The 144,179-nt window shown below is 39.2% G+C and overlaps 1 protein-coding gene and 2 pseudogenes across 3 annotated transcripts; all 3 read right to left on the bottom strand.

Moving 5' to 3' along the window:
- Window positions 1-15,040: 15,040 nt before the first annotated feature.
- On the bottom strand, window positions 15,041-16,994 carry LOC101726512 (xaa-Pro aminopeptidase 1 pseudogene; annotated as a pseudogene).
- Window positions 16,995-33,132: 16,138 nt separating this feature from the next.
- On the bottom strand, window positions 33,133-110,724 carry Smad1 (SMAD family member 1). Of its 3 annotated transcripts, none has more exons than XM_004868910.4 (7): window positions 110,587-110,724; window positions 81,348-81,923; window positions 50,307-50,564; window positions 48,005-48,121; window positions 43,924-44,145; window positions 37,845-38,101; window positions 33,133-34,486 (listed from the first exon to the last, which is right to left on the bottom strand). In XM_004868910.4, exons 2-7 carry the CDS (start codon window positions 81,745-81,747, stop codon window positions 34,343-34,345), a joined length of 1,398 nt encoding a protein of 465 aa, XP_004868967.1. In that variant the 5' UTR covers window positions 81,748-81,923; window positions 110,587-110,724; the 3' UTR covers window positions 33,133-34,342. The 3 variants fall into 3 exon arrangements, with proteins under 3 accessions (XP_004868967.1, XP_087049469.1, XP_087049470.1); XM_087193343.1 differs by lacking the exon at window positions 110,587-110,724 and adding an exon at window positions 109,975-110,366; XM_087193344.1 differs by lacking the exon at window positions 110,587-110,724 and adding an exon at window positions 86,189-88,150.
- LOC147823373 (transmembrane protein 164 pseudogene) lies at window positions 110,583-126,640 on the bottom strand (annotated as a pseudogene).
- Between the last annotated feature and the right edge of the window lie 17,539 nt (window positions 126,641-144,179).

The following is a 144,179-nucleotide window of genomic DNA, read 5'->3' as shown; positions in this document are numbered from 1 at the left end:
TAGAACTACATGAAACTTAAAAGCTTCTGCAGAGCAAAGGAAGCGGCCAACAAAATGAAACAGCAGCTTTCATACTGGGAATAAAACACTTGCAAGCCGTATACAACTGTTCCCAACATGGTCCAACTTACAATTTCTCAGCTTTTTAGTGCACTTTTTGCTTATGATAGGTTTACTGGTGTAACTCCATTGTAAATTGAGGAGCATCTGCATCTGATAATGAATACGCAAATTTTATGAAGAACTCATACAACTCAATAGGAGAAAAACAATCACTCATAAAATGGGCAAAAGATTTGAATAGATAATTCTCAAATACAAAAAAACCCCGAAAGCATAAAAATGGGCAAAATGGATATGAAAAGGTGCTCAACATCATTAATCTTCAGGGAAATGTAAATCAAAACCATTACAGATACCATTTCACACAAGTAGCAGTTGTTATCAGAAGTCAAAGATAACTGATGTTGGTAAGGATATGAAGAAAAGGGAACTCAACTCTGTTGATGGTAATGTAGATGGGTATAGCCATTGTAGCATACAGTATGGAGATTTCTAAAGAAATGACCCAGCAGCCGGGGATTTAACTCAGTGGTTCCGCTGCCTGCTTTGTAAGCGCAAGGTCCCGAGTTCAATACCCGGTACCAAAAACAAAAAAAAAAAGAAATGAAGAAATCACCCAGCAATCCCTTTTCCTGGCATATGACCAAATGAGGGGAAACCAGCACTTTAAAGATACCTGTATTCCCATGTTCATGCAGCATTATTCACAATAGCCAACATACAGAAACAACCTCGGTGTTTAAATGAATCAACAGATAAAGAAACTGTAGTATTTACACACACAAAGAATATTATTCAGTCACAAAAACAGAAGATGACCCACAAAATGGATGAGCCTGGCGTACATTATGCTAAGTAAGATAAGCCAGACACAGAAAGAAAAACATCACACGATATCACTTATATGTAGAATCTAAAGAATTAAAATATACAGAGATAAAGAACAAAATAGTAATTACCAAGGGCAGCAGAAGGGGTGGGGAGGAAATCGGGAGATGCACAAAAGTAGCATCATCAACATGATGACAGTAGTCAATAAAATTGTACTTGATTTTGAGATTCATGCTAATTGAATAGTGTTGAGCTGCTCTTGCCACTAAAACAAAACAAAAAAGTGTGTATGAAACAATGGGTATGAAAATTTTCTTCACTACAGAGAAATTTTTGCTATCAATATGTATCCCATAGCATCCATTGTATAACAAATATATGCAATAAATTTTATTTTAAATAAAATTTAAAAACTGTCTAGTAGAGTAAAAATAACATAGACTTAAAAATCGGTAAAAATAATAAAATATAATTTTGAAATAGGCAAGTGGACCTGAAGGGTTGTAAAGATCCTTCGGGTAAATATATTAATTAACTTTAGGCTGCAATAAGCTAAGTGTTCATGTTATAATTTCCATGCCAAACAATAAGAGAAAATAAATGGGGGAAATGAAGGGATAAATAGTGTGATAAAAATGATTCATTAAACCCAAAAGAAGACCCAAAAGTAGAGGGGGAAAAATACATACAAATCACAAAATAAAATTGTAGGTTTAAATGTTACATAGGAAAACCATTATCAATTATATTTATTGTAAATGAAGAACAGATTGTCAGATTTTTTAGAATCAGAGTAAGCTATTTTCTAGTGACACACTAAAAACACAAGGGTACAGAAATGTTAAAAGTGGGAAAGTTAGTAAATTCAAATAAAATATGTGGATTATTTGATAGTATTATATTAGTACTAATTTCCTGGCTTTGATTATAGTAGAATGATAATATAAGATGTTATAATTAGGAAAAGCTTGGTAAATTGAGTACAGGAAAGCTCTGTGCTATTTTTGCAACTTTTCTGTAAGCTTAAAATTATTTGAAAATCAACTTGAACATATGCAAGCTTTATGATACTCTAATGTGCTCCTACATGTGTACCATAGAGAAATGCTGGTTAATGTGTTCTTGGGGAAATATATAAAAATGTTCATAGAAGCATTATGCCCTGTACTAGGAAGAAAGAATGCCAATTTTTCCAATTTCTAGGAAGAAACCAATGCCAATTAACAATAAAATATGTAAACAATAAAATATGTAAACTGTGATATTTTCAAAAACTGAGTATTATTAAGCAATGAAGATAGCTACTACTACATGGAATTGATGAATCACAAATTATAATATTCAATATAAAAATCCAGAAATAAAATATGCCACATGATTTCTTTTACGTAAAGTTCAAAAATAAGCAGATTGAGGCCGGAGATTTAGCTCAGTGGTTCCATCGCCTGCCTCACAAGTGTGAGGTCCTGAGTTTGATCCCCAGTACCAAAAAGGAAAAGCAGATTGGACTGTAATGATTAGGATCATACTTGGGTGGAAAAACTAAGAAGATACTGTAGACGCTGATTATTTAAAAAGCCAGTGTGCCTATCTTTTGGAGCTGAAGGGTGGACCTTTGGGAAGAGGGATGAGGGAAGCTTCTGAACTGCTGACTCTTCTCTTTCTTCACCCAGGTAGTGGTTACTTGACCTGTTATATAACTTTTAATAACTTATTAATTTGTACACATGTATTTCTTGTATTTTTTGAAAATATATTTCACTTTTAAAAGACTTTTTGTCTCTGACCACAAATCAACTAAGCTAAGAAGTCAGTGACAAAGCAGTAATTCAAAATTCTCATGTGTTTTCAGTGGATGAAAGAAATAATAATGAAAGCTAGAATATATCATAAACTGAACAGTAATGAAAATACTACATAACAAAAATGAGATGCAGGTAAGCTGTGTGCAGAAGGAAATTTTCCACCTTAAATGTTCAGTATAAGAAATGAAGAACAGCTTGAAAATTAATGAATTATGCAGCCATCTCAAGAAGTTTGAAAAGTAAAGCTTGGGCATCCTGATACCTAAAACTGAAATTGGAAATGCTCCAAAATTTGAAACATTTGGAGCACTAATATGATGCCACAGGTGGAAGATTCCACATCTGGCCTCATGTGATAGGTTGCAGTCAAAAGATAGTCATACTAAAAATGTATAAAATTACCTACAGGCTATGTGTATATAGAATATATTAAACATAAATGAATTCTATGTTTAGACTTAGGGCCCATGTCAAGATGTTATCTGCATGTAAATATTCCAAAGTGTGATTAAAAGTACCCAAAATATGAAGTACTTCTGATTCCAAACATTTTGGATCAGGGATTCTCAACTTGCACCAGCAAAATAAACCCATAGAAAGTAAAGGGAAAAAATAATAAGGAAACGAGCAAAATAGATGAATTAGAACACAAGAGTACAATGAAGAGGAGCAACAAAATCAAAACTTGGACCTTTGAAAGGAGTAATTCATAAACTTCTGAGGACAGTGATCAAAAGCAGAGTTTCACTTAAAAGTATGATCTCGAAGTCCATCTATTCAGCTATTAATGTCTCTTGTTTATTGTTCTTTATGGCTGAGTAATACTTCCTTTTATAAAAAAAAAAAACTTTATCCCGTCATTAGCTGATGGGCTGTTTCCAAGATTTAATAATTACAAACAGCCGCCATAAACATGAGTGTGCATATATTGCTGTGATATGATGCTTTTAATTCTTTGGGGAAGATTCCCAGCAGGGAAATAGCAGGGTCAAATGGGACCTCTAATCCTAGGTTTTTGAAGCATCTCCGTACGGATTTCCACAGTGGTTGCACCAGTCTACACTCCCACCAGCAGTGGAGCAGGGTTCCTCTTTCCCCACAGCCCCGCCAGCATTTGTTATTGGTTGATTTCATGATAGCAGCCATTCTTTCTGGGATGAGATGGATTCTCAGCGTTGTTTTCATTTGGATCTCTTGAATGACCAGTGATATTGAACATTTTTTCATATGTTTATTTGCTATTTCTACTTCTTTGTCTGAGAAATGTCTGTTCATTTCAGATGCCCATTTTTGGATTGGGTCTTTACATTGGGGGGGTTGGGGGTCCTGATTTTCTTAAGTTCTTTATAGATTCTAGATAGTAGGCCTAATACCGAATTGTTTCTTTGGTGTGAGAAACTGAAAGTGTAAATGAGGACCAGAATGTTTAATTGATATTGTGAAATAGGAAGAAAATTTTCAAAGGGGAAGGGGTGCTAGGGAGGGTGGTTGGGGGAAAAGAAAGAAGGGAAAGAGAAAAATGAGAAAAGAAGAAAGAATGGAAACAAAGCTTTTGTAAATAGGGAGGGGTGGAAGGGAGGGAAGGGGAATGGGAAAAAAAGCAAAGAGTTATAAATACACAAGTTATCAATGCAAACAATTAAAAATAGAATATAAGAGGGGTTATACAGAAAGAATATCATGAAAACTTTCATGAAAATGCATTTGAAAATTTAGATAAAAGGGACAAATGAATAGGAAAGGTGTGATTAAGCACAACGGGCACACTCAAAGAACCAGAAAGCGTAAATATTTCAGACATATTCATACTAAAAATGTATTTACTGTTTGTCTGAACTTCAAACTTAAGTGGTCATTCCTATTATTTTATCTGGCTACCTAATGTAAACCTGGATCCATTTTGAATTTCTAGAAATTTGATGGTTACACTACCACAGTTGCTTCAGGGCTTGTTCTTAGCTCTGACTGCAGAGCACGATCAGCTAGGGAGCTGGAGTCAGAGGGGCGGGGGTGCGCTTCAGTAATGTTTACAACAGCCTTTTCACTACTGCCTCATGATCCAGATATGCAGTATGTTTATAAACTCTGATTAAGGTTTTAGGTGCTTAAACACTTTCCATTCTACTTAAAGACGAATACTGCACATTTCTAAAGTAATCACCATAACCAATTTTAATGTTTTTAAACACACTGTCTTAACTTGACAGTAATGTGTACAACCCGACATGATCATTTCATTTCACAGACAGCCTATTTTTTTAAACTGCATTTTTTTAGAGATGTTCAAGGCACTTGTATTTTCCTCTTCAGGAGAAAAATTGCTCAAGGTCATCATGGTACAAAAGCAAGCAAAAGATGAAGATGAAGAGTGGTACAATGTATTTTTAAAATTTATTTGTTGATCAGGCTGGGGATTTAGCTCAGTGGTTCCACCAACTGCCTCACAAGAGCAAGGTTCTGCGTTCAGTCCCCAGTACCAAAAAAAAAAAATTTATTTGGTGATGGACTTTAATTTCAATGAAAGAAAGAAATTTTTTAAAAAGGTTCTATTAAAAGTATGAGCTAATGCCCTAAAGCATAATACAATATTTATCAATTCTTTGTGTATTTTTGCTGAAGTTGGAAAGAATAGCTTTGGTCTCAGATGACTAATATCCGACTATGATAAATAATTCTAGTCCCCTTTGCACCAAATTCACATATGTTTCTTTTGTTTCTTTTTAATTTTATAAGAAAGGAAAACAAGAATGAACTGTTGAATGCTTCTTTTTTGATCTTCTGCACTATTTCGGCTTGTTGGACTAGACGAGAAGTACCTGCTGATGTCATGAAAGGAACCCCATTGGCTGTGTTAGCCTGTCTTCCTGCTGATAATGTGGGCAACTGCACTGATAAAAGGATCAAAAGTTGTGGGGTCAGCAGTCCTACATTTCATATGGGTATTTGGACAGTTCTTGGGAATATCACCCAATTTTTCAAAAGTGAGCTAAATAAACCTTCCCGTCTTTAACTTTAGGTGTCAGGTATTTTGTCTCAGCAACGAGAGAGGTAACTAAAACAGCTGCCCCTTCAAAGGCACACCATCAATGGCCTAATTTACTCCCCTTAGACCCCACCTCCTAAAGATTCACCGAACCCTAATAGTGCCACGGGCTAGCAACCAAGCCTTTAATACAATTCCTTTGGAGGGCACTGAAGGCCCTCTACCACTGAGCTACATCCCAGCCTCACACACACACGCTTTAGTATTCTATCTTTCTTTTCCTTGAGCACTTAGCACAGTTGTTAGTTTGCAATTTACTTGTGTTTATTTATTTAAGGTCTGAATTACATGCTCCGGGAAGGCAGGGGCTCTGTCTGGTTTATATATAGTCTGTATCTATAGTCTGCCTTTATGCCATGAGCTCAATATTAGCAAACATTGTTTTGAGTTTTATGAGTCAGATCTATCTTACAAGGATAGCAGGACTAAATAATGACTTGGGGGCTTTGAGTGATGGACTATTTTGGAGGGCAAGCAGTCATCATCTTGAGATCACATCCTACAGGGATATGCTGATTCCATGTACACTATGGATCATCGACAACTTCCCAGATTAATTCCATGATGAAAGAGCAAAGATACAATTCATTCTGTAAACTTGAGAGTTAAGATTGGTTTATTATATTTTAGAGAAATTTAGTTATATATTGAATAATCACTGTATTCCGAAAAGCTGTTCATCTCAGCTAACAATGAATGGTGCATTTTGCCTTGACTATTGAATTTTACGTTTAAATCTATTTATATCTACTAATTTTATGTTTTAAGTTTTGTATTATGATAGTTGATTCACAGAAAAAAGCCATTTAAAAGGGTAAAGAGAGTTGTAAATGGGACAACATTGTAAATGCAAACAGTGAGCAGAAATCTAATGTGAATTTGGAATGTGAAGCTGTATTTACTAGAATGAGGGAATTGTGATGAATATTTGAAAATTGGGTTTGATGAGACCAGCAATCAATTTGCCTCTCATATCTATTGCATTGTCTACTGCAAAACTTTGTTAAAGAATGGCAAGAAGCCATGGAGGTTTTGCATTTCTTTCAAAGTACTGTGACCTTTCTGATAAAGCAATTGAGTTTTTCTTGAACAAGCATAAAATAATGCTTTCGAACATGGAATTGATAAATTTTCGTCATTTAAAAATGGAGAAGCGATCAAAACTAAAGAAACATTATTCAAAGTTATACATCAATAAATAAAGAAACCTAGATGTCACACTATCACTAAGAAGTTTATAAAGCCAGCTGCAATAGTAATGATGATTACTGTGCTCAGAAAGAAACTCTAATTAGCTACTGGGAATTTCATAATCCAAATGAATATCATACATTACATTACATTAATTACATTAATGGCCTACAGCACAAAAAAGCAATGTTTAGCAGAAACACATGCTATAGTGGATATTTGACTTACATTTGGAAAGGATCATAGATGGGCAACTTGGAAGAAATGTAAGAAATATATGAAAGACATCAACACAACAGTGCCATGGGCATATCCTTCAACTTCAAACATCTCCTGCCTCTTTTTTCTTCATGCTTCAAGTTCCCCATCTGTGGCGGACTTGAGCCCAGGGGAGGGAGTATTTCTCCTTTCCTTGTGACATTTCTTGTCAAGGACCTCATCCTTAGAAAATTACAAAAAAAAAAAAGAAAGGAAAGAAAAAGAAGAACAGAAAAGAGAACTTCTCACTGATTTTTTGGCTAGATTATGAACACAAACCCCTATTCAAGAGGAGGTTTTTCATGTAGTTAGCAATCACCCTTTCAGCTATTCATAACACTAATGGCTAAAGAAGACAAGGATGTGGTTACTTGGGTAAAAATAGCTGTCCCTTTACCCATTATTTTATTCCCAGAAAGCAGTAGGTGAACGTAGTTAATACATTCAAACTGCAGCCACCAAGTAACTACCTTTTAAGCATGCTTTGTGAAGAAATCGGCAGCAAGTAGATGCCTCTTCTTCCACATGGAAGTAATCTGTTTCTGAAGATGAAAAGTGTTTACACATATTTTTGAAACCAAGAATAAGACAAAAGCCTTTCTTCATTGCACTAGTAATATTATTTTTTTGAAAAGTAGTTTTTTTCAAGTTGCATATCTCAATGATATAGTTTACTTTTCAGAAGCCTCAATCTAGTCAGAGTATAAATTTCATCATTTTAAATATGGTGGCTATTGGGATTTCTTAAGAAGACTCAGCTATCTTAATTAACAAGTATGATTTTGACACTTGACATTTTTCATTAGCTGGAGAAATCAATGACTATATACATATATACACATATGTACATATATATACATATATATACATATACACACATATATATATACATATATATATGGCATATCAAAAAAATACGACAAAAAGAAATCTAAATGCTGTTCCCAAACCTGGGGAAATGCTTTTTGGAGCCATATGAAATCATTTTATAAACATTTATTTCTTATTTTGTGATAGAACCAAGGGCTTTGACCATGCAGATTCTAATTCCAATATGACTCCATATGAAATTAAAGTGGAATAGGACTCCATCTCTGAGGTAAATGCAGAAACCTTTCCAGGTACTAAGTCTGATGTTTTATTTATTTATTTTTAAATCCTAGTGCCTGATATTGCTGAGAAAGAAATCATGCTGCACTTGTCTGGGTACATGTTCAAGCCACATATTTAGAATCATCAGACAGAGATAAACAATTGACAGATAATTGTGATCAGGACTTTCTATCTCAGTAGCAATAGAATCAGAAAAGAAACTGAACACGTGTACTTCAACCCAGGCTTCAAACTTTCCATGTTACACAGTGTTACAGAAACCATGGAGAAAGATTATAGACATTATCATGCCTTTCATTGATATGAAAACATAATTATTAATTGAAAATGTTATGTTCTGAGTGAATCTTGTGAATGTTATGGAAAGGAAGCTACGGAAAATAAGCTGGACAAAAATATATATATAATCCACTTATATGATGTACCTAGAATAGTAAATCCATAGAGACAGAAAATGAAATCAAGTCTATTAGAGGCTGGTGAGGGACAGGAATGGGGAGTTAATGTATCATCAGCTACCATTTGGAGTGATGAAAAAGTTATAGAAATGCATGCTGGTGATGACAATGTAAATTTTAATACCACTGAACTGTATGTTTTAAAGGTAAATATTGTCTTGTATATTTTATTGGAGTAAAAAAAGTTGTTTTATTACTATTTTAAAATTGTAATAAAAATGTGTTTAAGTACACCCCAAATCGTTGGCATTGAGTGTGCCAGACACCCGCTGGCTGGTCTGTGGATGCTGCAGGCCAGCTCTGGAAATTCAGCAGGGCCTTTTGAAGCATTATTTCTGCAGAATGGAGGAGGTGAGAGTGGATTGAAAATGAAGAGGAGGGCTGGAGCTGGATGTGTCGGCACATGCTCATAGTCTCTGCACTTCGGTGGGCTGGGAGGACTGCAGGCTCAAGGCTGGCCTGCAAAAGTTACTGAGACGGTCTCAAAATTTAAAAATGAAATAAGAAAGGGCTGTGGGTATAGCAAAGACCCTGGGTTCAATCTGCATTACTGCAGAAAAGATTTTAAAATAAAAATAAAGAGAAGGGCTGAACTCAAGTTGAAACTCCTTGTAGTTTGCTGTGGATGGCCCACTCCCCTTAGGCGCAGATGTAGAATCCAAACAGAAATGTAAGTCTGTGGAAATCAGGGTCAGGCAGCAGAAGCAACTCTGTCACTGAGTGATAGTTCTGTAATTGTGTTGCCCTGTAACTAGTAGGCACGTGAAGTGGAAGCCTTTGATTGGCGAATCCCTTCTTTAGGCAAAATGAGAGACCTTTGGAACTTAATACAAAGATGGAGGGTTTTCTTGGACTTTACCAGAAGTCAGTATTTCCTGCGGGAGGACTATGAAATATGAATAGATGCTCCCTGAGAAAAGGAGTCAGGTAGAGTAGTGCCGACAGGTTTTTCCACCGCACAACTTTCCAGAGAGCATTTTGAATCAACAAAAGGATTAATCCTTTTTGTTAATGTTGCTGTCATAGGTCTTAACATTGAACTTTTCCCCCACAGAACATTTTGTAGATGTGTGTTCTGGAGAACACACTCTGGCAAAGGCTGACCCTAAAAAAGTCATTTATACTTTCAGTTTCTCACACCAGAGAAACTATTCGGTATTTACACATGTGTGACCTATTTATTTCACTTAAGAGTATGACCTCAATGTGCATCCATTTAAGTATAACTGTCTCTAGTTTCTCATTCTTTATGGCTGAGTAGTACTCCATTTTATTAAAAAAAAAAAAAAAAAAAAACCACATCTTTATCCAGTCTCCAGTTGATGGGTAATTGGGCTGTTTCCAAGTTTTAGCTGTTACAAATTGTGCTGCTATAAACATGAGAAACTAAAAGTGTAAATGAAGACTAAAAGGTATAATAGATAATGTGAAATAGGAAGAAAAGGGGCAAAGGGGAAGGGGAAGGGGGAGGGGTAAGGGACAGGAAAGAAGGGAAAGGAATAAAAATGAGAAAAGGAAAAAATAGAAACAAAATCTTTGTAAACAGGGAGGAGTGGAGGGGTTGAAGGGAGGGCAGGGGAATGGGGAAAAAAATAAGAATCAAGAGAGATTATGTAAAGGTGCAAATTCCTAATGATGAATGTCATCATATTGTATACCTAAAATGTACCAATAAATTTAATGAATAAAAAAAGACTTTAAAATGTCACTTATATCATTATTTATTTGCGTCTTACCCATGTTTTATACAATCAAAGCAACTACCAATGGATCAGTTGTTGTCAAGTGATCTTACTACTTTTTGTTTTACAGAATATTTAATGTTTATTTTTTCTTATTAAAAAGCAATGCAATCTTACTGAAGAAAACTGGAACACACAGATCAGTAAAAAGAGTAAAGATGGCACCATGATCCTACTGTGTAGAGGTAATCACTTTGGGGATCTGTATGTCAGTTCAGCTCATTCCTTATTATAAATATGCCTGCATTTATCCCCTACAGTGACACCTGTCAGTATTCATTGTGTTAACCTGAGTTTTAAGTTACTGTTCTACCACAAACGTCTTCCTGTATCAGTACATATTCATCCACAGTATAATTTTAGTGCTGAAAAGTCCATCTCTTTAAATACATATATGTAATTTTTTAAAATTTAAATTTTTTATTAGTACATGTTTGCAGTATATAACTCTTACATGCATTATGGGGAGTTGGTACATATTCAATTCTTTCATGTTAAGATGCTGGTCTAAATCTGCACAGATCTTGTAGGCTTAGGAAATGCATACATGCCTTCATTTTCTGTCTTCTATGTTGCACTTCGATGTATTTTTAAAGAAAGAATGTGGTCAGCCTTTCCTGTGACTCTCCAGCCACATCTTGGCCAGTAAGGTTTAGACACGGCTGGTCAAAGTTACATGTTTTGATAATATATTTGCCTATAAGACGCATAGCTCTTAGGTGAATACTTTAAAATGACTCGTGTTTGAAACACTTATTATCCGTTCCCATGTATTTATTTAGGTAATTATTGTTAGCTCATCGCACACTCTGGTGAGTGAAAGTGCTGACTGGCAACTGAAATGCAAATTTCAACCCACAAAATGGGAAAAACATAAAACTTCTTCCAGGAAAGAATTTGGCCTTTAGGTTGAAATCTATAGAGAGCACTGCCTCCTCCCCAAAGAGGACGCTGTCTAACTATTTCCACGTGCCACTCAGAGACCCATTTGTAATTATGTCCACATTTCAAAGGCTCCGAGATCAAAAGGCATGGAGGTCCACATTCTGCTGGTCGAACCACCATTTCTCAGGGAGGAAAGAGCATCCTTGGCATTTCTCCGTTGCCCTTGCTTGATGACCCAGATAAGGCCTCGTCCCCACTTTAGTCCCATCGTCTTTACTTTCTGCTTCAATACCACCCAAAGAAATCCTAGCAGAGCTCTGCCTTCTGTGAGGCGAGCTAAAGCACACCTGAGTTCAGTTCAGAGGACCACCCCTTTGGTGAAATAATGAACTCACTTAAAATTGAGGATCAGGTGGATCACCAACTTGAGGCTCCTGAAGGGAAGAGGGTTTGCTCCAAATTAGAAGTTAAAATTATGGGAGGGAATGGAGTAGACTCAGGGCTAGAATGCTTACCTCGCATTCAAGAAGCTGTGAGTTCAGTCTCTAGCACAGGGTAAAAGAACAAAAAAAGAAAAGAATATTATGAGCATAACCAAGGATATTTAGAATATACAAGATGAAAATGTATATTTTATTTTTAAAATATATGAGCAACCTATACACTTAGAGATAATGTTTCCAGACTATAAACATTTCTAATCAAGTGTAAGAATAAGCACAAACTGATAAAGGATTAAAGATCACACATTCCAAGAAACTGAGCTAGCCTAATTCTCAAAACAGTTTTCATTTATTGATTGCCTATCAAATTCCCCTTTCAATTTGCCAGATCATTCAGGCTACCTAAGGTGCAGTACCATTTCTAAGGATATTCCGAAAGAGTGAGAAAACAGTCTTGTGTTTCCCCAAAGAGGGTTCTTGTTGCCAATAAACAGTACCCACAAACATGCACACATACTAGTTTACATCTAGTTTCATGAATAATAGTTCAAGGCAGTAGTTAACATGGCCTGAGCAGAATTATTTCTTAAGCCAATGCACTTAAGAGATACAAGATTTTTAATGCAAATGAACATATTTTGAGAGATATTTTTAGATCTGGAAATGACCTACCAGGATCATTCTTCCAATCTTTTCCTTTTTTAATTTATTTTAAAAATTCTTTTACTGGTACATTTTAGGTATACAATACATTTACATTTCTCATTGGGAACTTGTACCTTTACATGATGCATCTTGGTTCTTATTTTTTCCCCATTCCTAGCCCTCCCTTCACGCCCTCCACCCTTCCCTATTTACAAAGACTTTATTTCCATTTTTTCCATTTCTCATCATTTTTCCTTTCCCTTCTTTCCTTTCCCCTGCCCCTCCCACTACAACTACCCCTTTGGGCCTTTTCTTCCTATTTTACATTATCGATTATTCATTCTAATCATTGGTACATTTCAGGTATACAATATAATGACATTCATCATTGGAAATTTGCACCTTTACATAGTCTCTCTTGGTTCTTATTTTTTCCCCATTCCTAGCCCTCCCTTCACCCCCTCCACCCTTCCCTATTTACAAAGACTTTGTTTCCATTTTTTCCATTTCTCATAATTTTTCCTTTCTCTTCAATCTTTTCCTTTGACAAACAAACAAACAAAAACCCCACTCAGGGAAGCTGATTTGAGCTACCCACGGTCATAGACCCATCTGTTGGCAAAGCCAAAACCAAAAGACTCAAGGCCTCCTAGGTCTCCTGATGACTCAGCTGGATGCCACCATCTCTCTCATGGTGTAAGTTTCATTAACAGTAGGAAAGAGTAATATAATACATGTTTATAAAATATGCAATGTAATTCATTGAAAAATTTGTTACTCATAAATTCCTCTCAGAAACCTTTGCCTAAACTTCAGACCTGGTCAACAACCCCTAATCATTCTCAGAGATGGATGGATGGTTCCTACAAAGCGTTTACTACAGATGCAATTTTACACTGAATCGTGTGATCACAAAACTGTAAGCTCTACTAGGGCAGGAAATTAGGTTGAGTTTGTTCATATATCCGGCAACCATCACAGTATCTGGCACAAAATAGATGATTATTTGTTGAATGAATGATGAGTGTTAGTGTCAGTGATCGAAAAATCTTAATGCTGAGTTAACTTTTCCATGTTTGAGACACGGTCAAATTGTACTGTGGCTTATGCATGATGTGCATTTCAATGATGCATTTCAATACTGAGGGTCCTTCTGACTGGCCCATTAATGACTTTTTTGTGGTGCTGAGGATTGAACTCAGGGCCTCATGCATGCTAAACACATATTCTACCACTAAGGTACACCCCAAAATATCTGACCACAGGAACTTCATGATTTGTCTGTGGCAATGTTTCCTGTCCTTCAAGACACAGTTAAGCCCCATTTACCCTCAAGTTGTGCTTTTGTGGATTTTCCTTTGCCAGCATAACACCCTGCTTTCTGGTGTGTCAGAATTCCACAGGGGCCTTTCCTCAAGATGTTACAACCAAAGCACACATGTTGATCTACATCCCCCTGCAGATCTCATTAATATTACAGTAATTTCAAATGTTAATAATAATTTAAAAATGGCAAGAAACCAGCAGATGGAGCAGCTGAGCACATTTCTGGGATGCATCATGAGAGCGATGATGGGTGATGTCTTAGTTACCTTTCTTGTTGCTAAGACAAAATACCTGACACCTACAAGTTAAAGGAGAAAAGGTTTATTTCAGCTCACAGTTTGTAGAAGTTTTAGTTCATAGTCAGATAACTCCAAGGCAGGGAAGCATAGCAGAGGGACTTTACAGAGGAGAAACAGTTCATGGTATGGCAGGCAGAAAGAAGCAAGCAGCAGCAGCAAGCCTACCTTCTTTCTGTCTCTTTATATTCCATCCAGGCTACAAGCCTATTGATTGGTACCACCCATGTCCGGGGTGTGGCTTCCATTATCCACACCCTTAATCCCAGCATCACATCCTTAATCTACATTCACACATCCTAAATCCAACAGCCTGTGGAAGCCCCCACCTATGACCACATGAGGCTTTGGGGGGACATCTAGATATAGCCATAACAACTGATGACCACAAAGCATCCAAGAGGCAATAGCATCTAGACCATAAGAGGTGAGGGCTGCTGCTGTGGGGAGGGGCCCAGAATAGATAAGCAGCATAGGAATGAGAAGGGAGGCAGAGTACAGTCCTCTTATCTCTCTCACAATCTCTGCTTGCAGAGCTGCTACTAGCCCTACCATTATTTTTTTTTTGAGTTTTGACATTTTTATTCACTGATCATAAATATAGTCTTGCGAACATCAAGGTGATTGTGAATGATGTACTAGCACCTGGAACATGACCGTCGTGGAGCACTTGTCAGTTCACCATCACTGGCTGAAGAGCTTGGGGTCTCCTCTCATGGAGTCTTCCGCTATGTGAGGACCCTCTTTCTGATGTAGTAATTTTATTCCTGGCTCATTCTCAACAATAAGAAAACAATAAAAGACTGAGCGTTCACATGAAAATATCAAAGAGGATGATTTTCAGTTCTTCTTAGAGTTAGGGAAAAGAAGAGGAAAGGGAAAGATGTCTGCCGTATTTCTTCTTGTCCCCAGAGCATTGTATAAAAACAAACTAGGAAGTGTTAGTGCTGCTTGGAGATGGGCTGCGTCTCTCTGATGAGGCACTCAAGAGCTTCCTGGTGGCCCTGCTTCTGCAGTTCCTTCCCAATCACATCCCTGCAGGTCATGTGGTAATTGTCGAGCCCGTCAAGCTCTTTGTCTGTAAGAGAATCCACATCTATCATTTTGGTCTGAATCATAACCAAAGTTAGAGGTTCAAAGGTCAGGCTTCCTCGGTTACTGAAATTATACTTGGTCTTCACAGGGACTACCAGGACAACACTCTTAATGCGGATTCCAAATGCCCCATCTTCATACTACCCTGGCTCAGCAGTGACAATCATGCCTGCCTCCAAGGGCTCATCAGAGAAAGTTTTATAACCGATGCCACAAGGACCCTCATGAACATTCAGAAAAGACACAACACCATGTCCCATTCCATTCTGGCCAGGTAATCCAGGCCAGAATCCCATAAAGTTGAATGGGCAAAGGAGTCTAGAAGATGGCCTTTGGTACCAGTCAGGAAAATGGCTGCGCTCACAGCTATGTGGCCCCTGAGGACATATGTGAAGCATTCCTTCTCATAGGCTGTGGGGGTCCCAAAATGCATGGTTCATGTCACATCTTGTACTGAACGCCTGAGTAAATGAGGTACACTTCATCCAGGGACAGGGACCTATTCATCTCAGGGACCGGCACATAGTGAATGACGGCAGTGTTGTGTCCCATACTGGAAATACTTGGGAAGCTCAAATCCACAAAGTCAGCCTGCTGCCTGTGATATTCTTCCGCTTTGTCAGCAGCTGAAATCTCTGACACACCACCTTTGGGAACCTCTTTCTCCAACCAGTTGAAGAGTTCACAGAGGGCAACACCATCTTTAATGTGAGCCCGCCTCATGCCTTCCGACTCGGCTGAATTCTTCACAGCCTTGGCAATGCAGATGGAGGTGTAAGGCATACAGCAGGGATGATCCTGGATTCTGTATTCAGCCTCCAAGCCCAAGTCAAATAGCAGGTGCTCTTTCACACTGGGGCCATTGACACAGTCTCCATCAGTGAAGAGCGTGATCGTTTCTAGACCTATGATTGCATATGAGAAAAATACAGGGTTGTGCTCCACATCTGATCCTCGAAGATTGAACAGCCATGCAATCTCATCTAGGGCAGTGACCACAAACCACACAATGTTCCTTTCAGCCATTTTCAACTGAATGTCTGCCACCTTCTGTTTCCAGGAGATGCCTGTGTAATCCACACCCAGCATGAGGAGGGGCTTGCATGGGTGCTCAGGATGATCTGTCCAGATTTTGTCAACGAGGTTCTGCTTCACAGGAATGAGGTGGTGGCTAGCACTTCTCAGGACCTTGGCCATCTTCTTCCAGTAATCTGTAGGGATGATCAGTGGGTCCACACTCACCTTGGATCCTTCAGGAAGCATACTCACCAGCCAGTCTTCCTGGGTTGGTGTGTCCTTCAGCCCCATCCTCATGAGTGTCCATCTGTTTGGCAGCCTGGAGACAGTAGTGGCCATTAGTCCACATGTCTGCGTGCTCTTCTGTGATGATGGATGTACCTGCAGAGCCATCGAATCCAGAGACAAAGGCTCACTGACAGTCACATGGAGCAATATATTCACTCTGGTGGCCATCTCCCAGTGGGATGATATAGGCCTGGATTGGTTCTATCACGTACTCGGAGTTCCTCATGGCTTGTCTCAGCTGCCAAAGCAGCTCCAAGGTCACCTTTGGAGCCATTCTGATGTTTCCACACCAGTGTCTCTTGAGTGTGTCACCTCGTTAGGTTCAATTATTCTTAAGTTTTTCATCTGAAAATCCTGGTGATTTGTCCTTACTCGCAGTGCCTTCCTGGAGGCTGCCATTCGGCAGTGACCTGTGCCCGCCCACTTCAGGCCACGCAGCCCAGCTGATTGCTGGGAGAGGCAGGAAGGGTGTGTGCAGCCCTACCATTATTCTAAAGCAAAGATTCTTCCCCCAACAGACTCTGTGACAAACTAGAACAGCCATTGTATAAAACCCTGCTCATTCTAGCACTTAGGGGCTCCCAACCTAATGGCTACAAAGGAAAACTTGTTGGTCAACAAACACCTTGCCCACACTTGAAATTTCTCATCTTTCTTTGTACTGCTTTATTTTTCAGGATGCAAGGACAATAAGAGTTTAACAGACACTCGACACAAAATAAACACCGTGATCCTACCTCTTTATCATCTCTGGGACAAAATACCCAACACATACAACTTAAAGGAGAAGAGGTTTATTTTGGCTCATGGTTTCAATCCATGGTCGGCTGGCTCCAAAGGAGAAATGCATGGCAGAGGGGCCTGGCACCAGGGAAAGGTGCTCAACCCACGGTGGTCAGGAAGCTGGGAGAAAGACAAGAAGCCAGGGAGGGAGACATACCCTTCCAATCCATACCTGCGGTGACTCTCTTCTCACCATGCCTCATCTCTTACCAGGAAATCAGCAATACACTCTCAGTGGACTAATTCCACCAATGAGCATAGTGTCCATGATTCAATCACCTTCCAAAGTCAGCGAGACTCTTGGGAGACACTTTATATCTCAACCATAACATGAAGTAGAAAGTCCAAGATGAAAAACAACAGAAAAATTTACAGTGGAGAAACAAAAAATTAAAGAAATAAAAGACACTTCTGATGATTCAAGAAACTGGTATATCCATAAAATATGAATAGGATGCCATAAAAACGAATCAAGGAACAGTAATTCTTGTAAACTGAAAACCTGATATATGAAATAAAGGATGCAATTGAAGTTTTGGATGATAAAGATGAATAAATCTCACCAAAAAATTTGTATTAGTTTCATATTGCTGATGTAAAAGTTGCCACAAAATGTAGTAGCTTAAGACAATGCAAATTTATTGTCTTATGTCCTGGAGGCTAGAGGCCTAAAACAGTTCTTACTAAAACCAAAGTGTTGATAGGGCTGTGTTTCTTGTGGAGACTCCAAGAGACAGTCCGTTCTCTTGCCTTTTTCAGCTCTAAGGCCACCTGCAACTTGTTGGCTTGTGGCCCTTTTCTCCACTTTGAAAGCCAGCAGTGTTAGCATCTTGAAATCTTTTTCTCTTTCTCCTCTGCTTTTGTTATCATATCTCCTTGGAGTTGGACTCTCTTGTCTCTCTTTCCCTTATGAAAATAATTGTAATGACATCAGGCTCACTGGATAATCTTTCCAGCTCCAGCTCTTCCCTTTTTGCCATGTAAAGTAACATAGTCACAGGTTCTAAGAGTTTGAATGTGTTTGCAAAGTGGCAAAATAAAGACCTGCAGCTAGAACTATTGCTGTGAATTTTAGCTTTCCAAGGGTAAAGAAAAGATCGTAAAAGCTGTCAGTGGAAAAGAATAATGGGTTATCGAAATAAAAAAAAAGACTGATAACCAGACTGCCATCAGTTTCTCTTCAATAGTCCAGTATAATAAGGAAAAACTCTATCAATATGAACAGGATTTAAAGCATTTTCTCAAAGTTTGCCTCCATGGATTTTTGCTTGCTTTGTCTGAGAAGCTAACAGCTAAATTCCAACACAGTGAGAAAGTAAGCCAAAGAAGAGGTGATAGGGAATCCATGGGATACCAGCTCACCCTGAGAGAGCAGAGAAAGGAAGTCCTACGAAAGCAGCTGTTCAGGCCTAGAGAGCAGCTTATACGGATGGGAGGAGACCTGAGACAGTTCATGGAGCAAGGGCTCCAGAAAACAGCAGGTTCAGGATGGCTCAATAGTACGATGAAGACATTGGTAAAACTTAAGATGAGATAAGGCAACAGAAGGCAAGTGTCTCGGTCAAAGTTTGAGAAGAGCAGATGAAGGAAGACTGATAGGTAACAGAGATAATGCTACAGTTTGGATACAAAATGTCCCTCAAAGGTTAAAGGTGTTAAAAGATTGTACCAGCCTGTGACACTACTGGAAGGTGGTGGGACTTCAAGGGGTGGGGCCTAGTGGGAGGACACAAGGTCAAGGTGGGGCACACCCTTGCTGGGGACACTTGGTGGGATCCAGCCTCTTCCTTTCTCTTTTTGCTTTCTGGCCACCATGATGAGGTAAGTAGCTTTGTTCTACCACATGCTCCTTGCCTTGAGATTAGATAGATAGATTGATTGATTAATTGATTTTCTACCCCCAAAATTGGCCTATGTGATTGTAGGGGCTATGTAAATTCAAAATCTATAGGCTCATTTGTGAAGAAGGACAGAACATGACAGACTTGGAACCATGAGCATAGGCTGAAGCTGTGGTCCACAGCTGTAATTTGTCTTTCCCTGTCTGAGAAACTTCAGTTTCACCTTTAAATTTTCCAGTGGAGTAAAACAGGCCCAGCAATTTTAATCTCCCTTATTTAGAATTAGCTGATTAGGGATTTTACATCTTCAAAATCCCTTCCCAGCAACAAGTATAGTTTAATCTAGCCAAGTTGACATTATCAAAAAAGGCATCACATTCAAGCGAAAGAAAACAAATCAGAAGCTATAAGAAAAAATTCCATTATCAGGAAGTTGTGGTCTAGATACAAAGCAAACAAAAATATTACTTTGATTACGCATGGTAGAATACACAGAAGGAAAATGCAGTTGAACTTAACTCTGGAAACATTTTCTACTGAGGGACTCAGTTTTTGGGATATTAGATCTTATAATAATATAAATGTTGTTTAAGGGCTTGAAACATTTGAAGTCAACCTGTGGAGACTTATAGGAGATTCCGCTGAGCTAAAGAACACAGAGTAAATGCCATCACCCTTGACATCATATAAATAGAAGTTCAGTGATGAGGTTGGGAGGAGAAGCTGAAGGCCAGGTATAAACCTTCTGTCTCATCTCAGAGAGCGGACAAATGTGAGGGGTTGTGTGCAATCACTGGAACAAAAACCAGAGAGCTAATTTTTGAAGACAGGAAGAAGGCTGGGGAGGAAATGAGAATCAGAGAATTGCTATACTGGGAGTGGGCAAGAACAGGATGTGGGAGCCATGTAAGTTAGCTAAATCCTCTATCACAGGAGGAGATCAATAAATGAGGTCTGGAGTTAATAACGCAAACAGTAAAAGCACAATCTTATTATTCAGAACTGTCTAGATGGCAACCAAAAGAAAAAAACAGCAACAAAAGTTGGCAGTAGTTGCCTTAGGACTGTAAAATTAGGAAAGGAGAGAGTGCAGCCCAGGATGGTTGTTTTGCAATTTTAAGTCTATCTGTACTATTTGGTTAACGAACCAAATGCACACTGCCTTCATACAAAATTTAAACAGTTGTATTTGTAAAGAAAAAAATCCCAAACCAGAACAGAGGGCTGTGTACGATTTGTAGAAGATAAGGGTTAGACAAAAGTGAGCACTATGGTAAACATATTCCCGTCAGTGGGAATCCAGGATTACCACTCCGAGTTGTATTGCCTACCTGTGCCTGCCCTCAGCAAAGTTCTCCAAGGTGCATGTGTGGGGATCAACAGGGCAGTTCAGCAAAGTAACACACAGCCAGCTTGGACACTGGAAAATGCCACACATCATGTAATAACAATGTGACAACTGACCCCTCCTCAATATCAGGGTGCCTGCATCCAGTTCTCCTCTGCCTTTGCCCACTCACACCCACAGACAAATGAAAAGTCAACTTGACTGCTGTGTGGGGGAACCTGGGGAGAAGGAGCTGTCTTGCCAATGACCCCAATTCTGATTGAGTGTTGTGCACGCTGCAGATGATGAAGGCTCTTCTTGGAACCCTCCCAAGTTTTACTTCCTCATTGCAATTTCCTGGCATCTCTGGGGCAAGGCTATGTGTAATCATGACTGTTGCCAGAGGCATTCTCAATAAGCATGTGCTGAAGAAGAGCTTGTGTATCTGAGTGGATGACTAGAAGCTGAAGGAATCAGTTTCCAGGAGGACCTTGGAAACTAGCAAGTTCAGTAGCTGCCAGTGGGAAACGGGTGGGTGGGTGAGTGCAGACATCAGATAGATGGATTCCTCCTCCTTCTCCTTCTGCTCTTCTACTTTCAGCCCTAAATACCCCTCTTTAGACTTTCCTTTCTTGTTTTCCTTTGTCCCTGGCTTGGGCTTTCATGCCTCTTTCAGGGTAAATCTTCTACTCTGCTTCTCTGTTCAGCTCTGCATTTGCAATTTAATCCATTTGTCCCTTCCATGTGCATAATGCTAATGCTCTATTTTACTACATTTGCATAATGAGCATATCATTTTCCTTCTGGCTCTTATTCCCTCATAATGCTATTTTTTGGTCCTTGCCAACCCCCATTTCCTAGCTGTTTCCCCTGGCATTCTGCTGCAGTTGGGAGGAATGCTCCCTCCCTTGTCCCTGCCCATTTGAGCACTCTGAGTGACACCCGCCTGCAAGAAAACAAAGTTTTCAGGGGAATCACTGTAGCATTTTGCAACCTGGAAAGGGCTTCGTGGTCTCCTCCAGTATTATTTAAAAGCCAAGAAAATAGATACAAGATGATTGACGGTCCTTATCAATTCCATCAGCAATTGTGCTAAGGCAATGGCTTGAAAGAGGCTCATTCCATGAGAAGCAGAATTGTACAGTCTTTTTTTTTTCCTATACCAAACTAAGAAGTAGGGATGTCTCCCTTCCCAAAAACATAGAAATGAAATTGAAGCAAGAATCTCTAATGGAATTTCTGATTGTCATTTCCTTTAGAGAAAACCAAATAATAAAATGCATAGTCCCTTCAAAGAGTTAAATACTTTGGCTTCTGTACAAATAAAGTAAGCCATCACTGTTTCAGAAACTAAGAGCCTATGAAACTGCAGTTTTAAAAGCTCAAACACAGCTCAGTAATTTTATTACGAAATTTGCATTCTGACCTGTGGTACAAACTGCAAGGGAATTTAAAAGCGTGTTCAAAGAGCATGGGGTGGGGTGAGGGGGATAGAAATATCATAGTACAGTTATATACTTGGTAGAAAAACAGAGATCAGATATAATAAGCATATTATTCACTTATAGTCTACAACTTTGCTGTTGTATTTAACTTAGGATAAATGGAATGCTGCCGTCAGTTTATGTAGCATTTCCAATAGAGCTGTTAGGAGCATCAGGCTTCTATGACAGAGAGGACTTGGCCAAGAAGTGGTAAGATCCTTGGAGTCTGGGCCAGACACAGATCTGTGCAAAGATGCTATAAGGAATTTAGTCAAATACCTAACTGTCCAGACCTCAGTTTTCTTCATAAAGAGAAGAGGATAGATATTGGGCTACATCTTAACTTTTTATTGGTCACAGATAGTTTTGAGAATTTAACAGAAGCCATTGCAAATACTAGAATTTTCCAGGCGGCAGAAGGACCTCTCAGACAGGAGGCTGTGTAAGAACAAGTGGTTTTTGAAAAGTGTGGTAAGGAGGACAATTTTCCAGTAGGACTGAAGTATAGGCCTGTCTGGGGACAGTAGAAAAGACAGGAGAAAGCATACTCTGAAGGGTCTCCACAGGCCCTGTGTGTAGGTGACACTGCGTTGAGGTCCTCACTGTACACATCATGTATGGTGCTAAGGATGTACTGAAGGGCTTCCTCAGAGTGGAGAGTCATAGTTGGCATTTCAGAAAGATGGTGTGCAGGATGGATTGGACATGGGGAGACAGGGGACCCATTAATGAACACTCCTCACGCACACCTCTCTTTGTGTACACTCTTGATAAGTTTCTACTCGCTGGAGCCTGATGTTCATATGCCATTTATTTTATTATTTGTTTTTGTGCTGAGGATAAAACTCGGAGCTTTGTACATGCAAAGCTGCACCCCAGCTATATAGTAATTTTTGATGTTGACAAATATGATTGCTTATGGGTAACAGAGGTTTGCTAGCTGTCTTAGTTACTTTTCTCATGGCTGAGACAAAATACTTGACAAAGTTAAAGGCACAAAAGTTTATTTAACTCAGTTTGTAGAGGCTTCAGTCCACTGTTGGCTGGCCCCAAGGCAGGGTGCCATGGCAGAGGGGCATCGCAGAGGAGAAACAAATAGTTCATGGCAGGCAGAAGGCAGCAAGGCAGCAAGAAGTCCCTTATATTTTATCCAGGCTACCTACCCTTAGGGCAGGTAGCACTCACTCTTAATCTCAGCATCATACCCTTGATCCCAGCATTACACACCCTAGATCCAGCCCCCTTCAAAAAGGCCCCACCTATGACCACTACGTGAGGCTTTATGGGCCCATCTAGACACAAGCCATAATACTAGCCATTTGACTGCATGTGTATTAAGTTTTGTTTGTTTTTTTTAGTACCAGGGATCGAACTTGGGTCCTTGCACTTGTGCAGCAGGCAGTGAAATCACTGAGCTAAATCCCCTAAGATTTGTTTTTTAATCTTAGTTTGAATAACATAACATTTATATAAAGCTTTTATATCCCATGTTCTTGCCCGCCAAATATTTTAGCTAAGAAATACTATTCCTCATAGGCAAAAAAGAGCTTGTGAGTACATCACAGTTACTTCCAGTGAACACTAATTTGCCATCTCTGAAATCATGAGTGTGGATGCCAAAGATGTCACAAGCGGGTTTTGACTTATTTATAATGCAATACTTTACACGTTGGGCAGTCACATTGCCCCAGCTACTTGGTAGGGTGAGGCAGAAGGATCCCTTGAGTCCAGAAGTTGAAGGCCAGGCAGGGCAACTTAGGCCCTATCTCGTTAACAACAACAACAGCAGCAGGAGCAGCAAAATCCTTTACATTGCCATATATTCTAGAACTAGGAATGCCACTTATAATTTACCAGAAGTATGCTTTACCTTGCCTCAACTTATTCGTTCTTTCATTTTGCAATTTGTCTGGGGCCCCTGCCATATTCCAGACAATGTCTGAGACACAGAGGATACAGTGCTATAAGATACTGTCACCTTGATGTAGTGACATGCTAAAGAGAATTCAAATAGGTGATGGGGCGGAGAGTGTCTGAGGGCCAATACTACTGGTTGCTCAGCAGGAGCCTGAATAGGTGATGCTTAGCAAAGAGGCAGCTGTGCCAACAGTAGGAAAGAGCACTGGAGGGAGCAAGCAGACGAGAATTTGGGTTGAGGTTGGAGAAGCAAGGTGAGGAGAGCCACGAAGGACAGTGGCTCTCAAACCTCAGGGACCCAGTGCCTCCAATTGCCCTAAAATGGAATTCCTAGATGACATGCTATTTTCATCTGAATAGTTTTTAAACTAAAAATGACGAGAACAAAAAGCCATCTAATCCCCCCAGGAACTAAAACTGAGAGTCCAGACACTCACTTGTAGGTAGTCAATAAATCGATGGACTCATGCACAAGTTTTCTTGTGAGGACCGAGTAAGAAATCTTCTACATGGCCCCTATTAATTACTGTTTATTTTGTCCTGTGAGTGTTAGGACAACCTTACTCTATGTGATAGAAAATAACCTGGGCCCTTATCCCTCAAAATATGAGTACAATTAGTTCAACCTTTGTGCTGAGAAGCTGGAACTGGTATTCACTCTTGTTAGGGAGTAATTTTTTAAAACACGGTGTATAATAAAGTGCTTTGCATTTCCATCTATAAAGGCTCAGGCATGACTAAAGGCACGAGATGCAATCAGATGGTTGCTCTTCAGTGTGTGTGTATGTGTAGGCAGGTTGCAACAGTGACTCAGATACAGCCAGTGGCTTTTCTAAGGTGAGTTGATATTGTGAAGTGTTGAACATTTTTAGATAAAATTTGGAACAAAACAAGGTATATCAGTCAGTGCTCACTAGCGAAACAGATTTAATGTAAGATATATAAATATATAATTTGCAAGGCAGGCTTACAATAGCCATCCAGAGTCAGGTGTGGAAGAGCTCAAAAAGGCTGCGTGCTGGAGATCCAAAGGAGCCAGTCAAAGGTTGAAGGCCCTGGAGCTCACTGTCGTGTCCGGTGTAAGTCCGTATCAGGAGGCTGAAGAGTCTGCACTGGAAGCCAGGAGACAAAGTTCAAGGTGAAGACAGCAGAAGCAAGCCCTACTTTTTCGATTCCCTTTTTCCCATTCAGGCGCCAAGCCAATTGGTGGGTGCCACTTAGCAGGTCTTCTGTCTTCAGCAAATCCCTTCAGCCACACCCAGAATTATGCTAATCCAATTTAGTTGGGTGTTTTTTACTCAAATTGATACTATCACACAAGTTAACCAACACACAAGGCATCTCTCTTTCTGCCTTGACACAGGAACTTCATTCCTGGGAAATCCCACGTTAAGTGCTTTGCATGTGACACATAATATTGAGCAAGGGCCCAGGCTTAGAGAATGATCAATAGGAGGAATGAAGGACCATCTCACAACTATTGGACATCTAGCATTCTCTATCCTGCTACTGCCAAAGGCCAGTAGCAGTCCTCCTTTATGATAATACGAAGTCTTGCATAAAATTCCAAGTACTTCCTAAGATGAGAACCACTGAGGCATGGGTTTATAAGCCATAAGAGTTTGGATTTTATTCTAAAGTGTCATGGAAAGCCATGGAAAGGTTTTACTCTGGGAAGCAACACAAACTGATTTACACATTTAAGACTGCTTTGGGCACCATGTGGAAAACTGACTGCAGCAGGGGCAAGGGTAGTGGCAGGAAGACCAGCCAGGAAGCTGTGGCAGTAGTCTAGGTAAGAGTTGGTGGTACCTTCAGCTAGAGTGGAAGGAAAAAAGATGACAAGAAAGGCACAGGCTAAGGCTGTGTTGAAGGCAGAGGCGACAGGATCTACTGATGACCTTTATGTGGGACAAGAAAAGATTTTTGGCGTAAGCGACTGGATGAATGATGGTCACTGGGTGTCCTAGAAGGGGAAGAACATGTGGGTGGGTGGTCAGTGACATGGGAATCATGAGTTTAGTTTTGATCCTGTTAAGTTGGAGATGATACCTAAATGGAGCTGTCAGGTTAAATGCATGAGCTCCTAGGAGATGCCCTGGCTGCAGACACACCTGGGAATCACTCCTTTGGGTGCACAGGAGGCACCCAAAGCCCTAGGACTGGAGACCTGGGGTCACCTTGGGGGAGAGGGTGTATGGAGGAGAAAAGGGCAGTCAGAACTGAGCCTCGGGGGTCCCTAACACCATTAAATAATATACTCTCATTAACTATTCCATTAAGACAAGAGTTTTTACATTAATTTGATAGGAATATTTAATGATTGATGACACCAGTTGTAACTCATGAGCAAAATTTTGAAACTAATTATACTCATTTATCAAAGCATGACAATGTATGTCTTTATGAATTTCAAGTAATTTCACAATGCAGTGTACGAATATCATCATAATCTTACAATAAAAAAGTAGTAACTACTGTTTAGATTCTGTAAGGAGAGCTTGGGCTCATATTTTCATGGAAAACGACAGATGAAGTTCATTAATTAGTATTTAGTGGTTACCCACAGCATAGGCACTGGAATTTTTAGCTTACAAATTATTTTCAAAAAGTAAAAAAAAAAATACAAAGCCTTTCCCCCCTAATTATCTCTAAGTTAAAAAAACAAGATTTTGGGCTGGGGATTTAGCTCAGTGGCACTGCACCTGCCTTGCAAGCACAAGGTCCTGAGTTCGATCCTTGGTACCAAAAAACAGTTTTTACTTAAAATTTTCATTTTTTCTAAGGGAATCGATAGATTCTATTTTCTAAATTTAAAAAATTAATAGCTTTATTGAACTATAAGTTTCATACCATGCAATTTTAGTGTTTTTGAACTTAAAGGTGATAGTGAATTTTCAAATAAGACATATATCATTTAAAAAATCACCCCAGAAGCATAATGAAGCATAAATATAGTAAGTACTGTTTAATAGACACCAATTCAGGTGACAGTCTGGTTAATAGCACTTAATCGTCTTTAGTCTTTACAATATCCTTGAAGAGTATGTCTCCCATTTTGCAGAGAGAAAATTCAAACTCGGGATTTGGGGAACATTCTAGAAACCACCCAGGGAGGAGGAAGCGCAGGAGCCAGGATTTGGATCGGGTCTCTCAGACTCAAAGCCTTCTCTCTCTCCCTTCCTTCACCCTATTCCCAGTCTCCTGAGTGATAGAAGCTGGAGTTTGAAATAAATACAGAAATACACCCCTGCATTAAAGATAGATCAATGTCACAATTCACCGGCATCGGGCTCATTAGTTTGAACTTTAAAGCATTTTACTGTCGTGTGAGGATTAGCTTCAAAGAAGCGTCTTAGTGGTGTTATGTTTAATGCTCTAGGCCTAAATTAGTACTCTATATCCTGTAAGTGTTAAATTGGCTTATGTCTCCTTCTTCTGCAAAGGACCTATGCTAATTTAAGTTTCTAAATATATTTAGGCAAGTGACAGGAGTGGGGTAGGAAAATTGGTAGGGATATAAATTAATGGATTTACTAGATACAAGTCAGTTATTAATATGTGATGAGCAGTGAAGGCAGAATGTGCTGTGTACTTAGGCAGACACCCAGGGCAAAGTGGCTGCCAGTTCACCCAGTTACAGATCACACACGTCTGGAAGTAGAATAGAAGACTTCCATGTCCTGACCAGGGCAGATAAAATTACACTACCAAAAGAAATCCTTGCCCACAAAGGGATAAACAAGAATTTGGGACGGGGAACTACACAGAAAGGGAATGGCCTAGGTCATGGCGAAGGCATGCACGTCTGGACATTCCCAGTAGGCTGAAAAGGATTACTGCCATGTCCCTTCAGCAGAGAATGTGGATTGCAAAGCAGCTTCAGTCCTGTAGGGCTTGGTGATGTCAGTCATGGGCCTGACATTAGTATGGAGTTATTCAAGGAAGAATAATCAGACTCAAACCAGGAATAAAGAAATTATTTTAATACCAGAAATGGCAGGAGTAAAAGACCCCCTACTAAGCAGCTTGTCTACAAATTAGACAGTGGGGACATAGGAAGTAATGTAAATGGAAATCAATATTTATAAGCACCCTGAAAGCACAATTATTTAGTAAAGGTGGTTTTTTCCTTCCTTCCTTTCTCCTGTCTGCACCATAATGCTTCTTATTGCTGTTGCAGAGATTTTAAAAGTTATTACTGGCAAGGTTTCCAAATCACCTACTGAATCTGAAGGATACTGAGAACCCTACTACCTCTCTCTACCTACTGAGCATTCACTAGGCTGTTTTTATGAAGCCTGCTAGGTCTTTGTCACTGCTGCAGCCAAGCCACTATTAAGTGCTTACTGTATGGCCGAGGACCAAGTATTAAGTGTGCATCACACCAATGCAGCCCCACAGTGACCTATGAGAGACAATTCGTTTTCCATTTTATGAGTTTTATGAGACTGAAGTTCTGACACTCAGTTGCCTGAGATGCCATGGCCAGAAAGTGGTAGCATTGGCATTAAAAAGCAAGTCTAGGGCCGGGGATTTAACTCAGTGGTTTTGCTGCCTGCCGCACAAGTGCAAGGACCCAAGTTTGATCCCCGGTACCAAAAAAAAAAAAGCAAGTCTATGTAACTCACATGCTGCTCTTAACATCACACCTGGGATGGAGGTGAGGCACGGGGGACTATTCTTCAGTCTCTGCCTGAACCAAGACCAAGGAAAGATGAAAATACCCACTCATGTTCTCACACGGTTGCTACCCTAAACTGACAAGGAGCTCCCATGCAATTTTTCTCTCTTTTTAAAACTAGTCTGTTTAGGCATAAAGAGAGCTCTATTACTTTGTTTTTTGGATGAAGAGGGAACAATTTACAGATTGTCAGCTTCCAAGATTTTAAATTTAACAGTCCCCGGCCTTTTCATCATCGTGCAACATTTGCACTGAATGGATTAGGGCCTTTCCTTTCTGTTGCTAACACTGAGCTTCCAAATCTCCAAAGAGATTTTTCAGTTCTGGTACCTGGAAAGTGTAGGTTGGAGGTTTCCTTACTGCGTCCACTTTATGGACCACTGCCCTCAAAACTACTTAAGAATTTTAAAACTGTAGCTGGTATAAACTTATCAGACTTAGTAAGAAGGGGTCTTTTCGGTAAACTGATTATTATTTGTACAATCTCAATTTTCTGTCAGTCTTGCAGCCAATTGCCCATCTTCTGTATCGGGTGAAACCTCTAGTAGTAAAAATCTGAATCTGGTACATTAGCAAAGCATTTAGAAAATTATTTTTTTAAGTTCTGCTAGTATAAGAAAATGCAGGCAATAAATAATAGTCTTTCCAGAAATACCTACTGTTCTAAATGACTCCACTGATACTGTATCAGTTGAGAAAATACCAAATACAGTATTCCAAGCCCATGGTCCTTTGAGCTGGCAGTAAGCAATCGGCCTGTCAGAGACCCATTCTCTCACCTGCTGCTACAAATGCAGCAAGCTTTGGGGAGTAGAGGGGTCTCTCTATCCTAGAGCTGCTTCTGAGACAGCAAAGTCTTATCACTATATTCCTCTCCTTACCTTCCATTCATTCCGTGTGCTTATTCTGGATATTGTTATAGACATGGTAATATCTGGGGAACCAACTAGTCTCTCAGCCACGGAGTTAACATACAAACTTCAAAGGCTACTGTGTTGAAGTCTTGGTCCCTGTGGTAGTCCCATTGGGAGGTTAAATCTTCAGGAAGTGGGGCCTAGTGGGAGGAAGTTAGGTTACTGGGGTGTATATTCAAAGAGGGTAGTGGAATACCAATCCCTTCCATTTCCCCTTTGCCATGAGGTGAGCATAGCTTTTCCTATGATGTGCTGCTTCCTCTCCCATCTGAGGCCTAAAATAATAGGTCCGATCAATTATGGACTAGAACCTCCAAAACCGTGAGCCAAGTAAACCTTTTCTAAGCTGATTAGCTCCTGTACTTAAGAGTGACAGAAAGCTGACACAGGAGTTGACGACAGAATAGTATCTCATATGTTCCTGTGAGGATGAAAGAGACAATGTACAGAAATCCCATGCACAGTGCCTGAGATGCAGTGGGCTAGGCGCTCATGAGCTGGTGGGTTTCTTCCTTCTGTTTTTCTTCCCTGTAAGCTTAAGACAGGATTTCCCACTGTGTTTATTAAATACTTGGAAGGTGAGTAGGTCTTCTTTAAATGTCTGTTGAATCAAAAGCTTTTCTTTGCTTTTACTGAAGGGTTCTAAGTGCGTGTATTGACTTAATCTTCATTATAACTCTGTAAATAGGCTTTATCCTATTTTAGTTGAGGAAACAGGTATGGAAAATTAAGAAACTTACCGGAGATAAATTCTATGAAATGATAGAATGAGGCAGTGGCACCAGGGTCCTCCACTTCTAATCATCCCAGCTACTGATTCTTTTTTTAAAATTTATATATATATTTATTGGTACATTTTAGGTATAAAATACATTTACATTTATCATTGCGTGTTTGTACCAGAATATGATGTATCTTAGTTCTTGTTTTTTCTCCCATTACCAGTGCACCCTTCGCCCCCTCCACCCTTCCCTATTTACAGACTTTGATTCCATTTTTTTTTCTCATAGTTTTTCCTTTCCCTTCTTCCCTTTCCCCTTCCCCTCCCACCATCCCCAAACCCTTGGACCTTTTCTGATTTCAAATTATCAATTATTCATTTTAATCATTTTCATCCTTATTTACACTTTCAATTTCTCACACTGGAGAAACGATTCGGTATTTACATGTGTGTCCTATTTATTTCACTTAAGAGTATGGCCTCAATATGCATCCATTTAGCTATAAATGTTTCTAGTTTCTCATTCTTTATGGCTGAGTAGTACTCCATTTTATTTAAAAAACCACACCTTCTTTATCCAGTTTCCAGTCGATGGGCACTTGAGCTGCTTCCAAGCTTTAGCTATTACAAACTGTGCCACTATAAACATAGGTGCACATATATCACTGTGGTATGATTCTTTTAATTCTTTGGGGAAGATCCCCAGCAGGGGAATAGCTGGGTCAAATGGGACCTTCAGTCCTAGTTCTTTGAGGTATCTCCACACTGATTTCCACAGTGGTTGCACCAATCTACACTCCCACCAACAATGGAGAAGGGTTCCTTTCTCCCCACACCCCTGCCAGAATTTGTTATTGGTTGATTTCTTGATAGCAGCCATTCTTTCTGGGGTGAGGTGGAATCTCAGTGTTGTTTTCATCTGCATCTCTCCAATGACCAGTGATGTTGAACAGTTTTTCATATATTTATTTGCTGTTTTTACTTCTTTGTCTGAGAAATGTCTGTTCATTTCGGATGCCCATTTTTGAATTGGGTCTTTGATTTGGGGGGCCTGATTTTTTTCACTTCTTTATATATTCTCAATAGTAGACCTTTGTCTGAGCTATAGCTGCTAAATATTTCTTCCCACATTGTAGGTTGTCTCTTAGCTCTGTTGGTAGTTTCTCTTGCAGTGCAGAAGCTTTTTAATACGATGAGATCCTAGTTGTTGATTCTTTGTGCCAGTTCCCGTGCTACTGAAGATTTGTTCATAAAGTCTTTTCCTATGCCAATGTCTTCAAGAGTTCTACCTAACTTATCTTCCAGCAAGTTTAGTGTTTCTGACTTAATGTTTAGATCTTTAATCCACCTCGATCTTAGTTTAGTGCGTGGTAATAGGTATGGGTCTAGTTTTAATCTTTGGCAGGGTGAGATCCAGTTTTTCCAACACCGTTTATTAAATAGGGTATCTTTCCTCCAATGAGGGTGGTCGGCTCCTTTGTCAAAGATGAGATGCCAGCTACTGATTCTTAATGGCAGAAAATATGTCTATTCTGAATCACATTGCTTTTTGTTGTTTGAACTGGATTTTTTTCCAAGCAATCAAACAAGTAATTGAGACCAATAGATTCCTATGACTGGTAACAATGGTCTTGACTAAGATTTTACCAAAATTACAAATAATTGCCCTTAAGCATGAAGAGCCTACACCGAAGTGCAAACTCCAGGAGTCCCCACCCAGTAGGTTACAATTTACTGGATATCTGATGTTTTACCTGACAGAGCTTCAGGGTGGCTACCAGCAATGCTACAACCAATGACTTGTGTTAACTGCCCAGCAGGCAACCACAGGAATTCAAGGAAAGCAAACAAGAGCTTTCCACCAGGAAAAGGGTGAGAAATTCTGACCCCAGCTTGTTATGTTTTAGACAATTTTCAGTTATACTTCACTGTTAAGCCCAATAGTTTTTAGTAATTTTTTAATTTTAAAATTATCATCATCAATCACCATCATTGACTGAGATCACCTATGCCGGTAATGATGCAGATAAAGTGGAAAACAGACTACAGGAGAAGGTTCAAAAAAACAGTGGCCTGTATACTTTCATGGCAGTTATATTTCTAAGGTACAGTATTTTTATATACATGAAACTCACCTCAATTTTGTGATAAGGACACAATTGTCTTCACTTAACAAATGGGAAGACAGGTTCACAGAACTTGAGTCACTCAGCAAAAAAGAGCATGAATTTGTGTAATAAAGTAGAACTTCTGGCCCAGACTTTCTCTACTTGTACCATAGTTTTGGAGACAACAATAAGCTTAGCAGAAATTTTTGCATGGTCATAACTTGCAGAATAAATGTTGTGCGTTTATAGGGGAAACACAAGGTGTTTTTTTAAAACTGGGTTTAAAATGGTGGAGAGAGGAAAAGAATCCTTATATTTTAAGGGTGGTACACATTCCAGAAGTACATAAAAATGTAAAGGAGAAGAGTGACATCATTTTGGCCAGAAGGTAAGCATGCTCAAAATCTACGATCCGCCTGGGCAAACTCCCACACCCCTTGCCTGGGGAGATTGCTGGATCATCTCAACCATTAAGAAAACTACCAAAGTCATCATTTTCTCTTCCTCAGTCACCTCTATATTCTCATATGAAAAACAGAAATTTGTTCTTTTGGCTGACTGAATGGTACCTATTAATAATTGTTGTTGTTGTATTTCCTTATATTCAAAGGCTTATACATTTAGATTTTACTATTTTTAAAAATTAATTTTTCAAGTCTCCATGTCCTTCCTCTTCTAATTTAAAGGGATTCTTGCTCTCTTTATGATTCAAGCTTCCCATCTCCCTACTAATAATTTAGCTTGTTTTATTTGGCAGGTAGTATCTGATTTAAAAAAATTCAAAAGAGTAACAAATCTTACTGATCCTTAAATCTAATATACAAAGAAAGGAAGTAACAAATTTTTAATCAAAGTAAGCAATAATGACAGGTTTATTTAAAATTTCCAGTAGAGAAAACCCACTACTTTTGGAATAAAAGTACTCATGTATGAGAGCATTAAGTGAATATAAAAGATTAACAGAGGAAAAAAACAAACATAGTACAAAAAAATTTTAAAAAGTTTGAAACGAGTTTAAACAGGGATGTTCTTTCAATCCTCCAAATATTTAACAGAGTTACTTGGTTTGGCAAACAATTCACTTGAAAATTAAAGCCTATTTCTGTAAACTCCATAAAAACCGCTTATTAAATTCAAGCACCCCATACAATTGCTATTGAAATATACAGTCAGTCAATTTCAGTATGGCAGGAATTACTCGTTTACTCTCACCGTTAAATGAATTAACCAGCTATATAACTACTTTCTGGAGAGGATGGCATAGAAGAATGCCAAAAAACAAAACAAAACAAAACAAAAAGGTAGGATAAAATCTCTAAAAAAAAATGGAAACACAGCAAAATTCAGACATCAGTTTGTTTAAGGCAACAAACTGAAGTTTTACAGCATATTCTACATTTGCAGTTGTCATTTCCCTCTCCCCCCCCTCCTCAAATATTCCTAAATTCGCTAGTCTAATCAATTCTTAACTTCCAAATATTCTGTACATACATATTAAGCAAAGAGCATATGCCTAACATTATTCTGACAGCAGTATGGTCAGCATACAATTTTAGAAAGATTACTATGTATATCATAAAGATTAACCTTTACTTAAAAAAAAAAACATTACTGAACAAATAGTTTTAAAATATTATGAAAACCCATGAAAAATCTCACCATGGGCTCTAAACCTGATAAAAACACACTTCAGAAAGACTATTAATGCTAAACTTCTGCCACATGATGACCTTAAAGTGCCAAACACAAAAGCATCTCTTAGGACCATTTTTCTAATGATAATTTGTCCTTGGCTTGGCCATCTCTTCTTTAACTACACACAACATCCTGCTAAAAGTCTGCATTTTAGTTGATTTTACAACAGAATATTACAACGTAAACTAAACAGGTTCTTGATATCAACAGTATGTTACCAAGGTTTTTAAATTTCTGAATCCAATAGTTGGTCACAGAGGTCAAGTATTATCAAGGCTCCTTTGTCAGCTCTCCATCGTGTCTGACTCATCCATCCTTCAAGTACATGCAAGGCTCAATAGTTTTCAGGAGGCAGAAGCCTGAGGCCATTTAAGACACTGATGAAATAGGATTGTGAGGTGAACCCATCTGGGTGAGAACTTTATCCAGCCACTGGAGTGGGCCATGCAGGTGTATCTCAATCCAGCAGGGGGTGCTCGTAACATCCTGGCGATGGTATTCTGCTCCCCAGCCCTAGAAATAACAACATAATAAATAACATGTCATTAAACTTGTTTAACTTGGTGGTTCAACTTATTAAGTAAACAGTGTTAGCATAATCAGAAGCTGGTTAAAGCTATGGACTTTTCCCACAAGAAATGTACACATGTGGAAGCCTATAATTTGTTGGGCAATCTCAAGGGATACCTAGGTGCTGTCCAGCCATGGATTCCAGATTAAGAATTCGTCTTGGGAAATGAGTTTTAATGTTTTAAAATACATTATCAAGTTATTTTAATGAAGATATTTTTTAACTTTCATATTTATTTCCCATTATATTATACTATTATTAAATTCTCACTTCATCATCAGCAAAAGAAGGAGAAACTTACAGATAGACATTCTGTTTTTTCCCTATTCAAGTGGTCAATTTGAGGCAGTATAAGGTTCTCCTATCAACGTAAACCTCTTTTTTTTGGTACCAGGGATCGAACTCTGGTCCTTGCACTTGCGCAGCAGGCGGTGAAACCACTGAGCTAAATCCCTGGCCCTGATGTAAACCTCTTGATCTTTCAATCTCTAAGCAAAACTGGCAGATCCATGTAAGTATTGCTAAACCCACCATTAAAGAGAGAAAAGTAATTTTGCTACTGCAAAGATACAAAACTTGAAAGTGTGAGTGGAAAAAAGAACATATAAGTTCTGATTAAGCCTTGTTTCATTAAGAAATCAGAAAAGGGCCTGGGGATTTAGCTCAGTGGTTCCACCGCCTGCCTCAAAAGTGCAAGGTCCTGAGCTTGATCCCCAGTACCAAAAAAAAAAAAGATATAAATGGTAGAATAGCAGAAAAGGTCAGGTTCCATTTATTTCTGCTACCTGCCTACAACAAATACACCGGAATATGGGCTGGGGATTTAGCTCAGGGGTTTTGTTGCCTGCTGCACAAGCGCAAGGACCCGAGTTCGATCCCTGGATCCAAAAAAGAAAAAAGTCATCTGAATATGAGAACTTTCTGGAAGAAGCTGTGATACTGAACTGCATCTGTAGGTATATACAACCATATTGTACAGATATCAATAAACAATTAAGTTAATGCAAGTTTATCTCCATTAGCCAGTAAATTCTTGGAAGGGAGTTGGTTATCTCTGACCTCCAATATTAAGCATAGTCACTGAACAGAGCAGAAGATCTACAAATACTTGTTTAACTGAACTGATTTAGATTTTTTTGGATACAGAAGGGCTTTAGGTGAAAATAAATTTATGAAATATATTTTCCATATCAATGCCCAAAAATGATCATCTTAAAAATAGCATAAAATTGGCTATTAACATTAGTAAAATGTTTTATATCATTTCTCCAAGATGTTGAATGGGAAAAGGTAAAGTATGCAGAGAATAAAGTATGGTAACAAAAAACAATGTTGTAAAAACAGTGTGCACTTGTTTTATTGCTAATATATGATAATCCCTTACCATGGCAGCAAGAGGTTTTTTTTTTGGTACCGGGGATCGAACTCAGGACCTTGCGCTTGCAAGGCAGGCGGCAGAACCACTGAGCTAAACCCCCGGCTCATTAGCAAGAGTTTTTTAATGAGATTTATCTTCAAATCCCTAAATCCAGTTTCCCAGCTATGTCTATTATATTTTGCATAATTCTCCATGCTAATGCATTATAAATACTCTTTATTGTGCTAAGGTTGCTTTTACTTGTGTGAAAGTAAAATATTAATATAGTGCAAAGTAAAATTGTTAAAACTGATTGGGTAATCAATATGAAATGAATCTTGAGAAAGCTATGCCAAGCATCAGAATCCTAAGTTGTTCTAGAGTGGTCCTCAGTAAAACTCATCCAGGGAGTTGAGAAATACTTGCCACAGTCCCAACTCCACCGACCCCCACTCTACACAGGCAGCAAGTAAGGCCCGGAGAAGAGGCCCCAGCCTTCAGCACACGGGCAAAACGGCAGCTAGAACCAGAACCTGCATGGCCCAATCCTCAAGTGCTGTTCTTCCCTCCAAGACAGTAAAAAGGAAACACGCTTCTGGCAACTCATTATACTCATTTAAAAAATCATCTGAGCCAAAATACTCAGTCAAAAATTAACAGTGGGGCCGGGGATTTAGTTCATGGTTCCGCCACCTGCCTCGCAAGGGCAAGGACCTGAGTTGGATCCCCGGTACCAAAAAAAAACCCTCCAACAAAAAAATTAACAGTGAATGTGAAAGATCAGTAAGAAAGGTATTTATAGTATCATATATACATGGCAATACGTCAAGCTCTTCAAGGGGTTAAAAAAAAACCCAAAGAACATTTAAGAGGTACCAGACTCAGCTGCAAAAACCAGGGTATTACATTTTGAGAAAAGCAGTAAGAGAACATACTGAGACTCTGCTAAGATGATTCAAAGAAGTAGAAAAAAAGTGATATTCAGGGAAGGATACCTTTGATCTACAGGATAATTAACAAAGGTTCCAAAATTATCTTCAGTAATAAATACATTACAAAACAGGTTTAACAACAAGTTAGGTGAGCTTCTGAAGAGAGAACATAAAAGCTGATTGCCTCACCCAAGTGTGTAATTAGTTCTGTTTCTCAGAGTAAGATAGGATGATAATTTATCTTTGAGCATACAGAGACAATTTCCTAGGACAAGTCACCAACTCATGAAATCTAATCAGGTATTTAAAAAATTTTAACATTTCAATGGCTTCTTAAAAAGGAATTTCAGAGAGGGAAGACAGCAAAGAGATCCAGTACTATGAGCAATGTCCTTAACCTTCTCTGCCCTTAACCCTTACACTTTACTCTTACAGCTTATAAGGCATCTATATCTTTAGGCAACATCCTACTTTTTTTTTTTTTTTTGGTATCGGGGATCGAACTCAGGTCCTTCCTACTAATTTTTGAATGGCATTAAAAACATGAGATTTACTAGAAACAGTTAAAAAAGAAATAATTTTCAATGATATAAATTTTTATTTTTACAAGGAGATCACTTGCTTATTGTTGAAATCAAAAGCAACAAGTGTAACCATCGTGAAAGTACCACTAAAAACAATGAAAAGGAAGATGTATTTATTCAATTGTTCTCTTAAGACAAACATATATTGAAACCATAGGTTAAATACATAATATATTGTAACAGTATCATAATAGCTAAAATAGTGCTATCTGAATAAGGAAAAGGTTACTAAAAGCTACTGCTACTGACACTTTGCCCAGCACTTCTAGGTTCCAATGACAGTCTCTTAGTAATTGACATTCTTGTTAAAGCTGAAAAATCCCTAGGTAATCAATGGACATAATACCAAGGGGATATAGAGTTATATAGGTGAGAAAGCACAGCAAAATGTGTTAAGCCCATACTACAGAAGTCTAAGCTCACTTACCTTCACAAAACTCATGCGTATAGTGCACATTTTTGTGAGCTCATAGACTGTTTCGAAACCATGGTTCACAGACTGTGCCAATAACTGAGCAAATTCTTGGTTGTTAAAAATTTTTAAACTACATCCACTAGGGATTTTGCAAACAGTAGTGGGATGAAATCCATGATGGTAGTTGCAGTTCCGACTCTGCACAAAGATGCTACTGTCACTGAGGCATTCGGCATATACCTCCCCTCCAACATAATAAAGATGAACTCCTGTAGGAAGACAAAACATATCATTCTTTTATAGTTCAACACACAAATATACATTTGTATAGATTTAAACTCAGGCTAGTTAGATGTTCTCTAAGTCCTACAAAATGGATAAAATCTTAGTATAATAGCCACGTGTCAATAAGTATGTCTGGGAGTTTTCTAGGAAATAACAGAGTCTCTTGAAAATAATACCAGAGTGTAACAATTTCAGGTGGATGCAGTAGTATACATCTATAATCCCAGTGCTCTAGGAAGGTGAAGAAGGATTGCAAATTCAATTCAAACCCAGTTTAGAGAACCTCACTTAATGAGACTCTACCTCAAAATTAAAAATATAAAATTAAAAATAAAATTTAAAAGGGGTCACACTCAATGTGAAGGACCTGGGTTCAATTTCCAGTATCCTCCCCCCAAAACCCACAAAAAAACAAAGTACAACAATTTCATTTTGGTAAGTATTTAATACCTTATTTGACCATGGTTGAAAGTGTATTCTCACTCTAAAAATACCATACAATAAAACCCGGACTTTACTGTGGGATCCTACAGGTAGTCATCATGTAAGTGTCTTGCATTTATTCTGCAGCTAAACTGTTTGGGAAATTTTAGAGAGTAGGGAGGATCAAGAAAACTGGAGGGGAAACCAGAGGTGGAAAAAGTATTGCTGAGAGCTATTAAGACATAAGGTCTAGCAACAAAAAAGTTGTGGCCTTAGTGTATGAAGTAAGAGCTCACCAAACCAGCAGCTGCTGCAGACTTCCTGTGAAACTTGGAGTTCCAGGAGTGGAAGAAATTTCATCTGACCTAGCCTTTTAAGGAGGAACACAGAAAACTCCCCTCCGACAAAGCTCCACACCACTAAAGCAGATTATATGGGCTGCTCAGCATACAATGTTATATTCTTTATGTGGCTTTAAACTATACACCTTGCAGGTAACTATGTCATGCCACAGTCAAGACTAAAAGAATGAAATATCATGTGTAGTGTTAACATTTCTGTAACAATTAAATAGCTGTTAAGGCAGACACCCAATTTTTAGCCTGACATAGGGAGAACTAAGATAGAAGTTTTTCCATGATCATAAACTTTCATTTTAGAAAATTAAAAAGTAAGAATATAAAGAAGCAGAAAATACTATCCCTCTGTTAGTCCATCTCTTTGCAAACACAAACATATGCATGATTGTACGGACGATTTACTCAATGATTTTCCCATTAGCAGACCACTGTGTTGACACTAATTTTCTGTTGTTATAACAATGACATGATAAATGCCTCTGGATGATTTTTAATGATATCCTTACAAGAGATTCCTGGAAGTTAAATCACCAGATCGAAGGCTTTTGATTCACTTTGCCAAATGACTTTCCCGAATGCATATATCAATTTACACCCTCACCAGCAGCATGTGACTGCTCTCCTTACTCCACCCATGCCAGTACTGAATCTGAGCTTAAACAAAAGTAAACTTCCCTTAATTTATAGCTGAAAATAAATACAATTGCTTTAATCTATATGAGGCTGGATGTGTTCTCCCAATTTATTAGCCACCTGTTTCTCCTATGAATTCACTGTTTGTATTTCTTACCTGTTTATCCCACCGGGGTTCTGTATTTCTATCATTTTTTATAAACTGTGCATATAGGCAGGATATAAGTATCTTTTTTCTTGTTTAATCCAGAGAAGTCTGAAATCCTTTAGTCAAATCTCTCATCTTTTTTATTGCCTTGTATCTTTAAAACATTTCCACCTTTTTGATCAAATCTATTTTCTTCTACTTTTTTGTGTTTTGAAAAATACTCACCAGTCTATCTGCATATATATATATGTGGTCAGAGTTTCTTCCCTAGCTCTTCCAAAGGTTAACTTTTGTTCCTGCAGGACCGTTAGAAGACTGCTGGATTTTTATGTTTCATTTAACATTAAATTTTTATATACAGTACAGTCTGAGTTTAATTTATTCTATTGTTTTGCCAACACACTGGTTTATTTGTAGTATTTACAATGCTTTATCAACCCCAATACCAGGAATTTTTTTTACTCATTCATTAAAAAATCTCAGCTATTCTCACTTTCCTATCCGTCCAGGTAATACTCAGAATACGTTAATATATTACTCACCTTTCAAAAAAAAGTTACAGTTTGTTTTAAACTAAAAATTAAATTAGGAAAATACCTTAAAACTCTTTTACAATATTAAGCCTTCCCCTTAAGGAAACTAGACTGCCTTTTTTTTTTTAAATTTTCTTTCTCTCTCAGTATATTAGATTTCCTTTATATAATTCTCACATACTGCAGGCTTAGATTCTTTCCTAGAAATTTATGTTTTCTGTTGCTATTAGAAATGCAATTTCTCCCTCTGTTACATTTTCTAAGTTGTGACTGCCAGATAGAGGGCAACTGACATAATTTTTTCAAAACTGGATTCTTTTCCGGGCATGATGGCACACGCCTGTATTCCCAGCACTTGGGAGGCTGAGGGAGAAGGATCACTTCGAGTTCAAGGCCAGCCTCAACTATATAGCAAGACCCTGTCTCAAAACAACAACAAAACAGATTCTGTGGCAGCTTCTAGATAAACAATGACACTTGAATACACAATGCTCATCCATAATACTGGTATGGGCAAAAGGAGAGGCACCGGTATACTTCTGGTAGGAGTGTAAATTATTAAGAGCTTTCTGGAAAGTAATGTGGTAAAATATATCAAGAGCTTTTGGTCTATTAATTTCACTTCAAGAATTGATCCCAAGAATATCATCAATCAATCCTATCATCTACAAATAATGACAATCCTGGCTTATTTTCATTATCTCTAATTCTACATTTGCATACACTATTCCAGTGCATCTGGAACAATTTTAAGTTATAGCATTTCCAGAATCCTTGTTTTCTTTCTAATTTTTCTAAGAGGAAATTATACAATGGCTTCTTACTACCTTAGGGGAATAATCACTTTACAGTTTAAAGAAAAATAAATCCTTCTATCCCAAATGCAAAATTGTGTTTATATACAATTTCAGGGGTTTACAAACCACAGAAAGATATTTATGAACCTAACTTTTAGCATTTCATAACTAAATATGTTGTTTAGGTTTTGTTTCCTTTAATCATATTAAGAAAATATCAATTCCTGCTTTAAGAGTTGAATCTCCCTCCACTCCTAAAATTAAATGTTAAAATTTTAAGCATATATTATATAACCTTTTAATCTGGTCCACTACTATAGATTTCATAGATCATTTTAAAAATCTTTTATTCCAAATATAAATAATTTCAAATTTGTAGAAAAAATTAAAATAGAACAAAGAAAAAGAGTACAAGCACCTGTATGCCATCATCCAGATTCGTCTACTGTGACAATTTACTCCATGTGCTTTATCATTTGCACACCCCTTCCCCAATGCGCACATGCATGTACACACACACACACACACCTGTATGTATTCTGACACAGGACTGTGTGACAGACCCAGATAGATGGTAAATCAGTATTATATAGAGAGAAAATATATGTGTACATTTACAGTAATGTCTTGGTTAATGAACGGTTCTGTTTGCAAATAATTCACTTTTCAAACAAAAGCATTCAGCAAAATTTTGCTTCCGTTCACATATTCCACATTGAGTGACAAACACGGCCACGGCCATCTTCCCCACACAAACACAAACACAGCCACCTTCCCCAAAATCACAAAACAAATTAAGTTCACAAACCGAGGGACCACTGTATATATCAAATCTTATAGTCTTCCTAAACTGTTTCAGTGCCTTGTGTGTGTGTGCGTGCATGTGTATAATCTTCCTCAATTATTTCACTACAGTTCTTTACTCTGATATACTTAACTGTGTAAAGTGTGTATTTTCTAAGAAAGATGTTAAGATAGCTTCTTGCACAGCCACCGTACCGTTAGCGATGTCAGCAAATTTAACATTGACAATATTTTTATCTATTATAACATTAATATTTCAGTTTTGCCTGGTGACTCAATAGTGTCCTTTATAGTATTTGTTCCCTGTCTAGTACAGGATCATGTCCAGTTCATTTTTAATCTGAAACATTTCTACATCTTTGTCTTTTGACAGATGTAGCTACTCCTCACTTTTTAAAGCAGAATGTTCCTCATTTGGGGTTTATCTGAAGTTTCTTCCAGACAGGCTGAGATTCGCATTGTCAGCTGGAATTCTAAACAGATGATGTTCAGGCCTTCTCTGGGTATCACATCTGGAGGTATATGTTTTACATTTGTCTCTCATCAGCAACGATAAGTTCGATCCCCAGTCAAGACACGGGTCAATTACACAGTTACAAATTATACGATTTCTCCACTGTGTGATTAAGGCTTTTTATTGCCCCTGTATCTAATAGGCAGTTTATAGGGAAATAGTTAAACCCATGAAAGTACCCTGATTCTTACAATTTTAAAAAGTTCATATATATTTAGCATTCATTGACGATTCTTGCCTGATTCCTTAATATGTTGGTTGCAAAATGCTCGTTCTCTACAACTCATTCTACATTTACCAATGGGTCTTCTCAATTCACTTATTTATCTATTTATTATTGTTATGCCCATATGAATTAGTATTGTTTTTAATGCATTAAAATTCATAACATTATTTTAATTAACTGCACTTAATTAGTTGCCCCATGATATCTGCAGATTAGGAATCCATAGATTCAACCATTCTCAGATAAAAAAAAATTTTTAAACGCATGTGTACTGAACACGTATAGACTTTTGTACTTCGTTGTGATTCCCTAATCAAACAGTATAACTCTTATTTACAGATAAGAGACAGCATTTACACTGTATTAGATAGAACTAAACTAGAGAGAATTTAAAGCAGATGGGAAAGTATACTTATTTATTCAGGATCCTGAGCAAATCTCCCATGGATACCAAAGGACGACTGTTTTGTGCTCAAACTGAGAGTTGTACAGGGGAAGCCTCTCTATGCTGGCTCCTGTGACATGCTCCATCACTTGGACAAGTGTTTCTTTACTTTCTGCCATAACAAGATGTTCCAAGCTCATCTTGATCCAGCCTTGGAACCAGCCATTTCTCTAAAGAGCCCTGGTTCCTCTTAGTGGGAAATGGCATTAGTAGAACTGATGATCTAGGTACAAGATGTGCTTTTTACTGTTAAGTGTCTTTGCTTCTTGGTGTGTTCAGCAGACAGATCAGAAAGTATATAGACACACACACATAGATTTATACAGACATACGCAGTATGCTTGAGAACATAAACATAAATGCATTATTAAAATTATGACTGCCCACTGACATCTCCATTTACCTCCACAATATTTATCTTTTGCCCTCCTTCATGTACATATGTTCCTAATTCCAGTGAAAATCAGGCATTGAGCAACAGTCATACATTTAGTCATTTCCTTAATTAAAATGAGATTTATTAGTATATGTTTGCCATACATAATAAATATATTCATTGTGGGGGGTTTAATCTTATGATTATCTAAAAGATACAAAACTGTTTCACTCATCCACTAGTAAATAATTGAATCTACTAAAGAGACTCTTCTATAGCAAAACATAAGACAGAACAGTGCCCCCAAACAGCAAATCTCACTTTCAGCTAATTCAATATTATGAGACATCATAAAAAAGGGTATCATAAAAATTATTGATTGGAGGAACTTCCAAACAGTACAAATTTGAAAATGTTTCCAAATGGCAGCAACTGAACATTACCTGCTCTTTGCAATGCCAGTTTGCCAGAGGAATGACTGAGTCACCTCTAGGGGAAAAAGGATACAACAGATAAACAACCCCACAGGGGTCAGAGTGCAGGCTCACCTTTTCCAATGTGCCGCCTGGTGTTTTCGATAGTGGAATTCCGGTTAACATTGGAGAGCAGCCCAAGGCAGAAACGGTTCTTATTGTTGGAAGGATCGGTGAAGCCATCTACCAACACGCTTGTGGAGGAGGCATGGAACGCTTCACCCACACGGTTATTGAGCTCATAGTAGACAATAGAACACCAATGTTTTGGTTCCTCATAAGCAACTGCCTGAACATCTGTAAAAAAGAAAAGGTTCTATCAACCAAAGTTTGTGCCTCAGGCTCTCAAAAACTAAAGTGTTGCAAAACTGGCCCAGGATCACCGAATGAAGATGTGGGAGGGCAACTGCGATGATAATGCCTACAGTTTTTCTATGATATCTTACGTAGGCGCTTATTAAGTGACAGTCTCCTTTAGATGGAAAACAATTTTCTGCAATTACTATCAGAAAATTAAAGCACCAGCTAAGCAAGCCTAGCAGCAGCGCTTTCTGAATACTAACAATATGCTATTTGCTCTTTAGTATGCAGAAATGGAAATCACCCCGACTACAGACTCAGGCTTACCACCCAAAGAAATGCAACAAGTGCCAGGCAAAAAAACAAGTGGTCGGAGAACAAGAGAGGCCCAGAGATCTGCCAAGGGTGCTGGCATAAAAAAAGACTTACTTTTGGCAAAGCCTCAGTATACCTATGCTTTTTTAAAGCAATAAAAATCAGTTTTTAATTATGAATAAGAAGTTACTTCACATCAAGTTGCCAATAATGATCACAGCTCTGGTTTTGCTCTAGTTTTCAAACTCAGGAAGAAGTCTTGCCAGCTGGCCCTTCTTACAGAATGAATCATATCTCTCTCATCCAGATTTCATGCTAACTTCCTTATATTTGCTTTAAGTCATGCAGAGCAGGTGTGTTTTGTCTCTCCATTCCCAGAATGGGCCAACAATGGAAATTACCCAACTTTACTGACAGGATGCAGCTTGTTAAGTCAAATCTCTTAAGACTAACAAATCTCCAAAGAGAACATGCTTCTAAACACTTGCAACTAAAAGGTTTTAAAGATAAGTTCCTTCTGTGGTAAAATCTCTCGTACTGCTGCTTTAGAGATTCCAGGAATACAAACCGTAATATTTCCAGCACACCAATATACAGTGATCTGAGGTTTATGAAGTCTTGGGAGTACAATCATAAAAAATTGAAGAAAATCCACATCAAAGGCACTGTTAAGGGACAAGTACCTCTGTGGGTTTTTTTGTTTTGTTTTGTTTTTTTGGTACCAGGGATCGAACTCGGACCTTGTGTTTTCGAGGCAGGCACCGGAACCACTGAGCTAAATCCCCGGCCCTCCTCTGTGTTCTTAACATCAACCTCCACAAGTACTAAAATGCACTTCATTTTAGAATTTAGTAAAGAAAACAAGGAAAATGACAATTTAAAAACCCATATGTTAGTTGCTTTATATACTTAAGTAGGTCATCTTAAAACACACACTATTTTCCATTTGATAAGCAATACTCCCCTGTCAATCTGGTGTGCTTCAGAGGGCAAAATATTAGTGATTTATAATGACAAATCTTAAAGAACGCTGAAAAATTAATAATAGAAGGGTTTTTATCAGCTATCTGGATTATTCAGAATACTATTCATCTAGGTCAGAGACATACAATTTTTTTCTACAAAAGGCCAGAAAGATTTTGTGGAACATATGGTCTTTATCAAAACTCTGCCCTTGTGCTGCAAAAGCAATCATAGATAATAGTCAGTGAATGAACACAGCTGTGTTCCAATAAAGCTTTATTTACAAAAAACAGGCAGCACACTAGTTTGCTGACCCCTGCTCTGCAAAAACCACTGAAGGCAACAACAAGAAAAAGGTCAAAGTTTTCTTCCTTAGGAAAATATTAACTGATTGTATAGTTGCTCAAACGGGGAACATTTTAAAGGTGATTTAAAAGAAAAAAAATCTTGAAGCTCTGTCCATTTCCTGACTTTGACACCTCAGGTTTAATGACAACGGTTAAGGGTCCTCGTGCTCCTAGCACTGTGCCCGTCCCTTCCTGCCATCCTGCTCCCCAAACACAAATCCCTAAAATGTGTGAGACAGGAGTTATTTTCCCAACCCGAGTCTTTGTTGGTTTGTAATTACATGTTTCAGAAGATGTTCTAGAAATGATGAGGAACCATAAAATGGAGTCAAAAGAGATTCTAAAAAGTTTTACTGATTGAAGAGTTGTACATCGCAATTTATCAAACTGTGTGGTTAAAAAGCTTCTGTGAGTTCATCATCATTTTCAGAAATTAATTTTTAAAGAGCAAGTTTAGGTACGCAGCCAATTTGAGGATGAAGTACAGAGATTTCCCATATGCTTCCTGCCCCTACAAATGCACAGCCTCCCCTGGTATCAAGGAATCTATACTGACACATAATTATCACCCAAGTCCATAATTTAGATTAGGGTTCATTCTTAGTGTGGTCAATTCCATAGATTTGGATAAATGTATATGATGGCATTCAGCTATTATTACTGTATCACAGACATCATCAAATTTTGGTACTTAAAGAATATAAGCAAACCAAGTGTGGCGGCCCATTCCTGTGATCCTGGCATTCTGGGAGGCTCAGGCAGGAGGGTCCCAAGTTCGAGCCCAGTCTGGGAAAATTACCAACAGCTTGTCTCAAAATAAAAAAATAAAAGTAGGCTGGGGATGTAGCTCAGTGCAAAGGCCTTACATTTAATCCCTCGCACCCCCTACAAAAAAAAAATCAACTCTGACAATGTCCAAGGAATCTCCTATTCTAACAAAAAGATCTGCTAAGAATAAGACATATTTAGCAATCAAGTTGCATTTTTAACTTCAACTTACATGAACTTTATACAAATTGAATAATTCATGCCAGGTGTTAAGGGCACCAGCGAAGCACTTTGCTCCCTAAGAGTCGGCCTGGAAATAGTTTAATTCCCAGCATGACCATGGCTTCCTCCAAGTGCTCTAGAATTCCACCACTTACTCACCTGAGCTCTCCGTGCCCTTAAGACCACTAAACTGGCAATTGGAAACTTGGAAGAAATATAGCATCCTTCACTCAGTCATCATCAAAGATAATATGGAGGAAATAAACACCCATCCTTCACTAGAGACAAAGAAACTTCCAGCTTCAAGGGGAGAAATGGCAAAACTTGTGCCTCAATTTCTTTTCTTGTTATACTTATTTATTTCAATTAGAAGCAAATACACCTAGAAACAAATGCTAGTTGGCAGTTTCAGTTGTAGGGATACATAAATGAAAGGCTGGAAGAGAGGATTTATGAATATCTTTTCTAACCACAAAAGAAACCTTGTGGAAACTCCAGTCAGACGAACTTCCAATGTTGAAAGTCATGGGTGAAAAGTTCACTTTGGAGTTATGCTCACTGTTTCCTGAGTCCCCCTTGTGCATTTAAAAACATCCTTTACATCACCAATTCTAACTGATTAAGTATTGAAGATCTACACAGATGGCTGCACAATTATGCTCAGGCTTTTGGTAGTTAAGACAGTGTGTTTGCTTCAAAGACGTATTTATTATGCAAAGAATGTTTTCCATAGAGCTTCTCTACCTATCTCAAATACTTATCTTTTAAAAAACCAATAGAAGTTTGTGAGAGAAACACTAGGATGTATAGACTTTAGACCCGAGGCCCCAGTCCCTGGGCCACTGGTACTGGTCGGCATCTGCTGGGATATGGGGTGCACAGCGGGAGGCGAGCAGTGGGCGAGTGAGTGAGGCTTCACCTGTATTTACGGCTCATCATCACTTGAGCTTTGGCTCCTGACAGACCAGCAGCAGTACTGGAGTCTCACAGGAGAGCAAACCCTACTGTGAGCTGCACGTGCCGGGGACCTATGTTGCACTGCTACTTATATGAATGTGAATGTAATACTAATAGAAATAAAGTGCAAAATAAATGTAATGTACTTGAATTATACCAAAACCATTCCCTATGCTCCCACCTGTGGAAAAATAAATCTTCCACGAAACTGCTCCTTGGTACCACAGAGGCTGGGGACCACTGTTTTAGCCTCTAAAAAGGAAACAAGCAGCAACTCATTTTACCTCCTCTGCTGATTTCAGAGGGCAGTGAAGGCGCCATCATATTTGTGTCCATTGGCTGAGAACCATCCTGAGTCATGGGGTCTTCAGGTGGCAGGTAGGCAGGTGGAGGTGTATCAGCTGCAAAGTTTAAAAAATTATGCTTAAAACATTCTCTTGTGAAATGAAACTCTTAAGAGATCAAGCTGCCATTTTAACTTCATCAAAAGACTGGATGCTACAGACACGGCTTGAGGTACAGCTTCTGAAAATTATTACCACTCCTAAATCTTCTGTGTCTTTAGTGCCAATGCAATGGGAAGAAAAGCGATGTATGGCAGTTCTAGGAGCTTTCTATCCAGGAACATTTAATTAACAATTAAGCATACTCTCCTGCAGGCCACTCTGAGAGGAACCGCACTTCACTTTTACTAGTGAGTTGAGAACATTTAAAGCTACCACACATGGCACTTATTAAGAAAATGAGTTTTCAGGGTCTCTTGTATAACATGTATGGGCTTTTAGGAATTTGCCAGCTGAGTTTCACTACAACCTATTGATTTATTAGACTGTTAATTTGCCAGGACTTTAAGCAATCTGTTAGAACTGTCTTCTCCCTATCCACTTAAATAATCCCTAAAAACCGAAAAATAGAAAACAAATCAGTTTATCTTTGCTATTTTCTATCGCAGAATTTATATATATTTTGGTTTCTTCTGAAGAGCAGACAGCTGGCAAACAAAATGACTTCCGAAACCACAAACACTAACACAAGTCTGGTGTTTTCTTATAAACAATCTTTTGCAGTCCAAACTTCAGGTCCTCACTGGCTCTTCTGAGCCTATCTCGCATATGTGACAGCCTTGGGAACCAATTTTTATCCCCGGGAATCAGGAATGTGCAGATTGGTACCCAGGGTAGCCGTGGAACCCATAACTAACACTGCTCCTTCTGGCTCTGGTTCTTCAGTGACTTCCCCGACTCACTGAACCCAGAACCCTACTGTGGCCTTCTTCACTGGCAATCTGCGGCATCAGCACGGCTCAGAGGGACGAGATAATTACCAATTACCGGGGCTGTTCTTCTATTGCCACAAGCGCTTCCTCCTTTCCCTTTTCCATGTTTCTGCTACTTGGTCTGTCCCTTAATCCCTGACAGCCAAGGACAAAGTGGGAATTGAAGCAATAATCTTCAGGGTTTTTAGCTGAGCTCACCTGGGGATGCAACTACTGCAAAGACCTCTGAAAGTCATCTTCTCACCACTAACCTAACCGTCAACCGCCCAGGGTTGGTAAGGGAGTGGGGCGGACAAGAAATCACCAAATATTATCAATTTGATTTTCAAACTACTCTATCCTCCACATTCATCCCAGTTTTCAATCAGAATATCAAACAACACAATGCAAAAGAAACTGGCTTGAAATAAAGGGGAGTAACAAAAGCATGAAAAATATAAAATGTGACCACTTCTCATTTTCTGAAGGCTCAGTGCTGATAATTTCAAATTTACTTAAAAACATTTTAAGTAGCCTAACAAACATGTTTTCCCTGTCACTTCCACTTCCCAAAATGTTAACTGATTCCAAGTACAAGAGCATCCTTGAGGTCTACTGGCAAGAAATTTAGTACTATTCTTTTCTTTTCTTTTTTTTCTTTTGGTACCAGGGATCGAACTTGGGTCCTTGTGGTTGCAAGGCAGGCAGCAGAATTCCTGAGCTAAATCCCTGGCCCCTTGTACTACTCTTTTCTAAGATGCTTATTAACCTATAATTTGAATGTAATGTCCTAATTAGTCATTTATTTTGATAGCTATTACACCATCAGTTGTGTCTAAAAAAGGAAAATAATTGTTCTTTTGTCTTTGCAAAGTTAAACAAGCAGATGGTTTCCAGTACTTCTGTTGTAATCCCTTTGTTGTTAAAGTGTATGTTTCTTGGGATTACATCACCATTTAAAGAAATTTAATTAAACGGGGTGTGTGTTAGCCTTCACGATCTATCTTTTCGGAGGTTGCACTTATAGCAGGGGTTTTTCCAAGTCTGAAATGATCTTGATTGAGGGTGTGTTTCTTATAACTTCATGGTGTGTAACAGAGTATTTTTCTTTTATCAAGAGAAAGACTGTAACAATTAGGCCACACCCAAAGGATGCAGCTGTTTCAAAACTTTTTAAAATAAAGGGAAAATACAGCTAATTCAAGCATCTGTGCCTGACAGATACAAGTCATTTGCTTCCTTGGCTGGGACCTCCTTCCACAAACGCTACCCTGGAGCTCTGGCGGACCCCACCTGCCCTCGACCACAAACACCCTCGCTTCCCCTCCTACCTGGCATCTGGAAAGGGCTGCCTGGGTCTGAGCTGGTAGGAGAGTGAGGGTAGGTGCTGCTGCTGCTTCCGGGAGAGTTTGGGTAACTGCTGTTGGGAGAATGGGGAAATGGGTGGCTGTTGGGTTGCTGGAAAGAATCCGGAAAGGTGGCGTTGAGTGGCATGTGAGGCTCGTTTTGTCCCAAGGTACGGAACTGAGCTAGGAGGCTGTGCTGAGGATTATATTCGCTGTGTCTTGGAACCAGCACTGGAGGAAGAACTGCAAACAGGGAAAGGAAAAATAAAAAGACAAAAATGAACACGATGAAAACTCTTATCTCCAGTAGGATGAAACATGACCCATGACAACACATTATCGGAATCCTGCCCAGGTGCCAACTGAAGCACAACCCAAATGAAAAGTCATTTTATACTCAGGAACAAGTACAGTCTCTAGAATCACAGATGGCTTATGTCTGAGATCTGTCGCATGGACGAACTGTTTGAGGAAAGTCTGAAAAATATGTTCTTTTAGGTTAAAAATGTTAAATTCTCCCACTCTTAATTTTTCCATTCACTAAAACCCAAAGTACATTGAAGGATATACAGTATATCACCACTGATGATTCCACTTCACAGCCCTGCTAAGAATTCAGAGTTAATAATTATTGAATGATAAGGGTTTTAAACTGACACACTCACTTTAAAACAAGAAACAGTAAATAAAGTTGAGACAAATACAGCGAGCCATATAACATTCAAAGGCCAGTGAAGGGCCAGGGATGTAGCTCAGTGGCGCCACACTCCTAAGTTCGATCCCTGGCACCAAAACAAAACAAAACACAACACAACAACAAAGACCAGTGAAGAAAGTTAATTACACAAACTATGATGTTCTGTGGAGAATTTATGTTGTGTCCAGTCCTGGTAGCCATACTTTGCCAGCATCTTTTCGCTAAGCATCTTAATGAATTTACCCACTTCTCAACAATTCTTAACACTACCTGATAGGCCAAGGAGGATGCAGGAATACAATCCATGTTCTGCTAACTGAAAACTCAAGTTACGAAGGCCCAAATGGCAGACAACTGTGAGAAGCAAAAACTGCTCCTGTCACTCCTAAAAGCTCAGTATATTAGGAACCTGAGGAGTCCACAAACAGCATGGTCATCAACCTCCAAAAACTCCAGGCCAAGCCACCAGGATGCACTGGCCAATGGTCAGTTCCAGAGCCTGAACCAGGGTGAGACCCGGAGCTTCCTACCAGGTCACCAGAGGGCTCCTCCTAACCACAAAGGCCTCGCACTAAGAGGAGAAAAACCCATTTTTAAACTGCATGTCCCTTGTACTCAGCCCTCTCACACTAACCTCCTCAACCAATTTCACTTGTTAATCCTTGTTTCTTCTTGAAGAAAAAAAAAAAGAGCATGCTTTCTTATTTTACCACAAAGAAAGCCTACTGCCTATACTTTAACCCTTTGCTTTTTTAAAAACACTAGAAATAACTTTATATTAGAAAGAACTGCATATTAGGCTGCCGTAACAAAATACCATAGACTGGAGTCCATATGCTAAAATTACTACATGAATGTATGGAGATGGTCCCAATTTGTTTTTATAACTAATCACAGTTTATCAATTGATCTCCCATGTTGAAGCCTTTGGGTAGCTTACAATACTTTACCATTACATGTAATGCTGCATTGACTCTGAATATGTACTGCAGTGTGATTAAACTCCTACTTGTAGACATGCTGAGTGAATGGAGAAATGCACATGTAATTTCATTATCTTCAAATACCCCTTTGTAGGGAGTTGCACCATTCTGCAATGCCAGCAGTAATGTATGCCTCTGTCCCCAGCCTTTCCAAGCAGATTTTGTCAAACTTTTTTTTTTTTGACAATCTGGTTGGTGAGAAATGGTATTTTGGTGCAATTTTAATTTACCTTTCTCTTATGGTGAAAGTTGATCATCCTTTCGTGTATTTCTTTTTTTTTTTTTTGGTACCGGGGATCAAACTCAGATCCTTGCGCTTGCGCAGCGGGCGGCGAAACCACTGAGCTAAATCCCCGGCCCCTTTCATGTATTTCAGAAAGTGTTTTTCATATCTTTTATCAATTGTCTGCCTGTGCCTTTCTGCCCACCCATTTCTGGCTTTTTCACTCTTCATAATGTATTAGCCTGTAATTTATTTTGCAGATTATTTTACTATAACCTGTCATTTGTGTTTATGTGCCAAAGTGTTTCATATGGACTCTGAGTCATAGAAAATCTTTTAAATCCATATTAATGAAATTATCCATGCATTCTTCTGGTACATATACTAATTTCATTATTTAGATTTATGATGCATTTGGGCCTTAGTTTTATTTTTTTAGTTTTATTTTAACCAGTTACCCCAACACCATTTACTAAAAAGTCTGTCTTTGTCCTAGTCACTGGAGATCCTTTTAAAAAACAATGTTCAGGTCCATTTTTATTTTATTTATTTGGGGTTGTTTTGCTTTGTTTTGGAGACAGGGTCTTGCTAGGTAGTTCAGGCTGGCCTTGAACTCCTGGCAATCCTCCTGCCTTGGCCTGCCAAGTGCTGGAATTTTAGGCGTGAGCCACCACACCCAGCAGGGTCCATTTTTAGACACTTTTTTCTATCTTGGTCTGGGTTCAGTAACACTGTTTTAATTATACAGGTTTTAACACCTGCCAGGGCTAGACCCTCTCACAGTTCTTTCCTTTCTGGTGTTTTCTTTGCATGCTGTTTTTCCATATGATTGTAATTACTACCTTATCTCTTGAAAAAAAGTTATTGGTATTTTATTGAGATCACATTATAGTCATAAGTCAACAGCAAATATCAGTATCTTGATGAGGTTCAAATGCTTTATTCAATAACTAGGAAGATCTGTTCAAGTCTGTTTGTCTTTTTGTAGGGAGGGCACTTGGGCATGAACCCATGACCTCACACAGGCCGGGCAAGTGCTCTGCTGCTGAGGTGTACTCCTACCCCCTTTTAAATTTTGAGACAAGGTCTCGCTATGTAGTCCAGGCTGCCTCGAAACTGTGACCATCCTGCCTCAGCCTCCCACGTAGCTGGGATTACAGGTATGTGATTCATGCCTGACTCACTGATGTGACTTGCTCTGTAGGTGCTATATCAGTTTGCTAAGGCTGCCATAACAAATTACTGCAGACTGGCGCCTGAAACAACAGAAATTTATTTTCTCACTGTTCTGGAGGTTGAACACTCAAGATGAAGGTGTCTGGCTGGTCAGTTTCGCCTGAGACTTTTCTTCTTGGCTTGCTGATGGCCCTTTTTCCTCGTATCGCTGCATGTCCTAAGCCTTCTTAGATACTACAAAGATTGCACTAGGACTCCCACCTTGCTCTCATTTTAACTTAATTTCTTCCTCACAGGCCTTGTTTCCAAAAACACACTCTGTAGTACTTGGGGTTAGAGGTTCGACATGAATTCAGGGGAGGGAGTACACAGCTAGGTCCCTAACACCACACGCGGGACCTGTGCATTCCCCTCACCATGCATCAAAGGCTTTTGGAAGGTGGTAACTGGATCATGAGTGTGGGCATCGTAAATTGAGGGAAATGCTGGAGGTGACAGAAACAGGAGGCGAGGCCTAGTTAACGGCAGTGGACGAGAGGGACATGACTTTAGGGACTACCTCTGTCTCTGGCCCCTTCCCTCTTGGACCCTCTCATCCTCTGCTTTTCGGCAGCTACAGAGTAAACAGCTGTCCATGATGCTTCTGTCTTAGAGCCAGCCAACCATGGACTGAAATCTCTGAAACTGTAAACCAAAACAAATCTTTCTTCCTTTAATTTGCTATTCTCAGTTCTTTTATCACAGTGACAGAAAGCTAACAAACTTGTTAAACCGACTGAGCATTATGTATTTTCTACTGTTCTTTTAAGAGGAGTGTGCCATTGTATCTTTCAAGTGGTAATTATAGATGCAAAGTTTCTGTTATGTTCATTTTATTTTTGTAGTCTGCCTGAATTACCTTGTTGTCTGAACTAATCATTGTTTATAGAGTTCTCTAGGTATCTGATCACGTCACTGACAAAGAGTTTTATTTCTTCCTTTCCATTGTTTTCTCTTGTCCAACTGCACTGGCTCATAGCACCAACAGAACGTTAAGCAGGAGACAGCCAACTTTCCTGCCTTCTAGACGCTGTTGGGAATACCAGTGTTTCCTCATTAAGACGCTGACTCTGGTAGGAAGTGTTTATACACTGCACTGGAGAAGTACCTAAACTATTACTATAGTTTAGTGTTTCTATTAGAACTGCGTGTTAAATGTTTATCAGAGGCTTTTTTGGCATTGTTAGGATTTTTCTTAGACTTTTTAATATGGTAAATTATTCTTACACTTTTAGCATTAAACCTTCTTGTCATGATGTACTACTTTAAGATCTAATCACTAACATTTAAGATTTTTATATCCATAGTTTCTCTTAGTTGATAGAAAATAGTTTCATGCTATTAGTCTATTCTTTGTAAGAGGATCTTTTTGTCTGAGTAACTATTTTGACGATGATACACAGTGCATTGTCTATTATTTTGTTATGAAATTTTTATTTTTAAAAAACAAATAATAAAGATTTTTACATTGATATTCATAAGTGGAACTGGTCTAACTTTGTGTGTTCTTTTAATCACATTTTGGTATCAATGTTAACACTTGCTTCATAAATGTTTGTATGCCTGAAGCAGTTCTATGTCTGTAGACAATCTTGTAATTTCTGGTTGACTCCCTCTGGTGCTTTCCTGTGGACCAGTCTGTGGATAAATTTCTCTAGCGTTTCTATGGACAGAAATTTAATTCTGTAAACTTTTTTTAAAAAGAAAACTATCCATTTCATCTTGGCTTTCAAATTTATTTGTATACAAGTATGTAAGTTAACCTTATAATTTTCCTCTCTATATTAACAGCTGTTTCTGCTTGTTTATTTTTTTCTATTTGTGCTTTCCTTTATATTACCTAGTCCCTGGTCTTTTTTTTTTGCCCCTTCTACTTCCTCAAACCATGATTCAGATTTGCTGATTTGATCTATTTTTCTAATTCTTTGTCTTTTTTTTTTTTTTGGTCTTTTATTATCTCATTCCTTGTACTTTTTTTGATTTACTTTGATGTTTCTTTCCTGGATTTTTGATTAGGAATATAAAATTCATTTATTTTTATTCTTTTATTTTTACTGGCAGATGTGTTCAAGGCTATTAATTTTCCTCTGTTCTCTGTGGTTTAAACATACCTGATAGATTTAGATCTTTAGGTTTTTTATTTCCCAGAAGTGATTTAATTTTTATTATATTTTCTCAGTCACTTATAAGACATTTAACTAAAAAAAAGTTTAAAAATTCCCAAGTAGGGGCTGAAGATTAAATCAGTGGTTGATCGCTTATCTTGCATGAAACCCCTGTGAACCACTGGTACCATAAAATAAAAAATAAAAAACAAAAAAACCCCAAAACAAACAAACCACAAACAATTCCAAGTGGAGGAGCTTATGAGCTTTAAATTTTGAGGTGTACTGACACTGTGAAAATGCTGGTTGTGGTATTTCTACTTTATGGAACCTTGTATTTTCTCCATCACCTACAACATGATACATTTTTGTGAGTAGTCCTTATATACTTGATAAGAAGGTGTATTTTCTATGATCAGGGTGCAGTGTCTAAAGGGCTACCTTATCAATACTAACGCTTAGGTTTCCTATGCAGGAGTTTGGCAAGCTTTTTCTAAAAAGGAGCAGAGGATAAATATTTTAGATTTTGTGGGTTAAGGTCAATGTCACAATTATTCAATTCTATTACTGTATTATTATAACTAGTCCACTTACAATAATAAAGCCATAGTCAATGTGGCTCTATTTAACAAAACTGTTTACAAAAACAAGAGGGTGAATAATTCACCCATTGACTATTGTTTGTCAAACTTTGATAATCATTCCCTATGCTCTTTTTTAAAAACATGGATTTGTCTTGTATTAATAATCATGTGTTAAAATTCCTATCAGTCATGTTCATAGTTTTCTACTTTATTTGGGAAGTTTCTATCTTACCTGGTTCATTGTAAAGTGTCTCTTTGTCAGTGCTTTTAGGTACTTTTAGTATGGAGATTGAGTTTTTCTTACTTCCTCAAAATTTTCTTTTATTGCACTTTTAAACATTAGTCCTGTTCTCTGTCTCCAGAAACTCAGGGCTTCAATTACATGTATTGTGGACTTTTTCTTCCGTTGTCCATTTCAATTATTTTTTCTCAGACCCTTTTTACTTCTTTTTAAGTACCCCTTTCCTCATTTAATTGTTTTCCTATTTTTATTCAATGAGCTTATTTTAATATATACCTAATCTCCTCCTGGCACATTGTATTTTAACCCTTTGTCATGTGTTTTTTGTCTTAATTTATTCCTGAATTCCATCAGCTCTTATTGATTTTCTTCTAGTTTTTGTCCATTTCTATACTTACCTTTTGAATTTCTGATTTCTCCCCACCAAATGCTTAAGGATATTTACTTAGAAGTTTTATCTTTCATTTAACAAATTCAAGCCATATACCTGTATGCTTAGTGAAAAATAAGCCAGACACAGAGGAAACATTTCATGATTTCATTTATATGAAGTACTTAGAACAGGCAAATGCAGAGCTAGAAAGTAGAACAGAGGTTATTAAGGGATGCAGGAAAGGAGGAAGGAAAAGATATCGTTTTATGGGTCGAGTTTTTGTTGCAGATAAAGGGTTTCGCATATGGATAGTAGGGATGATTATACAATATTATAAACGTATCCTACTGAATTATATACTTACAAATGGTTAAAATTATATTTTGTATACATCTTACCATAATAAAAACTATTTTTAATTTTAAAAGACTGTTCACACAGTGTCGACAAGAATGTTGAACAGGATTCTCATACATTGCTGGTTGGAATATAAAATGTACTACTTCAGACAACATTTTGGCAATTTCTTCTGAAGTTAAAGATGCAACTCCCACATGATCCAGCCATTCCACTCCTGCATACTTATCCAAATGGAATAAAACATATTCCACACAAAGGCCTACATATTTTGTGAGAGCGCCAAACTGGAAGGTGCTGTCCATGGGCTGATGAATGTTGTGGTTTATATCTAGACGTCCCCCCAAGCCTCATGCACTCCTAGGAGGGGCTCTGGGATGGTAACTGGACCATGGTGTGTGATACTCATCCCTGGGTTGGTGCACTGATGGTTTACAGCTGGCTGTGACGCTGGGCAGTAAAGCCTGGTGGGAAGAGGTGGGTCACTATGGACATGGCCTTGGAGGGTTACAGATCCCTCCTTCTTCCTTGATCTTACCGCTTCCTGCTACCATGCCATGAGCTCCTTCTCTTCTGCCAGGCCACCCTGCCTTAGAGCCAGCCGAGTATGAACTGAAACTCTGCAAACTGTGAGCCAGAATAAACTTCCCCTCCTTTAACCTGTGGGTGTTGGGTATTTTGTCCCAGCAATGAGGAAGTAACCAAGACAGTAAATTAAAAATTAAGGCATATCCATACATTGGAATACCCTTCAGCAAAAAGGAAAGAAAAACATTGCTTCACACAACATGGATGAATCTCAAACTAATTGTCTTGAGAGAAGGCAAATAGAAAAGGGATATATGCTCTATATAATCCACGCAAATAAAATCTGGAATAGGTATTTCTGTATAGTGACAGAAAGCAAATCAGTAATTACCTGGGTGTAGGGGTAAAGGCTGGAGGGAGATATTACAAAGCTACAGGAGTGAAGAGGCAAGCGTACGTTCAGTATCTTGTAGTGATGCCTTCACAGGTACATTTTAAGATGTGCAGTTTATTCTATCCCCATTATTCTTCAAGAGAGCTACTCAAAAATAAAGGAAGAAGAGATTTGCCATTTTTTTTAAAGGCTAAAATTTCTGTATTGCCCACTCCCATCTTGAAAGTTTGGGAACCAGTACTATGAGTCCTCAGTAGTACTTTATTCCCAACTCAGTTTTATTCCCCTGTCTCTATCACTATCACAGATACAGTGAAACTCAGCTCAATATCCAAAAGTAAAGAACTAGACAGAAGCCTCTGTTAAAGAGGTGATTAAAAAAAAAAGAGGCAGGGACCGGGGATTTAGCTCAGTGGTTCCAGCACCTGCCTCGCAAGTGCCAAGGTGTCAAGTTCGATACCCAGTACCAAAAAAAAAAAAAAGAAGTGATAATATTTAAGACATACATAATGTCTTGTAAAAGCCACTAAAGTTAGTAAGTAACCTGCAAGGTAAAAAATAAATGATACCTTACACACACTTACCAGAGAACTTTTATGGCAAATTTATCTGAAATTCAATTTACCTTTCTAACAAAGCTACAACCAGTGTTTCAAAATCCATTTAAACTGCCCTCAGAGCCTTCTGAGACATTTCCCGGTACTTCTTACCACTTTCCAGGAAAGTAAATCTCAGGGGCAGAGAGCAAACTCATCCAGTGTCCAAGTACTAGTTCCAGTAGAATTGTGAAATCACTCTGAAATTTTGCTTTAACTAATTCATGTACATATTTTCTACTCCTTGGAACTTATCAAAGTAACATTTTAAGTAACTTACAATCAAGTACTTCCTGGTACTCCAAGAAGACATGACTGCTACTTACGATTCTGAGGACCCAGCGTGGTAGTGGGGCTGGATTAGGTGGTAGTACCCTAATTTGAATGTGTAGATCTCCTACTGACTGTGTCACATATAATTCTAAGTAAGTTACAAAGTTCTCAGAGGAAGAGGAAGACAGATATGTTATGAAACTATATTCTAGGACTAAGGTAACATACAGAAGCAAGGAGACGCTTATCAAACTGATCTTTAGGTGATTACTATTTCCACAAAGTTCACATTAATACCTCTACCACCACACATGCTAACTAAAAGCCTGAGGTATGCTGAGCACATTACACCACTTTGCAGTGCTGAGTGTTTAGAGAGGTAATTTCCTTACGTAAGATCACACACATAGTGTCAAGGGTTGGGCTTCAAATAAAGGCAATGAGCATTCTCAACCATGGTTAGCCAGATTAATCAACAGATTAATCAACAGCCTAAATAACTAGGGTCTGTAAATGTTAGGTTTGACTTAGGTCAGATCTTGGATGAGAAAAAAAGTGAGGGAAAGTCTTCCTCTGGCTATTTCTGTATTTCAGGCTGTATCTACTTTTTTGGAAAAGAGACATTTGGGTGCATTGGCTTATCAGGGAAACATCTTGGTTTCTTAAAGCACTAAGGTCACTGCTATTTGACAACTTCCAAGAATAAGGATTCCCTTCCAAGAGAAGATTGCTTCTACTACTTAATCTGAACTACAAGACTCCTTAAAAAAGCACAGAGTTAAAACATCTTTCTTTGGACACACGGATTTCTTTTTGATTTGAGAAATTTAAAAGTGAACTGCATGTACCATTCCTATATTCTGGGAGCGCTAACCTTAGTCACCTCTGACTTGGTTTCCATCCCCTTCCCATCAAGTGTGCTCTGAAAAAGGCCCTGGTGTGTCCACAGTCCTCCTTCCAGCCACATGCAAATCTGTAATTGCCTCAAGTCTTTAAAAGGAATGCACAATCTGCCCTTCTTTTCCTCACCTCTCAAGAGGAAAAAAGAAGCCTTCAGATTTCATCCTCTTTTCAATGATGTAACTCTGCTTTTCAAACTGTGCATCTATTATGATTAAAAAAATAAAATTCCTTTTCCAGTCAACAGGGAAACCACACTAAGAACATTTCAGGAAGCAGGAGTTTCAGGAGACATTTGCGATTTTGCTATTGGACTCAGCTTTTCTGTGTTGCCAAGGGACAAGGGAAAGGAATGAAAAAGGATGGCTAACACTGTAAAGAGGGGCAGAGCTCTGGAAAGCATTTCTGTACACTTCCGAGATCTGAGCTTTTTCAAGATTCTGAAGAATGGCTTGAAATTTTATCACCAAGTGGCCAGTACTAGCCTAGTAATTTAGTCTACTCTAAACGTGACAAATCCCCACCTGGGCTGTGACCCACCAAATGTTGATGAAAAAATAGCTGCTTGCTTGCTTGTTTTTCTTTTTTTTTTTTTTTAAGCACAAGTGAGTTCTGAGGATAAGGCTGCCAAACCCTGGACTACTGTTTGTCCACACAGACATAATGGCAAGAAAGCTACCTGCTACCTGGTGGTAGATAAATGTTTCCTAGTTCTGAAGAGTTGGAGGAGGCAGTTAGCTCAGAGTCAAGACATCTGAGTTCTATTCCTGGCCAAGATAATATGTCCCTTTGTGACTGAGCAAATCACACAACCTCTGAGGTCTCAGTTTACTCACACAGAAGAGCGTAGGATTTGCTGTCTGAAGGGCCTCCTCCCACTAAGTTCTGCGAGCGTCTGACTGATGAGAATGCTGCTGTTTGTATACCCGGAGCTGCAGTGTCCAAAGCTCAGTCCCAGATGACATCTAATGACATTCAGGGAAGTCACCCACAAGCAAAAAGGTGGCCCAGGGCTAGCCAAAGAATGACCTGAGAGCCAGTCAGAGCTGGTTCTCTTTCAGTGAGAGCAGCGATTTTCACTGAAAAGGGGAGGGCGAGCTGTCAAAGCAGCTGTGCCCAAATACTATCTCCACCCACCAGACGTCCCCAGACGCCGTGCGTGTTCAGTGACCTTGTGAACAGAAACATTTCTGACAAAGTGGAGCGGATAAGACCACTTCAACAGTATGCTCATTTGCGATATAAAATTCCTCACCTCAGGATACCTCACAGGGAACCTGAGAAACGATTCTCAGCACCTTAGTGAACGTGAAATTTTAATGAGAATATCTTGTAGCCAAACCCTCTGTGAGGGAACTTTACCGCCTGGTTTGCTTGGTGGTGGTGAGGAGACTGTAGTGCAGTACTGGAGAAGGTTTACTGAGCACTGCAGTTATGAAAGCCAACAGGGTGGGTACTGTCCCTGTCCACGGGGAGCTCTATCACTGAACCACAGCAGCTACGTCTGTTCCACAGATGAAGAAGCAGGCTCAGCCTCGCTCAAGGACTCGCCCTACACCATGCAGCTGCTAAATGGAGGGCCAGGATTTAAATCAAGGACTGCTCAAAACCCCCAGACTCATTACTTAGCACTATAAAACTGAAAAAAGACAGTGTAAGTCAGTTTTAAAATTCTCTTTCCATTCTTCCACTGGTTGTTTTGGAGAACACATTTCTAAAAATTTAAGACAGCTTTGCCTGAAAGTGCCAACGCTTTTAATATTTACTGTCCAGGAACAAGAGGACAAATACATAAACACCATTTGAATATAAGAAATGAATTATATTCAGTAACATCATTAATCTTAAAAAAACATTACATTTGCTTTAAAATAACCTAACAACTTCCTACTTAACACAGTACCAGGCCAGTGATGCTTTTCTGTATCCCAGAGATGACTTCCTCGAAATGTGTTCATCTGAGACTAAGCACTGTCGCAGGGCTCCATGGCCTGGCGACCTGGCTGAAGTCCCTGCTCCAACCTACCCCTGGGTGTTGCGTCACACTCCCCACCCAGCCACCCCAGGCCCTTGCAGTTTCCCATTCCGTGCCTTTGCCCACCTCCAGGTTTCTGTTCTGATGTCATTTCTTTTATGGTGCCTTCCCTGGTCTTTCTCGCTACCCCCTTCCCTCACTGCAGGATCTCCAAAATTTTGCTGCTAATTTGACTTTACCTCACCTTGAAGGAATACCTGGTTTTCTTTTGTATCATCCAGTGCCTGGATGATATACTATATGTTACTATAACAGGCGTATAATAAGTGGTTTTTAAATTAATAAGTGTTTGTGAATTACTGTTCCTAGCCTTTTTTTAAGTTTTTTGAGACAGGGTCTTGCTATGTAATTCAGGGTGGCTTTGAACTCACTATATAGCCCAGGCTGGCCTCTAACTCACAGCGATTCTCCTGCCTCAGCCTCTGAGTGCTGGGATGACAGCACACAGGCATGTGGCACCACACCTAGTTCCTAGCCTCTTTACAAGCTGATTACAGAAGTTTTTCTTAAATGCAGTCCTCAAAAAATCATCTGAATTGGCAAGATACTTGTTTAAAAAGGCAGATTCTTGTTCCTCATCCCAGTCATAAAACCGCAGGGAGTTTGGGTAAAGACGGCTTACGTGAAGGAGGATGAAAGTTATTGGATGCACCAGGACCAGAGCACTACCAGTTTTTTTGGGTTTTTTTTTTTTGGTACCGGGGATTGAACTTGGGACCTTGAGCTTGTGAGGCAGGCGCCGGAACCACTGAGCTAAATTCCCCGGCCCACTACCAGTTTCTTGCCCTATTTATGTTTCTCATTAGCTGGGGAATGAACTTCAATTTTCTCACCTTCAAATTTCCAGAGAGTATCCTTCTCACCTCCAAGACTATAGTGTCAGCCTGGATTCTTAGACAGTATACAGATTTAAGTTAGAATGATGTGGAAAGGGATGGCATGGTCTTAGGAAGCTAATGCGAAAAGGTAGCACTGCTTTCTTGGTCAAGCAGCACTGCGTCATGAAGTGCTGACTCTGGGTCAGGTTCATGCCTCAATTTCCAAGCTGGGATGAAGAGACAACCCTCCACATGCACCTGAGGATCAGGAGTGGTGGCCTCTTCTCCTTTATTCTTTCCCTAGTTTCTTTTCCTTTGCCAAATATTTTTTTAACCTGCACAGAGCAAAGGTGCTATTACTAGAGACTACAACAGTTGCTAGAGGTAGAAAAACTTCAGGGTATGAGTTAAAAACATTGGGAGGGAAAAAAATCCTCTGTAGGGTGGATTTTAAACATCCAGGCAATTAATTTACTTGCTAAACCTCACTTTCACTGGTAAAATGGGAACTATAGTACTTCTCTCAGATCTCCTTTTCATGTAATGCTTAGTGCTTATATACACCACATGCTATTCCACGCTGTACCAAGTATCAATTCACTTAATCCTTCTGACTGGGATCCTAGTCACTATCGTTACCTATACTTCATAAAAGTGGAAGGTGAGATACAGAGCAAGTACTGTAATTTGCGTAAGAATATGTAACTGGTCTAAGAATATCCAGCCAATAACCAGAGGAGATAGAATTCAAAGCTGGCAGTTTGGCTCCATAATGTAAGCTCTTAATCACTGTACTACAGCAACTCTTTGTGTTGCACAGGCTTTTTGCTGTTGTTATTCCAGTACTGGGAAGTTGAACCCTTGGCCTTACACATGCTAGACAGGCCCTCACCACAGAGACAAATGCCCAGCAGACACAACCCTGTCCTCTTTTTTTTTTTTTAATTTGAGACAGGATCTTGCTAAGTTGCCCAGGCTGGCCTTGAACTTTCGATCCTCCTGCTTCAGACTCCAGAGCTGGTTTTAATAGGTTCTGAGCTTTGGCAGACATTTTGTGAGGGACAGTCACCACAACACAGAAGCAATAAGCCTAGCTGGCAAGTCATTATTGATATGTAAATGACTGGCCCGGGCACCACACCAGGCAGCTTTCCTTAACTTGCGATTGCAGCTGAATTAATAAAATTATATTTAGCTCATTCTAAGTTCAAATTTAATTCCATTAAATACGTTCCATGAAACCTAGACACTTGTTATCTAATGATGATTACTGACCCGGTGGGATATAAACAAAAGTAAAGCTCTATATACACTTGACACAGATATGGACACTCAATTTACCACTATCGACCTGAAGTTCATAAGACTGGTGTCCACTCATATGTATTTCTGATCACACACTCTACTACTAAAAACTTTAGCTGTTCATCTCCTTTGTTAAAGAGGGGAAACCACTTCTTTTTTTTGTTTTTTGGTACCTGGGATCGAACTTGGGACCTTGCGCTTGTGAGGCCGGCGCCGGAACCACTGAGCTAAATCCCCGGCCCCAAACCACTTCTTTTGATAACCAGGATGGATTTCAGAGCAAGAGTTTAATTTGAATCTTGGCTCTCCGGTTTCAAGTTGTGTGACAACTTAATCAAGCTGCACTGCAGCAATCTGTCAATACTGTACTTCATCCAGTTGTGGTCACAACTGACTGAAAATACACGTGAAGTGGCAAACAGTGCCCACCACACAACACAAAAAGTAGCTATTTTAATTTGTTAGTATTTTTATGGTAATGATTATCTTTAGTTTCTTCAATATTTGTTTAGACAAGACGAGCTTACATTACAAATTCTGCTTTTATTCTAAGGAAGATGTACAGAGAAGTTATGTTCCTCATCCTGTTTCACTTATATCCCATTTTCAACAATGCAGTAGTGCACAGGACCTTTTTGCATGCAGTGTTTACTCCCACTGCAATCCTTGAAGGAGATATATATATATATATATATGCAATCACTCTCCATTTCGTGGGTTAGCAAACACAAGCTCAAAGAGGACAAGTGACTGGCCTAAGGTCAAGGTCAAAGTTATCAGCTGCAGAGTCTAATGCAGGCCTCCTAACCCTTGAGTCTCCCCTATCATTATTTTAACTCCACAGTAAAGGGAGGCCTTATCTGTCCTGAATTTCTGAAAGAATTTCACTTCCCTTTTATCAGTTGGCAATCGGACTCTATGGCAAGCAGGAGCCTCAATGGCTTCTCCCCCCATTTTTTTATCATCAGCAGGATTCCTGGGTTCTTGCCTCTCCCCAGTGGTTTATAATCCATTTCTGTATTCTGTTGATCAAACTCAGATTTGGTCAGGGGCAGCAGCTTCATGCTGGCCTTTCCCATTGGTTGTCTCGTACATATAAGCATATCATCTTTAAACTAGCTGTTTTTTCCCCCACTGAAAAGTTCTAGGTTTAATGTTTCAAAGCATTTTTCCATAACTGTTTTCTAACTTCAGCATCTTATTTAAATATCCGTGCAGTAGACCACAATACCACCATACGCTGGGCAAACTTTCCAGGTGCTCACAGAAAAACTATTGCTGACTGCTGCAAAGCTAGCTAGCCATGTATAGTTGACAGGCAAACCTAAAGGAAAAAACAAGGAAATCTTACTGTTACTATATACATACTGTATTTAATTTCAGCCTATAAGAAGCTACCCAAATATCCCTTATAAAATCACATTCTTCTGCCTGATTTCCTACTGAAGATCCCACATAGGCGAGCAGGCAGGTAGTGAGGTTGAGGATATGATGTGACCGTGTGGGTCACACCAGACCTCCCCAAGAAACTGTTCTTTTCTGTGGACTGAGGACCTGAGGCAGTGAGGCAGCAGAATACAACCCTGAGCTCCCATCCGTAAGGCCTGCTAAGATTCCACAGTGTTAAGGTACTATGTAAAGAACTGGGGGAAAAATTGCCAAAGTCCTTCATCAATCTAAATCTTTTTATTTAAACCATAGAAGATGTTTCTAGACTAGACCTTTTATTAAGGAAGTTACAGTCTACTCTAGTTACACAACTCAGTGGCTCTTAGCAGTTTTATGAAAAGCAGGCCTCCAACAGAGTATTATGGTAAGATTTCAGTGCTAAAGGTCACAGGAAGAGAGAATTCCGTAGAGGGCAATGACAAGTGGAATGGGTCAGCAGCAAGATAAGTGTTTCTCTCCCCACCTCCCATACATGGGGAAGAGCTGCTGAGACAGTGGATGCCCAGACCAGCCCAAAAGGGAAGCAAGTCTGTACCCTTTCAAACCCTTCCGACACCAGCATCTAGCCAACTGCACTAATCCCCAGCCATGCTAGCCACCCAACAAAATCTGAGGGCTCTTCTGGCTTAGATTTTTAACAGTGCTCATGGTATTTATCCTATAGCTGCCCCAAGACCTCCAGCTCGGCTTTTAAAAATAAATATCCCCTTTTTATTTCATCTCTTCCCCAAAACAAACCTCACTTGCCATTTAGCTAATTCATGATTCTGAGTCTTTCAAGAGAATATTCACATGTTAAAGTGGAAAATGGCAAGAGGATAAGACACACATTAAGGGAAAAGAAATTTCAAGTATTCTCTGAACCTTTTGATACCTAATACCAAAGAGGTTGAAAGTAAAACCAAGATAAGCAGCCTGAGATCATTACATAAGCCACTTCTCCCATCTATTTTTTTTTTTCCTTGCTTTTACAAGCCTCCTTTAAGGCCAAAGGGCAAGTCCCACAAGGGGCAGATCACCCACTCCCACTGCAAGTAAAACCTCCTCAAACCTGTGAGAAGTCACTGTTTGAGGACAAGATTAATAAGCCAAAAATCACAACTGTCAAAGTTTCAACTATTTCACAAAACCTAGTCTTACAAGTCAGGTTATCCTTAATTTAAATAGTATTTTCACACAACTACAATCAGTGCACATACTACTACTACCACTACTATCATTTACTATGACAAATGTTTTTCTATGGCCTTTAAAAAAAATTTTGCCTCTTAACTGCTACTAGCTGGCTCTATGAAGTAGCAGTGGTGGATGGGAAAGACCTGCATTTTAAATGAATAAGGAATATGTGAAAAATTCTTATCCTGCCTACCGAATACTGCAGAGATAGAAAAAGAAGAAAAGTAATGAAGAGAAGGATAAAGACCAGAAAAAGCAAAAGTATGAGAAAGATACTTTGTATAATTTGTAGAATAAAATTTCAAATTGGAGATTTAGCAAAAATAATTCCACCCATAAATTACACTGTTGATGTCTAGATGACTGCTTCAATTTACATAATTCTGATACATAATGGCAACAGCTGAACCGACCTATGTGTTCATCAATTAATAAAAACCCCAAATAAAAATGCAGTTAAGGTTAAGGACATGTACTGGCTGGAGATGGGGGGGTCAAAATAACAAACTTCACATTTTGCCTTGGATTTATGACTATAAAATCCACTAACAGAGCTAGATATTAAATCCTACTCATGACTACACATTCCTTCATTTGCTCCAGTAATATAACTGACAATGATAAAACCTTGGTGAAATTCACTGTTTAAGCCCCATGTCTGGTAGGTGGTGTAGTTCAGTGTAAGGTGGTGCAGTGAGCTAGCACTTTATCAGAATCGAAGACCTTCCACCCAGACCGAAGAATGGAGCCCCGGAGGCTGCTGAAGACCAACTGCAAAGGCCAGGGCCACCCTCCACGTCCAGCAGGAGGCCTCTGCAAAGTGCCTGCTCTAGGTGAGAGAATGTCCCCCAGAGGTGGTGTTGGTCCCCAGGATTGTGTTATTGGGAGGCAGTTGAACCTTAAGAGATGAGGGCTATTAGGAAGATTTTTAGATTTTTAGATCAGATCTCTGCCACTGTGACAACACCTGAGAGAATCAAAGGAGGAAAGGTTTATTTTGGCTCATGGGTTCAGAGATTTTCAATGATGAGTCAAGAGCTGAACGGGCTCTTAAAAGGGGGGGCACAGCTGAAAGGAGCGAGCAGGCGCATGTGACCTTGGGAACTACATTTTGTCCCCAGTCCTCTTCCTCTTCGTTCCCTCTCACTCTGCTTCTTGGCTAAGGTGAAGAGAGCGGGTCTGCTCTACCACACCCTTCCACCGTGTTTCTGCGTTGCCACAGGCCTACAAAGCAATGCCAGCGATGTGAAGTTGACAAAATCCCTTGGAGAGCGCAGGCCCAGTGACCTACAGGCCTCTCCCTAGGGCCCACTTCTTAAAGGTTCACCACCCGCCTGGGACCAGACCCTTAACACTCAGGTGGCCAGTAGACTTGTAATGTCTACAGCACATGTGCCGTATAGACGGGATTAGTTTAAATGTTTGGTCCACAGTTGGTATAGAGGATTAACTGCCTACAGCAGTACACTGTATCATAGTAACTCCTATGAACCACATTATTTGCTAATTTTCCTTACTTTAACTGTTCATTTGTTTCCCTTGGTCTACTTTAGTAGTACCTTTCTGCCTTATCTCTACCTACAAACTGATTTAAATCCTTGCTACAGCAAAAAACACACATGCAGACATCTCTGCATTACCACCTAGGCTGGAATACACAATATCCAGATGTGTTAAGACTTGAATGTGTTTTGTCAATGCTCCTCTCAGATCTCTATGAGGTACAACCTCTGTCCACCCTCCCATTATTTCATTTAGCACACAGTGCTACAATCACATGCCAGCCTTTCTTTTAAAAGGCAGAGTCCCTCTGGGGACATGAATGTGCTATAAATACCTGAATGAAGAGAGATTTAGGTGTACATGAACACTGAGCATTAATTTTTATAGTTAATGTTGTTGCTAATTAATCTTAAATCTTTAAAACACTTGCAACTAACACATCTTGGTATCTGGCTTCGATAATCAGATCCTTAGTGATCACCACTCAGATACACTTCCAGGAAAAGTTAATACTTTCCTCCCTACCCTCCAAATGCATACACAGACGCTCCTGTACATTCAATGGGGCTACAGCCTGATAAACTCTGTGAGCTGGGAATACTCGAAACTGGAAATGCACTTATTACTTAACCTACCCAACAACATGTGGCTTGTTCACTTGTGATCACACGGCTGACTGGGAGCTGTCCTTGATGCTCACACAGTCTCAGAGGAAAGCACTGCACTGCCAGCACTAGCACAGGAAACATCAAAATTCAAAACCTGAAGTATGGTTTTTTACTGAATAAATACAACTTTTGCACCATCAAAAAGTACAGTGGCTGTCTTAGGGAAAAGCACTAAGGTGACTGATTTGTGAGCTGAACTAACTGCTTTTCAGTGGAACAGCATTTTTCAAATTGAGATAATTGCCGTTTTCCGTGCTGTTCTAGGAATAACAGAGAAATCAATCCACATACTGATGTTGATACAATCAAAATAAATCTCCACTGCCCCAAGGAGCCCCCAGACTGTTCAGCCACAACCACTTCCCTCTTGCTCAAGTCTCCCTTACCCCTAGCAACAAGAAATCTGTTCTCTGTTTGGACCCTCAAGTTATGACCAGCCTGACATACAAACAACTTGGGTTAATTAGGTTAATGGAAGATTCATCTGCCTCTTGTTATCTAGAGCATGCGCCTAGGCAAACATCCAGATCTCAGCTGGACTTACAACCAACTTGAGTTACAACCAGTCCTTGGGAACCAACTGAGTTTGTAAGTCAAAGGTCCACTGTACTAAGACTTTCTCTTCAAGGTAAGACTTACCAAGTCATGAATTGCAGGTTAGCTAAGGGAGCCAGAGTCAGAACCCACATTCAGTAAACAGGTGAAGATGACTGTAGGCATATTTTAATTTAAATAGCTGGCACCCATTGTGCTGAAATGAAAGCACCCTGAAGCTAACTCCAGGGTGTTGCTCCAGATGAAACCTGAAGTCTCAGAATTTTAAGCTCTGATTTAATATAGCTTTTCAAGTTGAATTAAGTTCAAAGTGCAGAAGATAATTTTCAAAAACCATGGAAAAACAATAACAAAAAAAGGCCAAATGGCAGGAAATCTCCATTAAGGCATTTTAATAGCAGCAGATATCAACTGAATGGTCTTCTCAATACCACAATTAGATGACTTACTTAACCATGGTCAGCATTTACTCTGGTAAAGAGAAAGAAAACCTACATTTAATTTAACCACTAATAAGCAGCCTTGATTCTGGAGGCTAGTAAAAGTCCAAGTAAACAGTCCACCTGCTACATCAGCAGCAGGGTCAGAGTCTTCCCAAGCTCCTGGAACTTTGTTTCCTTAAGTGTTCACACCTGCAGAAGGAATTCCTAACATTTTTTTTTTACTTCCCAAAGATGTATTTTTCAGTCAGGGTCAAAGCAGCACCTTTCAACAAAAGGAAGGTTACTCCTTCCTCATGTTTTTGGTCATTGTTAACTGTAATGAATACAAGCTGCGGCACAGTGTTTCTGAAAGTTTCAAGTTTTCCCCATAGTTTTACACTATTTTATTCAGAATGTATTAAATGGTGTAAATTCCAGCGCCTGCCTTGCAAGTGCAAGGTCCAGAGTTTGATCCCCGGTGCCAAACAAAAAAAAAAAGGCAACAGTGAAAACAATTATTTGAACTCATAAAATTATTGTTGGTTAAAAAAACACAGTAAAAGAGACCCAAAAGGTATCTGAACAGAATACCAATTGCATAAGAAGTAACATCAAGAATCAACAAAAGGGATTACATCAAATTAAAAAGCTTCTACATAGCAAAAGAAATAACAGAGTAAGAGAGAACCTACAGAATGGGAAAAAAATTTTTGCCAGCTACTCCCAGACAAAATTTGGAATACAGAAGAACTAAAAAAAAAAATTAGACTCCCCTTAAATAAAAGACCCAATGAAAAATTGGGCAACTGAAATGAACAGATACTTCTCAGATGCAATGATGTGTCACATACATGTACCAACTCCTCACAATGAATGTAATCATAATATACCTACAAATGTGCTAATAAACATTAAAATTTGGGGGACCAGGGATTTAGCTCAGTGGTTCCACTGCCTGCCTCCCAAGGTCCCGAGTTTCATCCCTGATATATAAAAAAAAAAATTAAAATTTGGGGGAAAAAAACTCCTGCATTGACCTAAATGACAAAAGCATGCCTTTCTCCTTCACTACCCACTTGAAGAAATCGGAGTGTTAATCTTAGTTAAGAATCATCAGAAAAAAAATTCTGGAAAGAGGTCATTTTATAAATGTATTAGAATATGAAAAATCAAAATGCTGAATAATTTAAAAGACAAACTCTGTAGGATCTCATTTGAATAGAGACAACTACACCCAGACAACTGGGCTTGATTTGGCCGGACACTTAACCAGTGGCTGTCCAACATTAGCATGCGTGAAAATCACAGCAATGCATGACTGTCCCTCATGAATCTAAAAATGAGGTATAGAATCTAAAGAAACTGGACGCAGGAATCACCCCATTGCAGACAGGCAGCCAGCCACCTGGTTTCACACTACAAAGACACAGACAACACCAGACCACCAGACCAAGGTACTGAGTCCCACTGCTCCCGGCCCAGAGGCAGGGGCTTCTGAGCCGCCGTCCCACTGCTCCTGGTCCAGAGGAAGGGGCTTCCCGGTCACCATCCCTCCCGCTGCTCCCAGCCCAGAGGAAAGGGCTTTTGGGCCACCTTCTGTCCCGCTGCTCCTGGCCCAGAGGAAGGGGCTTCCGAGCCACCATCCCTCCCACCACTCCCACCCCAGAGGTAGGGGCTTCTGAGCCACCATCCCACTGCTCCTGGTCCAGAGGAAGGGGTTTCCCAGCCACCATCCCTCCTGCTGCTCCCAGCCCCTGTCCCACCTCTCCCAGCTCAGAGGAGGTAATCCGTGCAGGAACTAACAGCCCCCCGCCCCAGTCAAAATGAGAAAACAAGTAAATAAGTCTCAAAACCAGACTTTCAGATCACCTACAGCAACCCCAAAGGGAAATGAGATGGAACACTCTGATACTCAACCACCTGGACCCACTGAACTGGCAACAAAAGGGGATCTGGAAAAAATGAAATCAGAAATAATTTCTCAGATAACAGGAGAAATTGTGCCCCTAGTGCAAGACATGATTAATAAATCTAGAAAGGAGCTCAGGAATATGATGGAATCTCAACGTTAGAAACAAATGGAATCCTTAAAACAGATGCAAATAGATTTCCAGGACATGAAAAACTCCACTGAAAGTCTACACAGCAGAATGAGCCAATGTGAGGAAAGAATTTCAGATATAGAAGATAAGATTGCAATTAGTGACCAGGAAAAGAAAAATTGCTTCAAAATTATAAGGGAACATGAGAAATCAATCCAGCAGCTGCTAGATGATGCAAAGAAGAATTAACATTAGACTGATTGGGCTCAATGAAGAAACAGGAGAGAGTGCAGATGATATAAAAAATCTCTTCACAGAAATAATGGCAGAAAACTTCCCAAGCAGGGGAAAAGAGCTTGACATACAGATAAGTGAGGCATATAGGACTCCAAATAGCCTTGATCAAAAAAAATCTACACAGACATATAATTGTTAAGATTCCAGAAACACAACAGAAGAACAAAGTTCTCCAAGCAGTCAGAGAAAAGAAACAAATCACATACAAAGGAAAGCCCATCAGAATCACAGCAGACTTCTCAACGCAAACCATCAAGGCAAGAAGAGCTTGGAGTGACATATTCCAAGCCCTAAAAGAAAACAGCCTCCAACCCAGATTCATGTACCCTGCAAAACTATCTTTCAAAATGGATGGAGAAATAAGATACTTTCATGACAAAGAGCACCTTAGGAACGTCATGAATACCAAACCAGCACTCCAAAGAATTTTACACAATATCCTAGGAACAGACATTGAGGATCACAACCCCAAGAAGCAAAGCAGAAGGAACCCATCTGGCATGACAAGAAATTAAATATAAAGGGGAAGAACCCAAAAAAAGAAAAAGTCATGGCAATGACAAGTCAATATGTTTCAGTTATAACCATCACCGTTAATGGTCTCAATTCACCAATCAAAAGAAACAGACTGGCAGAATGGGTCAAGAAGCAAAATCCAAAAATATGCTGTATACAAGAAACACACTTAATTCAAAAGGAATCTCATAGACTGAAAGTTAAAGGGTGGAAAACAATACTCCATGTGATAGGAACCTGAAAAAAAGCAGGAGTAGCTATCCTCTTGGAAGATCAAGTAGATTTCAAACCAAAACTGATTAAGAGAGACAAAGAAGGACACTACATCCTTGTAAAGGGAACAATCCAACAGGAAGAGATGACAATCATAAATATCTATGCACCAAACACTAAGGCACCCAACTATATAAAACAAATACTAATGGACATGAAAAGTCATATATACACTAATACAATTGTAGTGGGGGACCTCAACACCCCACTGTCACAAACAGATAGATCAAATAGACTAAAAATAACTAATGAAATACTAGAACTCAATCGAACTCTTGAACAAATGAACTTAACAGATGTTTACAGTCTTCCACCCCACAAAATCAGAATACACATTCTTCTCAGCTGCACATGGGTCATTCTCCAAAATAGACCACATACTCACACAGAGAACATGTGTAAGTAAGTGCAAAGGAATTGAAGTTATCCCCTGTATATTACCAGACCATAGTGCGATGAAATTGGAGATCCATAGCAAAAGAAACTCAAAAAATGTCATAAACACGTGGAAATTGAACAACACACTTCTGAATAACCAGTGGGTCACAGAGGAAATTAAAGAAGAAATCAGACAGTTCCTTCAATTAAATGACAATGACAATACAACATATCGGAATCTATGGGACACAATGAAAGCAGTCTTACGAGGGAAATTCATAGCAGTTAATACGCATATTAGGAAAACAGAACGAGCCCAATTAAACAACCTGATGCTGAACCTCAAGCTTCTAGAAAAAGAAGAGCAGGACAACCCCAAAGCTCATACAAGGGAGGAAATGATAAAGATCAGAGGAGAAATCAATGCAATGGAGACTAAGAGAATGATACAAAAAAAATCAATGAAGCCAAGAGTTGGTTCTTTGAAAGAATCCACAAAATTGACAAACCTTTAGCCAACCTTGTCAGAAAAAGGAAAGAAAAGGCCCAAATCCATGCAGTTAGGAATGAAAAGGGTGAAATGACAGCAGACCCAGCAGAAATACAGAGGATCATCAATACCTACTTCCAGAACCTATACACCAATAAGATAGACAACACAGAAGAAATGGACAGATTCCTAGATACATATTACCAAAGTTGAACGAAGAAGACCTAAAAATTCTGAACAACCCAATATCAACCAATGAAATTGAAAATGTATTTAAAAACTTATCAACTAAGAAAAGCCTGGGCCCTGATGGCTTCACTGCTGAATTCTACAAGACATTTAGAGAGGAACTGCTGCCACTACTGTTTAAACTCTTCAATGAAATTGAAAGGGAAGCAATACTCCCAAATTCATTCCTGGAAGCAAGCATCACCTTGATCCCCAAAGCAGAGAAAGACCCACTGAAAAAGAGAACTATAGGCCAATCTCACTAATGAACATAGATGCAAAAATCCTTAATAAGATACTGGCAAACAGAATGCAGAAGATCATCAAGAAGATCATACACCCTTATCAAGTGGGATTCATCCCAGGGATGCAGGGATGGTTCAATATACGAAAATCAATCAATGTAATACACTATATCAATAGAGCCAAGGACAAAAATCATATGATTATCTCCACAGATGCAGAAAAAGCATTTGACAAAATCCAACATGCATTTATGATAAAAACCCTACAAAAAATTGGAATAGATGGTCTCTACTTCAAACTGATAGAAGCCATCTATGAAAAACCAACAGCCAATATCATACTAAATGGTCAAAAACTGAAATCCTTCACATTAAAATCAGGAACAAGACAAGGATGTCCACTATCACCACTCTTGTTCAATATAGTTCTGGAAACATTAGCCATGGCAATTAGACAAGAGAAGGAAATAAAAGGAATAAAGATAGGTAATGAAGAAGTCAAATTGTCATTATTTGCAGATGACATGATACTCTATATAGAAGACGCCAAGAACTCCACCAAAAGTCTTCTAGACTTAATAACCAAATTCAGTCAAGTAGCTGGTTACAAGGTCAACACGCAAAAATCAATAGCTTTCCTCTACACCAATGACAGACTCACTGAGAGAGAAATAGGGCAAACAATTCCTTTCACAATAGCATCCAAAAAACTGAAATACCTAGGAATCAACCTAACAAAAGAAATCAAAGACCTCTTCTCTGAAAACTATGGCACTCTGAAAAGAGAGATTGAAGATGATATCAGAAAATGGACAGACATCCCTTGCTCCTGGGTAGGAAGGATTAATAGAGTGAAAATGGCCATACTTCCAAAACTGCTATATAGATTTAATGCAATTCCAATTGAGATCCCAGCAGCATACTTCACAGACCTCAAGAAAACAATCCAAACACTCATTTGGAATAAGAAGAGACCCAGAATAGCAAAAGCAATTCTAGGTAACAGAGACATGGCAGGGGGTATCACAATCCCCAACCTACTACGAAGCTACAGTGATAAAAACAGCATGGTACTGGCAAAGAAACAGACTTGAGGACCAGTGGAACAGATTAGAAGATGCAGAAACAACGCCAGACACACTCAGCCATCTCATCTTCGACAAAGGAGCCAAACACCCTCACTGGAGGAAAGATAGCCTCTTTAATAAATGGTGCTCGAAAAATTGGGCTTCAACTTGCCAAAGATTAAAACTAGACCTGTATCTCTCACCATGCACTAAACTAAATTCAAAATGGATTAAAGATCTAAATATTAAAATAGAAACTCTGAACCAGTTGGAACAGAGGTTAGGTAGAACCCCTGAAGACATCGGTGTAGGAAAAGATTTTATGAACAAAACCTCAATTGCCCATGAACTAGCACAAACAATCAACAAATGGGATCTCTTCTTATTAAAAGGCTTCTGCACAGCAAGAGAAACCACCAGCAGTGTGAAGAGACAACTCACAATGTGGGAAAAAATCTTCACCTGCTCTTCCTCAGACAAAGGTCTACTATCTCAAATCTATAAAGAACTTAAAAAGATCAGACCTCCTAAATTTAAAGACCCAATCCAAAAATGAGCATCTGAAATGAAGAGACATTTCTCAGACAAAGAAGTAGAAATAGCAAATAAATACATGAAAAAATGTTCAACATCACTGGTCATTCGAGAGATGCAAATGAAAACAACGCTGAGATTCCACCTCACCCCAGAAAGAATGGCTGCTATTATGAAATCAACCAATAACAAATGCTGGCGGGGCTGTGGGGAAAGAGGAACCCTGCTCCACTGCTGGTGGGAGTGTAGACTGGTGCAAGCACTGTGGAAATCAGTATGGAGATACCTCAAAGAACTAGGACTGGAAGTCCCATTTGATCCAGCTATTCCACTGCTGGGGATCTTCCCCAAAGAATCAGAAGAATCATACCACAGTGATATATGTGCACCCATGTTCACAGCAGCACAGTTTGTAATAACTAAAACTTGGAAACAGCCCAAATGCCCATCAACTGGAGACTGGATAAAGAAAATGTGGGGTTTTTTTAATAAAATGGAGTACTACTCAGCCATAAAAAATGAGAAATTAGAGACATTTATAGCTAAGTGGATGCACACTGAGGCAATATTCTTAAGTGAAATCAATAGGACACATATGTGTAAATACCGAAGAGTTTCTCTGGTGTGAGAAACTGAAAGTGTAAATAAGGACTAAATGTAGGTCATGTGAAATAGGAAGAAAAGGGACAAAGGGGAAGGAAGTGGGAGGGCTAGGGGAAAGGATAGAAGGGAATGGGATTAATATGAGAAAATGGAAAAATAGGAACATAATCTTTGTAAATAGGGAGGACTGGAGGGGTTGAAGGGAGGGCTGGGCAAGGGTGAAAAATAAGAAGCAAGAGAGACTATGTAAAGGTGCAAATTTCCAATGATGAATGTCATTATATTGTATACCTAAAATGTACCAATGATTAGAATGAATAATCGATAATGCAAAATAGGAAGAAAAGGTCCAAAGGGGTAGGGGTAGTGGGAGGGGCAGGGGAAAGGAAAGAAGGGAAAGGAAAAAATGATGAGAAATGGAAAAAATGGAAATAAAGTCTTTGTAAATAGGGAAGGGTGGAGGGGGTGAAGGGAGGGCTAGGAATGGGGAAAAAATAAGAACCAAGATGCATTATGTAAAGGTACAATTCCCAATGAGAAATGTAACTGTGTTGTATACCTACAATGTACCAATAAAAGAATTTAATACAAAAAAAAAAAGAAACTGAACGCAGAAGCAGAGAGTAGAACAGTGGTTGCTGGAGGCTGAAGGAGAGGGGGAGGAGAGATACTGGTCAAAAGGTACAAAGTATCAGTTAGGAGGAATAGTTCTGGTGTCCTCTTACACAGCATGATGACTACAGTCAATAATGTATTATAAATTTCAAAACTGATAAAGAGATTTTACATATTACCACCACAAAGAAATGACAAGTATGGATGGTGGTAAGTATGTTAGCCTAATGTGATCATTCCATGATGTATACATATGTTGAAACATCATACTGCACCCTATGAATATACACAATTATTTGTTAGTTTAAAAATCTGCACTTCTAACAAACTCTGAGGTGACAGTGATGCTACTATTCTGGAGGCCACAGTATGAAAATTAAACTGTCTAGATAATCAAGATTTGGTTTTTTTTCCCTCATGAATTGTCAGGAACTCGGTATATAACACCGAATTTGGAAGACCTAACTATCTTGTGCTTAAACTGCTATACTGGTCTTTGAAGTGCCTTGAGATAAAATATTTATGCAGTTCAAAGTAATTCATTGTTGAACTGTGTATCTGTAGCTCAGAATTCTAGATGCCCTTTTTCCTGCTTCACAGAAATACCCAGGTGTGCTCCATGTAGCTCTCACAGAGAGAAAAAATCTATTCAATTCTGGGAGGTAGAGGGGCTGTTTCAGCACAGCCTCTCCCCATGAGAAATGGAGGCTGCTTCAGAGTGTTGTCTACAAAAGAGTCCATTTGCTGGGGCCAGGGATTTAGCTCAGTGGTCCTGCCGCCTGCCTCAGTTTGATCCCCAGTACCAATAATAAGAAAAAAAAAGTCCATTTGCTCCCATTCTCACATCAGCCACTCCCCAGTACGAAAGGATATAAATAACTCCTGATGTGTTCAAATTAAGTATATCTTACCTTTGGTCTTAAAAGTTTTCTAGAGCTGTTCTATGCATGGCTCATAAAATTCTTGAGTAGAGAAGAGGTAAGAGTAGAGTCTTGAGTACAGAAATGATATTTGTAAAGTCTCAAAATGCATATTTTAGCCAGTTTTCCATCTCCTTCCTGTCAAAGCTTTTATTAGAGCATGTAAGTTATTAAGAGTAACAAAATGGTCTCAGTTCTGGTCTTTTTATCTTGGGTCAGAGGTGTCAGTAAACAGCAATGGAATGACCAAAGGATGGTCAAAGGGAACAAACTGAAAATTCTCTATAGAACGGACAAATGACCAAACAAGATAAATTATAACCAGCACTGTATTTAATGGCAAAAATTTACTGAACTGTGGGAGCTGCTAAGAACAGAGATTTTAGTAACACACACGTCCTTGCCTCCATGGGCCTTTGGTCTCTTCCTAGCAGAGAAGGTCGACAGAACAGTAACTGCAGCCATGAAGAACATTATGAAAGAAACTCAGGCTGCAATGAGAAAGACATAACCTACCTTGGAGAAAGCAAAGGAGGCATCAAGAAAGGTTTTCCAATGACACTGGCCTCCATTAAGTTTAAACACAAAGAAAGAAGAGTGAGCTGGGCAGAGGGAGGAGGGAAGAGCGGAAGGAAAGGGCATGGAGGGTTTCCATAGAGCTCAAGCACACCACCCATGAAGAGTGGAAAGGAAGCCAAGAGAGGAGTCAGAAGCCACAGCTGCAGAGCTCTATCTACAACTGTCCAAGGGCAATGGGAAACAGGAGGACAGGATCGTGCCTGCATCCAAGAGGACCACTTTCTGCAGAGTAGATTACAGAACTAAAGGGGTGCGCAGTCGGGAGGCGACTGCTGCAGGGCAAAGTGAACTACAGTACTGGAAGACTGGCATGGGGAGGGACGGGTGGATGGAGAAGACACATCCACAGTGTGCTCGAATGGCGAATCTCGGCTGCAGGGTACTTTTCATGTCAAAAGGCTCCTACTTTCCAGATGTCTGACACACAGGTACTAACTTGGCGGGCAGTAAAGTTTTGTGATTTGTGCAGGATTAAAATCTTCCCCTAAAATGTACCCCTGAAAGTCACAATTAAGATCAAAACATCATCTACCTGAATAAGCCTGTTTTTACATATTACTTATACTCTGCTGTTTATTCTCCAAAATGCTTAGGTCTATTTCGGTTTCTGGCTAAGAAGAGGACCATATGTCCCTATATTGAGCTTTTTCTAAAAAACAAACAAATAACTACAGTATATCATATTTGGTATAACAAGTAGAAAAAAAGTCTATATTGGAACTAGTGAAGAGAATTCAATCTAGAAATAAATCTAAGAAAAGATATGCAAGAACTGTATGGAGAAAAGAATACTAAATAGTATGCTCAAGAACATAATAGCATCGGTCTTCCTCAAATGAAATCAATGAAATTTCAGTAAATACCCAATGGGTTTTTCATAGAATTAAACAATGTAATCCTAAAATGTATAATCCAGAATCACAAAAATATAATGTTGAATGAATATAAGTTGTACAAGGAAAAATTCTAGTATTGTTCCATAATATCTTAAAATATACAAAATATGCATTGTCATGGATTTATACACATATAATAGTAACAATATTCAATTTGGATGGGAATGAGAGATAGCAAATGAAAATTGTGGTTACTGAAGGAAATGGGGTTGAGGCATACAACCAAGGGTTTCAGTTTAAGTATAAATCTTTTATTTCTTAAACCGAGCGGTGAATACAAAGGTGTTTGTAAATCATTCCCTAGTCTTTAAATGCTTTCTGTGTCTTAAATATTTTACAAAACTAAGGAATGCCTTTTATTTAACCACTTAACAGTTTACCCCAAGTGTCACTTAAGCAGCGCGTTTGTTTATGTACTATTCTGAGCGATGCCCAGGCAGGTGTTGAATATTTTAAGACACAGAACACACAGAAAAATCACTGAATAAGTTTGATAAAATTATCATTTTTATATTTCCGGTTATATTACCTTGTAAAAATTTAAAAAATATATACAATTTTTTGTCTTCTTGTATGTAAATAATTGGACTGGTAAGTGGTTAAAAAGCATGTTATTACATGATTTAGCTCAGTAGTTCCCAAATACCAATCTCCAATAGCTACATCACCAACATCAGCGATACCTGAAGAACTTGTTAAAAACACAGATTAGTACACTATCCCAGGATCAGGATTCCTTTGAGGGAAGCCACGTGATCTCAGTGCACATCCATATTTGTAAACTCTCAGTAACCACTAGGCAATTAATTAGTATTAATTCGTATATTAATAGCAATACATTAACAAAACTGGTTCCAAGGTGAAGAGATATTTAAATGTTTCATTATCTAATCACTTTCCAATTGATTTGTCTTGAATGTGGATTCTAACTTAAAGGGAAGAACACTTCTCAAACTAAAAAATATAGTTGTCCATCCACACCCATGAGAGACTGGTTCCAAGCCTCCCTCAGACACTATAATCTGCAGATGCTTAAGTCCCTTATGTAAGTGATGGAGTACTTGCATATCACCTACACAATCCTCCCCTAGAGTTTAAATAATCCCTGAATTATTTATAACACCTAATATAACATAAATGCTAAGTAAACAGTTACACTCTTGTTTAGAAACTAATGAGCAGAAAAATGTTGTCTATACTGTGCATGTACAACCTTTTTCCTTCTGAATATTTTCAGTTCCCAGTTAGTTCCATGAATGGATGCAGAAATCCACACATATGGAGGACCAACAATATAAACTTTTACTATACACCCCCAAAAGGCCATAAGTGTAAAAGCTAGGAATACTTTACAAAATAATTTCATCAAATGGTTTTACAATAGAACATACTTCCTTCACATCCTCCACAAGAAATACACCACAGCAAAATTCCACTAGAGATGAAAAAAAGTGCTGTGCTGTAAAATGGTTTCTTTCCCAGGGTGGCACCTTTAAGAGATAGGGCCTAGCGGGAGGGAAGTCAGGTCACTAGGAGTACTCCCTTGAAGGGCATCATGGGACCCCAGCTCCCTCCTCTTCTCTTTGCTCTGCTGCACACTTTGCTCTGCTACATGCTCCACACCATGATATGCTACCTGGCCACAGGCCCAAAAGCAACGGGGACAACTGGCCATGGATGGACACCTCCAAAGCTGTGAGCCAAAAGAAACCTCTTCTCTTTGTAAGCTGATTCTCACAGATATTTGTTCTAGCAATGGAAAGCTAACGCCCTCTCTCTTACATACACACATACACACACACATGCACCACATGCGCGCGCGCACACACTTTCCCCCAAGTATTTTGGAATTACAACTAAAAAAAAAGAAAGAACTTATTTGGTTTGAGACAACACAGTTCTATTGGCATACAAAGTACATCAACATAGACGGACTCACTCACCAGGGCTTTCTACTCGCTTATAGTGGTAGGGGTTGATGCAGACCTCCTTCTGCTTGGAACCAAAAGGAAATTCGCAGCACTCCAGTGGTTTTAGTTCATGGTGGCTCTGAAGATCAGGCCAGCGCCACACACGGCAGTAAATGACGTGAGGCAGTCCCTTCCGGTGGGACACCTGCAGCCTGCCATCCAGCGAGCGGGGAATGGTGACACAGTTACTTGGTTGCCCTGGGCAGCTCAAAGCCTTTTCAAGTTCCTCCATGGCACCTTTCTTTTTCTTCAGTTTTTTCACCAAAGCATCAACAGCTTTCTCTGCCCATTTTTCTTCTTCATCACCCTGTTTCCACCCAAGAAGTCTCTTCACAGCTGGGCTTGTGAAGGAAAATAAACTTGTCACATTCATAATGGTACTAGTTATAAACTCCTCAGATATGTGAAACAAAGGGTCTTCAAACGAAAAAGGACAGCAGGAGAGGCGACAGTTATTTACATAGGCTTCTCTTTAGCTTCTTAGTCTGGAGTCCTGTAAAGTAGAAATTGTCATTTCTAGTCTTCTGTAAAGTAACCCAGGGTCAGCACCTAGAAAAAAGGAGAGAAAAATGTTTAAAATCACCTCTTCCCACAACCATAATTAATTACTCTGTGCCAGGTAACTAAGTACTTTTGTGTACAGATGGTCCCTAGCTTATGACTATGAATTTTTGACTTTGGAATGGGTTTACAAGGACACAGTCCCATCCTGAGTTGAGGAGCACCTGGCATCTGTAGTGTAGCATGCCACTGTGTTCCCTCCAGATTTATATACTGAAGCCCTACCCCCCAGCGTGACGGTACTGGGACAAATAATCTTTAAGGAAGTAATTCCGGGTGCTAGGTCATGAGAGTGGGGCTGGACTGTAACGGGACTGGTGGTCTTAGAAGAGAACTCTGCCTGAGACGGAGTAGCGCCTATCAGACGAGCCTTTTCCTAAACCAACCAACTGGAAAATAAACGGTCAGTTTTTGAAAGGCATCAAAGAGCAGCTAAGAAAAAAAATTAGAAATGTAAAAAGCCAAGTTCCTAAAGAAAGGATAAGGAAAGAAGTGAGCCGAACATTCTTCACTACTTTTCCCAATGCCTGTCCCATAAGCAGCCAAGGATGTCATAGTCAAGAACAAAGTGGCTAGTAAGAGACTAAAAGCTAACAAATCTAAGCAGAGCTTCCAGTAGTCTCCAGTGCTGAGGACACCAAAACAACATAAACACCCCTCGATTTTTTTTTAAAAATCTAGAGTTGATGGCCTGCCAAGAGAGGAGCCCTGGTGAATATTTAGGATTTTGGTTGAGTCTCTTGAAGGGTATGCCCTAAGACAAGGGCAAAACTGTGATGGACCAGTCGTTACAAACACTGACACTTGGCCTAGAAGCACCTCAGTCCTAGACTGGATCAAAGTGATGGGTATCACCCTCCAGCAGCTTGCCAATAAAACCCTGACAGGGAGAGAGCACCATAGTTAGCTTCTGCAATCCCCCCATACACACACAATATACAGCACTAACCAAAAGCTACCAGGCATACAGAAGAAGGGACCAAATGACCAAAGTAAAAAAGCACGGACACAGACCTAAGAGGTGGTCTAGATACAAATTTTAAAGTATTAACAATTATTGATTAATAAGCCAAGGAAACAGAAGTCAAGACTGAGGATTCCAGGAGAGAACCAGAATACATACAAAAGAATGAACTACAAATTCTTGAACTGAAAAATACAGTAACTAATGAAGACTTTATAAGGTCTAAGCAGTAAGTTAGCTAAAGTAGGAAATAGATTAGTGAACTGAAAGATCAGTAAAAACTGTTCACACTAAAGGAAGATTTTTTTTAAAAGGAATATAAAGAAAACAACTGATTAGATGTAATAGATATGCCAAAAAGGTCTAGTGCCTTGTAACTGAAGTCACAGAGGAAGAAAGAAGACTGTGGCTGAAGCAGTATGTTCAGTCTCTGGCCAAGGGTTTTCAAAATTGCTAAGACACTCTAGTCATGCAATCGTGAATCCCCATAAAGCCCCAAAAAGATACATATTACAACAACAACAAAACTTAGAAGTTTTAATGTGTCTATCACAAATTGCTGAAAAACTAAGACAAAAATCTTTAAAAAAGACACAGGTATGGTGGCCCACACCTGTAATGCTAGCTGAGACTGGGAGGCTGAGACAGGAGGATCATAAGTTCAAGCCCTGCCTCGAAATTTAGTGATGTAGCGAGATCCTGTCTCAAAATAAAAGCTAAAAAAGAAGGATGTATATCAGTGTGAGAGCCATGGTTTCAATCCCTAGTACAGGGTGGGGGACGACACACTTTACCTTCTCTTTAGTAAGGTTGGAAGCTGACATTTCAACAGAAAGAAAGGAAGCAATGAAATAACATCTGTAGCATACCAAGGGTAAATAAATAATTGATAACTTAGAATTCTACCCTGGAAGGGGAGGGAAAAAAATCCCTGCAGAAATCCTTATGAAATAAAGATGTTCTCTAACAAGCAAATTCAGAGAGAACAGGTTTCCAGTAGATTGGCACTAAAAGAAAAATATAAACAGGAACTCTTCAGGCTGCAGGAAAAAGATTTTAGGGACTATAAATCAAACACAAACAAAAAACAAACAAAACAACAGTGCTCCTTAAGAGTAAATAAAGGTTAAGCTTAAAGAATACTAATTATACAAAACTATAATAGAAAATGTTTTATCATGCCTAAAATAGATGGAAAATTAAAATAATGGCTGAAAGTAAAAGAAGCAAAAAAAAAACCATAAGTTAGTGTTCTAAGGTTCCTGTTTCATCCAGGCCATCATAAAGCATTAATTTGTGAATTCATGTAATAATATAGCAACAAGTGAAAGAATAATTTTAAAACTACAGCAAGCTATAGGCCTGGGGATTTAGCTCAGTGGTGCTGCCGCCTGCCTCATAAGCACAAGGTCCTGAGTTCGATCCCTGGTACCAAATAAATAAATAAATAAATAAATAAAATAAAAACTACAGCAAGCTAATAAAGTAAAAATATGGAATTCTTATAACTATGAGTAATCCAAAGACTATAAGGACAATAAAGGAGAAAATAAGAGATAAGACAAATAGGAAATAAAATTTAAATTAATCTCAAAAGTACCAATAATTACTTAAATATAAATAGATTAAAATATGACAGATGATGGAGTTGGGGATGGGAAACACCACCTAATTTATAAAAGACACCAATTAAATAGAGGGAAGCACAATAGGAAAAGATACATGATGTACCCTCTGACCAAAAGGCCAACGTAGCTATCTATTCAAAGTCTTTAAAGGAGGAAACATACCAGAAATTAAGAAATGTTAGAGTAACTGATCTACCCATGTAGACACCATAATCCCACATTTTTATGTGATATTAGTCTCCATATACATAAAACAAAAACTGAAAGAATTAAAATGAAAAACAGGCAAACCCATAAAATCCTTCTGGGAGATATAGTAAATGAAAAAATAAACAAAAATTGATAGCTACAGAAGAGTAACATGTTTAAAAACTCAATCAAACTCATGTACACAAATCACTGGTACCCAATAATGGCAGAATACATAATACTTTCAAATATATATGGAATACTTACCCAAATTGACCATATATAAAGCAAACCTCAACATGTATCAAAGAAATAAAATTATATAGAATAACAAGATCATGTGGTCTTAGTACAACTAAGAAATCAATAAAAATATTGTTATTGTAAATAATCACACTTGTTTAACCCATGAGTCAAAGAAATTACAGTGGGAAAAAAACATTTTTAACTGAATGATTACAAAAATGTGACACCGAAAATTGTACAATGTGGCTTCAACCATAACTAGAGGAAAATTTAGAGCTGACATGCATGCATTAGGAAAAAGCTGAAAATTAACATTCTCGTAGGTGTATATTGCAAGGGGGAAAACCAGTAAATTAAACCCAAAACAAGTACTATAGAAAAGACAGCAGAAACTTTAGAAGTATACTAGAGAAAGTTTTGTATAATCATAGTTCATTCTTTGAAAATATTAGTAAAATCATATAAACCTAAATCCATAGCAAGACTGAACAAAAAAGAAGACACAGCTAACAATAACAAATAAAATGGGAAAAATCATGACTGATCCTCAAATTTTAAAAGATAATGCTTATAAATACGTCACAGTATATTGTGTATGTATGGCTATACTGTGATAATATACACATCTGTCTTCCTCACTAGAGGAAAATGACAGAGGAGCTCTATTTTCCTTTCTCTAGAGCCTAGCTCAATACTAGCATGCACACAGCATATTCTCAAGAAACATTTGACAAACAACTTTGCTTCCTGAAGAACTTAGAAGACCAGGTGTGGAGGTTCAACTTTAGTAGGCTATCGGGCAGTGGTGGCGAACCTATGGTAGGCATGCCACAGCAGGCTGTTTATCATCTAAAGTTCTAAAGGTTCACCACCACTGCTACAGGGAGTAAAATTTTTAAAGAACTAAACTCAAATTTACTAGTTATTCTGAAGCTGATCTTGTTTGGTTTTTAACAGAAAAGGAAAGAAATCAAAACCATGCTATTACAAAACTCACACTTGGACAGAGTGCACCCACTGATATGTAAATTTACTCTTTGCTAAAGATTAGTTTTTTAAAAGAACAAGAAAGACAACTTTTTTCTAGCCCTCTAGTAATAATTCATGGAGGATCTATATTTCTTCCTGTTCTAAAGGTCCTTTTCTTCTACTCTGAAAATAGCTGTTAAATATTTTAACCAGTGATTTTCAAATAGAAGGGTTAAGTTTATATCAAAATCACTTACGGCTATTCCGAACTCTGATGAGAGTCTGTTACAGAAGACAATTGTTGGCCGGGGATTTAGCTCAGTGGTTTCGCCACCTGCTGAGCAAGAGCAAGGACCCGGGTTCGATCCCCGGTACCAAAGAAAAAAAAAACAAAAAAGAAGACAATTGCGCTGGGGGTGGTGTGTAAGCACCACTATTCCAGACCTTTATTTCAGCTATTCAAGACGACATACATTCAACAAAGCTGTACTAAGTCCCTGGCTCTGTGTTAGACACGGGGGACACAAGGCAAAGATGTCCAACCTCCTGAAGGAGCTCAGAGTTCAAATGAAGAGCCAGTATGCAAACAACTAACTCCCACAAAGCAAGTTGCTAACCTGCTTTCTAACCTAGAGGCCTGTGCTGAGAAGTCTTACTAGGCTCCAAGTCCTCCACCAGAAGAAATGTTGTGACTGTAGCAAGGTCAACCACAGGCAAAGGAATAGAAGAGGAGGCCCATGTACTATGTGTACTTGTACACCACCGACTGAGTCCAAGACGACGTGACAAATGCTATGAAACAAGTGTAAACAATGCTATGGTCTGAATGTTTATGCGCCAAATTCCTATGTTGAAATCCAAACCCCCAAGGTGACAGTATTAGGAGACAGGACTTTGGGGAGGTGACTTAGATTGTGAAGGCAGAGCAGGGATGGGATGACTGCTCTTACAAAAGACCCCAGACTAATCTCTCCTTTCTACCTTGGGAGGTTACAGTAAGAGAGGCCACAGGGCGAAGCTGCCCTCTGTAGACACTTAATCTGCCAAAGCCTTGATGTTGGACTTCCAGTCGTCAAGGACCGTAAGAAATAAATTTCTACATATTTCACCCAGTCTACATATTCTGTTACAGCAACCTCAACAGACTAAATAAACATAATATAGCACATGAAAGCAGAGAGAACAATTAATACTAGGGACTTCAGAAGTTTTTCCAAGGTGAAAATATCAGACAAGCTTTAATTTTGCAAAAACCAATACAGCTTTTTCATGACAGACACTGTTCTATAAGCATTTTACACCTATTAATCAATTTAATCTTACCAACAAACTCAGAATGACCATCATTTTCCTCATTTTACAGGTTAAAAAAAAGTGAGATATTAAAAAGTTGAGTATCTTGTTCAAAGGTAAATTTGCAGCTATAGGTGGCAAAGCCAAGATTTGGACCCATTTTATTGAATTTTTAAAACACTTTTCTAAAATGCTATTTCTAACAGACACACACAACAGAAACCACAGGGTTAGATTTGGGTGGGGACGTCGGAAGGATGATTGGAAAGGCAGGGGCAGGACTGTGAAGGGCTCCGATTCAGCTCAGCCCTGGAGAAGGGGAGGTTTCTAAACAGAGCACCAATTTGATTAGGTCTAAATTCTGGAAAGACAGCCAAAGTAGCATCTGCAATTGAGGAAGACTGCTCCATAGAGAAAGAAAAGGGGAAGGGCCGTTGAGTAGTAAATGTCTTCATGCCACTTGCAAAAATTAAAGTGAAAAGACCACAACTTCTGTGTATAAACATACACAGATGAAACAAAATGCAAGCTAATGACCAAGTTTTGCCTCTTTGAGCTAAGCATTTTTTACATACACATCAAACATGTAACTACCTCAAAAGGAACACAGATGAGTCCATGGTGCTATGGCATTGGCAAGACAACTCATTTTTTTGTCCCTTTTTTGTACTTCCTGGCTTAGTTTATGTCTAAAGTTAAGTGGCCTTATCAGTTTAAAGTGTAAAATAAAAACATGAGTCAGCAAACAGAGATTTCCTTCCCTCTTGTCCAAATACAAATACTTAACACTGATGAAAAAAAGCATTTATCCAGTAAAGAACATCCCAAGAAGTCTTTAAAAATAACAATCTTTAGGGCCAGGGATTTAGCTCAGTGGTTTCGTTGCCTGTTATGCAAACATAAGGACCCAAGTTCGATCCCTGGTACCAAAAAAAAAAAAAAAAAAATCTTTGTTCCAACTGCCATACTTTTACAAATTTACTCTAAGGAAATAATCAAAACTGGAAAGGGAAAAAAGGTTCACGCAAAGAATTTTGTCAGAGATTTATAATAGAAAAAAAAGGAAATATAACAATTGGAAATAGAAGTAAAATATATTTTTTTCAATGGAATATTATATAGCCCTTAAAATCATGTTCACAAAACTAAATAATTTGGAAAAAAACCATACACATAACATAAAATGGAGTATAAAGCAGAAACAAAATATTAACAATGGGTGGGTTTGGAAGATTAGTAGTGTATCTTCTACTTTTCAAACATTCTCTGGTGAAAAATTAAAAATAAAAATTTTTGAAAAGCCTTCCCAGATTTACCAATTACAAAAGAAAACCCTCCCTAAATCCACATTAATTCATAAGCTCAAGTCACATACACATTCTATTAGGAGTCTGATTGGATTTACAGTTCTGGAAGTAATCAAAATGTAGTTTAAAATGGGGCTCTAAATTCAGAAGCTTTTCCTATGGAGTCTCAGCCAAGAAAGGATTTCTACTAGTGCTACCAGAAGTCAAGTAAGAAAAATACACTCTTACAATACTCCTCTTTAAATGGCTAATTGGGCAACTTATGTAGCCATCCTTAAAAAGAAAAGACGCAAAAAATTTTAAAATACTCAACTGCTGCAACTTGCTCATATTTAAAGAAAGCCTAATTAGTCAATGCACAATTGGCATTTTCTTCAGTTTAGCCTCATCTAATCCAGAAACATGTAATTATCCAACTGTCTGAATATCCTGAATATCAACAAAATACACCATGCCATTCACTACTTACAGATCCCAGATTCCCACAGAAAGTTTTAGAAGGAAATTACTCCAACTCGTATCTTATGAGGCAGTTGCTTCTCTATCTGTGGGTTCTTGTGTCCATAGATTCAACCAAGAGCAGATAGAAACATTGAAAAAAAACAAAACAAAACTGCATCTGTACTGAACATTTATACTTTCCCTTAACAGTGTAGTATATTTGCATAGAATTTACATTGCATTAGGGATTACAAGTAACCTAGAGGTGATTCAAAGTACACAGGAAGATATACACAGGTTAACAACTCTATGCTGTTTTATATAAAGGACTTGTGTATCCTGCAGATTTTGGTCTCAAGGATCCTGGAACCAATCCCCCACACACGACTATGCCTTCAATAAAAGACAGGAGGGGAAGAAGGCAAATATGACCAACCACCATCAGCTTCAGACTACAGGCTGTTTTACAATTCTTGCACTGGCATGGAAACCAACAGACTAGACAAAATGAATGATCCTATTAAATATTAAGGTAATAATTTAGTTATTCAAGAAGATAAACAAAACATGCATCTCAAAAAGTGATTTGAGAAAAAAATCAAAGACTCATAGTACCTTTAAAAAGGCAACTGACAGAAGATAAATGATCTATTATCAAGGAGGCAAGCAACTCATTTTTTTTCCCTCCAGTTCTTGTTCTCTGGTTTATTATTCTTGTCTTAACTAATGTTGAAATATCATAGCATAAAGATCAAAAGAATTAAGGGACTAAAAGTATAGGATATTGATTAGCTTTACTTTGAAACTGTTTAACAGCTGGGTAAGTCATTCAAGAAAAGAAGGGCAACTTTATAAGTTTTGTTTGATCTATTTTTTTAGGAAACAAGTACAGTGGACCCTTCACTTACCAACTCAATTGGTTCCTGAGGGAGGGTTGGTTGTAAGTCAATACAGCTGAGATGGGTATGTTTACCTGGGTACATGCTATAGATAACAAGAGGCCGATGAATCTTCCATTAACCTAATTAACCCAAGTTGTTCGTATGTCAGGCCAGTTGTTAACTTGAGGGTCCACTGTATAGCCAAGTAATTCGATAAACCAACTATATATATATATATTTCCAACTTACACCACTAGCTACCTTCTTAAGCAGATGAACGATCTTTTGAGTACACAGAAGCAAGATTTGAGCTCCCAAAGCAGATCTACAGTGTGGGTTCAGTGATCATAAGCGAACTGTAATGAAGTCTGAACTTTAGAGACTTTAACATATGAAAACAATTTTGTCATTTACCTCATCAGATGTCAGAGATGTAAAATATCTCAAAGGTATGTTGTATAATCAGTGGCAATATCTGTACTAGAAAAGATACCTGTAAACTACCCTAACATCCTATTTTAGATAGGATTCAAGGCCTGAGTTAATTCTTGTCTCCTCCGAGATGTTTAAATTAAAACATCAAAAAGGGTCAAAGGGCACTATGCCAAGAGACCTGTGATGTAACTTTCATTACTCCAAAATGAACTGCTTCTTTTTAACCTGCTTGATTTCACCTAGGTACTTAAGTTTTAATTGCATACTTCTAACAAAGGCAGAACTGTCAAAACAGAGCCCATGGAGGTTTTACACAGAGATCCTCTAAGAATTCCTGACACTCACTGACCCATAATTACCAAAACACTAGACACTACAGATTAAGGTTAAAAATATTTAAAATGATGAAAGCTGCAAAAATTTTTTTCCTGGGATACAATGCCAGTAAACATTTTAAAACAGAAAAAGTAATCTATTATTAATCTAAGAGTTGGAGCAATGGGCTGTGTTGGTAAAAGAAGAATTCACAAAATGGGGGTGAAAATTCAAATCCGAATCTTAGGTCTATAACAGATCAGTTCACTGAATTAATCAGAAGTTCAGGAGAACTGAGAGCCTGAAACTTATGATAAAGCTAAGGCAGCTATTATTTAAAAATGGAACAGCAGACATCCTGTGAGACTGACCCAGCAGGACAACTACACAAAAACTGGCCTCTGCTCACAAAAACTGGCCTCTTTCTCCTGAGAAATTCATGTAATTGTGACAGACATAGTTTCCTTTTTATCAAGGGTATGCTACTTTGAAATCATTTGTCTGAAATGTCACATCTTGCAGTGAATTTCTTATAGGTGTTATGGTGGAATTTGAAGTTTACACATTATTCCTTTTGTTTTTGATTCCCAAGACTCCCCGCCACTTAACTCTCTGCCTACCTCCAGGTGGAGAAACCAGCCAACGGGTAGTACTTAAAAAGTGGTCCTAAAGAGAGGTGGACACAGTGCTGCAGAATGAGTGGAAGACACCGTAAGTGGTACCGGTCTACAAGGTTCTTGATAAGGTGGGAGAGGTTACTGTACGACTCCTTAAGGAAAATGATACACCTTTAATCTTAAGGTAGGCAGAAGAAAAATATACAAGTCCAATGTGATTCCACGTCTATAAAAACAGAGATGGATCTAGTTTTTTTCAATCTCAGAAAATAAAGTAGAAATGCTCTGTGATTTGGTTTCAACAAATAATCTCAAATTCTTCTTTCCCCCAGTTACTCCAATTACAAATTAACTTGGTTTGAGTATTTGTATTGTAGGAGTAAACAGGTGTTGCATTTCTTTTTATTTCAAAATAGCAGTCAACTTTCAACATGTCTTCATCTGAACTTATGTCAAATATAGCTAAATAAGACTGAATACCCAAAATAAGAAAAAACTCCTGAGAGAAAAATGAAGATGGAGAAAAGCTTTCTCCATTCTTCTACAGATTCTAATTCATGTTCTAACATACTTATTCCATTGCTAGAAAGTTAGGTTAAAATGAACTCTTTCATCAAGTCCTGAGAAGAAAATGTATTTAAGCAAAATTCCTATACAAGAAAGTCATATGCATATCACAAAAGAACTCTGCAGCTCCCAGTCATGGCAGCTTCTTACTCCTTCACCTCGGCTGGTTACTTCCTAATTTTCCAACCTTCTAAACATAGGATTGATGATACAGAGTATCTAGTTTGCCATGTTTTCACTTAAAAAAAAATGTTTTCAGGAGATGGTTTTCTAAATCGGGGGTGTGGGGGGGTGGTTAAGCTTTTGAAAGCCTGCACTGGTCTTTAAAGCTCAGGTGCTAACAGCCAGTCTTCCTGTCTCAGGTGAGACTAACGTGCTACCAAGCCTGGGAGCTTGCGATGTGGTGCTAGGCAGAGAGTTAAGTGGCAGGGAGTCTTGGGAATCAAAAACAAAAGGAATAATGTGTAAACTTCAAATTCCACCATAACACCTATAAGAAATTCACTGCAAAATGTGACATTTCAACCAAATGATTTCAAAGTAGCATACCCTTGATAAAAAGGAAACAATTTATGTATGTCACAATTACATGAATTTCTCAGGATAACTGTAGTTGACACACTTAGTTGTACCAAGTATACATCTTAGTATCTTTTCAATGTATTAGAAAATTAAGAGACTTTCTCTTTCTTCTAGTTATGCTCTCCTGGTTATCCCTCCATTCTGACTAATCCGGGCAGTTTACAGAGAACCTAATTTTTTTTAGTCACAGAAATTCCCTGCAGAATAACAGGTATCAGTTTTGTCGTCTCATTAGATGATTACTACTTTGGTTAGTAATTATCTTGTTAAGATTGGTGGCAAACATAAGTTTTCTTCCTGTCCCCACCTTCAACAAACAACTTGGCTTTCCTCCTCTTCGCCATTTCCTCTAAAAGTCATACAACATTCCTCAGTCCAAGCAAGCCCTCATTCTCAAGTTGTGCTTGTGATAGAAAGCTGTCCTGCAGGATACAGCGACCTCCTGGAGATTCCCTGAAAAAATCCCATCTATAGTCTGGGCAACTCAAATGACCAAGTCCCGGCTCCTCAAATGCAGAAAAGATCAAAGACCTTGGGTGTTTTAAAATTTAATTTTATTGACTAGCCAAGGAAAAAGTCTCTGATAGTTGTCTATTAGAATACACTGTCCTGCCGGAACCAAGATTATCTTAGAATAGCTATTTCAGATTGCAAATGCGGTAAATTTCTAGAGGGGACAGGTGAGACGCATCATGAACAAATCAAACAATTTAACTGAGTTATCCCTTATTCGAGCATTATACTGGTTGACTCCTCACAGCAACCCTTCAAGGCGTCTATCACTGTCTCACTTTTACTAAGAAATGTGAGGCTGAGGTTAAGTAACTTTCTCAAGACCATATTCTAGTAAGTAGATCAAAATTTTAAGCCAGCTCTGACTGATAAAGTCCATTAACCAGGTTAAAAAAAGTAAGTAATTTCAATACCAAATTCATATGTGAAAAAAAATTGGCTGCAAGAGGAAAAACATTGCTCCCTTTATCTTTCTTACCTAAAACTCCTGCTGTGTTTCAACTTTTGGAACACATTTCTCTTTCCCCACCAACTTTGCAGGTGCTGCTTACGACAACAAACATGCACATCTGTAGGGCCGAGCCAACATATGCAACGCAGGACAGCCCGACCCTCTCTCCCTAAATTTAGATCTCGCAGCTTAGCTCTTAATTGCATAATTTAATCAGGACCCTCTAGAAGGGAAACACATCCATATTCATCACAGGCATCAAAGGAAACATCTTTACAAGTTACATCCTTTTGCAAACCAACATATGGTCTCACGCTACTCTCCCAATTGTTGAACTCCTCCTCTGGGAAGAGCATGGAAATTTATTTCTTTTTATCACTTGAAAAAATCACTTCCCTCCTAATTCAGTAAAACTGGGTGGAGGCTACTTCCTTCACAGGTGAGAGAAATAAAACTTGTTGATCTGTCATTGTCAGGAATTTTATCGTTAACCATTTATTTTATGTATTTTTAAAACAGAAACAAAAGTCAGATTAAACTCAGATCAAGAAATCAGGGCCCATTTTCCAGGCTTTCAAATAAACCCCTAACGTCGTTGTCATTTTAAGATAGTTTCTAGGTTAGAAAACAAGAGTCCTTAACTTGAAAAGGTTTGAACTACAGCTCTCCACTTTACAATTATACTAAACAAAACAACCTCTCTGAGCTTCAATTTGCTTTTCCAAAAATTTCTGATCCTACCACTTACCCCATTGGATTGTTATAAGGATTCAATATGAATATGTAAGACTGATTTGGAAATTACTACATGATGAATAACTCAAAAATACTGTGTTTTATTAACAGAGCAGTACTGCATGTAAAGCTAATTTTAATACTTTGTGGATATAAAAATGAAATTTACACTTAATTTTCATTTAGTAAAGTTCTAACTTTATTCCAAAAAAGGTCAGTTATAAGAAAAGATAACCACTACAGTTGTTCAATTCATTCAACAAGCAACTACTATGTGCTAGGAACTATCATAAGTACTGGGATACAGCACCGAAGAAAATAAAACAATTTTTTAAATTCAAAAGGTCTACATTGTGGTGGTCCAGGAAGCCCTCACTGAGAATGCTATAGCTGACAGGACCCTGAAAAAGGATACCTGGGGAAGTTTACTGTAAGCAGAGAGAGGAGAAAGTGCAAAGGCCATTTAGCAAGAATGTGCCTGAAATGCTCAAGGGACAGCCAGGAGTCCAATGTGGCTGGAATGCAGTAGGTGAAGGAAGCAATGGGAGAGGACAGCAAGGTAGCAGGGAGACACAGGAACAGGCAGGGATGTGGCAGCTTTTGCTCCAACGGAGATGGGGTCCGCTGGAGATCTGGGCAGGAGGCCACAACCTACCCCACAGTTCAAAGCATTCCTAAGGCCTGCTGGGCCGAAACAGACTGAAGGATGCAGGGCTGCAGTAGTGAGCAGGGGGAGCAGCTAGGAAGCTAGGGTAGTTATTAAGGTACAAGACGTTAAAACCTGAGGCCAGCATGGCATGGCAGAAACAGTCAGATCCTGGATGTATCCTTAAGGCATGAACAGATAACACTTCTGCTGAAGTAAAGAAAGAAAACAACTAACCAGTAAGTTGGAGAAGTCTGTGTAGTTTTTAGAGGTATGAAATGCCATACTATGGGGACTCTGAGACTGAGTGAGGAGTAGCCCGAGAATGAGGACAGGAGTAATATGCAGGAAGTGCCAACTAGGAGCTAAAGTCTTGTGGGAATTAGGGTAATCAATGGGTGGGGAGACATTAAACACCAAATGAGGAAGGGCAGCGAGTGGGAAAGCCCACGTGATAAGTCAAAGCTGGGCACCTTCATGGCAGGAAAAGGTCTCGGGGTGACAATGAAGGGGACTGAGGGTTATGAGAGAAAACAGCCAAGACATGAGAGCAACAGCGACTTAGAGGAAGAGCAGAGGTTCATATTCAAGGATATTCACACTCTTATGCAGGGGTCCAACAATGACTAGAGAACTGCTAAATATGAAAAAGTGAACCCACATTCGTGTACCACCATGAAAAAAACACTATTTTTTTCAGTTGAAAGAAGCTATGGCCATTATCTACAGTGTGAGTCCTTTTCAAAAACACAAACAGAAACAAAACTGTGCACATGTATGTTCATAGGCCTAGAGGAAACAAAACTGAAAGCCAGGGGCCAGCTGGGCACGAGGGAGTTGGGGAAGCCAAGCACTTACACTTTTAACCAGTGACTATTTCCAAATTAACTCCAACACTAAGAAGAAGCAAAAGCTCTAAGTAGGTGAAAGATTTATTTTAGCCAGATGTGGTAGCACATGCCCCAGCTACTCGGAAGGCTGAGGCAAGAGAATTGCAAGTTCAAGGCCAGCCGCAGCTACTTAGTGAGGTACTGTCTCAAAATAAACACAGAAAGAGTGGGGATGCAGCTCAGCACTCGCTGTGTTCAATTCTCGGCACAGAAAAAGACAAAATTCTGCATAGCTCCAGAAGATATAGCATTATGACCAAGAGGGGTCAAGAGCCATCTTTTTATAAAGGAAAAAAATAACTGAAATAGTATCTAAAAGAAGGAATACCACTGAAGTAGGATATTCAGAGAAAGAATTCCAGTACACAGGGTTGTGATATGTGACCTAACTCCAGGTGAATAGGACATAGAGGGGAATGTAGTTTTCTTACGCAATGCAGCTGCATGATCAAAAAGTTCATTAAACAAAAAAGCAAGCTGCTAACAACTCAAATATCCATCAAAATTTTCAATGCATAAATTTGTTACAAATAAAAGAAGAAAAAAGTTCTATATTACTCAACTATCTTCAAGAGCAATTTGCCCCTGGTATATAAACCTGCTATGTGGACAAATAAAATAACTTCTAAAAGTCAAAGTTTATATAAACCCCAGATCAACACCGAGATCAGCCAGATTCCACTCTCCTCCACCTGGTGATCAATGGCCTGCCACTGGGCACCTGGCCACCTCAGGAGATAACGTGGACAAGTAAGAAGAGCTCCCTCCATGTAAGTGCCAAAGAAGCAGTTTTTCACCAGTTCTAGAGAAATAATGTTTCAGACGTAAGTAAGCACTGCCTACAGAATCAGGTATCACAACTCGAGGCATTCTGTCTCTGAGCCCGTGTTCAGTCCAGTCCTATCCACTAACTTCCCTACAGTGACTTACTTAAAAATCCATCAGTGTGAAAAACCCAATGTATGCCGAGAAGGCTTGAGGACCCAAGTTCTCTTCCTGTACACATTCAATTACTGAGAGAGCTTTAGTCTCCAAGGATTCATTACTGGACAAATTCTTTAAATACCTGCCACGAAGACAAAGGTGCAGAAAAAAGAAAATGAATGATACACTTCTCGCCAACACCAAACTTACAGGAATGAAGTGGGGGGGGGGCATATAACAGACTGGTAAGAGTCACAGAACAATGTTTGGGCTACTTATCTAAGAAGAAACATACCTGCAGGTAGGGTGGCCAACAATCTGTGCCATTTTCTTTGCTACAACAATGTCTCCTATGCATTCTGAGCTTTGTTGCTTACCTTGTAATGGAAGTACAAACATTCCAGATTGAAGACTCAAGAAGTTTTCCTCATTCTCACCACCAACTTCAAAGAGAAAGTGTTGTGTAGGTGGTTCTATGGGAAACTCCACATAAAGGAACATTTGTGGTTCCCATTAATCTGCAGCACAGGTTAAGTATTCGGAAAGAATCAAAAAACACCCTCACATCAGTATCTCCAACACCACTGTCCAGAAGCACCAAGCACTTTATATACACCAACATTCTTAATGCTTGCAAGAAGCCTATAAGGTAAATTCCATTTTAGAGGTGACAAAAACTGAGTAACAGAAAGGTTAGGGAACGTGCTAAGACTACCCGTCCCCCGCTCCTCCTAAAACACCTCCTCCTCTGTGTGATGCATAAAGCAGAAGGACCAACAGGCAAGGATTTGCTCACAATTTTGTTTTGATCCCACCAACTCCTTTCCTTCCCAACTTATTTTTGTTTTTGTTGTTGCTTTCCTTCTTGATATATTCCCACTTTGCCAGAACAAGGAGAAACTACAAGTTCTATCAGGACAGCAATGATAAAATTAAATTCACTTTAATCTAAAGAAGTTCAAATGCATTTAAGAAGTTATAAGCTATAATTCAACAAAACATAAGAAAACTGGCACTATTTCTTCAAACCAACAATCCATGTATGTGTTCAACTCTTAATAACCTTCACCGATGAATTTGTGGAATATTAAAAATAAACTCCCTTTAAGAAAGTCATTTTCCTTACATCCTCACTGATTATTTATAATATAAAGAAAATGGTACAAAAATTATGGGTTCCTTTTCTTGTTAGTGGTGATACTTTTCCAATCAGAGCAACGTAGAACAGATAGTGGCTGTTCATAAGTGGAGAATATTTAAAGAAGTCTTTCAAGCATCCTATTAATAAGGTGAAAATACATAGTATGCATTGTCATGCCTAACACAGCTGCAAGTCACAACGCTGTCTGCTCCCTGAAGGATTTGGGTTGAGGGAGTGAGGAGTGGAGGGAAGATGAAGCAAAGCTGCTTCGGCAGAGACACAGTTTATGTATCCCACCTGCCTCCTGAATCCCCTTTTCCGTGCTCTGTTCCAGGGTTCCTCACACTTAGCTTTACAGGTGTCCAGCATACCATCCCTGGCCTTACCCACCAGATGCCAGTTCCACCCTACTGCCCCAAATCTTCCCCAGACACTGCCAGATGAACCACAGCTCTACTCTTCCACACATACCCTCTCCTTTTCTCTAAGTAATCTGAGTACCGTGGTTCTCAGCAGCTTTATTTAGCTGTACCTCTAGATTCTCAGACTCAAGGAATTTCTAGTTCTTTCAAGGAAAAATGGAAGATTGTCAAACATGTATCTTTTCTAGCTCTTTTCTCTATACACAAACAAATAAACAAGGAGCCAAACAGGCAGTCTGCGTTTAAATGGTGTGCTTGAGCACTTACAACAAGCAGCAAACTCTGCATGGGATGCTGAGACTAAAAGACATCCACGGTTCATACCCACAACATACCATAGTGTATTTCCTGACAGGTTTTTTAGAACATCAGCACAGAAATTTACTCGGCAAGTACCTACTGCGTTTCAGGACAACGGTTCTTAATACTGTTACACATTCCAGGGGTGCTTTTGAAAAGCTCCCTGCTCTCACCCTGGACTGTGATGACTGTTCATGGGACTCTGGTGTGAAGACCAGGCGGTCACCTGCGCTGGGGAGCAGGCTAACATGAAGATCACAAAGGCACTGTCATACCCTCAAGGTACTCAGTCCAGACAGTGAACATGGTAACTGAATTACAGGGTATCAGAGTGATGCCAGACGAGACAGGCAGGTTTGTACTGCTCCTCAAAGTTACACGATCCTTGGTCCACATCCTACATTTATGATCTTTTATCCCAACTTCATCCAACTCTATGAGATGTGCTACGAATATACATACAAACAGACTCAAAAGCGTGCTGACAGAATAAACTCAGGGTGAAAAAAAAGTAAGCAGGAAGAAAAAGCTCTACCAACTGTATGACCCTTCTTTCCCAGCCCCTGGACTTTTGAGACTATCCTAACTGTAAGTGTGATGCCTTAGAATTAAGACTACATAACAGTGAAAAATGGTTTGTCTTTTAACTTTTCATACTGTCATAATCTCTTCTTCCCAATTAGACTGCTTCTTCAAGGGAAAGACCATCTTTACACATTTTTTTCTTTCTCATTCAAAACACAGCCCAGTGCTAGGTGCACAGAACTGTATGAGATATTTGCTGAATTAATATTGGCTTTAAAAACAAAACCCCACGGTTGTACCTGTGTATGTGTGTGTTTTACTGTGGACTGAATCCAGGGCCTTCAAACTGAGCTACTTCCCAAACCCTTCTTTTACTTTTTGTTTTTGTCTTTTTTTTGGTACCAGGGATCGAACTCGGGTCCTTGCACTTGCGCAGCAGGCGATGAAGCCACTGAGCTAAATCCCCAGCCCCCTTCTTTTACTTTTTAAAGACTGAGTCTTGCTAAGTCACTGAGTTGCCCAGGCTGGGCTCAAACTTATGATCCTCCTGTCTCAGCCTCCCAGTGCACTGGGATTACAGGCATGCCTAGTTAGAATGAATTCTTTTAAAAGGAGGCTTTCCTAGAATACAGAACATCTTACTCCACATAATTTATCAACTCTCTACTTTTTAAGTGCAAATAAATGCTACACAGCTTTTATGCCAATCACTTAAATGACAATCAAGTTAATTTTGTTCCCAGTTAATAGAAAAACATTTAAAACCAATCAAAGATACCCTCAAGCTTGAACAAACTAAACAGAGGAGTCCTGAGCACACAAACATCAATACAGGGAAAATAAAGAGGTTGTTATTAATTGTGCCAGACTGCAAAGCTAGCAATAGGCAAAAAGCAAAACAGGAAGCCGTAATGGATGAGATGGCAAGCTCCACACTACCAGCTGTCCTGAGTTTAAGTAAGGGCTAAATGTAAAGGTTCTGCTGCAACATCCACTGGATCATTACTGCCTACCGTGAAAAACTACTGTAATACAATTAAGTTCCCATCATTCCTCTTCCCTCTCAAACTTAGCTTAAAGAGTTTGAGTAATAAGTCTGCCCTGTGGATACCAGTTCAGGGCCCCTACAACCAGTAACTCATCACCAGACAGGACTTAATAGGGAGGGACGGTGGCAGGTCAGGCAAAGAACTCATAGGTGAAATTTATAACTCTTACCCTTGAAATATCGGCAGGTCACTTTACTTTTTATTTATTTTTAAAAATTCTTTTATTGGTACATTTTAGGTATACAATATGGTTACATTTATCATTGGGTGCTTGTACCTGTACATGATGTATCTTGGTTCTTATTTTTTCCCCATTCCCTGTGCGCCCTTCAACCCCTCCACACTTCCCTATTTACATAAGATTTTGTTTCCATTTTTTTTCTTTTCTCATAATGTTTCCTTTCCATTCTTCCCTCTCCCCTTCCCCTCCCACCACCCCTACACCTTTGAAGCCTGTGATGCAGCTCTGATTCTATCTAGCATCTAGGTAAGTGCTAAGGTAAGGCTGAATATGACTCAGGTGAGGCTCCTACCCATCACCAGTAGATTTGCTCCTTATGGGCAGCATTCAAAAAGCCACTAATATCCCTAAGAGAAAATGTGCAAAATTAAATGCTGATGCCTAACTTTAAAAAAAAATTTGTAAGAGGTTTTATTAAATAGGAGAATTTTTCTCACTAAATTTTTTATTTTTTTGGTACTGGGGATCGAACTTAGGACCTTGCATTTGTGAGGCAGGCGCAGTGCCATTGAGCTAAATCCCCAGCCCTCTCGCTTTATTTTAATGCCCCACAAATGCCATCTAAAAAATCAAAACCATATTCCAAGACATCACTGTGCCTCTCACAAATGGGTAAATGCCACTACAAAAATCTAATACTGCAACACAGGAGAAAGAGGAGCACTATTTCAAAGTGCTCCTTTCTAGGGAGGACGGCTATCTTTAGGGTTCATCAACCGGGCCAGCTGACTGAGAAGCAGATGACTGATAGATACAGTAGCCCTGAAACACCTTACACTGTAATCAGCAGACTCCTGACCCCAAATCATGTTGCAGAGGGAGGTAGGGTAATAATGTCAAGGAAGCGGGATGGAAAGGGTCCATCTCTCGGAACTCCGGCTTGTGAGTACTGTGTACCTCCCGGTAACTCCAGACTCTGAGGCTGCTGGGCAATGCTGGCTTTCTTCCCTTCAATGAGAAGCAGCGTGCCTACACTGACACTTTTGGTCCACAAAGACAGACACAGTAATGTCAAAGAAGAGACTCATTCTCATTCCAGTAATGAGTCTGACCCAGAACACAGAACATAGAACATTTTATTAGTAGTATGTATTTCATTTGTCTGTACATTACTTGTTCACATTCTTTTTCAGTTTTTTTCTACTGAGGTAGTGTTTCTTACTGATTTTAAGTTTCTTACAAAAAAGGATAATTTGTTGAAATCTGCTTTCAGGTTATGTTTGTATATTTAGTGACATAAATGCTGTCAAATCTATTAAAATTTTTTCCCTTAGGGTTTCTGCCTTTGGACCCACATTTAGAAGGACTCTGAAGCTGGCTATTAATAATGCCCTCAAACCGGCATAAATCAACCTCTCCCTTAACAATCACTTAACAATAAATATGACAGGAATCTGCGCCAGAACCTTTCTGCACTAAGCATGTGTTGCTGTAACGAAAAAAATAATTTTTAACACTAATAAATGCTATATAAAAAGTCATAGGCAAATTCAAAATACTTAAGTTTTTTAAAGCCCTGGGCAATTTAAGTAACTTCTTTAAATCACTAAAGGGATTCTTCCCTAGCTCAATTATTGTATTTTTGTTAAAAACATAGTAATTTAATATTTTTGTCTAGAACTGTCAGAGAAATGCTCTACTTACAAATTCCCAAATTCAGTATTTCATAATTTCATTACCAGGATTCCCACTGATCAACTCCTCTCAACTCATTTAGCCCATGAGCATGCTTCTTCTATCATGATTCACTTATCTTGACTCAAAATTGCTCTCATTAACATTTAGGCTCTTAGGAAACATTGATTTTTATAAACAGTTAACACATCTGAATGCTTATTATGTGCCGGGTCCTGTGCTGAGTCTTTTATGGGGTCTGTAACTAGAAAGTGCACCTCTTAAATTTTAACACCATTTTAGACCGCCCGAAGCCAGGACAGCTTACAACTCATGGCATGTCACACTTAACTGGCAGGCTTTTCCACTCAGTAGCACATGCAGTAACATCTGACAATTAGCAGCCGCTTAGATTAGATGGTACACGGGAGCATAACTCACCTCACTTTCGTAGCAATCCCGAAACTGATACAATTATCTTTTTTCAAATGAGGCAGAATCGTAAATTAACGGTAGCTTCCCAGTCACAAAGCAAATGAGTGTTGGGGTTTGGACTCGAGCCCAGGCAATGTGACTCCAGAGCCTCACCCCAATCCCACCTGCCGTCCGCAGGCCTCCCTCGCCAGAGTCCCATGAGAAAGTAGCGATTACCTCCCGTTCTGCGTTCTGCGCAGCCCATCCAACTGCACCCCAGGCTCCACACCTACTGTGTGGAATTTGTAGTCTGGATAGATTGCCGGGCACACTACCTACAATCTCCTTCAAAGCTTCTCCGGCATTCTTGAACTTCCCCAGCACTCGCTAATTCCCTCACCTCACCATCTGAAGGAAGGGCCTCGCCTCCCAAGTACTAGGAAGACGGGCACAGACTGGCCTGAGCTCTGAGCGGCACCCCGTTCTGCTTCCTTCTCCTCCAACCCTCCCTCCTTACAGTGGTCTCCGCACAGTTTTCTGTCATTTGTGCTCCAGGTCACAGACTCCATCATCTTTAACTGCTTGCTCTCAACTTCTTTCCTTTAATCTCCAAATGGGATGAGGTCTCATCTATTCTGAAAACTAAATCACTTGGGGGAGTGTAAGAATCGATTTTCATCTCTTAATATACTCAGTCTGTTCTCTGCAACCGCATCCATTGGACTGGTCTGACTTTTTCTCCTTTACCATGAACGATCCCATCCCCCCATACACCTACTTCTGGAATCTTGTCCCACAGATTCCTCGTTTCACCACTCCTCTGACCCCACACTTTTCTTCCACTTCCTTCTTTTGTCTACTTCAAATATGCCTCTTCTTTCTATTAATTCGTAGCTGTGGGCTCCAATGGAAAATTCAAGCTACCAACTTTGTTTTCCTCCACACAGTCTCAGAATACGCAGATGACTGTCAAGAGCCCATACACAAAGCTCCAAGCTCTTCTGGAAATTTAGTTATTAGTCTCCAACTTACCTGTATACAGTTCTAGTTAGAGTCCCTGTCTTAAATTGTATACATCAAGTCTAATTTATTATCGACAATTAGTCCTTTCTATTAAGTACCGGCTTCACTAATTTCCCAGCCACCGAGGTTGTAAACTTAAGGATCATCTCTTTCATTACTCTATGGCCATACAATCACCATGTCTTCATGTTTTGTTGGGGTTTTTTTTCCTCCATTCAAAACGCCTTCTGTTTCTACTTCTACCTTTACCAGAGATTTATCATAACACAGATAACTCACTAGCTTTCTTATTATCTCCTGGGATCCTGGCTCTGTGCTTTCCAATCCAAACAGCACGTCTGAACATTTTCAGTGACTTCTCAATGTCTCCCTACTCTAGCGTGAGAAGGCCCTCAAATTCTCACCCCAGCTTAACCTTTCTCCTCCACCCTTCTCTCCTCTTTCTGGGCTCCATCAGGAATACTCACTGGGTTCAGGCAGAAAGGTTAATTTTGCTCCACCAGCTCTGTGCTGTTCCATATGACAGCCACAGGTGACTCTTGAAGCATGTTAGGACCAAACAATGCATTTCCTCAGGTGAACTAGTTATGTTTTAAGTGCTCAGTAGCCACTTGTTGCTATTGCTATGGCTATTTTATTAGCACAAACATAAAACATTATCATCCCTACAGATGCTCTTCTGGAAAGTACTGTTCCAGAGCTACTCAACACTTGTGCTTACATCCCAATCCCCATGGCAACTAGTTCCACCTATACAAACCACACATGTCCTTTCTTACCACAGAGGTCTTCATGTGATTTGTTAGTACAATTTACTCCTGTTAACCTTGGAACAATTCTTACATTGTTGTTGCATTTACATTTTTCTTCCTCCTGTACTAGGGATTGAACCCAGGACCTTCACACTGAACTACATCTCTAGTCCTTTTGATCTTTCAAATTTTGAGGTAGGCTCTCGCTAAACTGCCCAGGCTGGGCTCAAACTTGGAACCCTCCTGCCTCGGTCTCCAGATTTCAGGGGTTACAGGCGTGTACCACCACACTACCATTTAATTTTTCGTATCTTACTAATTATCGAGCTTCTTAGAACTAATAAATACTCATGGAATGAATGAAGCATATACTTATTTGCACCAAAGTTATCAAGTAAGGGCATATTTAATAACCCTCCTTCATTAAGAGATTTTCTTTCAATATAAACAAAAGATCATGCATTTAGCTAAATGAATGACTTAATTTATGCCTAGTTATAATAGTTGAAGATAATTAGTTCCTTTTTTTCTTGTGGTGTCTGAAAAACACCATACAAAAACCCATACAGGTCTGAAACACTTTCGTTTTGCGTCAGTACACAGCAAAGAAACTGCAAGAGACGGAAAGGAAAATGAAGGAAGAATTTTGAGTAACTATACTATAACAGAGACCACAAGAAAAAACATCTTTGGCATAGATCCCTAAAAATAAGGGGAAACTACAAATAAAGCATTAAGAAATTTTGTACAAAAATACATTTCTTTAATCACTAGGTACTCTTTTATCCCCTTCTTCCTAAACATGACAGTGAATATTCATTTGCATTCTGAGCTTGAAAGCATATACACCCATGATTTCTGGTTGTATGTATATATGGTGTGATCAAAAAATATGGTGCTTAAATATCAAAATGTATACAGTAAAAGACATATTCCCCCTCGCTTCAAACACACTTATTCTTTCACTGTAATAAGTTTTAAAAATTTAAATATTAACTATTTTTCAATCACCCTTTGTATGTTTTCTGTTTAAATTCAGGCTTGTCTCAAAACAAAATTAGTTAAGAAATCAAGCTGCTATATCACAGACCTGGGTACTTCTAACAGAAGAAGGTTCCTTTGCCAAACACTAAGAACCAAGCACAAAAAATATTAGGGAGAGTCATGTTCTCAAGAGGGAGTCCTCCTAACGTTGTTGTTACTTATAACAAAAATCACAAACATGCTACACTGTTCACAAACTGCAGACCCCAAGCCTTTCTGAAACTGTTAGAGTCACTACAGTGAAACTGTTCATGAAGGAGAAGCAGCTTTCCTTGCATAAATGAATGTTCTAGAAAGTGGGCTTGCTTTTGCAAGTAACAGCTGTAAATACCTTTGTTGCTAGATTTTTTTGGGGGGGCCTATAGGACTAGCTACAGTATAAAACCAACCGCACCTCAATGTACACCTAAAAGAATTAGTTTAGATTTCAATGCATACTGCTTACCTTTCTTTGTTAAAAAAAAAAAAAAAAAAGCTACAGTAGAGTAGGCATCTTTGCTGCAAATCAGATGATAGATCATCAGATTATACTGAATATTTGTACTACCAGATTATAGCAGAAAAAGCATACAGAGAGTCAGATTCCACTTAGGGCAAGGAGATGACCCTATTTGTTTTCAAAGCACACTCTGCAATCTTAGTACCAAAAACTAAAACCACATTAGAAGTATCAGTGCATTTCATCAAAGTCATTTTATGACTTCTACTGATGTTCTCCTCCTTTTTATACTTAAATTATCCTTCCTTCCTTTCTAAAGCTCCACCTAGTAACCTCTAGCTAGTTCCTTAAAACTCCAACTTCAGCTTTTGGTAAGAAATGTAATCTGTTTTTGAGTCAAACGAGAAGATTTATGTATTTCTCTGTAAATCAGAACGGTCTGATTTTATTTGAACTTGTACAGTCTTGGATCTCCCATTTTCTAATAAGGTCCCACTGACTAAATCAGACATGGGCTTTTTTTTTTTTTCCAACTCTAGAATAAAAAGAATCAATTTTAACCTGTAGAAAAACATCTATGAGTTGTCAGACTTGATTCCTACTTATCTCAAACAATATTAGGTACAAAATGTCAGTAGCATGCCAAAAAAAATCTTTTTTTCCCCTTTCTCTCCAAATGATACAGGATAAGCTCAACCCAAAACTCAGCAACACAGTGAGTATGGTAGGAAAAACGAAACAAGTGGACACTCACCAACACTTAGAGGAAGAAAGATTTGCTTCCCTGCTTCCAGTCACCAGAAGGGTAACTGCAGACAGACCCGTTATCTTCTCTAGACCTCAGAATGCTTACCTTAATATGAACCAACTGGATGAGGAACTCTTTAAAGCAATTCGAACAAGAAATACTGAATTCTCTAGTCTACGAACAGGAAATTAAAGTATCAATGTTTATAAAAGCACATGGCAAGGCAGTCCCATAGATATACTTCACCTGAAAGGTCATGCAACTGGGGTATTTAAGTGTACACACAAACTCCTCAGCGTGTGTAAATATTTTTGGATAGGAAGCTGGAAGTAAAGAGAACACACAGAATCCACAGTTTCAATAGATTCCTAAACAGCCCTAACTTCCTGCCCCCACATAGGAACAAGTGAACTATAATGTATCACAGGAGTAGGCATCAAATATTTAAAAAAAAAACAAAACAAGGAATTTGCAAAGCACTATTCTTATCTCAAGATACAATGTTTAACTGGTCAAGGAAAACATAGTAAATCTGATAAAACAGATAGACTGAGGTACTAGAACTTTCCTCATCAGTACCACCAGTTTGTGATTATACAAGAAAGCACAAGAGGGAAATGGCAGGAGTTATGCAGAAAAGCAGAGATAAAACTAATTGGGCTTTAAATGCAATACTTTTATGTCAGATTTATTCTTCAAATCATGTGGTTTAGGTAAGTACTATCTTTATCCCCCTCCCTTAAATACTTAAAGAGGAGGGCAGAAGAAACAGGCCCCCAAATCACAAAGAGGGCAGAGTTTTCAAGGCTTAAAAAATAAAAGCAAAGTGCTATCTGTACTGAGATAGTGAAGCACAGTGGCATAATGCCTATGTGGGTACTCTAGATTAAAACCCAAAAAATACACTTAAGAATGAGGTCCTGGAGTCAAGTGGTCTTATTCATAGCCCAGCTGAGAATTTAAGTAGTAACTGCTCACTATTATGTGACCCAAGGCAAGACACTGCATCACTAGCCTCAGTTTCTTTTCCTGTAAAATGTGGTAACAACAGTCCTTAGGGAAGTTTTGAGGCTTACATGAGATATAACTATTGTAAACAATGTTTGGCATACAATGAAAACTCAGAAAAAAATTACTACAGTTATTTCTCCTGTCCAATGATCTAAATCAAAATAGGATCCATGACACTAATGATAAATATCTACAGAAAAGTCAATGTCATTTTATCCAGTCGCTTCAACTATTACTTCCAAATTGCCTGTTTTAACAAAAACAGCTAGTTAGTAGTAACACTAACTGATATGTGTAGTCTTTCTCTCTTTGGCCCTACAAATTTATTAAGAGATAAAGGCCATGGGGCCACACCATCTATTACAGTGATGGCGAACCTTTTAGAGCTTTCAATGCTAACACACAGCCTGCTGCGGCACACATGCAGTAGGTTCACCATCATTGGTCTGGAAGAACTTTTTGTGACATTAGAAATCTATAAATACAATCCAATATGGTAGCCACTACTCATACGTGGCTATGGAGCATTTGAAATGTGGATAGTACTGAGAAGATGGTTTTTTTAAGTTTAATTTTAAACAAATAGATGTGTCTATGGGACCTTACTGGACAGCACACTATAGATGGTCCATAAACTGAGTAAGGATTATAGAAATGTAAGCAAAAACAAGGGTTTTCTTTTCCTGATTTGCTCATAAGTTCAATTCAAATATGTTTGTTTTCAGGGGAGGCCTGGTACCTATGACTAGTTAAACACGTCCCCTCATACATCAGTACAGTACAAACTCAGTGGTAATGAAAGGATCAGAGATAAAGCAGGTGGTCCTCTGATATTTTACAAGGTCCCTAAGGCCAAATTAAATTCTACAATTCAATACACAGGTTAGAACAGCGAAGGTCCTTATCAGCACCCCAAAAGCATTTGGTTCTACACCACTGAGCAGAAAGCTACTTATACAATGAAGACTGGACATGCCTGCATTCATCAATTTTCCTCCCCAGAAATTCATAGTTCTGTGAAGTTTCTCCTTGTTCAGAAACACTAGTGTTCTTGGCCATCTTGGCCATTCCACTATAACAAAATCCATGTACCACCCATATCTGAAGTCTAACGCCAGACTCCCGCTTAGCTGCCCCTGTAATATGGTTTAATTATGATGACTGAACTAATAGGCTGACATCATAGACTTTTACAGGCTGACCCCATGTCATCCTGATGTATCATTTTGCACCAGTTCAGTGCTGTAAATCAATTTAAGATCTCAAGCAGGTTGAAAAGGCTGGTAATGATGCTTTCTCTGCCGTCCCTGGAGACTCTACATTATACACAACTTACATTATTTATAAAGCCTCGGTGATGCCTCCATTAGCCTTGTAAGACTACACAAATGAGATCTTTTATACACACACAACTTGGCCTTGATTATGCAGGCTACTGCAGCTTAAATACGCCGGTCTAATTACACTCAAGTTGACTCTTTTTCTAATCTACTTAGAAATTTTATCTTGAACCCAGAATCGCTAGAAATCAAAACTGCAAACCAAAACTTAGTTTTTAAATAATAACTGTACCTGAGAAAAATGAGAATCACTTTCTCTTACTGCTTTAATGAACTTGGCCAAAAAAAAAAATTACTCCTATTCCGAGAAACATTTGAAGTTAACATTCGTAATTGCTTAAAAACACAAAGGCCATCAGCTCTTCAGGAGCGTAAAACCAAAGGCTACTCCAAAAGGAAAAATGTACTTGGTTACATACCCATGGTTGCAGGGGTCAGAACCGAATCAAGGACAAATCCCTAGCCTCAGAAGAAACCTGATCCTGCATCCTCGGAGACTGGCATCACTCACCTCCAGAAAAATCATCTCTCAGGACCCTGGTTAGTTTCCCAAGAACTTCAGTGTTCCACAAATGGTACACCACCTGCACAGAAATATCAAATAACTGCAAATGGGAACGAGGGAGGGATAGGGGAGGACAAACACTTTAATCAGTACAGCATATTTAGGCCTGGCACCTACATCAGAGTAATGCTGATGCAAAAATATTTACACCAATTGAAATTGCTGGGACGGTTCTGCCTGGATTCTTTTTAAATAATGGCTTCAATACAGCTCACCTGCCTCCAATACAACTCAAAGTGGTAACTATCAACAAGACGAAAAATGAACCTGGGCAGGGAACAGTTTTCTCATTGTGTTACTGAGGTCTGGGCGCGTTACCCACGACAAGCAATTAGAGCCTGATAGCGATGTTCAGAAGTAAGGGCATCCTGTGATTTCACCGCTGAGCACGTCGCAACAGGAAGACGCAACAACACAAACCGCAACTTATGTAGCATCCCATGCTCTGAAACTTCAGACAGAATGGACAGAACACAGAGGAGAAAGGAAAAGGCCGCTTGTCACAGCACTCACGGAAAAACGATGCTTTCCAGGAGACGGTTCTGAAGCAGGCCTGGATTTTCAGAAGGAAAGCACCTTACTGGTTATCTTGCATGGTGTATTTTTAAAAAATCGCATGTGCCTGAATAAACAAAAGCCGCAGCTACTGTAGGTGTGAGATCTGGCAGGCATGTGTTCCTCCTCCCTTCCCAAAGATCATCTCTAAGCCTCTTTAAGCCTGCATATACATTCAGCAACTAGAAAAACAAGCCCACGTCTGTCTCTTTCACACCCACCACCCGCACCTTAATTCACAAACAACCCCGAGCAACACTAACAAAGACAGGGTGCAGAGCAAAGGGACAGTTGCTCCGCGGCGAGCTCACGAAATCGCAAGTGAAGCCATCGGATCCGGTCAAGGGAAAGGAATGAGCCGACTCCTGGAGACGCAGGGGGTGTAGGCGGAAGAGGGGGGGGAACTACGCGCCGCCACCGCCAAACCTTTGAATAAATTAGAGGCAATTTCGGTGCGAACTTTCCTTGACCTCGACCCCCAAGAGGCTGCTCTGGACACAGAAAGGAACCCGTGAGGGACGCCGAGGGGCCTGGGGCGCCGATGTCCCCTCCCGGAGACCCCCGCTGCTCCCCGCGGAAAGGGCAGCGCGGACCACGGGGCTCGGACTCCCGCACGGGCCGGCGCGGGACACAATGGGCCGCGGGCCGCGGGCCGCGCGCACGGCCTCGGCGGGGAGGTCCGGCGCAGGCAGGCCGGGGGCGAGGCTTCCCCGCCGCCGCGCACCCGACAAAGCCGCGAGGGGAGCCGGGCCGGCCGCGCGGGCGGCGCCATCATGGGGGGGGGGGTCCGCGGCCCGCCCCACGCGAGGCGGCTCGGGAGTGGGAGTGGGAGCGGGGACGCGGAGGGACGGCGGGTCGCGCCTGTTTCGCTTTACCGGCTCGGCGGCGCGCCCATCCGCGCGGACGCACGAGGGCCGGTGCGGGTCCCGCGGCCCCCCAGGTCGGTCCGGTCGGGCGCTGCGCTCCCGGGGTCTCTCCCGCGCGGCCGGGGCTCCGCCGCTCTCCTCGCCACGCTGCGCCGCCTCCTCCTCTGCCCGCTTGCTCCCCGAGCCTGGATTGATCTGGTCGCGCTGGCGTCAGGGAGTCGGAGCCGCCCAGCCTCCACTCCTCCGCTGCCAATACCGGCGCACTCGCCGCCCGCCCGCCCGCTCGGCCGCTCGCTCACACGCGCACTCGCGCGCCGCCGCCGCGCGACCAGGGATCCTCTCCAAATTCCCGGCCCGGCCGGCGGGGACGCAGGCGGCGGGGGAGCAGCCGAGCCACCGCCCCGGGCCCGCACGCACGCTGCGTCCGGGGGAAATCGCTCCCGGCCCAGCATGGTGGCGACCCCGGCCCTGCCTCCCCGTCCAGGTGGAGCGGCTCGGTGCAGGGTCCGCCAGTCGAGCTCGATCCTCCGAGTCTCTTCTGAAACGTTCACGAACACGTCCACCGCGTCGTCCTACAAACGCAGAATGCCTTTTGGACTCGCCTTTTTATGTCTAGTTTTCATTCCTCCTCATTCATTCCCCAGTGATCTGTAGGCCCCGGAATTGGACAGCCTGCTAACTATGGCCTGTGTTTATCCCAACTCCTGCGTGGATAGGTGCGGTTTATGCCCACCGGGATCCTCTGATTTGAGTGGGTAAACCGTGGTGCTCCAAATAATGGCAGAGACCACGGGGAGGTATCTGTTTAACACTCTAAATTTGGGCTCCAGTTTCTACAATTTTTCGATGACACAACCCTCCCCCCAACGAAAGCAAATTGAACTCAAGTCTACCTGATGATCTGCATAGACATTGAGAGTATCTTTCTCCAAAAGTCAACCTTTTCTCTTGTTCGGTGTCTGGCATGAAATCTTTGGTGATTACCATAATGTTGAGTTATGTTTAAAGAATTATTCTGAGGAATAAATTTCACATGACGCAAAAGGATGGTTACCAGCAATATAAAGAAAATATCAAAGACCACAATAAATTAATGGTACTCTCCAGTTATTCCTATACCTTTACATCTCTAGCATTCCATTTAAAACTCTTACTCATTAATTATTTAATTATATCTGTTCCACATTTAATTATTCAAAAGAAATACAACAAATCCCATAAAACCCATAAAATGCCATTTATAAATTATATATCAGAATATTTGTGCTAATTAAATTCCTTTCTTTATTAAAGTATTTGAGCACTTACTGGTCAATTCTTGGACCTTATCATATTTTCTCTAAAAGCAAGGTTTGGCACGGTTGGTCGTTCTCTGGTTCTTGGAGCAATAGCCAGAAAAAGCCTTGTTAAATGCCACTCTATCATGTCACTCCCCTGCTCAGAACCCTCCTTGGATAAATAAGAGTGAGCTATCCGTACAAGGGGACATTATTAAGTCATAAAAAGGAAACAGGGCCTGCCCGGCTGGGCCTTGAGAATACTCTGCAAAGCAGAAGGTAGACACAAAAGAACACATTTTTTGTTCGCTTTAGTTATATGAAATGTCCAGAGCAGACAAATCGATACAAACAAAGTAGTTCGTGGTTGCCTGGTGTTGGGGCTTTGAGGGGGCCTGGGATCGAAAGCTAAACCTTGTGGGGTGATGAAATGATCCTAAAATTATTTTCCTGTGCTGGTTGTACAACTCTCTGGATATACTAAAAGCCATTGAATTGTATATTTTAAATGAGTGAATTATATAGTAGGTGAATTTTACCTCAATAAAGCTGTTAAAATAAAGACATGAGGGCCGAGGATTTAGCTCAGTGGTTTCACCACCCGCTGTGCAAGCGCAAGGACCCGAGTTCGATCCCCGGTACCAAAAAAAAAATAAAAAGACATGACAACCAAGTGCAGCATATGATTCTTTGTCAGATCGTGAAGAGAAGAGCTATAAAGTGACATTATAAAGCTATTAACTTTTCTAAAGCTATAGCTGGCCTTTCTTAGTGCAGTCCTAGAAGCCCCAAAGGATAATTATTAGTAGTACATACATTATGAAATTTGATTTTGCCCCTTGTGCAAGTTTCTTTAAGAGGTAATAAAATTTTGTAAACTTTTAAAAAGGGCCTTACTGAGACAACTGTAAAAACTTGAATGTGGACTATCTATTCATATCATTGTGTTACAGTTTTTAACGATCCCTCCGTGGCTCCCCCATTTCACTCAGAACAAAAGCTCTCCCAACGTGTACAGAACCCTCATCTCCCCTCTCCACCCTCCTTTACCCCTCCAACCTGGGCTCCCTCTTTCTCTCTGGCTCCCCTCTGCTGGTCATCCTAGCCTCCTCCCTCTTCTGGAACAGTCTCAGCTGTGGCCCTCTAGCCACCTGTCCCCTCCCTAGAAAGCCCTTCCCACAGAGGTCCACTGGCTCATCCCTCCCTTCCCTCAGAGTGGCGTTTCCTGGCCACCACGGACAAGCAGCTCCCACCCTCCCTGGCATTGAGTGTTTCACATAACCTGTTTTGGGCTTTCTATAACCCTAACAAATAGCTGAGGTAATCAGCTTATAAAGAGAAAAGGGTTATTTTGCCTCAGTTTCAGGAGTTCTGGTCCATGGTTATTTGGGCCTGTTGACAGCACATCATGGCTGAAAGTGTGTGGTAGAACAAGCTGCTCATTTCATGATACCTGGGAAGTGAGGAAGTGGGAGAAGGAAAGAAAAGAGAGAGGGGGGGAAAGGGGGAGAGAGAAGGAGGGGAGGGAAGAGGAGAGGGAGGGGAAAGAAGGGAGAAGTGGGGGGAGAGATCCCACAATCCTCTTTGAGGACATGACCTAAAAACTCCCACTAGGCCCCACTTCTTAAAAGTTTCCATTAACTCCCAATAAGACCAAGCTGAGGACCAAGGCATTAACACCTAGGCCTGCGACGAGCATTCCAAATCCAAACTATAGCATGGTGTAACTACTTAACTAAAAGGGCAGAATTCTTGGCCTATTGTGGTCATTACTATCATCTCAGTGGCTGATGCAGTACCTGGCATCTAACAGGAGCCCATTAAGCACTTGCGGAGTGCTCGCTCTGGCAGCACATATACTAAAAACACTTGTGGAATAGTGACTGAATCAAGCACTGTCCTAAACTTAGGGGGACACTCTAGCAAACAAAGCATATGGAAACCGTTGCTCCCATCAAGGGAGACAGATAATAAATAAATACATAGGTATATTAGGTGGCATTGCCAATGAGGGAAAAATCAAGATGGGGGTTGGGAATGAGGGTAGTAACTGTTGCTATAGGGGCAGGGAAAAACCTCACCAACAAGATGTACTAAAGGAAGAGGAGGAAGCTGGGTGATCTCACCGATGGGTTTCCAACCTTGTAAGCAGAGGAAAGAGAAAGTCTACTTCAGTGCTCATGGAAGATCCAGCAGTGAATGTTGTGATGCAGCAAGAAGCTGGGGACTGGTGGGAAGGCCGGTGTGGGTGTGGGTTCCAGGTGCATGTAGGCTGGTGGCTGCAGAGATGGGACCCTGGGGGTCACGCCTTCTCACTGCTCTCTCATCTCAGAGAAATATCCAAGCACCCTGCTTCTGAGAATAACTGAGGGTTGAGAGAGGTGGAGAAGAGAGGAGCACTCTGGAAGAGCCTGAGAATGAATGGAGTGTGAATCATGGTGGCACTGCCAGGCAGCCCTATGGAGGGCCCATTGGAGCTTAGCCCAGTCAGCACAGCTGTGCATTGCTCTCCAGCCTCAGTTTCCCAAAGGAGCAAAGCTGGGTTTAATGAAGGCCAGGGTTTTACAGGTGAGTGTTATGGAGAGAAGGAGTGTCTGGGAACAGAAGGTATGGACAAGGGAGTGACCACAGGGCCCTGTGTGTGATAAGGAGAGAGTGAGGACTTCAAGGAGTGTGAGAAGTTGGAAAGATGGCAGGATCAATGGATTGAAGGTCCCAGTGAGGTCCACAGATTGCTAGAGTTGGGAGCCCCTTGTAAAAGGGATAATGGGATGCTTAAAACTTATAATGGCTAGAGTTTACTAAGCATTTACCTGGTACAGCGCTAAGCACTTGAGAGACGTCCTCTCCTTATGGTCTCAGGACTTTCCTATGCTGTCTTCCTCACCTTTCGATAATGTGATGGTTAGTCTTGATTGTCAGTTTGATTGGCTTGAGAGATTAGAAAAGCATACTTGTGGATGTGTCCAGTGCTAACTTTGGGACCATGCAGTATCTCATCCCCAGCCCCTTACTCCTGAGCACTCGTCCCTGTGCTCTGCTTCCTAGCCATCGTGAAGTGAGCAGCTTTGCTCATGCCCTTCCACCATGATATTTCTGCTTTGCCACCAGCAGACCATGGACTGAATCCTCTGAGACCATAAGCCAAAATAAACCTCTTCTCCTTTAAACTGCAGTATCAGGCGTTTAGTCCCAGTGACAAAAAGCTGCCCAATAGAGATGAGATCAAACCTTACTGCATTAGAGTTTGTGGAGAATAATAATGACCTCAGTGCTGGGTGTGGGGCCACACACCTGTAATCCCAGCACTAGGGAAGCTGAGGCAGGAGGATTGCAGCGAGTTCAAGGCCTGCCTGCACTACAAAGTGGGATCCTGTCTCAAAAAAAAAAAAGACCATGATAACGATGTTAATGTTACATTTGCTGTTTATCACACATTATTTTGAGCTCCTTGCATATTATTAACTCCTTTACTCTTCAAAACAACTCTAGGCAACAGATACTATATTTTCTCTGTTGTATAGATGAGGAAACTGAAGCACTGACATGTTAAGTGACTTGCCCCAAGATCACACAGCAGGTATGTTGATGCCTCTGATGTTTTTAACATGGCATCTGGTGTATTGTACATGTTCACTACAGGTGGTCACTGTTCTCACTAAACGTTCACAGTGCTGTGCTGAGAATAAAATTTATATCTCCAGTAGATTAGTCAGTTTTTGAAAGTGCCTACATGACGTCCAAAAAAAAGAAAAAATTCCACAGCTTTGCTTCCAGTAGCAATTTCTCTTTGCTGGGCCTGCATCCATTGGCAAGTTTTCTCACATTAAATGATTGCCTTTGGCTGCATTTACACAAAATCTAAATAACAGTGGCCTGAGCAAGATAGGAAAAAAAAAAAATATATATATATATATATATATATATATAGAGAGAGAGAGAGAGAGAGAGAGAGAGAGGGAGAGGGAGAGGGAGGGGGCGGGGGGGAGACACACCAGAAATAAGGAATCCAATGGTGGTGAGACAGCTCAAAGGTGTTAGGGCCAAGGTCTCTATGATTCATTTTGCTTCGACCTCATTGTTGATTATAAAATGGCTGCTGCAGTTCCAGTCCCCATGGAAAAAGCAAAGAGTAAGGACAGAAGAGGTGAGCTGAGTCTGAAGCCTGTGTAAGGAAGACGTTCCTTATCACCACCATCTGTTGTAGGCTCTCTTTGCCACTATAGCATTTGCCCACACCTCATTGGTGAAAATTCTTTTATGGCCTCTTCTATTCACAGAGATTGCTAGAAAATGTTTTTTATTTTTAATGTGAGAAAACTGTGACTTCAATAAAATGAGGAAGTGAGGCAGAAAGCGAAGGATGAATGTAGAAGTGTGCTCCATATGGTTTACACTGGCCTTTAAGAGGGAATGATTCGGTTTCCAGGGATTTTGGTTGTTGTTTAACATATTGATTGCCTGAAATTGGCCATGTCCTGAAAGGAGGTAATAAGAAGGATGATTTCAGAAGCCAAGCCAGGGATGTGAACATGAATCCACCTGAGACATTTTGTCTGTGAGATACATATTTTAGGGTATTTAGAAATGAGCACTTGGAAACCAAGTCATGCATCAGAGCCGCAACATGTACCTTAGACGTTTCTTTTAAAAATTTTATTCCTCTATCTGACTTACTTTGATGTTATCTAACTGAAGCAGTGAGGATAAAGAATCTTATTTGAAAATAAAAGCAATGATAAATAGTGATCCATCTAAAAGGCTTGGGTATTCAACTGAATCATACATACTCAAGTACTGTTTGTGGGAGGGTCTTAGAGGATGGCAGTACTTGTAAATAACAGCTGCTTTTTCTTCTGAACATGACACCAAATAGAACTAAAACCAGAAGTCAAAGAGATGAGAGTGTACGTGTGATCTTTAGTATCTGAAGTGTATTGGAAGGATTAGCCTTAGATCTGTGGCCATATGGCCTTGTTAATATTGTACATCCAAGTGGCAATGCAAATTAGCAACCTTCAGAAACTCTTTGGCACTAGCACAGAGGAAGAGCCACAAGCTACAATTTACTTGTATAACTGGATCAAAAAGGATCTCTACTCACAAGAGAATGTCCTTCTGGTTTCCTGAGGGATTCTTCCACTCTCATTAGCATATACCCCAAATTAGCTCATCTTTCAAAAGAAAGGCTAATGTTGCACTTTTCCATTTGGAACAGGTGATCAGGTTGTTGTTTTCTTTTCCAGTTAACCCAGGGATGCTCTACTTTGCCTAAATAAAACTCCCTTAAAGTTTACATTTTGTTTTTAGGAGATCAAACCCAAGTTTTATCCATTTCAAATCCACAGCAATTGTATTGACCCTAAAAGCTATGGGTGTTAAATTAGAATGTGTTGTGTAAAGTCACAGGAGAGAGAATAGATGGCATGGTTGTTAAACAAGGTCCACATAAAAGTGAAAGAGGAATATTAATTTAGACAAAGATTGGTGATGTGATGTTAGTTGCCATCTTATGCTACTGTGAGTTCCTATGAATTTCAGGAAATGTATTTTTTAAAAAATGCTCTTCTCATATTTACATTTTTCATTCATGCTCTCAACACCCTCAAGAGCCTCCTCTTCAAAAATGAAGAATTGCAGTTTCTCTATCAGGAACACCTTTTCTTTTCCCCTGGTTTTAATTGCAGTTGGCTTTTTCTCCCAAACGATAACTATATACCCTAAAAGAGTACACAATAATATTCATAAACATATTCAATATACACAATAATATTCATAAACATATAAAGTAGAGCCACAGAAATACAGCCCTTCCTGTTCCTAAATATTTCTCTACTTGTATCCATCTGTTCTGTGTCTCTTCTCATCCACCTTTCCCCAAAGAGTAGTTTATACCTCCAGCTATCTTCATTTTCATAAATGCCACTATCCCCCATCATCCTCTACAATCCAACTTCTTTTTACATCATGCCATTGAAACTATTCCTGCATCCAGGCATGGTGGTGCATACCTGTAATCCCAGCACTCTGGGAGGCTGAGGCAGGAGGATCACAAATTCCAGCCCAGCCTAAGTGATTTATTGACTCAATGAGACCCTGTCTCAAAATTTTAAAAAATAAAAGGTTAGGGGCTGGAGATGTAGCTCAGTGTGAACAATCCTCAGTAGTGGAGAAAAAAATTTCTTGCTATACTGGTGCCACTGCTAATGGCTGGGTAGGTTGTATATATACAGTTTAACCCTCATTAAAAATTCATTGACCGGCTGGGGATTTAGCTCAGTGGTTTTGTCACCTGCTGCGCAAGCGCAAGGACCAGAGTTTGATCCCCGGTACCATTAAAAAAAAAAAAAAAATTCATTGACCTTGAAAATATATATGGTATATCATCATTTGTTTTTAAAAGGTGTCGAGGTAATAATGTATTTAGGCTTGTTTCTAACAAAAGGATAATGGAAAGATAATCTAAACCTTTTTTAAAAGGCACATAAGCAGCCAGGTATGGTGGCACACACCTGTAATCTCAGATACTCAGGAGGCTGGGGCAGGAGAATCGCAAATTCAAGCCTGGGCAATTTAGCAAGATTCTGTCTCAAAATTAAAAAAAAAAATAGGACTTGAGATGAAGTTTAGTGCAAAGGCCCTGGGTTCAATCCCTAGCACACACAAAAAAGTAAGTTACATATAAGAGAGAGAGAGAAAAGTAGAGAAAATAGAATGGAAACTCGATTTTTATAAAAAATAGCATGTTTTGTGGACTTAATTTTGACTATGAAAATATTTTACATACTTATAAAACAAAGTAATTTTTAAAAGAATCAACAAGAACTAAAATAAAAATGAAACAATTTAACCTGTGAATCCAGCCTGAGACAGAGACGACTATGTCCAATAACTTTTTAAAAATGAAGTAATCTGACTATAAATTCTTAGTAGTTTATAATCTAAGGTGAGAAATAATAAGAAAAAAAAAGAAAACAAACCATTTTCAGTAGTTACCATTGATAATATTTGGCATTTTAAGTTTGAAGATATCATTGAAATATATAACAAAAAGTATTTTAACATTGTTACAAACCAAGATTGGAAAGTTTCCAAGGTTCTGGAGCCAGATTAGCCATGCAAATTTGGACAACAAATTCATACTCTTTGCTTCTGCATCTATAAAAGTGATGGACAATCCCAACCTCCTAAGCTTCTGAGAATTACATAAGATGCGCTTAGTGTAGTGCTGGCTCCTGGTAAGAGCTCCGTGCTACCTGGATGTATGAAATATCTATGTGTCTCCTCACTGTGGGATGCTTGTAATCAGCAATGTATTCAAACACTTAGCACAATTTATACAGCACAATAAATGCTCAATCAACATTTGTAAATGGATTAACTGCCCTGATGTTCATTTAAATGCAAATAAATTCAAATGGGTGAGACTCTAAATTTCTATTTAAAGTGCTTAATATATTGCGTATGTATTAGTATATGTACAAAAAAGTGTGCTAAACACATGTTGTAATTTAGTTGACTTTATTCCACCTATTTACATTTTCGTAATGTCAATCATGCTATTGTGTGAAACAATCTCACTACCAGCTTAAACCTTGGGCAAAATTGCCTTCCAGACATCTAAATGGTCCTTTCACTAACAAGGAAATGTACATAAATTGTAAAACATTATTACCTGCTAAGTTTTAGCTCTGTGTTCACAGCTATGACACCTACCCCTGCATGAGTCCATTTTCTAAATGTGTCTGTTTTCTCACATGAGATTTTAGGAGGCTGTAGCTTTTTTAGTCTTTCAAACTCCTTTGCTTAAGATTCCTACTTTTTTAAATTTTTGGTACTGTGGATCAAACTTGGGACCCTGCACTTTCGAGGCAGGCAGTGGAACCACTGAGCTAAATCCTCAGCCCTAAGATTCCTATTTTTGTAGAAGGTCTCCAATTTTATTTTTCTGAATTAGACACAAACATTTTAGTCCAAAAAGGGCCTGTACATTTTCAAAATTTTGTGTCTTAAGAACTCTTCTCACACTGTAAGTAGAAAGATACAGTTGATTCACTAGCTGGTTCTCAATATTCAAATAAGGAGGAAATGTACTACAGGTTCCAGAAAAGCTGCATCAGTAGTTTCCTGGCAGTGCAACAAACTTTTTATTTAAAAAATCAAATGAATACTCCTCTTTCTTAGCCAGTGCAGACTACCTTGATCCTTTCAGTTTCTCCTTGGTGAAATCAAACTATTAATGTGCAATCAGCCTCAAGAATCCCTGAATAGGAAACATCTTACCATCTTCCCTTACCTGGAGGTGGAGCTATTTCACTTTTTTTTTTTTTTTTTATTTATTTTGGTATCAGGGATCGAACTCGGGTCTTTGCACTTGGTTAGCAGGCGGCGAAACCACTGAGCTAAATCCCCGGCTAGGTGAAGCTATTTCTTTTCACTTGGTCTGGACATCAAAGTTCTAGGTAGACTTCGATCCTCCCTGATAAAATGGCTCCTAAAATCATACAGACAGCAGGAAAAAGCGTCCTTCCCCACATTCTCTATTACTTCCTGGATGTGCATTACTCAATGCTTGCTAACCCACAAAAAGGAGGAAGATATACAATCAGGAATAAGTCTGAAGGTGTCGTGTCTTTTGTCTGTCATCTTTAATGTGCTAGAATACCTGGCACTGGGCCCAGAAAATTGAGATTTACTTCCACCCTTTTGAAGCTCTCGCAAGAGAGAGGTAAGGATATTCATCAGCAAGGAAATGCTCTTTGGCTCCATCTAGTTCAAAGGGATCTAGATTGAAGCCCACCATCACACAAGCTTTGTCCCTAGAGGATTTATATTAATGTATTCCCTCCTCTCTCTAGTCTTTTCCCACACACTCTTTCCCTTTCTAGTAGTGCTCTCAATGGACACATACTAATCACCATCAATCTTCCACCCTACTTGGTTGTATTTGGATATTTTATGTCCATTAGCTCACTAGATTAATTTGTCTGTTCAATAACTTTTTTTTTTTTTTTTGGTACCAGGGATCGAACGTGGGACCTTACACTTGCGAGGCAGGCAGCGGAACCACTGAGCTAAATCCCCAGCCCTGTTTAATAACTATTTACTGAGCATCTTCCAGGCCTGGTTATGGGTCAGTAACCATGGAACTGTTGTCCTGGTGGCTCCTGCAAAAGTCTGGTGAGATGACTTCAAAGAGGTAGTCTGCGAGTGTCCAGAGGAAGGGGCGTTAAAAAACCCAGACCAGTTCTTGTAGACATTTTTCTTCCAGAGGGTCTCACAGCTATCCTCTGGGTCCACTTTTCTCATAGATAAGTGGTGTTCTCTGCTTCAAATATTCCCAGAAAAAACACAGTGAACTAACTGCAAGTGTTGTGGGAATACATTTAAGGAATTTGAAGAAAGACCCTAAGGGAAATGACTCATTTTGGAGAAATTCACGTCAGTATTGTATCTGGAATGGTCCATTTCATTAGCTTGGAGTTCAAACACAATCACCTCGTTTTTATTTGTTCCATTTATTGCTCAAGCATCCACCTGCCTTTGGTGACAGGAAATCCTCTTGTATCTCCCAATCATCCTGCATGGGTGAGAGTACTAAGGACTTATTTAGTTCAGAGGAAACCAGTCATACTACAAAAAGCCAAGAAGTGAGAGAAAACTGAGAAGTATGAGCAGTCCACTAGCACCTTGGCTTGGGTTTCTGCCACAGGAAGTTAAAGATGGGCCCTGGCCCTTCTTGGTAATAGCTCATTTGCTCACGATCATGGTGATACTCCTATTTACTCAGCTCCTTTCTTCCCTAGCACCCGCCCCCCACCCAGGCCATATTTATTTCAGATTCCAGTCATACACTTGGCCAACCCCACAGTGCTCAACACCAGGCCAGGCGGATCAAGGCTAGAAAATAACCTAATCCCAGCTACTGCTGTGCTGGAACAGTTGTTTCCCATAAAGGTTCTTTTGGCCTGCCACAGCATCTTTTCCTGCCGCTGGACCATCTTCCACTTCCCAACCAGCATCCTCCCTGCTGCACGTAGAAGGGAAGGACAGATGTTGCTAAGCAACAAGCTCAGGCCCATGTTGCACACATACAGAGACACCTACACCTGTACACCAACGCACACCAACTCAAAGGACGGTCGTTTGCTCTTTATTCTCATAACTTGGAGGGTCTTTTAGATGATTCTCTACAATGAAGCAATATCCTTGGAAGGGCTTTTTTGACCAAACATGAAAGAAGGGGTTGCTTGTTACCTTAACTTTCCATAAAGATTCTAGGACTATGAGTATTGAGTGAGGCCAAGTCATCATATTCAGGGCTTGTTTATCCATGGAGGGAGAGTTAGACTATTTGTTTCTCTTCTTATCAATCTGGTAGTTTTGTCAAGCATTAGCATTTGAATAACTAAGGAAAATACTAAAGAGAATGTGTTAGTGAGTATTTGTGAGGTTATTTTGTATTGTGTCTTTGCACTTTACTCTCTGTGGGCAAGGACTTTGTATCCTGTATCCAGCACTAAAAACTTGAACATTATAGCTGGGCACGGTGGTGCATGCCAGTAATCCCAGCACTCAGAAAGCTGAGGCAGGAGAATCACTAAGAGTTCAAGGCCTGCCTGAACTACATAGTAAGACCCGGTCTCCATAAACCAAACAAGCAAAACTCAACTAGGAGCAACATAGTGAGACCTTGTTTCAAAACAAAAACAAATTTTTAAACTTTCCAATTATAAATACAAAAATAAATACAAAAATAAAAGTATGATTAGAATAAATACAAAAATAAAATCTTACTAAGTCCTACTTTGCAAAGGAAACCATTGGGAAAGTTTATTATTATAAAACCCCCTGACGTTTTCTAAACACATGAGCTTCTTCTGTTTTCTTTTCATTTGTGGCAGGAATAGAATCTTGCTGCATGGCAGGATCCTGATGGCCGGATGCTCCTAGTCCTCTGCTGCCTGTGCCATTGCTACCTATTCTTTGTTGCACATTCCAGCCAATGTCATTTTCTAGACAGTCACCAATCCCCTTTCTCTTTTTCAGGCTTCTTCTCTCTGCCTCCAGAGAGTGAGTTCAACTGAGATTTTCGGTTTTTCTCCGGCTCTTTCTTCCTCGGAATATTTATCCATTCTGTAGTTTGGGTGTCCTCTTTCCTCACTCTGTTCTCTTGCCACCAATCTTCTTGGAGTTTCTCAACTCACGCTCACTCCTTCTAGACTTAGCCCCTGTGGTCTGACTCACATCCACAAGTCTCACAAAATTACATTTGAAGGTCCCCGAGGCAAGCTTTCATCACAGAAACTCTCTTAGTTCTCCTTGAGGGGTTCTGGATACCATGAACTCATCTTGCTTTTGCAGACGCTCTTCCTGGCTTCAGAGACATTGCAAAATCTTCGTTCTTCCTCTGCCTTCAGGGTTAATGCCTCCCTACCCCATAGGCCCTCCGAGGTCTCTTGTTCCCTGTCTGTATCTTGCTCTGAGATCTCTCTGGGGGAATTTCTTCAGCTCCCACAGCCGTAAACGTTTTCAGTCAACCTGTCCAACATGAACCAAATTCCCTCCAGCCCCATTCACACTTCCAGCCATCTGCTTGTCATATTTGCAAGTTTACTTTCATGTTTATTTCCAAACACATCCTTTTCATGAATTCCTTATTTCCGCTAGTGGCACTGCCACCTTTTGGGACAACTAGGTAATATATTGGTCACTTTTCTCCCCCGTGCCTTTTGACTTATGAATTCTCTCTCCCATGAATTCTACCGCCATGTCCTTTTCCTCCCTTCTCTTACTAGTCCCATCATCTCCTCACTTCTCACTTGTACTTTTATAGCCTTCTCATTATTTTATCTTCATTCTCAACTTCCTTGTCTATCTACCTGCAAATTACCACGTAAGTCTTCCCTGGAACTCCAGTCATGACATTTCCAGCTAAAATCTCTCAAGAGAAGCCACTGCCTATGAGCAAAAACCTAATTCACCATGGTTTTAGAAACCTTCTATAATGGCAGTTCTCAAACATTTTTGTTTTAGGATCCACCTTCACTCTTAAAAATTATCAAGAACCCAAAGGAGCCTTCATTTATATGGGCTCTACCTCCCACTATTTACTGTCTTGGGGACAAACTTCCAAAACATTTATTTATATACTTTACAGTAATAATAATGAAGTCATTATGTTAACAGAAATACCATATTTTATGATAAATAAATTATTGTCCAATAAAGTCAGCAAGGACTAGTTGGCATTGGTTTGCATGTTTTATAAATCTCTAATGTTTGGCTTAATAGAAGACAGCTATATTCTCATATCTGCTCCTGCATTCACTCTGTCATGATATTACATGTAATGTAGCTTCTGGGAAATTCCATTATATAAGAAAAGGCATAGAACCTTTGAAAGGACCCCATGCATTGAGAACTATGCACTACTCTATCCTTCTCTTACTGCTCTTCAATCAAACCTTATATTCCAGTTAAACTACACTACTTATCTCCTAATTCACGTTCTATATAATGTATATCTCAATCAAACAATTTTACTTTTACATTGGTAGTACCCTATGGTTGGCCCAGGGTACAGAGATTTAGTAAGGTGAAAAAAGTGAGACCTCCCCGCACCCAATTTATTAGAAAGCAGTCTAGCCTGGGAATCAAGGAACTTAAATGGTAGGAAGAATTCTATAACTAATATTTTATGTCATCTTGGACACATCATTTAACTTCTTGGTTCTCAGTTCTTGCATATAAGCACAGTTCTTTGCATATAAGCAAAGGAAATTTCGTAAGATATTTTCTGGAAGTTGTTCCAGGTCTAAAATCATCTGTGATTGAATCTAAAATCTTCTGTGTTGAAATTAAATCACCTGAAGTCTGTTCAGATGTAGGAAATACTTGTTAATTCCAATCTTTTGTATCCTTCTTTAACTACAAACTCCTGTCTTCTTGTGGGTGCATAAAAAAATATCAGGTTCTCTATGTTTGCAGTTTCTAATTATCATCTTGAAGGGAGCTTCAGGAAAGAAACCACTGGGCCTTTGTTGAGCTTCTTGAATCAGCAGGTGATTTTCTTTGATTTTGAAATAAATTGCCAATACAGTTTATAAAATTTAGAAAAATGTCAGCCATCTTTCTTCAAGTCTTTTCTGCATCCCACTTTCCTTCTTGTCTTCTCCTTCAGGGACTCCAGCATGTTGTTACATACTCAATGATGAAAGCACTGTTCTTGTTTGTTTTGCCTTTTTTTCTCTCTTTGGTTCATTTCAAATAGTTTCTACTGCTGTGTTTCAAATTTGCTATTCTGTTTTCTATAGTATCAACTGTTCTGTTAATCTCAAGTATACTTTTCATCTCATTCTTTGCATTTCTCATCTCTAATAGTTTAATTTGGATTTAAAATATTTTTTCTTTCATGTTTCTTAACATGCTTGTATTTTCTCCTGCCTCCTAGAACATATGGACTATATTTGTAATTGCTGCTTTAATGTTCTTCTCTACTACTCCATAATCCATTTCATTAGGTCTGTGCTTATTGACAGAATTTTCTCCACATTTTAGATTATATTTCCCTTTTCACTTGGCATAATTTTCTTCTTTGCATGCCTGACAATTTTGATTGGATACCAAACATTGTGAATTTCATATTACATGCTGGGTCTTTCCTTATTCCTTTATTCTTGGACTTGTTCTGGGATGCAGTTAAGCTGCTTGAGAACAGTTGATCTTTTCAGAGCTTGCCTCTGAGCTTGTTTAGGTAGAACCAGAGCAATCTTTATTTCAAGGCTATTTTGACACCATTACTGAAGTAACACCTTTCTGAGTACCTGTTGCCCTGTATGGTAGAAGGTTTTTCATTCTGGCTGCATTAGCCGGGTGTGTGTGTGTGTGTGTGTGTGTGTGTGTGTGTGTGCGCACACAGGGCAAATCCTGCAGACATTTACACAAGGGCCCAGCCATGTCTGAGAACAAGGTGATCAGCTTCCCATGGGTAATGATCATGATAGTCTGGTATCCCAAGGGCCAGATGTGGCACCAGGGCCCATAAAATAAATCTGAGGTGGCCAGACACGGCACGTTCAAATTCACTTGGGTGACCAGGCTGAGAATCTGCAGGATACTGAAGTGATGGAAGAATATGAAGACAGTTGGGAGAAGAGCCCACCAGAAATTGCTGAGGGGCTCTGGAGTGTAAACATCTCCTTTCCAAAGTAGGTAGGTGGGCACCATGCAGAGCATGGCTTGCTAAATGTAGTAGATCTCCTATTCAAAGGCAAGCAGCTGGGTATTTGCCACAGGAAACAGCAGTGCTGCAAGAGTGCCATTCAAAGTGTACATCTGTACCCTGAAGACCACAAAAGCTCCAAAACACAGAAGATAGGCTAGAAGGACAATATGCATCATGATGACCAGGTGATAGGGATTGAGCAGGTAGATGATGGTCCTGGTGGTGAACGTAAAGATCACCTCCACCCCAAAGGTCAGGCACAGGGCTACTAGGAGCAGATTCTTGCTCAGGCTTTCTCTTTGCCTTCCTCTGTCCTCTGTGTCATCACCTGGTGTGCCTGCCTGCCATGGCTACCCATACTATCCTCTGTCTGCCTGAGAATTAACTGCAGGGCCACCAGGACCTCCAACAGGGCCAGGGTCAGGACCACCACACTTTCCAGCAGCCACTGCTGCCAAGTGAGAACGGCAGCACAGTTGGGGCCCCTACTGTCTGCAAAGCTGGGATCCACACCCTGGTAGAGCCAGTCCAGGAGACTTTGGTAGCTGTACCAGGACATGATATAAGTAGTTCCTCTTGACCACTGTGCAGGAAGCAAGAGCAAGGTGGAACAGGAGCCCAGAGGATTGCCTAGGTGGTGCAACATGCAGGGAGGACACAACTCTGCACCCCCTGCAGACACTTGGGCACCTGAAATGGGTGACAGGAAGCTACACATGCAGCCCAAGGCAAATGTATGGTGTCTAACTTGTCCCCACAGCTGTCTGGTGAGCCTCCAGTGCTTCTCCAGTGGCCACTTGACTTGCGGCAACCGCTAAGCTCCCACACTCCCCATGCCCAGTGTTAGGGACTGAATTTTGTCCATTACACCTCTCCCACCAAAAATAAATTTCATAGGCTGAAGCCTTAAGCCCTAATGTGACTGTATTTGGAGATCGGTCCTTCAGAGAGGGAATTAAATTAAACGAGGTCATTAGGGTAGAACTCTAATCCAGCAGAACTTTCTTGGCCTTATAAAAAGAGTGTGAGACATCAGAGATGCTTGTGAACAGAGGAAAGGCTATATGAGGACACAAGGCAAAGTAACCACGAAAACAAGGCCACAGGCCTCACCAAAAACCAACCCTGCCAGCACCTGGATCTTGAACTTCTAGCCTCCAGAACTCCCAGAAAATTAATTTCTATTAAGAAACTGATCTTAGTGGTTTCGCCACCTGCTGCGCAAGTGCAAGGACCCGAGTTCGATCCCCGGTACCAAAAAAAAAAAAAACTGATCTAGCAAGAACCCAACTTCGATCCCTGGTACCAAATCAAGAAATCTGGTCTATGGTATTTTGTTGTGGTAGTTTCAGAAGGTTAATATAGTAGGGACCCAACTTCATTTAGAGATAACCCGCTATCCTGCTGTGCTTATTAATAGCTTCATCTCTTCCTCCAGGGAACTACAATAAAACATCTGTATTACATTGATTGCTTGATTTCCAAGCTCTCCGTTTTATTCCACTGGTCAATTTGTTCATTCTTACACTGTCTTAATGATTAGAATTTTTTGTGTCTTAATATTTAGTGGGCAAGTACATCTAATTTATTCTCTCATCAAAAGTAGTAGTAATTCATAGAATATTGCTCTATTGTAGGCATTTTAGAATCAGTTTGTACCACCAAAAACACTACTAGAATTTAATTGTGCTGGGTGGAAAGTCAGTGTGGGAATACTGACTTTCCTTCTTGTGAAAAGGAGATTTTTAAATATTGAGATCTTCCTCAACATTTTTCAATACCACTTTACAGGTTATCTATAAAAGTCTTGCACATTTTCTGAGGCTTAATCTTAAATATATTTTGTTATTGTTGCAACTACAAATGGATGTTTGCAAACTATTTTTCCTTTCAGGTTGGTATATACAGATGGATAGATTTTTTTTGTATATTTATCTTTCGGCCAACTATTTTGCCAAACTCTTAATTCCAGTAATTTGACTAGAGAGTCTTTAGAACTAAGTTTCTGTATGTGAAAAATAATACCTTTTCCTCCTTTTTTAAAATTTTTATTTCTTATTATTTATTTATTTATTTATTTAATACAGGGAATCAAACCCAAGACCACACACTTGCCAGGCAGGTGCTGTGCCACTGAGCTACACTCCTGGCCTCCTCTTCTTTTTCAATCTTTGTATCTGTTATTCCTTTCTCTTGACTTGTACTGCCTTAGGATAGGTATCTAAGTCAGTGTTGAGTAGAAATGGACATTTTTGTGTTGTTCCTCATTTTAAAGGGAATATTTTTGACATTCCCCATTTAAAATGTTATTTACATACATTTTGGTTAGTTACCATTTATCAGGCCAAGAAAATTCTCTTCTGTTTTAAATTTGATTTTTTTAAAATAAAAATGAGTGACATTCAAAAGATTTTTATTCTACATCTGTTAAAATAATCACGATTTTTATCCTTTAATATGTTTGCATGTTAACTGACATTTATGGATTTTCTAATAAACCATCTTATATTCTTGGAATAAACATACAACTCAGTCATAGTGTATTTTACTTTTTGTGTATATTAGATTCAGTTTGCTACTATTATATTTAAAATTTATGCATTACGTTCCCAAATTAAACTGACCTATAATTTTCTTTGCTTGTGCTATACTTTTCTAGTTTTAATCTAAAGTTAAACTGCCTTGCAGAATATATGGCTATGTTTTTCCTTTGTACAGTTCTGTTTGTATTTACATAAAAGTTGTATTTATATAAAATTGTATTTATGTAAAATTTTTACTTCCTAAAGTTTGCTAAATTTTGCATATATATATATTCACATTTCTTTTTAAGTTGGTTTTGAGATATTATTTTTCTAGAATTTGTGCTTTTTACTTTTATTTTCAAATTAAAATCAACAGAAGCTTATTTGTAGTATTCTTTACTTTTTTTGTTTTTTGGTACCGGGGATTGAATTTGGGTCCTTGCGCTCACGAGCCAGGCAGTAGAACCACTGAGCTAAATCCCGGGCCCTCTTTATTATTATTATAACCTGCATAAAACAAGGGCTATGTCCACCTTTTCAATCCTAGTGTTGTTTGGTTGCCTCCATCCCCTTTTTCTTGATCAGTCATAGCAGAAATTAATTTTTTAATAAATATCTTCAAGCCAGGCACGGTGGCACACTCATTCAATCCCACCACTTAGGAGGCTGAGCAGGAGGATTGCTGTAAGTTCAAGGCCAGTGTGAACGACATAGTGAGATTTTGTCTCAAAAATAAATAAATAACTTCGAAGAGCTTTGGTTTTGTTGCTTTTCTCTTCACAATTGTTTTCTAATTTGCGGATTTCTGGTCCTATCTTTATTGTCTCCTTCCCGTAGCTTTATACTGTTGTGTTCCTAACTTATTAATTGGACATTTACCACATTAATTTTCCATCTCTATTCTTTTCTATAATACTTCTGAAAGAGTCTTTTTTACCTCATGCCAGTTTTGTTACGTCCAAGTTTTGAGAGCCAATATAATTTATTTCTAAGTGTTTTTAAATTTAATTTTGATTTTTTCCCCTTTTTTTCAGTATTGGGGATTGAACCTAGGGCTTTTGCACTGAGCTTCACCCCAGCCATTATTATTTTTTATTTCGAGACATTATTTTTTATTTTAAGTGGCTAAATTGCCTGGACTTGAACTTGTGATTCTGATCTTCTTCCCTCAGCCTCCCAGAGTTCTGGGATTACAGGCATGGACCACCGTGCCTAGCTCTGTGGACTATGTTTTTAATTGATTATTTTTATTTTATTTATTTATTTTTTGGGGTACCGGGGATCAAACTCAGGTCCTTGCACTTGTGAGGCCGGCAGCGGAACTACTGAGGTAAATCCCTGGCCCCTAGCTGTCTATTTTTAAATTGCTAAGTGTCTGTGGGTTTTATCTTTTTATTATTATTTATCTCATACATTTTTAGGATTGTTGTTTAATTTGGGAAAAACCTTGATTTAGATTTTTTGAGAATGGGCTATGAGATTTCAGGCATTTCAAGATTTCTGGCGCAAGACTAATTCAAAAAAGTGTGAGTTGAGAAAACTCAAAAACCAGTTTGTCATGGAAGACTGATGTTCTTACTTAAAACATGAATTCTGTTACCTTTGATGACCAGAATTTGGGCAAATCCAGGCAGGAGTTTATATTTTTACCAATGTATTCATAGGCATCATTCTCTTCATTAATTATGTTATCAAATAATCCAGGAACTAATTCATTGTTTTTGTTTTGTTTTAAATGAATCTATTTTTCTTAATGAATTATGGTTTTTGGTATGATCTGAAAATTTTGTTACAATGTACTTTCTGTCAAAATAATTTCTATTGGTTTTGTGATTTATCTTTATCACTTTTACATTAACTTTAAGACTTTTCTTCTGTTGTTGAATACCTAAATTTAAAGATGACAAAAGAAAATGTTCTCATATTTGTCCAAACAGGCTCTTTGCATATTCTAAAAGGTCTGTAGAGATTATAGTCAAAATGGCATAATTGACTATTATCAATTGTTTTGTTTCATTTTTTGAGACAAGGTCTTGCTCTATAGTCCAGGCTGGCCTGAAACTCACTATGTAGCCCAGGCTGGCCTTGAACTCGAAATCTTCCTGACTTCATTTCCCAAGGGATTATGTGAGTACCCCACCCTGCCCAAAGTTCTCTTACCAGGTTTTTTAAAAAATAAACATTTTTATATCTCTTTTGGATTTGGATTTCTCTTCCAAATCTTTGAAAATATAGGATAATATCCTTAAGACACAAGGCTTGAACAGCTTTATTAGTGGCAGACCATCTGGTATACTGCATTTACTTTAAAAGCCCAGGCTGGTGTATGTGCTAGTTTGCCAGTTTGCTAGGGTTGCCATAACAAAACACAGACTAGTTAGCTAAAGAACAGAAATCTATACGTTTCTCAGTTTTTGAGGCTGCACACCCAGGTACAAGGTGTTGGCACTTTGATTTCCCTCGAGGCCTCTCCCCTTGGCTTGCAGATGGCCACCCTCCGCACAGACACCTTGGTGTCCTCCTGTGCTCCTTGCTCTGTGCATGAACGTCTGGATGTCGCTTTTTATATCCCAATCTGTTCTTATGCAGACTCCAGTCAGATCAGACTAGGGCTGGCCCTAACAGCTTCATTTTAACTTAGTCTCCTCTTTATAAACCTTATCTCCAAATACTGTCACATCCTGACGTACTGGAGTTAGGGCTTTAGCATTTGAAATTGAGGCAACACAGTTCAGCCTCGAAGAGCCTACATATTTAAAACAGAAAAGATATATCTTTTGCAAAACACCAGGGTTAAAAGAATGAGCCTTACATGAAATAAATGCAAATGGACTAATTTTTTTGGCAGGGGGACAGGGTCTTACTATGTAGTTCAGACTAGCCTTGAACTCACTATATAGCCTAGGCTGGCCTCAAACTCCTGGCGAGCCTCCTGGCTCAGCTTCCCAAGTTGGGATTACAGGTGTGTGCCACCATGCCTGGCTGACTAATTTTTAAAGTCATGTTTGCAGCATCTTGTCTGATTTTCACAACAGTGTTGTCCTAGGATTGATAATGACTGTTGTTCAGTGGCAGATTAAGATTGTCCAGAAATTCATTTTGTTGAGGGAAGTAACCAAAAAAAGGAAAAAAAAAATTACTAGAGCTTTCTATTGTAATTGTGTCAAATAATAAGTGCTGGTTAGTATTTATCACATCTGGTACAGAATCTAAAAGAATGGAATAATACTGTTGTCTGGTTGATTTAGTTAATTTACTGTCTCATTTTGTACACACTTTCACGTTGTTTTATTAATTCTTTTTTTTTTTTTTTTGGTACTGGGGAATGAACTTGGGTCCTTGAGCAATGTTTTATTAATTCTTTGTACACTGTTTTTGCTGTCTGCTTTGCCTGCTGGGTGGGAGAAGCCATTCCCGAACTACTCTCTTAACTGGTTTCTGGACACTCCCAGAACCCTCGCACTGAGAAGCCAATACCAAGATGGGGTTAGATGTGCACTAGATTTATTGGAAGAGCAGTGTTGTTCTTCTAGACTCAGTCTAAACCTCTCCTCTGGGTTTCAAAATCCTCCAAAATCTGTCCAATGGGCATTTCCTATGCCTATCCAAAATGTATCCTTCCTGTTGAATCCCCACCTCACTCTGTACTGCCTCCATGGTGCCAATTCCTACTTCTGAAACTTGACTAAACACTCTCTCTTCTGGAATGTCCATGTGTTTCCATTCTAAATCTTCACACCACCTGTACAAGACACTTTTCTGCTGTGGGCACAAAATACCTGACATACACAACTTAAAGGAAGAGAGGTTTAACTTGTGGTTTTAGAGGTTTAAGTCCACGGTCAGCTGGCTCCACGGCAGAAACATCATGGCTGAAGGATATGGCAGAGCAAAGTTGCTTACTTCATGGAAGCTGGGAAGCAGAGCACAAGAGAAGATCCAGAGAGGAAGGGTCCAAGGACCATATATAGCCCTTAAGTGTGATAGCCAACCTGACTCCATTTGTGTAAAGTTGAGTGATTCCGGGTGGTTGCCTTCCCCTTCCCCCTTGGGAGTCCCCTCAGTTAATGCATAACAGACACTGCATCCTGTGTGAGTCTGTAACTATATGTTATCTTTGTGACCTTTGGTAGAGCAATCTACAACTGTGTTATGTTTACTACCTTGTAAACAGAAGGCGCCCACACCTGCGTGATACTTTGTTTTAACTAAACAGTGTGAAACTTCCCCGAGCCCCAGTAGCTTAGCAAAGTTCTACCCCTGTGAAACTCCACTTGTGCTCCCTACTGCCTGAGTCCTCACCAAATAGAAGAGCCCTTAAAAGGACCTGCAAACTGCCTTTCCTGTGTCCAGAGTTTTTAGAGGCAGGAGCCCACTCTGGAACGCTGGCTATGATTTAAAAAAAAGGATTCCCTTTAATTCAGAGTGTGGTCCATCTCTATAGTTGCAACTCACCTGGCCCTATTACATAAGGTCACACGACCTGACCCACCACACACACCCAGAAATTCGCTTTACTAATCTCCTAGGCATCTTTCAAGCTAATCAAGTTGACAGTCAAGATTAACCATCGGATCTTTCTGAAAAAACAATAGCCATCCCAGTCCATGATAGAAGTTTTCCTTCAACAGTCTGGTACAGTACACTCTAATACCGCCCTTCTCCAAGCCATCCTGACAGTTAGTGTGAGCGTCTTTCTACTTGTTCTACATACAGCATTTTTTCCAGTTTATTGGTCTTAGCTCACCGAGGGTGGGGACCAGATGTTCCTTCTGCTATGCATCCCTCCCCCACACCATTTTACACCTTCCATTAGAAGCTCCCATGATTGCTTTGAAGCAAATTTAATGGAAATGGGTGCTGGGAGTTGTAGTTCTAGACTTTAGAGCTTGAGTTTCTCGAGTTTTTCTGATCAGAAGACAATGAGAATGCTTGCAAAAGTTCCAGTGAAGTTTCTTGGAACCCCAACAGACCTTCTGAAACTCGCTAAGAGTGAAAAGTTGAGATGGTTTGTCGTTGCTGACACTTGGGAACAGAAGGCTCAGCTGACTGTTGGTCTGCACTAGGTCCCACACTTGTGCTGTATATCCTCAGACCTCCATCATTCCCTTTCCTCTACTGAATCCATGTTATCGTTTATTTGTGTGTATGTTTGCAATATACATAGTATTGTCTTACATGTACAGTATGTTTATTTGACGGTTGCTGTAGTGCTGGAAATTGAATCCAGAGCCTTTGAACTGAGCTACATCCCTAATTTTAAAATTTTTTAATTTTGAGACAGGGTCATGCTAGATTGGTAAATTGCTCAGGTGGGACTCAAACTTGAAATCCTACTACCTCAGCCTCACAGAGTGCTGGGATTACAGCCATGTGTCACCATCCCCAGTTTATGTATGTATTTCAAAATGTATGTGAAGTTATTATGCTATAAATATCTCTGGTTCTTACTTTTTCCCCTTAGGTTCTGTGTTTTCGGTCCATCCATGTTACCATGTGTACCTTTAAATCATTGTTTCTAACCACTGCATGGTATTCTTTGGTATGTATTCACTATCTAGGATTATCCTTATTTGGTGGGATTATTATTTATGTTGTAAAGGCTGAATAGAGACAAGTACAGATGGAAGACAGTAAATCTCAGGCTTTCCAAATAGCTGATGGATACCAGCCCTGAAAGAGGTCTAGACATCCAACTATTTTCTCACCGAGGATAATGCTACAGTACAATATTTACTTTTAGAAGTAACAAATCCCAGGTAATTTATAAGAAGGCTTGTAAAAAAAAAAAGGGCTGAAGGTTCTTAGCTTTAAACTTCCATTTGTTTGGAGCCAATTATGGGAATATTCTAGCTGTACCCATGACCCAGCCTTGCCTCAAAAGAAAGTTTTGCAAGCAAGAGGGATCTCCCCAAAGCACTCCTGAGGACAGTCCAGCCTGGATATCAGTGAAGCCCAGTTTGGAGTCATCAAAAGCACTTAAGCAGAAGCCAGTTGCCTTGCACTGCAGTGCAGGTATTTTTCAGAGCTGAGCAAGGCAGAGATGCCCTGTCGTTTCTGGCCGGCCTCCGTTTGTTGCTGGAGCTATAGTGCAGACTCTCTCTGATGTATTGCCAGAGGGGTCACAGGAGGATTGTGTCTTTGCTCAAAGTTACTCTCACCCCCTTGTCTGTGCCCAAGGCTCTCAGACCTGAAATGCAGGTATTGGCAAAAAAAAAAAAAGAAAGAAAGAAAGAAAGAAAAAAAGAAAAGAAAAGAAAAGAAGACTCTAGCTGCCTGGGACTTCTTGCTCCTCGGGTCTTCCATCATCTATCTAATAATATGTGGGGAACATACCTGTCTCTTGAAATAATAAGCATAGCACCAAGACCGCAGAATCTAGGAAAGCCAAAAGGTTCAAAAAAAAGTCGCTGTAACAACTCGAGGCACCCAGTCCTACATTTGTAAGAACAGCCCTTATTTACCTGGCTCAAAATTAGGATGGATTCTTACTAGATAATATAAGGACAATAGAGTGAGAATACATGTAGCTTTCGTGTGTAGATTGTGCCTCAGGGGGCCACTCGGATCCACATTCCAGCTTCCCCTCTGCTCGGCCCAGGGCTGTAGGAGAAGGGGGACGTTTTTCTAATTCTTGGCCCAGAGAGGGTATTTTTCTAATTGATCAGTCAAAAGAGGACACATTTTTGCAAAGCAGCACCCAGAGGGAGTTGGATGAGATTTCCATTCCCTCTAAGAGGCACTTTATGTCTTACTGGTGGCCCTGCTGGGAGGGACACTGCGCCGCTGTGTTTTAAGCCTCAGTAACAGACCCAGAAAATGATTTGGTAATGGGCAATAAAATGTTTGTTGAATTGAATGTTTATCAAACTGCAATTTATAGTTATAAAATCCTGATCTTTCCCTTCACACTAAAGCTGATAAATCTGTTTCTGCCTCTTCAGGGAGATGGTTAGTTTGCTTTTAGGGGGTAGGAATAACGCATCCATTTCCTTTATGATGTCCAAAGTGGGTATTCAATAAATATTTGTGAATGGCTCATCCAGATCAAATAGGAGGCTTGTTTAAAAACCTGTGTTATGAAGCCTATGCCAAATGAGAGCTACCAGAGCTGATTTGCTTAGACTCTCACATAGCTTTTGATACAGAACCTCAGAATCCCTAAAGGCAAATTTTAATTTACACAAGTGTTGGAGAGACCCTACCCTGAAGGTAGGCAGGTGTTAACCAGGTGACACAAACCAGGCAATAGGAAAGAACAATTTCAGGTTCTCTTCAAGAGACCATATTTCTCCACAAATACAGCCAAAGAGGTGAAATCATTCTTCTCTTTCCTTTTCTCTAGTGCTTAACTAAAATAAGACTTCGTGTATTTAAGGCAAATTATAGGGTTTAATTGGTTTCCAATTCCATCTAACTTTCCTCCAAAAGAACAAATTCAAACACTTAACAATAGAAACTGAAATATTTGCTGCCCCTCCCCATTTTCCTAGAGAAATTATCCACAAAAAGGAAAGAAACGTTCTAAAAGCTAACACAGGGACACCGTGGATAATAAAATACTTATATTTCCTTTTTCCTACTTGTCTAAATTTTCCACAATTTTTATACATGATACATTTTCCTAGAAAAAATACTTTGTTAAAAAAATAACACAATGTAAAAAAAAAAAACAAACCACAGTGTCTGCCAGGCGTGGTGGTACATACCTGCAATCCCAGCACTCAGGAGGCTGAGGCAGGAGGATAGCCATGAATCCAAGGCTAGCCTGGGCTGCATAATGAGTTCTAGGCCAGCCTGAACTACACAGAGACCCTGTCTCAAAAAAAAAAAAAAATTCACACAATGTCGTCTTCTCTTTCAGAACATGGTGGATATATGATCTATTCTGGGCTTATTAGATTGTTTTCCTAGGATTTTTCCATTTGGAGCTGAGGAAGAAGAAGGTCCTATCTCTAGGGTCACATAGCTAGAAGGATGTGAAAATGGAGTTGCTTAGAAATTTCTTCTCAGATAGAGAAAGCTTGGCTGTATAATGAAAATAAAAATTCAACATATACAGAGATAGAAAATACCAAAGTCAGGCAATATCTGAATATAACGTTTTTGCAATCCCTTTTCACTTTAATTCACTCATGATTAACTTCAGAAATACTTATTAAGCACATAGTATGTACTATAGAGCAGAAGCTGACAACAGTGTAGTAGATCTGAGTAACAAATCTTAGTAGAGACATCAAGCCCCTCTCCTGCCTCAAAGTAAAACTATCCCCAAGCAATATAACTGCATCCCAGAAAAAAAGAACAAGTGTACTTACAGAAAGTTTAAAATATATCCTACACCCAATGAAGAAAAAAATCACATTGTCTGACGTTCAGCCCCAAATTATCAGTCATGCAAAGAAGATGGAAAATATGGCTAACAATGAGGTTAAAAAAAAAAAAGAACAATTAAAACCAGCAGAGAATAGACAGAGATGTTAGGACTAACAAAGACATTAAAACAACTATTATATCCTATATGTTTAAAAATGAACGAGAGACAAGAAGTATATTTAAAACACAAAATTGAAATTTTAGAGATTAAAACTACAATGTCTGAAATGAAAAATGCACTTTCGAAATATATAAATTTAAAAAAAGCACTTTCATTTCAGTGCACAGATGGCGTAAAAACATTACAGAATAAAAAATTAGTGAACTTGAAAATATAGCAGTGGAGACTGTCCACACTGAAATGGAGAGAACACAGAATAAAAAGAAAATAAATAGCACTGTTGCCTATGGAACAATTTCCAATGGCCCAATGAATATACAGTCAAAGTTCCCCAAAAGGGAAGGGGCAGATAAACTATTTGAAAAATTGTTATAGTTTGGATATAGGCACATGTATTGAAAACTGGGCAAAAGACTTAAACAGATTCAAAAATAGATACACACCTGGCCAAAAATACACAAAGAAACAGTTATCATCATTGACCTTGTATCTATTAGGATGGTAAAAACTGAGAATTCTGACCATATTAATATTGGCAGGGACTGGGGATTTAGCTCAGTGGCACTGTGCCTGCCTCGCAAGTGCAAGATCCTGAGTTCGATCCCCGGTACAGAAAAAAAATTGGTAGGGATATGAAATAACTGGAACTCTCCTCTATTGCTGATGGGAATATACAATTACTATGGAAAGCATTTTAAAAATTGAACTTGCATTTATCATTTGATTTAGCTCTTCCACTCCTAATTACTCAAGAGAAATGAAAGCATATGTCTAGCTTGAGATGAGCAGACATTCCAATAAAAGCGTTCTATCCCCTTGTACTGAAATGTTCATAGCATTATTACTGATGATAGTGTGAAACTGAAAAGGCTACCATGCCTATCAAAATGAGAATGGATTATCACTTCTCAGCCTTTGCGCTAAGATCAAGTGCAAAATGAGAACGGATAAATTATGGTTTGCAATTAATATTACTCTGCAACAGAAGGGAATAAACTACTGATACATGCAACAATATGAATAAACCTTCATCCTCCAAAAGTGTATGTGCCATTTATGTATTACAAATGTGTAACATTTGCTAAATACAAACTAATCTATAGTGACAGAAAGCGTGTGGATAGTTGCTTAAGAGAAGGGGAAAAGTAGAGAGAGACATAAGGGAGGGACTAGAAAGGAAGTCTTGAATCTGATGAGTATGTTCATTATATTGATTGAACTACTGGCTCCACAGATACATGCATATGTCAGAAATTATCAAATTTTACATCTCAAGTAGGTATAATTAATTGTATGTCAATTTTACTTTCAAAGAGAGAAAAAATCTAAGTCTATCTTGCATACTTTTTAAGAGGCTAAGTTTTTCACTAATGCAGCAAGGGAAACTTGTTCCATGTCAGTTTCATTAATCAGTCAAGTGGTCTAGTGACATGGATTTCCAGAGGGACTGCTTTAATAGGAAGTGAAATCCAGTTACTTGTTCCAATGTGGTCATAATAAATTATTTCCTTTTTGTTTAACAAGCTAAGTGCCTTTCATCCTGGCACTCTTCTCTTGCACTCAGCTCTTTGTGCAAAAAAAAAAAAAAATTAACTCATCTCTTCTATAGCATTGGAGGTGCTAAAGAACATCAGAAACAAAAGAAAAACACAGTCCAACTGAAGAGAAAAAAAAACCCTACAGGGCAATTAGGTAATGTTTTGCATAATTAGGACATGTCAGCCTGCTTTTGTGCCATAAGCCAAGTTTTTCCTGTTTTTTTAAGAATGCCGTTTAAAATGTCCTGAGACTCTTAAGGAAGGCCAGGATTTTACTTCTGTGCCTCCCACCGCACCTAGCATGCACTGGGTAAAAGTATAATGCAATCATAAAGCAAAATGGGTTTGACTGTAGGTGGCTGTAAGACCTGGAACAAGTGACAGTCTTTCTAGCATTCAGTTTCATTATCTGTACAATGGAAATAACAGTACTTCCCAGGAAGGGTTGTTGTGTGGACCAGATGAGATGAATTATAGCAATGACCTAGCTTTCTCCTCCTAAGCCCATCCTCCTAAAGGTTCCACCATCTCCAGTAACATCACAGGCTGGAGATCAAGTCTTCAGTGCATGGGCCTTTGGGGACGCCTCAGATCCAGGCCATAACATATGGTGACTCCTCTTTAAATACTAGTTTGAAAAACTCACTTAAAAATGTGTTCTATCAGCACAATTTACACTCATCTAGCTATTATAGGTTTTTCCACTAGTACAACTATCGACAAAGAAGAAATAAATGTTGGTTACCGTTATTCCAACTGATTTAACTGTAGAATCTGGGTTAAACTTCATTATAAGAACAACTCATAGATTTGCTATTCTAGAAGAAAGATTGAGGATTAAGACATCTAGTTTTCATTCCAATTTGAGCTGCTGTGTGACCATGGATGGACAAAGAGTAATATCCTCTGGTCTATTTTACTTTTATTAAAAAAAAAAAAAACCTAAGTGATATAATACATATCTTGTTGATGGCAGAACCTCACTGTTTTTGACAGACTACTAGTTGAAATTGCTTTTTTTTTTTGTAGTATGCGGGATCAAACTCGGGACCTTGTGCTTGCAAGGCAGGCGTTGTGCCACTGAGCTAAATCCCCGGCCCTGCTTTTTAGTTTTTAAATCAATTTTTGCTGTAGCTATGAGAAAGTAATACAATCTTTGATAGTAAGAACTTTAGCCCATATTTGAAATAAGGAGAATAAAATATGCCACCATGGCATTAGTCAAAGGAGAACTGTACAAAAGAATGCTTTTGAAAGATTTACATAGATAACTTAGGGCCGGGGATTTAGCTCAGTGGTTTTACTGCCTGCTGCGCAAGCACAAGGACCCGAGTTCGATCCCTGGTACCAAAAAAAAAAGATAACTTTAGCATTTACAAGGATATTTATGCTGGTGGGAGAAAGGAGCTCTATACCTTAAGTATAATACACAATTTTAATAAAATGTAAAGTTTTCTTTATAAAGGCAAGATATACAAATTGTAGAAAATTTGTAGTAAGTTGAATGCAGAAATCATTTTGCTGATTTACACATGTGACCAAAACTATATAATGGATCCAGGCTTTCAAAAATGACAGATTAATTGGCCAACTTCCCACGTCATCCAGTACATTGATGCAATCATTTACGAGTCACATAGCTAACAGCTTCACTGTTTATCCCTGAAGCATACAGTACATATTTTGGCTCACAGGTGCAGCCTAGTTCCTGATAAACGTTGCTATTGGAGTTCTTTTTTGCAAGCTATTTTTCAAATGCCTTGTATATGATTATTTTTATTTTTGCCACTTCACTTGATTAACCAAAAAAGATGATCATAAATTAGCAATGCCTAAATTTGATGTCTTGGGAAGACAGACAGAAACACACACACACACACACACACTTTCAGAAAATAATCAACTGAGCATCTGTTTTTTTCAAATATAGGGTCAGTTATTAGGGTACAAACTACACAGCAATAACCGAATGCTGATGAGCAAATTTCAGCAAACATTTTAAAACACCAGAATGTTTAGTACCTCTTCTTTTGTAAAATTTAATTATAAAATACCAGGCTCACAAAGTGCATAAGAAAGTCTATTGCTCATGGAATGTAATCCTAATTAAGGTGAGTTAAATTCTTACACATGAAAATATGTGCTATCATAATCAAGTTTTATCTTTAAGAAAAAAATCACCTCTGGAAATAGAGTCTAATGTCAATAACCCAGTCTCTTTTTGAGAGTTTTTTGGAAACATGGCCTCACTAAATACCCCAAGCTGGACTTGAACATGCAATGTAGCCCAGGTTGGTCTTGAACTTGAGATCCTCCTGCCTCAGTTATCTAAGGGCTAGGATTACAAGCATGTGTTATCACACCTAGCTTAACAACTCAGTCTTTTTAGATTTTGCATCCAAACTTTACTAGACCACAGGTAGGTCCTGACCAAATAATTTTTAACTATGCTCTTCAACACTTCAGATTTACTTTATAATTTTTATTGTCTTTCAGTTTTTTATGTGCTCAGCTAAGAATATTACATATAGAAGAATGGAGATGCATTGGTCAGCTTAAGCTACTGTAACAAAGTGTCATAGACTGGGTGGCTTAGATGACAGGAACTTATTTTCTCACAGTTCAGAAGGCTGGAAGTCTGGGGTCAGGGAGCCATCATGGTGGCATCTGGCAAGGTCTCTCTCTCTTCCTGGCTTGTAGATGGCTTCCTGCTGCCTGTGCACTCATGTGGTCTCTCCTCAGTGTGTGTGCATGGAGAGTGAGAGAGGTACTTGTTCCTCTTATGAGGCCATTAACCCTATACAGTTAGTACCATATCTTTATGAGCTCATTTAGCCTTAATAATCTCCAGAAGCCCTCTCTCTGAACACAGTCACGTTGAGAGTTATGGTTTCATCGTATAATTTGGAAATGGAAACACAATTTGGTCCATAGCAAAAGACAAGAATACTAGTAGACTTCTCATAAAAACAATGCAAGATTTTTCATATACATAAAATCAAATAAGTTTTTAACCATCAGACTGGTTCCATAAGAAATTAAAAGAAAAGCCATTTAAGCTGAAGAAAAAGGAAAGAAATGAATCTAGGTTGAAATTTGGATCTTACAAATGAATGAAAAGCACAAGATATGGTAAAAATGATAGATATATTTTGTCTTATTTTTAAATCTTTAAAAGATAGTTGTTAAAAGTAAAGTATTGAGGGATAAACAACATACATAAAAGTGAAATATGTGACAGCATAAGCACAAAAGTAGGGGTGGGGAATGAACATATACTGCTGTAAGGTTCTTAAACTATCTGTAAGAGGTTGTTTTCAGCAAGGTGTGATAGCCTATGCCTGTAATCTCAGCACTCGGGAGGAAGGCTGAGGCAGGAGGATCATCATGAGTTCAAAGCCAGCCTGGGCTATATAGCAAGACCTTGTCTCAAAACAAACAAACGAACAAACAAACAAAAAACCCCAAGAAAGATATTCATTCTTTGATGATAAATTCTAGTAAGTGAAAGATGTACACTGTAAACCCAAAAGGAACCACTAAAAAACGAAAAAACACAAACAAAAAAATGAATTAAAACCAAAAGCCAATAAAATAAGAATAAAAAAACAATCCAAAATTAAGCAGGAAAACCAGCAAAAGGTAACAAAGAACATATAGGGGCAAAACACAAAACAAATAAGAAGATGGTAGATTTAAAACCAATCATATTCATAATTACATTAAGTGAAATAAGCTAAACCTCCTACTGAAAAGGCCAGAATGGATGAAAAGTAGGGCCCAGACAAATGCTGTCTGCAAGAAACCCACTTTAAATATAAAGACATGTAAGTTAAAGCACAAGGACAGGAAAACATATCATGTTAAAATGAATTTTATAAAAGCTGGAGTGGTTATATTAATATCAAATTATATTTTAATATAAAGAAAATAAAGGGATCAAAGGCTCATCAAGACTTAAAAATCCTAAACATATATAAAGAACAGAATTTATTGCTTACAGTTGTACAGGTGAGGAATCCAAGATCAAGTTGCTGTCAAACTTGGCATCTAACTTAACACAAACCCAATCAAAATATCAACAGTATTCCTCACAGAAGTAGAGAAAACAATCTTCAAATCTATATGGAACCAGAAGAGAGCCACAATAACAAAAGCAATCCTGGAAAAGAAGAGCAAAGCAGGAGGCATCACAATCCCAGATTTCAAGTTATATTACAAAGCTATGGTGATAAAGACAGCATGATACTGGCACAAAAACAGACTTGTGGATCAATGGAACAGAACCGAGAATGCAGAAATAACCCCAGGCACATTTAGCTATCTGATCTTTACCAAAGGGGCCAAAACCTAACACTGCAGGAGAGAGAGCCTCTTTAACAAGTGCTGCTGGGAAAACTGGCTCTCCACATGGTGAAGACTGAACTTAGACCCATTATCTCTCACTATGTACTAAACTAAAGTCAAAATGAGTCAAAGATCTAAATGTTAAAACAGAAACACTCAATCCACTGAAGGATAAAATAGGGAAATTCTTGAAGACAGAGGTGTAGGCAAGGACTTTCTGAACAGAACTCCAACTGTACAAGAAATAACATCAAGAATCAACAAATGAGATCATATCAAATGAAAAAGCTTCTGCACAGCAAAAGAAACAACCAACAGAGTGAGAAGACATCCTACAGAATGGGAGAAATTTTGCCAGCTATTCCTTAGATGGAAGACTAATGTCTAGGATATATAAGGAACTCAGAAAAATTAGATCTTCCAAAATAAAAGACCCAATCAAAAGATGGGCAACTGAAATGAATGGACACTGCTCAGAAGAAATACAAATGGCCAATAAATACATAAAAAATGCTCAACATCTCTGGTCATTAGAGAAATGCAACTTAAAACAACACTGAGATTTTATCTTACTCCAGAAAGAATGGCTATCATCAAGAAATCAAACACCGACCAATACTGGAGAGGCTATAGGAAAAAGGAACACTTTTACATTGTTGGTGGAAATGTAAACTAATACAATCACTGTGGAAATCATTACAGAGATTTTTCAAAAAACTAAAAATAGAAATTCCATTTAATCCAGCTATTCCCTTTCTAGGGATCTTCCTGAAAGAGTTAAAGACATCATATTACAGTGAAGCATGTATACCCATCTTGAAAGTGGCCTAAATGTCAATCAATAGATGGCTAGATAGAGAAAATGTGGTATTTATATATAACGGAGTATTACTCTGCCATAAAGAAAGATGAACTTAAGTCATTTGTAGGAAAAAGGATGCACTTTGAGACTATAATGTTAAATGAAATAAAACAGAAACACAAGTTTAAATTCACATGGTTTCTTTTATATGAGAAACCCAAAATATAAAGAGCAAAATAAAAGATAACAGGAAACAGGGAGATAGATCTTCTGTAAATGGGAAGGGGATGAGGAGAGGGAGACAGAGGAAAGGGGGAATGGAAAAGAGGATGAATAAAGAATTAAGATGTGTTATGTATATGTAGCAACTCCCCACAAGATATATAATC

The sequence above is a fragment of the Heterocephalus glaber genome, unplaced genomic scaffold (genome assembly GCF_053883595.1).
Source record: "Heterocephalus glaber isolate CG9 unplaced genomic scaffold, H.glaber_assembly_v1.0 deba00001587, whole genome shotgun sequence".
NCBI classification, from domain to species: Eukaryota; Metazoa; Chordata; class Mammalia; order Rodentia; family Bathyergidae; genus Heterocephalus; species Heterocephalus glaber.
Note: the sequence above shows the minus strand (reverse complement) of the source record. Positions and strands in the feature narration are given on the sequence as shown.

Coding starts and splice junctions, on each gene's coding strand:
- Smad1 (XM_004868910.4), bottom strand. CDS start 81,747: ATGAATGTGACAAGTTTATTTTCCTTCACAAGCCCAGCTGTGAAGAGA. Junction 50,565..81,347: donor TAAGCGAGTAGAAAGCCCTG/GTGAGTGAGTCC, acceptor CCCTGTTTGCAG/TTCTTCCTCCAGTGCTGGTT. Junction 44,146..48,004: donor CTCTGAAATCAGCAGAGGAG/GTAAAATGAGTT, acceptor TCTTTTTTACAG/ATGTTCAGGCAGTTGCTTAT.